Here is a 144179-nt window from a genome sequence, read left to right as displayed (position 1 = left end):
CCACACATCCGGGTTAGGTGGCCTGTTCGACTTCCACCTCATCGTTATGGTTCTTTTGGCAAGCAGTAGGGCCAAGTCAGTAAATCGTGTTGCTACGCTCTTTTTCCTCTCAGAGGGGCCCAATCCCAACAAGCTATATTCCAAAGCTGTGTATGGCCTGGCTGGTGCTAACCTGGACAGGGCATCATGGATCGTCGTCCAATAGTATCCAAACTTAGGGCAATCCCAGAACATGTGAACTAGCTGCGCGTCATCCGCTCCACATCGGGGACAACTGTCCGCGGTAGCCGGGAACATGGCATGCAGTCGGTGAGGCGTGAGGTATGCCCTGTGTAGTACCATAAGTTGGATACATTTAAATTTCGGGTTCCTCGACACTTTCTTTGGGAATTTCAAGATTCGTTCCCACTCCTTATCTCTAAGGGTTCTCCCCATGTCGCCCTCCCATCTGTCTCGTATTGTCTGAAGCGAGACTGCTCTCCCTGTCCTGATATCACTCGCTATCCATTTCGTCAGATGGCCGCCTATCCCCATCAAGTACTGCATAGTGATTAGTGGGTTAGTGAGTGGTTCAGCGCCGTGCAGTGCCCATGTTTGTTCAATGTAGTGTCGTACCCTGGCATGCAATAGGAACTGACCTCCCGGGGCCTGATGTAAACTGCAGAAATCCGCGAAGGTCATTACATGACCCTCCGCAAACAGGTCCCCTACTTGCACTACACCCGCTTGTTGCCAAGCAGCGAGTACCCGGCTTGACAGCGGGCCCGTTGCTAGGGGGAGCCCCAGAAGAAGTATCGAGGGGGCATAAGAGGACGCTGCATTCGTGTATTTCACCGCTTTCCTCCAGCAGGTGATGGCTAGTTTAAGTAGGGGCGGTGTTGATCTAGGGATCTCAATCCTCGGCAGTAACAGGGTATGTATGATGCCCTGTGCTCTGTCAGGCCGATTTTGTGTAGGTTGCGGCCCGCTAGCCGTGAGGACAAAGACATACATGATTGTCTTTTTCGGACAGAGGAAGAGATGAAGGGATGGGCAGACCTGACTGATGTTCCCAAGGGGAACTATATATCGACGGCTCTTGTTTCAAATTACCAGATGGCACCACCACCGCTGCATATGCACTTACGACACTGCATACGGTACTTGAGACATCACAAGTTCCTTATCAGTCCGCCCAGGCAGCTGAGTTAGTCACCCTTATTAGATCTTGTGAATTGAGCGAGGGACTGGCTGTTAATATTTATACTGACAGTCAGTACGCCTACGGGATCGCCTATAATTTTGGGGGGCTCTGGCCAGAGAGAGGGTTCCTATAAAAAACCTAGCTGTAACTGTAAGATATGCTTGATGTATAATCCTGGAAAAGGCCCCCTAAAGCCCCTGGTAAATGTGCACCGCCTTCCTTCCCTTTCAAGGTTCTCCAGATGAATTTCATCGAAATGGAACAAGTCAACAATCTGTTAGTAGTTGTTTGTGTATTCAGTAAATGGATTGAGGCTTACCCCACCAAATAGAACACAGCCATGCTGAAGGCACTCCTAAAGGAGTTCTTCCTGTGCTTCAATTCAAAGGTTATCCAGCTGGTGTGCAATGGTTTGCACATTAAGCATAAATTCCATGCTGCAAATCACCCCCAGTCAGCAGGTTTGGTTGAGAAGTACAACGGTACTCTCAAACTGAAATTGGCAAAGATTAAAGAGAGCACAGGATTGCAGGGGTCAGATGCTTTACAATTAGCTCTTTTGTCTACAAGAGCTACAGCTCACTCTAGGACAGGATTGTCAGCGTATGAGGTCGTGTTTGGATGCCTGGCGAATGTCTGGGGCGTCTCGCGACCTTAACGGTTTTCTGAGATAGAATACCCTTTACTTGTGGATTACTTGTATGAGTTAACTAAAAGTTTGCATTCTATTCACCAACAGATCCATTAAGCCCTACCACCAGCTCCAGAGGGGACAGGCCACGGTATCTGGCCTGGGGACTACGTCCTGGTAAAGAATTTTCAGAGGAAAGGCAGTTTGGAGCTGCCCTGGAAGGGACCTATCCAGGTCCTCCTCACCACTTCCACGGCAGTAAAGGTGGACGGTCGGAGGAACTGGATCCATTCTAACCATTGCCGGAGGGTGTCCCTTCTGTTGCCCTACAATCAGTGGGTGCTTGATGGAGTGGGTGACTCCAAAACAGAGAAGGTGGCTTGTTTTGTACCATTCTTGGATGCTCGGCTGACCTGAGCACAAACAGAGAGGGAAAGTGGTGTAGCACTGAGCGAGGCAGTGCCTGCTGAGATCAGGGCCATCCAGGAGACCCAGTCTACTGGCCCATCTGTGCTTGAGCCCCAGACCATTGGCCCCTGTGAGTCCAGGCCCCTGTTTGCAGACCCCTCTGTCCCTAGAGTAGCTAGGTACAATTTTCAGCCTCGACTGAGAAACAGTGCACCAAAGGGAAAGTTAGATAAGTAAGCCACAGTAGCTACAGAGAAAAGATTGGTGCAATGTTCGGACATTGGAGAGGATTAATGGAGTGTGCTTCCCTAAGGAAGGGGGGCGCATTATACTGAGAGACATGGGATTTTTCAAGAGCTACTCCGACAGCTCCACCGCCGGTGCTCAACAGCGCCAACTCATGAACAAGAGGAGTCTACCAGTGAGGCCCTGAAGGACACTGGGAACATTTGCCCCTTCTTGTTTTCTTGTCATTGGCTCCATCGCATATCCTTTTCTCTGATCACAATGTACACCTTTGATCTCCCCATTATGGAAGAGGAACAGCTATTTGCAGCTCCTCGTGTTGGGCCAAGTGAGTCCGGTTGGTCAGGTTGGTCTCCAAAGAGTAAAATAGTGTTTGTGGTAATTGCCCAGATATCCCTGATCGCAGTACTTGGAATGGTATGGTTTCTTGAAGAGAAATATCCTGTGCACTCTTTGACTGCTACAACGCCTGTGCCCCCTGAACATATGTTACCTGAGCCCTTCATAAAGGAGAAAACCGAAAAAACTTACTTAGATAATGTCTTTTTGCAAACACTCCACCAAGCACATGACACATTGAATGTCACAAATTGTTGGATCTGTGGCCTGCTTTCTACACATACAAGTGACAGCCTCTTATCGCTGCCCGTGTGTTATTTGGGCAGCTGTGAGGGCTGGTTTGAGTTGTTCTCTATGGTATACATCCATTATCATTTTTGTACTATGAATACAACTGCAGATTAGCTCACAGTGTTGGAGTATATACATGTCCACCAAGGATTTATCCCAGGAGAACAGGGGACACCTGATACATTATCCCCTACAGCCTGCATGAATGTATATGAAAGAGAGAAAAATGTTACATGGCCGCAAAATGAAATATTGGATTTTCAGGGATTTAATGTCACTGAAAATTTTCATTCATCTCAAATGCGCAATATTACTCATGATGAGGCCAGTACCAGTCAACACAACAGCTGGGTTTTGTGTTTGTGGGTTAGGCACAGTAAAAGTGGGTAAGAGTAATTGCAACTATACTTACACATTGAGCACAAGCAATAGCCCGCCTCTGCTCCCACCGCATAATATTTACTTTGTGGATCTCAAGCTTATGTGTGGCTTCCAAGAGGATGGTCAGGTGTCTGCTATCTCTCTTTTTTCCTTTCCCCAGTGTATATAGCACTGTCCAACTATCATAGGGACCACAGACTGCAACGTAGGAGTGCCCATTTGTTCCGAATAAAAAGGGTTATTAACACAGAAGATATAGATCAGGCAGATACTACCTTGCAGCAGTTTACTGATACTATGAAGGGTATACTACCCTTTTGGGGTCCTATGTCTAATAGCCTTAACATTCGCCGGTTCACCAGGGTTGTGGAAGGGGTCAATAAGACCACGGCAGGGATTTTGACAAATATTACAGCTGAGCTCCAGGCTACGAGGCTTGTTGCTCTTCAGAAGAGGATGGTGTTTGATGTCATCATTGCTGATCGTGGAGCAACTTGTCGCATCATTGGAAGTAGTTGCTGTGTTTACATACCGGACCATGCTCCGAATGTATTTGATGCTAAATAGAAGCTACATATGCTCGCATCTGACATCCACCAAGAGAATGGTACCTGGAGTCTTTCTGGTTGGTTCTGGGACTTAATAACATCCTGGGGATGGAAAATTCTACTTTTTCTAACAGCAATTGCAGGTGTTATCTTCACATGTTGCCTATGCATACATTGCCTTCCTGCTTGTTGTGCTTATTGTGTTGGAAAGCTGACACCCACAGCGAAAAAGCCAATACATGATGCTAAGTCTTTGGCCATGATGATGCAGGTTGTCTCTGATTTGAAGTCCATTGATGAGGGTGTTTTTGAATATTAACAGTGTGTGTGTTATAATACATTAATGATGTTCTTATTATGCGAGTAGTTATCGCCATCCTAAGATTCTAGCTGAATTCGATCGGTTAGAGAGCCAAAATTCAGAAATCTAATGATCACAAACTTTTTGTGACAAAATCTTCATGGAATTTATTATGGCGTGTCACAGATGCTCGCCCCCACTCCCATCCTCCTTTGGTCCTAGGCATTAATGGCCACTCCTTCCATCCCTTATCCAGGAATTGACAATCAGAATGTCATCTGTGCTGCAAGACTGTAGTCATACACCCACAACTGTGTCTGTCACATGTGTGCTGCTTTGTTGTAATTCCCCTGTCTCCAACACAGTCAAACCAGTTCCTATCCCAGCACCCTAAAAGCTATCTGAGTGGCAGGCATTAGGTGTCTTCAATAAAGTACTGCCAGATTTGAGGATATACTACAGGATTCGAGGATCCTACAGTCTATAAAAGCCACATACAGGGTGTGGCCAGATGCTTGACTTTCCTCCCTGTTTATGAGAGAAAATCTCCGATTAGGCTCTGCTCTTCATCTGTGTACCTCTTCTTCGGCTGAGCTCTTGACCTGTGTTCCTAACTCTCCAGTCAAGTTTATCTGCAAGCCAGACATTGAGAACATCTTCCCCAAAGTTTTATTTTTGTGCCTCTTCTTGAAATTCTGTCTGATGCGTCACCTCAAATACTTTCATGACATCCAATGTTTTCACCCAAGAACCATCTGGCCGTACCAGTAATCTTGGCCCTGTATACTCAATGCTGAGTATCCATACAAGTCCTCCTGGACTCAGGAGTGACAGGGAATTGAAATGACATATCTTATGCTAAGTCATTTGATATATCTATTCTTAAAAAAGATTACCTAGAACCTGTTCGAGCCATAGATTGCACTTATTTTTTCCTCAGGGCTAATTACTTATTAAACGGAACCCATTACCATGGAATGTGATAACCCATGTTGAAAGATTAATGCTCGATCTCATTGACACTCCTTTTTATTGATGTCATATTAGGTATTCACTGTCTTAATGCACATATTCTAAAAACAAATGGCACTTGCAGAAGGTGACCATTGTCTCTATCCATTGTTACCAATTGTTGTGGGGTACTTGCACATTCGCTTATCCCCTCCATCTTGTGCAGTGCTGCAAACCAATTTAGAGGATTGTCTACCACTGCAATACAGTGGTTTCCAAGATGTGTTCAGCCACTAGTCCCAGCCCCACTAGTGCTCAGCCCCACACTAAAGTTCTGACTTCTGGATCGACCTCCAACCATGGGCAATCCAATACTGTAGTTGTATCTACATCTTAACTAGAAAAATAATTGGGATAATAGTTCAAGCTCCTGATCAATGAGTTTATCTGACACCCAACATCTTGGGTGGCTTCCTCATTTTTTTTATGCTGAAAGAGAATGGAGAACTCAGTCCCTATATAGACTACAAAGTTGTGAACAGAATCATCATAAAGACAGGTACCCATTACCCTTCATTCCAGTATTTATGGACCAAGTATGTCAGGCAGCCATTTATACACAATGAGTCCTAGCCTGGCTATAGTATTTTGTCAGAATCCAGAGGAAGCTGAGAGGAGGACAGCATTTCAAACAAAATACAAACAGAATACAGGTACTCTGTTATGCCACTCTATAATGCTTCAGTAGCACTCCAGATTTTTTTTTAAATGTGGTCCTTCTAGACTTTATTATTGAAGGTGGGCAAGTGGCACAGGCTGTCCCATGTCCACCATCTTTTCGTAAAGCTTGAAAAATGTATTCTCCAAACTACGAAATGGTGGGATTTGTAGGCTTCTTTATCACCCCTGCAGGGATACAAATAGATCAAAGAAAGGTCAAGGCTGTTTTTAACTAAACTTCGTCCTCTTGTTTTAAGAAAAGTCTAAGCATCCTAAGATTTGAACATTTCTACATGTGGTTTATTGACAACCTGTATAGAACTAATGCCCTTATAACCCATCTCCAGGAGAAAAGAGTGTTTTTTCTTGGACACCAGAATCAGAAGCTGCCTTTTAAAGGTTTCGCCTGACCACCTGTTCTCAGACACCCGGACCCTGCATTTTCATATGTGGTGGATGCCGGCGCTTCTCAATTTGAAATTGGTGGATTCTTGTCTCAACGAGGCCCCAAAAGCAGTCAACTTTGTGTCCTTTTTTTCCCCCAGAACAGGATTATACCATAGTAGCGTAGGAGCTATTAGCCATTTAAGCAACCTTCAAAGAATAGAGGCAATACATCCTAGGGGCAGGCCACACCGTGATCATTTACTAAGACCACAAAAAAGCAGCAAAGTCTTTACTCTGTATGCACTGGTTGTTATTCGCTGAGTTTAATTATGTTGCAACATATCGGCCAAGAACAGAAATCGCCAAAGCAGATGCTTTGTCCAGGCTGTGGGCCTCAGAAGATGACCCACAGAACAACACTCCTTTGACGATCCCCCATGAAGGATCTTGTAATAGGTGCAAAAGCTTCTGACACATTTCATGATGAGGTCTGCTCTGCTTCTGATCATATAGATCCCCTTTAGTTGCTGCAAGATCCTAAAAACAATTCAAGATGGTCTGTACTTCATAAAAATATGCTTCGTAACCCAGACTTGTGCCAGCAAGCACTTCATTGGTATCATTCTGCACACCTGGGAGGTCATCTCGGAAGCATAACATTCTTTTATCAAGTCACCTGGTTTTGGTGAAAAACTCAGACTAAATATGCACAGGCATTTGTCTAGAAGTCCACAATCTTCAACTGAAATAAAAGCACACATTCTCATCACACTGGACTGCCAGAGCCTTTGCCACCTTTCCCGTGGCATGTTATATATGATTGTGGCAAAGTTGTGTTGCACATGATGTACATCTTTAGACATTGATGTTTTTTTACCTGCAACCTTCTACCCGAAGAACAACGGACAAATGAAAAGTGTAAACCAAATGTTGGAACAGTTAAAATAATGCTTGCTGGGGGCGTGTCCAAGATGGCGAGGGGGCGTGTCCAAGATGGCAACGGAGTAGGATGTTCCTCCAGGTCCCTCCGGCGCCACGACACTCAAAGCATTGCCTGGCGCCCTCTCGGGGCTTTTATTCGCCGTTGGATCGACTGAGGGAGCTCCGCGCTGCGGTGTGGATTCGATTGGTACCCTTCCGGTGCCTCCCGGTGCCCGGAGCGAGGAGTTAGCGACTGCGGCCTACTTGCTGGTCTCCTGGTGTGGCAGCCCGAAGCGTGGAGAGCGGCGGAGAGACCACTGTATCGCCCTTTACACCTGCGATCTTCGACCCATGGACCGGCGGTGAGGTTGCTGCCCCCATACATCGAGCGGCTAGTGAGCCGAGCTGGTGCCGGGACTCCCGCAGCCGAGGCGCCCTGCTAGTGGCTCAGTCTTGCGGCCGGAGGTGGGGGGGGGGCGGCGGAGGGAGCCACTTGAGACCGGGGATGTGAGGCCCGGTCGGCGTGGGGACTGCCGAGTCCGGCGTTGCTGAGCCCCCCCGCCGAGTCCAACCGCGGACGCTCCTGCTGCGGCGGATGGGAGGGGAGTTTGCCTGAGGCCCGCTGGAACGCTGCCGCCTCGATTTGCCCACCGGGAGCTGTACCCTGCCTGGAGCGGACCTCCGTGTGCAGTGAGGGTGAGTGCTGCCTTGAGATCCCGGCCCCCGAGGTGCGGTGGGTTGCTCGGGGTGCGGAGCGGCCTGGACGGGGGTGCGTCTGCAAGGAAGATTGGAGCTTTGGCGGGGCACCTACCATACGTGGCCGGGAACAGCACTTGCTGATGTGAACTTTCGCCCGAGGACTCCTGGCCTGCTGATCCCCTTCCCCCCCCCCCCGGTGCCTGCGGGGCTCCGCCGCGCCGCTCGCGAGGGGGAGTTACGAGGCTCTACTGGGACCTGTCCGTCTCTTGGGCCGGCTTTGTCGGTGCCCCCCCCCCCCCCACTGACCAGTGGCCTCCCTGGGGCCTGGATTGCCCGACGCTTGAGAATCTGAGGATCCTTGCCTGACCGGAGGTGGCCCCACGTGCCCTTCCCTGCGAGGTGCAGCCCGTGAGGTGCGGGGCGCGTCCTACCTTGGTTCCTGACCGGTGTGGCCTGCCGGGGGCTGCAAGATGGCCGTCAGACTTCGGAAGGAGAAGGATAAACCGGGCAAGGATGGCCAGACTAGAGGGAACCTGTCATCAATCTCGCCGGGACCTAGCTCCTCGCCTAAACAGAAGGACGATGACACCCCGGCTACCAAGGCCTTTATGTTGGAACTCCTTTCGGCCATAAAAGAAATCACCTCGGAGCTCCGCTCCCAGCTTGCCTCGGATCTCCGCGAGGTGAGGAGAGACGTGGATGGCATAGATGAGCGGGTGGCAACACTCGAGGAACACAACCTGGGCCTAGCTGACCATGTGCATTAACTACAGCAAGATGTGCTCAGACTCACAGAGCAGAATGTAGACCTTCAAGCTCACGCTGAGGACTTAGAGAACCGGTCCTGCCGGAATAACATAACAAGGGTGAAGATGGAGACCTGCGGGGCTATGTGAAGGCCCTATTTCTGCAGATACTGGGTGAGGATGATCTCCGAGAATGGACAGGGTTCACAGAGTGGGGATGCCGAGTGGGACGGGGGCGCCGCCCCCAGACATCCTAGTGTGCATCCACGACTTCCAACTAAAGGAGCGGATACTGCGGAAAGCCCGAGGGATTCCCGCCCTGCAATTCCGAGATCATCGTCCCCAGCTGATCCAGGATCTGGCGGCATCCACGCTCCAGAAGCGACGTGACTTCCGACCAGTGACGGCCTTCCTTCGTGATCAAAATATGACCTACTCTTGGGGCCATCCATTCAGGCTTATTTTCAGATGGCAAAATAGGCTGGTCCAGGTCAGGTCCCTACAAGCTGCCAAGGATCTCCTTGGCTTGGATGACACTACTTCCTCCCAGAGGAATGGGAGCTCCCCGTCGCGTCGGCAGCGGCGCTCCCTATCCTGGCAGAGAGTGGGGGGCTCGGCGGCGCTGGCGAGGTCGGACCCTACGGCGGGCTTACATGAGCGAGGAGCGGCAGTCGCCGCAGTGGCGTCAGTAACAGTGACAGCTTCGCTACACAGCTCATCGGCGGCCTGATCCCGAGAGGGGCTACTGTTTGGCGTCGGGGGGACCCCCCTCCCCCCTTCAGGTACTATGAAATATTATGTTTTCCGTGGGAGGACACCATGGTACGGGGAACTGGAGGAACATTGACTGTGGACTTGACCCACATACTTTGAAGGGAACCTATGGTGGCACGCCTCTTGGGTCCTTTGGTTCTTTTTCTACTTTTGGTTGGCGTAGTTCTGTTCTTGAGGGTGGGGGGGAGGGAGGGGGCCTGTTGGGGGGGGTGGGAGGGAGTGGTGGTAACCGGGGTAGGTATGATTGCGTGCATTCCAACTTGTTGTCTATGGTATGGTCGTGGTCTGCTCACGAGGTGGTCTTTTGGATATACTGTGTGGCTCCAGCGATGTGGGGCTTATTCTGCTGATGGAGGCTGCCTTGAGGCATGATGCGAGTGGGTGGGGGTTGTTGGGTGGAATCCGCGTTTGCTCGGGGCTGGCTGCGGGGTGTTGGGGGACGGGGCGGGGGGACGGGTCTTTGCGCGCTGGCTGCCCTGCGCTGTCACTTGTGTGGTGCTGAGAAGTGGCAATCATGGTTCGGTATGTGTGGACTTGCTGCGTGCCCGCCTTGAATTGAAAGGTCCTGAGCGGATTGCTGTGGGCCATCTGGTAGAGCGAGGGGGGATTCCTGATATGTAATGCCTCTAATCATAGGCACTTGGAATGTGAAGGGCCTGATCTCCCCGCAGAAGCATCAAAAAGTCTGGAAGTACATAGTAGATCATCACTTAGATGTGGTGGGCCTCCAGGAGACGCACCTTGCCCGCAAAGACGAAACTCATCTCAAGCATAAACAATTGCCCCTTATTTATCGATCCTCCGCTGCTACGAAGCACAGAGGGGTGGCCCTAATGTTTCGCTCCACCCTCCATTTTCAACCTCTGGGGGTCCAGAGCGACAGGGAGGGACGTTGGCTAGTTGTCGAGGGGGTGCTCCTCGGCAGATCTTGCACGTTCCTTGTCCTCTACGCCCCAAATATTGGTCAAAATGGGTTCTTGCGGGACCTTCTGTGGGAGGTGGGGGATTTCGTGGAAGGTGACCTCGTTGTCCTAGGGGATTTCAATTTGATCTGGGAAAGAGACTTGGACTGCTCCCACGCTAGAGGTCCGATGCCGGCCTCTTTGCCGCGGACACTCAGGACATGTTTGGGGACTTAGGCCTGCTGGATGGGTGGCGGGCCCTTCATCCTCAGGCTAGAGATTACACCCTCTTTTCCCATGTCCATCACTCTTACTCTCGGTTAGACCATATCTTTGTAAGTCAATCCCTGCGCGGCGATCTTCGGGAGGGCAGCATATTTCCCCTGTTGGTATCGGACCACAGTCTACTGGCGCTCTGTCTGACATGGTCCCCGGGAACGACGGTCCACCGCAGGAGGTATTTCCCACCATCATTAACCCGGGACGACACATACTGTGAAGAACTGCGTAAGACCGTTCGTGAATTTTTTTACCTCAATCGCGAGGGAGACACCTCTATCTTCACTTTATGGGACGCCTTCAAGGCCCTCACTCACCACCTAGTGGTGACTTGCTTCATCATCGGGGCCCACCCAAGTGGCCTAGCGTCACTTGGGTGTGCTTCAACACCTGAGTTACAGTGGAGCAGGTAGTGAGGTGTGGGTTGCAGACAAAAAAGTGTGAGTGTTAAAATTGTCCTGGTTAATACTTTGTATAGATTTTAATAAAAAGGTAACTGGACAATATTAAAAAGTATAGGTGAGATACTGGGAGGGGAGTTACGACCTACGTATCTCTGCTATGTGTTGGTCAACATGTTTCTACCATATGGGGTGATCCCCGGTATTCTTCAGGACCAAAACAAGGAAGTGGGAGGTGTGGGTCCCCTAAAAGACGCACCCTGTCCTAAATCCTTGGTCATCCAGATGAAAAAATGTTCCTCTGGGAAGACACTCCTAGAATATAGGGTGCCAACAAAAACTGGAGTAATCCTCTAGTTGGACTTCAGCGAGTAGGGGGTAGGTGCTCCACTCGTTGCAACATATTAGTTGGTAGTCATGAAGAAAGGCCGATCACCTACGTCTACCTTCCGCCGCTCGGTTACCGTAGGTGATCGGCCTTTCTTCAAGACTACCAACTAATATGTTGCAACGAGTGAAGCACCTACCCCCTGCTCGCTGAAGTCCAACTAGAGGATTGCTCCAGTTTTTGTTGGCACCCTATATTCTAGGAGTGTCTTCCCAGAGGAACATTTTTTCATCTGGATGACCAAGGATTTAGGACAGGGTGCGTCATTTAGGGGACCCACACCTCCCACTTCCTTGTTTTGGTCCTGAAGAATACCGGGGATCACCCCATATGGTAGAAACATGTTGACCAACACATAGCAGAGATACGTAGGTCGTAACTCCCCTCCCAGTATCTCACCTATACTTTTTAATATTGTCCAGTTACCTTTTTATTAAAATCTATACAAAGTATTAACCAGCACAATTTTAACACTCACACTTTTTTGTCTGCAACCCACACCTCACTACCTGCTCCACTGTAACTCAGGTGTTGAAGCACACCCAAGTGACGCTAGGCCACTTGGGTGGGCCCCGATGATGAAGCAAGTCACCACTAGGTGGTGAGTGAGGGGTTTACTAACAAAGGAACAGTGATTCCAAATTTGGAAAAGCCTTCATCTCCCTCATCGGGTAATACTCCTCCATTTGTTCTTTATAAATTCTTGACCAGGGGATCAGGAGTATTCCCCGTCCAGTATTCACGGACGCAATTCCTTACTCTCTATATGTTCTAGATACGCCTTCAAGGCCACCATACTTGGCAAGTGCATCGCCCTCAACTCCGCTCTTAACAAGTTACGACGAACTGAAAGGGACGAACTAGAACGTGAACTCTCAACACTTGAACGGGCACATAAACAGAACCCCTCTAGGGTAACGTTGCGCCCCCTGACGGCTGTCAGGAGCAAACTTAGAGCCCGTCACATTAATCGGGCGGAGTTTACTTTATTGAGGCTAAGGCGCCTTTCCTACTCCCAGGGGAACAAAGTCGGGAAACATCTGGCCCGCCAACTCAGGGACAAGAGGGAGAAGGATTACATAGGAGGTATTCAGGACCCGACGGGCGCTATGACACACCAAGATGGGGCTAAGGCGGACCTCTTTGGGGGCTTCTATGCCGCTCTCTACTCGGCAGAGGCTCTGTCCTCCGAAGATCAGGAGGAGTACCTGCGGGCGCACACACTACCCCAGTTCTCCGCGTAATGGAACGATCTTCTCGCGGCCCCCATTACGGAGGAAGAGGTACGAGCGGCTATTAAAACGCTGAAACCTCATAAGGCGCCAGGCCCGGATGGGTTCACCGCGCTGTTCTACCAAACCTTCACCTCAGACATTAGTGGATTCTTGGTGCGGTTATTCAATACCATGAGGGAGACGGGATTGAATTCAGGCTCCATGGCAGAGGCCGTCATATCGGTCATCCCTAAAGCGGGGAAGGACTCTACTGTATGCTCCTCATATAGGCCCATTGCACTACTTAATGTGGACGCCAAACTGTACTCTTCCATTCTAGCACATAGACTCCAGGACTTAATGCCGGCCCTTATACATCCGGATCAGTCCGGCTTCATTAAGGGCCGTCAAACACATGATAATACCAGGAGGGTGATCCACCTCATTGAGAAGGCCAACCGCTTTAGGATCCGGCGGTTCTGGTAGGCCTCGATGCCGAGAAGGCCTTTGATCGAGTGGATTGGAACTTCATGTTCCGGACCCTGTCGGCGTTTCGATTTTCGGCTAAGTTTCTCACGATGCTAGAAGCGACCTACAGTAGCCCCCGCTCTAGAGTCACGGTGAACGGTCACTGCTCTGCCTTCTTCCCACACTCCTGCGGCACTCGGCAGGGCTGTCCCCTCTCGCCCCTGCTCTTCGCCCCGAGCATCTAGCCACTTGCGGTGGCGGTGAGGGAGAACCCAGACATTCGGGGACTCCCCTTCACGGGGGAATAACATAAGATCTCTCTCTTTGCGGACGATGTTCTGCTGTCCCTGGCGGACCCTGCTCACTCCCTTCCCCATGTCCAGGGCGCCCTATCGTGTTTCGAGAAAGTAGCAGGCTTTAAGGTCAACTTCAATAAATCTTATATTCTTAACCTCACGCTCCCCTCGGTTGAGGTGGACCGCCTACGCCCATTGTCGCCCCTCCTGTGGTCCCTCACCTCCATAGTGTATTTAGGGGTCCACCTGACCCCCACTATTGGGAAACTGTTTGCCGCCAACTTTCCCCCACTGCTGACGAGGATTCAGAGCGACCTGGCCCGTTGGAAACCTATGTTTATCTCGTGGCTGGGACGGGTCCACGCGAGTAAAATGTCCCTCTTACCTAAATTGCTGTACCTTTTCTAGGCCTTGCCCATCGTCCCTGAGAGCGATTTCTTTAGTCGTCTCAAGTCCATCATGCTCCGCTTCATCTGGCAGGGAGGTCGGGCTCGATTCTCCTTCGTCACCCTCCGGTGTCCACAGAAGGAGGGGGGGTGGGCCTCCCGGATATGCACTTATATTATAAGGCGGCACAGCTTCGAGTCCTAGTAGAGTGGTCCCAGCCCCTATCCGAGAAGCACTGGTTGCACATGGACCGGTCGGTGGCGGGGAGGACGATTTGGGACTTAGTGTGGAAGCCCAAGGGGGATAGACCCAAAAATGCGTACATCAGTACCCCCACGAGCACCACCCTGAGGGTGTGGGACTCGGTCTCCCATGATGACCGCTGGACGTACTTTCCGTCCCCATACACACCGATTCACTTTAACCACATCCGCGCTAGTTGAATTCTCCTCCTGTGCTGAGATTTTAAAAAACCCATGCTCCATGACGAGCTGGGCTCGTCATCAGCGTGCGAGGAGGCTACACCATAACGAGCCCAGCTCGTCATGAGCCTGGAAGGGGTTAACCCGGCTTTTCCTCCTGCAGAGCGAGAAGGTCCCTTTGACGCCTGGAGAGCCGGGGGCTGTTTCGCCCTTACACATTTGTTCCATGGATTTGCCCCACTCACATTTGCCAATTGTATGCGGGACTACTCGGTCTCGCACCTAGAGCAATTCCACTACACCCAGTTACTCCACTGGGCGCTGTCGCCAGCGGTTAGAGATGCAGCCACCAGGCCGCCCACTTCTTTTGAGGCGTTCCTCGCTAATACTTCCACCATGCGAGGTACCATCTCCTTTTTGTATGGCCTCCTTCTCTCTACTTCTACTTCTCCTAGACCGCGTTACATGGGCCTTTGGGAGGAACTCCTTGGTCGCTCCATATCGGACGAGGAATGGTCCCACCTGTGGCATGACATAGCGAAACACAACCACTCGCTGGACCTTAGGGAGGCCCATCTTAAAACCACGATGGATTGGTATTTGTACCCAGCTAAATTACGGAGAATTTTTCCGAATTCCTCGGACAGATGCTGGAGGGCCTGCGGATTGCTGGGTGATTTTCGCCATATCTGGTGGGATTGCCCGATCATCCGTCCCTTCTGGGCGGAAATTCTGTCCCACCTCAGGGAGATTTTGGGCTATCCTATCAAGGACACATTGGACCATGTTCTTCTGGGCCTTCGAGATCCCGACCTTGAACATCAGACGCGAGCTGACAAAAAGATTCTTTGGCTATGTACGGGGGCGGCCAAGCTGACATTAGCTGCAGCCTGGAAGAAAAAGGAGGCCCCGGCGCTCTCTCTGTGGCATGCGAGGCTGTGGAAGCTGTGGAGTATGGAACGGATGGCAGACATTTTTCGGGGCGATTTTAAGAACTTTTCCTTCCGGTGGGGTCCTTTGGTCCACTTCCTCTCCAGCGGCTTGCCTGCGGCGGTTTATCCGCCCTCATTACGGGCCCTTCACCTATTCCAGACCAGATCAACTCTGCCTGGCTGACTGTATGTGTGCGTATAGGTTACCACCACTGGGGTGCGGGGTGGGAACGGGGGGGGGCGGGGTGGGTAAGGGTGTTGTGGGTTGGGTTTTGGCGACAACCGCAGCGTAGTTTAGCGGGACGATAGAGGAGGCAGAATATAGATGTCTTGCTAACTAATCGGCGCTCTAGAAGGTATGCCCTTCCCGGACTGAAGTCCTCTGAAGGCCTTGCTTCCTGCTTCTAGCCTGGACTGCATTCCCAAACTTGCTGTATAGCTTGAGTACGTCCTCCGTCCAGATACACATGTTCGCCGTGTTCACTGCCGTCTATGTGCCTAATATCGTGCTCCTGCGAGGGAAGTTGAGCGGGATTGTCGCTTTTCTTTTTGGTTTTTTGTAAAACTGTCAATAAAAACAACTTTTACAAAAAAAATAATGCTTGCTGACCACTGGACCACCAACTAGGTAGAAGCCTTTAGTCTTGCTGAGTTTGCTTACAACAGCTCAACTTATTCAACTACAGGGATTTCTCTCTATATATTGATTGCTTCAGTGCCACCAAAAATATATATAATTGAAAGTGCAAAGAAAGAGCTAGCTGTTGTGTGTGAAATACACCATCAGTATCTCCAGGACATTATGGAACAAGTTCATAAAAATCTCCAAGATGCCTTATTAAAATCAGTCAATTGAAAAACACAACCAGCAGGTCAATACTAAATGTGTGTGGCTAGCCATCAATCACATGAGGTTAGTAGGGCCAAGAAAGAAACTGCCACACTTTTTAGGGTCCTTTGCAATTGAATGTATCATTTACGCAGTGGTAGCTAAGCTAGCTCCCCAATGTTCTCACGCTGCATCTTGCTATTAATGTTTCATTGCTGAAGCCCTATAATAAACACAGTAGACCTGATATGATTTTTCCTTCAGTACACATGGATTGTCATGTGGAATATGAGGTAGAAGTAATTTTGAGCTACAAGGTCATCAAAGGATAATTGTTCCCTAGTTGACTGGAAAGAATATGACCCCATGGGTAGGTCATGGGAGAGAGTTGTGCATCTTAGTGTTACACATTTGGTTCACTTATACCACTCCTGTTGCCCACAGAAACCTCAACCACCTGCTGGAAGGCCTTTCTTTGGGTACTGTCATGGCTTCTCACAGTTGCTTACCCCTACTACCATCCGCCTACCATGCTGAATCTTTTTAGCCACCCCCTCCACCCCCCTTTCTCTGGGCATTGCTGCTCGGGATGTTATCCACACTGTGTGACAGAAGCTGTGATCGTATGCCCCATCTGAGTAACAGGTTATAGCAAATTCAAGGTTCTACTGCAGGATTCAATGATTACCACAGGATTCAAAGATCACTAGATTTGAGAATATACTGCAGAATTTGATGATTCCGCAGTCTGTAAAAGCCACATTCAGGTCATGGCAAGGTACTTGGCTTTCCACCCTGTTTATGAGAGCAAGCTTCTGCTTTTTACCTTTTTTTCTCTGCACGGTGTCTGATCTTCACCTGTGTTCCTAGCTCTCTAGTTGAGATTATATTCAAGAAATATGGTGAGAACATCTTCCCAAAAGTGTTCTGTTTGTAGTGCCTCTTGAAATTCCTACTGCAGCATCAAATCAAAGACGTTATTTTCATCCTCGGAATTATTGGATCTCTACCAGCTCTTTATTTAGAGGTTTCCGAGTAGTGACTGCTACGGAGTGTTACATATTTGGATTGTGGGACTGTCATTAGACCCCTATACGATCTCATGTATATATGTGGAGAGATTCTGTCACACCCTCAAAGTTGTGCAGCAATAACTATCTCTTTGGCCTCCATGGTGTTATATGCAGATACTGTGTGAACATTTGTTTCTGATCTGCGTCTTTTGTTGTGGAGCATTAATACCTGCTATAGGACATTGGAGCAAGACCAGACACAAGGTGATACTATTGACTTTAACAAGGTAAAGGCAACGTGTCATTGATATTTTGAATGTTTGGCATATTATACCAGTTAATAGAGTAAATCTTGTGCATGTCTCATTTTCTGTGGAGTGTATCATTCATGTGAAATCCAGGTAAATGAGATAATTGTGTATATTTTATGTTGGTTAAGGGCAGAAAGTAACAGTAGTCTTGTTTTCGGTTTAGTTTAAAAAAAAAAAGCTGCAACTTGTGAAAGACTGAGCATATCCCAAAGAACCCACTCTAGGCAAGGCACGCCATGCAACTACACACTGGCAATGTATCTTGCGTGTCTTCTTTTATATACTTTAGCCCCCTTCCCGCCTCTTCACCATCAGCACCGAGCACAGTCATGGACGTGTTTGGTAGTGTTGACTGGGAAGGAGAGAGGTGGACTCCACGTTGTTCTTGTAGCAACATTCAGATCTACAGGTTAGTGATGACTTGAGTCTGTCTGACAGAACTTATCTCAAAACTTGGAAACATAGAAAATTACCTTAGGGAGAACACAGCTAAAAGTGCCCCTTCACACGACTCAGCCACCACAAACATCAACCTTTCACTACTTACTGCTTTCAATACTCTCCCGGAAAAACAATCCCATTACATTATCACCGCAAGAAGACCCTCAGGATAGCCTTCAGGCTCAGCATGTCTAAAAATATTCAACAATATCCGTCACTCAATCGGAGCAAGACTTACTCAACAAGTCCCTGGTATCATGTGATCTCCGAATTGAAAACCTCCTACTTAAGACCACTCCACATAAAGAAGAACCTTCACCCATTGAATCCAGCAAACTACAGACCAGTATCTAGTGGCCCATTCCTAGATAAAATGTTTGCAAGAGATTTTTATTCAGCTTTCCAAGTTTACTGAGGAAAACGGAACACGAAGCGATCTTTTGCATAAACTGCACAATTTGTTACTGTTTTTATGCACTGCACATTTTCTCCCTAGGTGGGTTGGCAGATTGTTTACACCTGGGATGAAAATAATTCTCTAATGTTCTTATGTGTTTTTTTAACTGACAGTGACGCATACGTTTGTCTCTCACTTAGGATGTTGCCTCCGATGGTATTGTGCATTTTTTGGTTCACTGCACTCACACTTTATTTTATCCAAATAATTTATGTATGTATTTTAGGTTGTATGCCTTTGACCTAAATGTGTATTTTTAGCATTTCATTGTGCTTGCATTTTAATGTTTCTGATGAATTTATTCATAGATTGCTGTGCACAGGCTTTTATTTTAGTTTTTTTGTTTTTTTATATTGCATGTTCTTAAAATATTGTAAGGCTGTTAGCAGAAACAATAAATAAATGGAAAAAACGGAAATGGAGGAAAATTACTTGATGCCAGTCCACCAATATGAATTCAGACAAAGTAGAGATACAATCAGCCAATAACATGATAAATGTACTTTGGCGGTCATCGCACATGACATGGAAACACTTCCCACACAGGATCAAAACAAGAAAACACCCTTCCAACCAGACACCCTACAGCGTGAAGCATGTTATAAGAGTTTCAGCATGCCACATACGAGTAATAAGTGCTCCTTAAATGCTACGATACAATAATTCCAGCAATGCCCAGCATACTGTCAATTCCTACAGCATGCAGCACCATCAGAGCCCCAGAAGGGCATAGCATTGCCAAACCCTCAGAAGTGAAGGAAGTGACCCAATTAGGGCCACACGAGCCACTCAAGATTACCTCACAGCCTTCCATACAAATTAAGAGACGGTCAGACAGTAGAGAATACAAACCAAGTATATGTTTATTCAGATACACTCGAGCGGAGCCCCTGCCCCGTCGCTTAGGGGTGCTGCAGAAAGGACCGACATCAGCAAACATAGAAATACATTATGTACATTTCAGAACCAAGGAAGTCCCACCCATAATGGAATTTTACAAGCAGGTGCAACTAAAACAAAGAAGTACAGTAGGTGAGTTTCGACTCTGAAACCAGGCACACGTTATTTATATGCCAAGGACGTTCTGTCCATGCCTACAGCTAGACTAGTGGGAGAAGGCCTCTATCTAGTTGGAAAGGTATGAGCTAATAAGAACAGTACATTCATTAGCAAAGCAAGGCCTAACCTTGGAGAAACGAGAACTTTATACAGCCTGCTCCTCAAGGAGGGATTACGCAGATGGCATAATTCAAAATGGCAGCTAAACATAAAAAGGTGCTGCGAATGCTAACTTACATAGAATAATATGTAAACAGCACAGCAAAGATCTTTTTATTCTAACAGATCCCCTCTTTTAGCATTCGCCAACCTATTTATATGGTGGGTGGAAAAACAGAACATTTTTATAAGCAAAATAACATCAATACTCAGAACGATCCATATACTCTGTTTCAGAAATAGAAGTTGCTGTCTATCTCTTTTTGGAGCTTAACTGCTGCATGAGTATCGTGAACTGACATCTTCGGCTTAGGAGTAAGGCTAGTGACTCAATAAGAGCAACAGGCTGGGAGAAAGTGTATGCATAGGCAACATGTGAGGAAAATGCCAGCAACCACAGCTAGAACAAGCATTTACAATGCAATGGTTTTGCCTTTGTTAAAGTTAGAGCTATTGGCATTGCTCTTGACATTATTTTTATTTATGTTTTTTTAACATAAATAAATGGCATTGTCATTTACAATGCCACTAGCTTTATCTCTCGCAAATGACACACACAAACACACACAGAGCCCCCCCACACACAGCCCCCCCCACACACACAAAGCCCCCCACACACACACCCACACAGAGCCCCCCACACACACAGCCCCCCACACACACACAAAGCCCCCCACACACACAGCCACACAAAGCTCCCCACACACACAGCCACACAGAGCCCTCCACACACCCACACAGAGCCTTCCAAACACACCCACACAGCACAAGCAGGCAACAGGGGCACACGGAGGCACAAGCAGGCAACAGGGGCACACGGAGGCACAAGCAGGCAACAGGGGCACACGGAGGCACAAGCAGGCAACAGGGGCACACGGAGGCACAAGCAGGCAACAGGGGCACACGGAGGTACAAGCAGGCAACAGGGGCACACGGAGGCACAAGCAGGCAACAGGGGCACACGGAGGCACATGCAGGCGACAGGGGCACGAAAACTGAGGCACAAGCAGGCGACAGGGGCACGAAAACTGAGGCACAAGCAGGCGACAGGGGCACGAAAACTGAGGCACAAGCAGGCGACAGGGGCACGAAAACTGAGGCACAAGCAGGCAACAGGGGCACACGGAGGCACAAGCAGGCAACAGGGGCACACGGAGGCACAAGCAGGCAACAGGGTCACGAAAACAAGCACAAGCAGGCAAAAGGTTCACAAGCAGGAATTGTAATTTAGACGGGGCTGAAGTGGAGAACGGTCAGTAGGGAAGTAGTGCGGCTGGTGCAGTGGTACCAGGCCGAAAGGTGAGAGGGGCTGTCTGCACCCCAGTTTGGACAGTTTCCACTACCTAACAGGGATTGGTGGGAGGGGGGCGTACTTCTTGCTTGCTTTAGGGCTGTTACTTCGGGGACGCAGTGCACGCACTTGCCTGCTGCCTGCTGCCGCCGGGACACGACAACAGGCAGGGAGAGGACAGGCTGGGAGAGGGCAGGGAGGGGACAGGCTGGGAGAGGGCAGGCTGGGAGAGGGCAGGCTGCGAGAGGACAGGCTGCGAGAGGACAGGCTGCGAGAGGACAGGCTGGGAAAGGGCAGGGAGGGGACAAGCTGGGAGAGGGCAGGCTGGGAGAGGGCAGGCTGGGAGTGGGCAGGCCGGGAGAGGACAGGCTGCGAGAGGACAGGCTGCGAGAGGGCAGGCTGGGAGAGGGCAGGCTGGGAGAGGACAGGCTAAGAGAGGACAGGCTAGGAGAGGACAGGCTGGGAGAGGGCAGGCTGGGAGAGGACAGGCTAGGAGAGGACAGGCTGGGAGAGGGCAGGCTGGGAGTGGGCAGGCTGGGAGTGGGCAGGCTGCGAGAGGACAGGCTGCGAGAGGACAGGCTGCGAGAGGACAGGCTGGGAAAGGGCAGGGAGAGGACAGGCTGCGAGAGGACAGGCTGCGAGAGGACAGGCTGCGAGAGGACAGGCTGGGAAAGGGCAGGGATAGGACAGGCTGTGAGAGGACAGGCTGCGAGAGGGCAGGCTGGGAGAGGGCAGGCTGGGAGAGGACAGGCTAGGAGAGGGCAGGCTGGGAGAGGGCAGGCTGGGAGAGGACAGGCTAGGAGAGGACAGGCTGGGAGAGGGCAGGCTGGGAGAGGGCAGGCTGGGAGAGGACAGGCTGGGAGAGGGCAGGCTGGGAGAGGACAGGCTAGGAGAGGACAGGCTGGGAGTGGGCAGGCTGGGAGTGGGCAGGCTGCGAGAGGACAGGCTGCGAGAGGACAGGCTGCGAGAGGGCAGGCTGGGAGAGGGCAGGCTGGGAGAGGACAGGCTGGGAGAGGGCAGGCTGGGAGTGGGCAGGCTGGGAGTGGGCAGGCTGGGAGTGGGCAGGCTGGGAGAGGGCAGGCTGGGAGTGGGCAGGCTGGGAGTGGGCAGGCTGGGAGAGGGCAGGCTGGGAGTGGGCAGGCTGGGAGTGGGCAGGCTGGGAGTGGGCAGGCTGGGAGAGGGCAGGCTGGGAGAGGGCAGGCAGTGTGGCATTATCTCTTTGAGTCTTAGCAAGCCCAGGCCTCCTACCACCTTTTGCAGGTAGCTGTCCGTCACACAAACAGGACCCAAACAAACAGGAAAGTATGCCTAGCACGCCTGCTCCACCTTAGTCTCAGCAGCAGACTTCACCCTTGCTTCACCAAGCCACCGTCTATCAATGCATTTCTGGCATCAGGTTCCACTTAAGGGACATGGTTGCACCTTTCAGGCACTCTGTCTCTCTCCCTGAAATGTTGGTTCTGATGCTGGTCTGAGTGAGTCACAAAGACTCTGGTGGATCAGGCTGGGCATCAGCTTAGGGCCAGCACCTTGGCGAATTGAGACACACCAGGACTCCAGAGATTCACAGCTATCTTACAACCCGGCAGCAGCCCCACCCCGGCCCCCCAATACAATTACTTATTTTGATTAGGGGCAATACAATAGCACCAAGTGGCATGACTTTAGTGATACCAGAGAGCATTGCCTAGGACATGCAGCCTTTAATCCACATCTTCAACAGCAGCCTTCCAAAAGGCACAAGGAAAGTGCCCGTCATTTTATAGAGAGGCCCTTGATCCGACCAAGTAAGAGACTCATACGCACTCTCAATAGCTCATTAAAAAGGGCGGCAAAATACGTCCTCAGGTAAAATGTACGTATGATGCAACCTACAAGCTTATTTTCCCTTTCAATATTCGCAGCATTCATGTAAACATCGAAGAGTATACTGGGAGATGGGCTGTGCCACCGAGACCCCACACCAGGAAGGCAAGGCAGCATTTAAAATAAAGGCAGGTGTCAAGCACGGAGTAGAACCCTTCCATGTGCTGACAGAACTCTACTTTCGTTTTTTTCCTGCAGTTGGTTTATTTACTCGCGGGTAGGTTAGAATTCTGTTGTGAAGCGTAAGATTGTAAATGGTTACCTTTGCCCACATCCTGAAAACGAGGTTTACCGTGGCACGCTGAACGCACCTTCGAGAGCCCCGCGCTACTCCGGGTTCAGCAACAGCCGCTGCATATTTGATCTTCCTATTTCCGTCGCTGCACCCTCCAGCCCCACCATTTCTCAGCAGCAGGCAGTGAAAATGTCAAAGTGGTGCAGCCCGTGGGCTGGTACTGCTCATTTTGATAGCCCGGCTTTAATCACGCAGATTTCGCTTGCCAGCTTGCGTGATAAAGTGCATGAGCCCTCGGGAGAAGAAAAACAAGTTGCGCATCTGTCATTTCAAACATCACCTGTCCTTTAAAAGTCAATAAGCAACAATAACCACCGTAAAAAAGAAACACCATCAGCTCCTCTGTGTACCTCTCTAACTTCCCTCCTGCACCCGTCATCTCTTCTGCACCACCCATTCTGTGCCTCTCTCTTGATCCGCCACCCTTCCAAATGAACCTCTTCCCGGTCTGAAGGCACCCCCCCGCCCGGTGCATGCATTCCAAATGTGCCCCAGTGGAGTATTTACCGCCATACTTCTTGTCCTGGGCCGCCGTCCTGGCGGGGGCTCCTTGCGACGGCAGCAATCTGTTGAGCACTTCTCCGGTCTCCCTCTTCAGCATGGGAGACCGGCAACGTCCTCCGCTTCTTCCGGGGCTCCCTCCAGGCAGGCCACGGGAGCCCCGCGTGGGCCGCCATACTTCTTCTGGGCCGCCGTCTTCCCTCTTCCCCCGGGCGGCGGGGGGCGGGCACTTACGGCCGGCCGCGCTAGGATTGGCCGGCCGGCTAGTCACTTCCGGGTCACCCTCAAGGCCCGAAGAAACCCCCGGGCGGGGATCGAGCAGGAAGGGAGGAAGGGAGGAAGGGAGGGAGGGAGGGAGGGAGGAAGGGAGGGAAGGAGGGAGGGAGGGTGAAGGTCACTCACCTCCAGACCTGGGCAGCTAGGAACAAATAAGGAGACCCGTCCCGAGCAGCAAGGGAGGTGCCGGCAATGCCGGACCAGATTCGGGGGCGTTCCCGGCTTTTGGCTGACGTCGCGTGACGTCGCCAAAAGCCAAAAAATCTCGGGAACGCCCCCGAATCTGGTCCGGCATTGACGGACAGGCCCATCGTCCAATGGCTAGGCTCCATTTATGGAGCTAGCCAATAAATGACGGGGGCCGTTCCTAACTCCACTACACTACTCAAGAGGTTTTCGCCTGCGCGAAAAAGATGCGCAGAGCGCATCTTTTCGCCAGGCAAAACCTAAAAATGAGAATCTTCCAGCCCCAGGATGTGAGTATAGTACAGTACCACCCTGACAGAGTCCAACTATCTGTTCCATGGTGTATGTCAGAGGATAGTCTATGCAATTTCACAGTATACACATTGAGATTGTAATCAGGTATGTAAACACAACAGCTGCTGCCAATGACGTGACAAGCCCCACCCCTATCTGCAAGTATGACGTCTAACACCATCCGGTTTAGCAAGGTAACTAATCTTGTAGCCTGAAGCTCAGCAGTGATGTTTGTCAGTGTACCAGCAGTTATATTAATAACCCCATCAACAACCCTTGTTGGGCAACAAATTTTAAGGCTATTGGATATGGGGCCCCAAAAGGCCCCATATCCAATAGCCTTAAAATCGCCCCCGCACCTCCCGCCTGCTCCTCCTTACCTGCCTGAGCCTCGCACCCAGCGACGCCCCAGCCGCCACAGGGCCGCCCAGCGACGCCCCAGCCGCCACAGGGCCGCCGAGCGACGCCCCAGCCACCACAGGGCCGCCCAGCGACGCCCCAGCCGCCACAGGACCACCCAGCGACGCCCCAGCCGCCACAGGACCACCCAGCGACGCCCCAGCCACCACAGGGCCGCCCAGCGACGCCCCAGCCGCCACAGGACCACCCAGCGACGCCCAGCCACCGCAGGGCCGCCGCCGAGCCCCCAGGCTTTCCCGCCGGTTCCCACGAGACCCCGCCCCCCCGGCCGCCGATTGGTTCCCGCGCTCCCCGCCTCCCCGCAGACCCTCCCTCCCGGCTCCCCTCTTAAGGGGTCCCACACCGCTGCCCTGGAGTGACCACTGTGCCCTCGGCCTGGTCGCCCCCGCACCTCCCGCCTGCTCCTCCTTACCTGCCTGAGCCTCGCACCCAGCGACGCCCCAGCCGCCACTGGGCCGCCCAGCGACGCTCCAGCCGCCACAGGGCCGCCCAGCGACGCCCCAGCCGCCACAGGGCCGCCCAGCGACGCCCCAGCCGCCACAGGACCACCCAGCGACGCCCCAGCCGCCACAGGACCACCCAGCGACGCCCCAGCCACCACAGGGCCGCCCAGCGACGCCCCAGCCGCCACAGGACCACCCAGCAACGCCCCAGCCACCGCAGGGCCGCCGCCGAGCCCCCAGGCTTTCCCGCCGGTTCCCACGAGACCCCGCCCCCCCGGCCGCCGATTGGTTCCCGCGCTCCCCACCTCCCCGCAGACCCTCCCTCCCGGCTCCCCTCTTATGACGCCCCCAGAGCGACCGCGCAGCGGACGCGCGCAGCGGGAGCACCGATTGAGCGCCGAAGGTGCGCCAAAGGTAAGCCGGTCTACGCCCGTCCGCGCCTGGACCGCGCCCAGCGCCAGGACCCTGGCCCTCGCAGACCCCTGCCCACCCGCCGGACGTACGACGCCGCCACCCTCAACGCACTCAACACCGGCCAAACCCCTGGATGCTACCGAGCCACCCCGAGACGCACCCACGGACCCTTCACCTGCCAGTCCTGCAAGTTCTCCTGCATACGGACCTGCACTGCACCAGCGCCCACCAAGCCGAACACCAGCAGCAACCACCTGAAGTGCATCCTGCTCAACACCCGCTCCGTCCACAGACATGCCGTCCAGCTCTGGAACCTCCTCGACACCACAGCTCCTGACGCTGCCTTCCTCACGGAAACCTGGATGAATGCCTCCTCAGCGCCCGACATCGCCATCGCCATCCCAGAGGGCTACAAGATCATCCGGAGAGACCGCGACAAGCAGACTGGAGGAGGCATCGCCATCATCCACAGAAACAGCATCCGCATCTCGACCAACACCAACGACACCCTGACAACCGCCGAACACCTGCACTTCCAGATCCACACCGACCCCAAGACCACCCTCAGGGGCACCCTGATCTACCGACCCCCGGGACCACGCACTCAATTCAGCGAAGACATTGCTGACTTCATCAGCCCGCACGCCCTCCCCTCCGCTGACTACATCCTCCTCGGGGACATCAACTTCCACCTGGAGAACAACAACGACCGCAACACCACCACCCTGCTTGACAACCTCGCCACCCTCGGACTCAAGCAGCTGGTGACCACCCCCACCCACCTCGCCGGACACACACTCGACGCCGTCTTCTCGTCCAGCAAAGACATCGCCTTCAGCCACGCCACTGGACTCCACTGGACGGACCACAGCTGCATCCACTTCACCTTCAGAAGGACCACGGTCCACCACCACCAGCAACAGGCTGCACGAAGAAGCTGGAACAAGATCACAGCCGACCAACTCGCCGCATCCCTAAGCCAGTACCCTCCCTCCAGCTCAGCGAACCCCAGCCAAGCCGCCGACAACCTCACGAAATGGATCTGCACCTGCGCGGACAAACTCGCCCCTCTGAGGACCCCGCCCAGCAGACCCGGAAGCAAGAAGGCCCCGTGGTTCACCGACGAACTCAAGAGCTCCAAGAAGAACTGCCGTGCCCTCGAGAAAGCCTGGAGAAAAGACCCTACACCGGACAACATGACTACCCTCAAGCTCGCAACCCGAAAGCACCACCAACTGATCCACGCCACCAAGAAAACAGCATTCAAGGACCGGCTGGACAACAACGCACACAACAGCAAGGAACTCTTCAACATCGTGAGAGAGCTCTCCAACCCCAACGCCGGAACCAACAACATCACCCCATCGCAAGACCTCTGCAACTCCCTCGCCTCCTACTTCCACAACAAGATCGCTGACATACACAACAGCTTCAGCACACAAACAACGCTCCCCACGACCACACCAACGCCCCCCACCACCACCCTCAACGCCTGGACACCGATCAACCTCGAAGACACCATCAGCACGATGAACTCCATCCACTCCGGATCTCCAACCGACCCCTGCCCTCACCACGTCTTCAACAAGGCCGACGCTGTCATCGCACCCCACCTGCGGGACATCATCAACACCTCCTTCGACACCGCCACCTTCCCTGAGAGCTGGAAGCACGCCGAACTCAGCGCTCTACTAAAGAAACCAACGGCAGACCCCACGGAACTAAAGAACTACCGCCCCATCTCGCTCCTCCCGTTTCCAGCCAAAGTCATCGAGAAGACCGTCAACAAGCAACTGGCAGCCTTCCTCGAGACGACTGGATCCCTCGACCCATCTCAGTCAGGCTTCCGGGCCAACCACAGCACCGAGACCGCCCTCATCGCTGCCACTGACGACATCCGAACCCTGCTGGACAACGGAGAAACAGCGGCCCTCATCCTCCTGGACCTCTCCGCGGCATTCGACACTGTCTGCCACCGCACCCTAGTGCAGCGCCTCAGCAACGTCGGAATCAAGGAGAAGGCACTGGAATGGATCATCTCCTTCCTCGCCGGAAGGACACAGAGAGTCCGCCTCCCCCCGTTCAGATCAGAAGCCACGGAAGTCATCTGCGGCGTCCCTCAGGGCTCCTCGCTCAGCCCCACCCTCTTCAATGTCTACATGAGCCCCCTTGCGGCCATCGCACGCCAACACAACCTGAACATCATCTCCTACGCCGATGACACCCAGCTGATCCTCTCCCTGACCAACGACCCCGCCACCGCCAGAGCCAACCTACACGAAGGGATGAAAGACGTGGCCGAGTGGATGACGACCAGCCGCCTGAAACTGAACGCAGACAAGATGGAAGTCCTCATCCTGGGCTCCTCACCCTCCGCCTGGGACGACTCCTGGTGGCCCCCGCTATGGGCAACGCACCCAAACCGACAGACCACGCACGCAACCTGGGCTTCATCCTGGACTCCTCCCTCTCCATGACCAGACAAGTCAACGCCGTCTCCTCGTCCTGTTTCAACATCCTGCGCATGCTACGTAAGATCTTCCGGTGGATCCCCACCGAGACCAGGAAGAGGGTCACCCAGGCCCTCGTCACCAGCCGTCTGGACTACGGCAACGCCCTCTACACCGGAACCACCGCCAAGCTCCAGAAGAGACTCCAGCGTATCCAGAACGCCTCGGCGAGACTCATCCTCAACGTCCCCAGACGAAGCCACATCTCCAGACACCTGAGAGACCTGCACTGGGGCCCGATCAACAAAAGAATCACCTTCCGGCTCCTCTCCCACGCACACAAAGCCCTACACAACCAAGGCCCGACTTACCTCAACAGCCGCCTCAACTTCTACGCTCCCAAACGCCATCTCCCCTCGACCAGTCACGCCCTCGCCGCCGTCCCCCGCATCCGCAGAGCGACAACAGGAGGAAGGTCCTTCTCCCACCTGATTATCGAGGAAGTGAGCGACCCGGAATACCCTTGAGGGCTTGGGTAATGAAAGTAAAAGGGTAAAGGTGCCTTCAAGGGACTTTATTTAATCTGTATTTTTTGATTCAAGTTATTTTAAAAAGGACCAATCGATCGTCCTAGTCTTAGTGATGGTGCTATCACCAGAGATCTTTTTTTCTAAAGCTTCTATTTCTTTAGTCAGCTTTTGGATTTGACGAAGAGCAGTTTCTATGCTTAACACCATCCAGGTGCGCGAGCATCGGTTGGCGGAAAAGCTGAAACCAATTTTGAATTCTTCGTCATCAACAAAAATTATTGGAACGTTGCAGATCTGTAAACCTGCCGGTATGATATTGGCGTTAAGACAGTCTGTTAGAAATTTTGCATGTAGTTCCGTGTGTACCAATTTCTTTTTGAGTCTTTCTAATCGATCATCCTTAGAGTGAGCTAATCCAATACAAATTGTATTAAGACAATTTATATTGGATTAGCTCACTCTAAGGACGATCGATTGGTCCTTTTTAAAATAACTTGAATCAAAAAATACAGATTAAATAAAGTCCCTTGAAGGCACCTTTACCCTTTTACTTTCATTACCCAAGCCCTCAAGGGTATTCCGGGTCGCTCACTTCCTCGATAATCATTCTTGCACAGACGACTGTCTGGTGTGAGCCGCTTTAATCAGTGGTTGTTCTTTATATTCATTTTTTTTTTTTTTTTAAATCTTATTAATAAATGTCTGAGGCTGAAACCCGAGCCTATACTGATGAGTATATCTTAAAAATTGCATCTGGCCCCTCCCTTCTAGGGAATAAAGGTCCAGTTACTACTTCACCTTATGAGTCAGATCTCAACCAACTAGAAAGACTCAAAAAGAAATTGGTACGCACGGAACTACATGCAAAATTTCTAACAGACTGTCTTAACCCCAATATCATACCGGCAGGTTTACAGATCCGCAACGTTCCAATAATTTTTGTTGATGACGAAGAATTCAAAATTGGTTTCAGCCATTCCGCCAACCGATGCTCGCGCACCTGGATGGTGTTAAGCATAGAAACTGCTCTTCGTCAAATCCAAAAGCTGACTAAAGAAATAGAAGCTTTAGAAAAAAAGATCTCTGGTGATAGCACCATCACTAACAGCAAACTCTTACTAGACAAAGTGCAACAGACCATCAAAGAGTTTGAGGAATTCAATTCCCACAAGAAAACAGAAAAACTTCAGAACGACATAAAAAGATATAACAATGAGAATACCTACCCTTACCTAAGAAAGGACTTTTATACATCACAAGGTCCTAATAACCAACCCTCCAAAAGAGTAACATTCTCTGAAAGTGGATCTGAATCTGGTGGTGACAGATCATTTAATTCCAACTATCGCCACAACGACCAACAACCATCAACATCTCACCAATCCCCTTTTTTAGGGCAGGACCAGCGAGGATCCAGGCCCCCAGGGAGACATCAACCACCGAAGAGGGGATGGTACCGGAAACAATACACCCCGGGCTTCCGCCAAACCCGGAACCGGTACTACGAATGGTAAACCAAGATCTAACCATACCCATCTTTAATTTGTCAACCTATAAATTATCTGAACAAGAGATGGCAGTTCTCTCAAATGGTCTTAGTTTCGTACCAACTTACAAAAACGATCTCTTCCAAACAAAATTGGAACTGTACCGTTTCTTTCGAACAGTCAGACTAAAAAACTTTTTTGCAAATAACACATCTGACCCCAAACTAGGCTATACAGGACTGAGAAATCCATCCACCTTCTATCCCCCCAATGCTATGGTTAACAAAGACATTATCACTTTTGAGAATGCAACACTGTTGGAGATAGAAAATCTTTTCAAAACTCCACGTAAGTTCAAATCCAACTTACCAAAAGAACAACAGGTAGCCCTACAAAACCTTCAGAGGCTACCAGATGCATTACTCAAACCAGCTGATAAGGGTGGGGGAATAGTCCTATGGCAGAAATCAAAATATGACGATGAAATGCTTAAACAACTTTCTATCTCAGCCCACTACAAAAAATTGACCTGCAACCCGACTAAAAGACTAACTACTGAAATCATAAACTTAAGCCAAAAAGGTCTAGAGGGAGGTTGGCTTAACGAAAAAGAGGCGTCTTTTCTGGTCAATAAAACACCTACCATACCTGTAATTTATATGCTCCCGAAGGTGCACAAGGACCTAAATAATCCCCCAGGCCGCCCGATCGTCTCGGGTTGTAATTCAGTCCTTAAACCATTGGCACAATATGCAGATTTCTTTGTTAGACCATTTGCTGTTGAACGCTCTACTTACATCAGAGACACCACAGCAGTAATAAATGAAGTCGAGAAATTCCACTTTGATCCAACAACCAGTATACTTGATTCTATGGACATAGAAAGCTTATATACTAATATTCCCCAAACTGAAGTCTTAGATTTACTTTACAAACTTCTGGAATCTAGACCAAGACCACACTCTGTCCCTACTGCTTTCATTATAGAGTGCATAAGACTGCCTCTCTGTGAAAAAAATTTCCTATACCAGAACACGTTCTACCAACAACAGAACGGGGTAGCCATGGTTGCAGTTTTTGCCCCAGACATAGCAAACATTTATGTTGCACATTTTGAGGATGAGCATATCTGGCACTCCTCCAATCCATTTTCTTCAAAAATCCTAAAATGGATACGTTATATAGATGACGTGTTTTTGATATGGGAAGGTACGGAAGACCAATTGAAAGAATTTCACACATGGTTAAATTCCAGAAATACCAACAATCAGCTTTTCACCACCTTATTTACCAAAAAAACTGCAAGGAATACACTTTTGAAATATACCAGTCATCACCCGCAGGCGTTAAAAGATGGTCTACCATTTGGACAATTTCTTCGTCTTCGACGAAATTGTACATATAAAGATGACTACTTCCAGGAAGCTAGAAAACTGAAAGACAAATTATTTTCTCGTGGTTATCCAGGTAAATTACTGAGGAAATCAATGAAAAGGGCCTGGTACCATGATCGTGACGCTCTGCTAATAGTAAAAGAACGACCAAATGAGACCAACATAGTTTGTGTAACTACCTTTGGCACGCATTCAAATGAGATCAAAAAAATTATATCAAAACAATGGAACCTACTCCATTCCTTTCCTGAATTCGGACAGAAACCACTGTTTGCCTTCAGAAGAGGCACCAACTTGCAAGACAGGTTAATTCATGCGTATGAGAACCCCTCTGCAGATAATATTGTAGACAATATGAGGCAACTCAGCCCTGTAGTAGGCCACTACAAATGTAACAACTGTGCAGCCTGCGCTACTACCACGACAGTTAAAGCTTGTAAAATCAATAACATCCAGTTCAGAAATAAAAGCTTCTCAAATTGTAATACCACGAATGTGGTTTACTGTATTCAATGCCCCTGTCAGCTACATTATTTGGGAAAAACAATTCAACCCATAAAAAAGCGCATTTTACAACATCAGTCGCGCATTCGCTGCAAAAAGGAAACAGCTCCCTTGGTAGAGCATTTCCTACGTCTAGGACACAAGGAAACTGAGATGACGTGGTGGGTTTTAGAAGTAATAAAACCCAACAAACGGCAAAACAATATTGATAAGGTATTAACAATGCGAGAAGGCAAATTGATATGCCTTACCGATAGTGTGAAGCGGGGATTGAATTCAGCAACAGAATGGCATGCCCTCGCATGCCTCTCGTGAACCACTTAACTGTCTACTGCCCCTCTCTTAAAAAACCTAAATCAAATAAGCAAACACTCTGATCTATACAAAGTGATATGCTTTGCAATAATACATATCTTACACTGAAATAACAACTACGTATTTCGATATGTGTTTGTAATGATACACTCCTCATTTATGAATGTTACAATGATTATTGATGTTGTGTATAATTACCTGCTATTTTGCTGAATCAAAACTCTAATAGCGGATGTTCTATGATTAAATCCATAAATTCCCTTAATCATTTAGATATAACATGATTCTCCACTATATCACAAATTGTTTCTAAACATGACTCGATCTGTGCATCAATGGCATTACTGCCTGCTACACTCGCCATTCTGCTGACTAGTCCAAACTGGCTGCCAAGTGCAGTCCCATTTCGATTTCCAAACACTGCCCTTAAAACGAGAGAGCGGTCAGTAACAACCTGTGGCTCCGTACTGACGAGACGCTCTTTGACTTCACTTCGCTTTGATATTAGGTAAGAACATTGGAACCTAACTAGAAATCCACATGCACTTAGGACAATGCTGTCACTGCTGCATGCTTTGCGCACCGTCATAACGTTAGTAACCTCTGAAGCGTTTAGACGCTTGTGTCTCTAACGCGTGTATACTTCTCCTTTTAACTTTCAGATAGGCGATGCAGGATTGACGACTGCTCGCCATATAACTTCTTTTACTTAATTCCACTTAAACCGGTTCTAATTGTTCCATATTGACCCCAGTGATGGATAAGACTCTACCCCATTCATACCGGGTAAGATTAACCTTTCAGTACTACGTGGCTAGTCTATCAAGATATAGACCAAGTCTAAAAATATCTATCATTTTTTCAGATGATCTCTGCTTAACAAATTACCGGTCCTCTATGAGTGAAGATCCGACTTCACGTCCTGCTTTGACTAAATTGTGAACGCAGATTCCTAACAACCAATAGGTATGTTCTTTAATAACTAAATAGGTCTTTCTATTCCCACCTTAAAACGCAGACTCAACATGCTTGACTTTTTATGTTGTAGTCAATTTATAAAGACACCTCGATCTACAAACGAATCCTTTATGTGACGAAGTGGCAGTATTTCTGTAAACAGGTATTTAGCTTTCTTGACAATATAGACTGAAATGAACAAAATTGCATTGGGCTAAACATGGTTTCATATAACATCCGTTGTACAACACCATTAATTAAATAATTAAAAATCATGTTCTAAATAGATATGAATAATCATGGAGTCATTATGCATGCAAAGAAAACCTTCACCCTTGACTTGTGTTCTGCACCAATAAGACTGATACTTTAAATGTTGATGGAAATGATCACATCTGATTTGATTGAGTTATCTGATATGTAGTGATGGACCTTGATGAAATGGAGGTTATCTTTCTTAACGGTTATATAAGCTTAGTTGTTTTGTTCCCATTTAACCAAAAGAATATGGTCCTGAGTCCGTATGGATAAACTGTATATATAATATCATATATAAAAATCTCTTTGATTTAGATAAGGTTGTAGGAATTACTGAAATGCTTTCTGTTTTTAGGTAAATGAATCTCATGTTCACACTGTTTTTAGGTAAATGAATCTTATGTTCACATTGTGTTTATGTTGTACATATTAAGGTATTGTCTCTTGTCATCATTGTGTAGCTTTATTGTTTTTTCACCAGGGTGTAACGAATATAGCCAGTGTAGAATTGTAACTGTTAATATCTTTTGATTTTCAGATTACAACATCTCTATACAGATCACAATTGATAACAGTCCTGAGGATGGTTTCAGCAATTAATTCTTAAGAAACCGAAACGTCGACAGCACATCTTATCCCTATCTTTGTTTGATTCAATGTATTTTGGGATAGGTGTTGTTTAGGTTCTGTTGAGTCACTTAGTAATTTACTTATGTGTGTACCCACAGTCCTAAATCTTATTTGTTTATTTATCTGTATATGAAGTTACTTTAAGGAACTATTTGATAAAAATATTCTTTTCGTATACACCTTGTGTCTTTGTTTATATGTTATATGTTATATGTTGACAATACGAACTATTCATATTTTGTATTAAGACAATTTATATTGGATTAGCTCACTCTAAGGACGATCGATTGGTCCTTTTTAAAATAACTTGAATCAAAAAATACAGATTAAATAAAGTCCCTTGAAGGCACCTTTACCCTTTTACTTCTCCCACCTGGCCGCCAAGACTTGGAACTCCCTCCCGACCGACCTACGCCTGACCCAAGACCACCTCTCCTTCAGGAAGAAGCTCAAGACCTGGCTGTTCGAGCAGTGCGGACCCCTCCCCCCCCCCCAAGCGCCTTGAGACCCTCCGGGTGAGTAGTGCGCGGTATAAATGCCTATGATTGATTGATTGATTGATATGAGACCCTTCATGGCATCCTCAAACTGTTGTGCGGTGGTGTCCGTCTGATCTATAACCTTTGTGTCAATAACCCTTCTAACTCGGATCAAGTATACAATCCTACGCTGCAGCTGATGATCTTTATGATAATTGGGCGGAGCAACATACACGGAGGGAAGAAGGGAAGAGAGGTAACATCTGACTGACCATCCCCACAGAAGCCAGACATGAGCTTGGGATCCACAGACAAATTAGACATTAGTGGGTAGGATCAAAGGCAGACTATTAATCGTGCTCAGCCTGTAGGTGGAATTGCATTTACTCTCCCCCACCTTTACCTCTCCAGTCCCCTGGACACAGAAACTAGCTGTTCAGCTGACCAAGGACACCAGCATCAGGTTGTCCTTAGTAATATTGTGAGCTTGGAAGGATTGGAAATACTCCGAGGCGTTAAACCTTTTGAAATTAGCCATTTCCATTTGGAGCCATGTGTCGTTCTTCCCTTTTTCATATTTGCTCAGACAGGAGTTTGGGGACAAAGTACCATAGATCCCTTGTCCTGCCTTTCCTATAGGAGTAAACCTGTGATGAAAACGTATATACTCTAACACAGTGCGAGAATCAGCAGGTGTCATAACCTGAGTAGAGAGTTGGAAATGGTAGTGTACCATAATAAACAATTCAAACCAACCTTCACAGCTTCCAAACCCGTGATGAAAACGTATATACTCTACCACAGTGCGAGAATCAGCAGGCGTCATAACCTGAGTAGAGAGTTGGAAATGGTAGTGTACCATAATAAACAATTCAAACCAACCTTCACAGCTTCCAATGTATGACAATGGCATGGACAACAAATGATCACTCTTATGAGTAACTGAAGGGAGCAATCAACAAACCCAACAATTAGTTGTATTGGATAAAACATGGGCTTGATGCAACATTTGTATAAGTACATTGTCTGTGAAGGAATTTCTCTTCTCTCCTCTGTGAGGGGCCAAGGTAACAAAAATGTGCTCAGGGGGAATGGGTGTTGTACCAACCAAGGAATGTACAGGATACTTCTCCTCTAGAAACCAGGATATTCCAAGTATTGTTCTTAGTGTAATCACAACAATTACTATACAAACTATTTTACTCTTTGTTAACCAACCCCGCTCTAAGCGCGGTGGGGCAAATGGCTGTTCCTCCTCCTCAATAGATCGACCAAACGGATGCATTATGAAGCAAAGAGGAAAGTAATAAAACTGATAGCAAAGGAAAGTGTTCCAAATGTCCGTCAGAGCCTCACTGGTACAAGCTCCTATTGTTCATCAATGTTGGCGCCCATGAGCACCGGCGGTGGACCTTGCTCAGTCCTAAGTTTGCGATGAATCCCATGTCACACAGGATAATGTACCCCCCTCCTGGGGAGTACGTTTTATCTATCCTGTCCAATGTCAGAACTGTGCACCAATCTCACAACACCCTAAATTAACTCCATTGGTACAATAGAAAAGTACACCCTAACTTACACAGTCCATCCTTAACTAATCTGACTTCTCCTTTGGTGCGCAATTCCTCAGACCAGGATGCAAATTGCACCTGGTGACTCCAGGCACAGAAGGGTCAGCAAACAGCTGTTCCTTAATGGCTCGTATTTCTGGAGGTACCGCTGCATTTAGCAAGTCATCATTCTCTGCCTCCGTTTGGGTCCACGTTAATTTTGCGTCGCTGAAGGGGACGAACTGAGGGACCTTTTCACACTCAGTGTCCCCAATGCCATCAGAGACACACCGGTCATAAGGTGATGGTAGAGGTACTTGTTTACAATGAATGCCATGGATCCAGTTCTTTCGGGCAGCAACCTTGACTGCGCTTCTGGTTCCTAGAAGGACCTGCTTGGGTCCCTTCCAGTGTAGCTCCAAACTCTTCTTCCGCTAAAAATTTCTCACAAGGATCCAATCACAAGGCTGAATATTGTGTCCGGGTCCCTCTGGTATATCAGGCAGAGCCTCCCGGACCTGTTGGTGAATAGAGCGCAGATTTTTGGTTAACTGGCACAGGCAGTCTGTCAACAATGGAAACTCAATTTCAAAGAACTTTCGAGGACTCGGGACATCCCAGACATTTGCCGGGCATCCAAACATGACCTTGTAAGGTAACAATCCTGTTCTAGAGTGTGCTGTTGTTTTCAGTTTGAGAGTACCATTGTACTTCTCAACCAAACCTGCGGACTGGGGGTGATTTGCAGCATGGAATTTCTACTTTATGTGCAAACCGTCACATACTAGCTGAATGACTTTGGCATTGAAATAACTTCCGTTATCACTCCCGATCAAACGGGGCAAGCCGAAGCGAGGAAAGAACTTCTTCAGGAGTCCCTTTGAAGTCGCAATGGCTGTATTTTCTTTAGTGGGGTAAGCCTCAATCCATTTACTGAAGGCACAAACAACCACCAAAACGTACTTCAAATTATTGACCCTTTCTAACTCAATGTAATCTGATTGAAGAACCTCAAGGAAAGTAGGTAGTGCAAAATTACCAGGTGGCGTAGGGATACCTTTACCAGGATTGTGCATCATGCACACCATACAGTACTTCACTAAACGTGTAGCTGTCTTCGAAATGTTGTCATTTTGCCATACGGGGTCTAACAGCTTGCAAATACCCTAAGTACGGATATGGGCACGCATGGCCCATTGGGCTCAAAGGGCTTCAGCCCCCCCTGGTGTGTGTGTCAGCCCGAGCTGAGACAGCTTCCCGGACACACATACAGCCGCACCTGAGTACTTCACAGGTCTTTAAAAGACCATTTACTTGTTAACAAGGCTTTGTTGTTTTTCACCTCTTCTTAGAGCCCCTGCATTGACACTCTGCCTAGTGCTGGAAGAATCAGCCCCCCCCTGAAATTTTTTGTAGAACCACCCCCCCCAACCCCCCCCCCCCGAAATGTGGCTCTAGTTGCGCCTCTGAGCCATCATCACTAAAGGAAGAATATATGCATCTGGCAACATCCATCTTTGCTCCCTGACCTGTCAATCCAACAGCCCTCATCGTTCAATTTGGCAGTACTTTCTTGTCACACTGCTAATTCCTCCACTGTGGCCTCACTCTGTATTTTCTTCACATTCTCAAGTGTATCCTCAAACATGGTGGCCTCGGGCCCCTGCTACAAACATTCTTGCCGTCCTAGTTCAGGCTGTTTCCTTGGCTGTCTGATCTGCAAAAGTGTTCCCCTTACCCACATCGTCAGTAACCTTCCTATGGGCGCTGCACTTCACTATTGACAATTTCTTAGGGAATGTCAGAGCTGGCAGACAAAAGCCTATAAATAAGATGACCGTGCTGAATCTTTGTCCCATGGGAAGTAAGGAACCCTCTGTCTTTCGTCTCTTCTTCAGCCCAGAAGATACAATCATGTATGTCAATCTCCTCATTCTCAGAAGGGAGGGGTAGTAACGTGGCTGGGTTCAGTGGCACAACGTTTGATCGTAATGTGTCTGGCAAACAGCGTCAGCTCAAAATCCATTAGACGTGCACTGGTGAGGTGCTGTGTATTTGTCTTATTCAAAAGGGTATCTACAGCATGGGGTACGATGACTGTCAGGTCAGTATCAAGCACGAGTCCAGCAGATTGCCTTCTCGAGACAGCCACAGCCGCGACCACTCTTAAACAGCTCGGGAGGGCTTGTGCGACTGGATCAAGCACATCAGAGAAATAAGCACACAGCCATTGCTTATCTCCAAATTTTTGTGTTAAAATAGAAAGCGCACAATCAGCCATCTCATGGACATATAATACAAATGGATTGCTATAGTTCAAGTTCAAAAGACCTTTATTCGAATTTCATAAAATTCATAAAAGTACCGAATACAGCAAAAACACACATTTACATATAATACAAGCATTTGTATAAATAACATTCCATAATATCATAATAATTCATACAATAATTGAACAATAAATTTCATTTCCTTATAAAATTTGTACAGTAGCGTCATTATGACTAGTTTCTGATTTCAGGGATTTTCCATTGTCTTGCGCGCACGTATGGCTAATCTTAAAAAAGTGCTAGTGCGAAAGGTCAGTTCATCAGTATCCAAGGTAAGCAACAACGTATAAGATTCTTTGAGCGTGAGAGGTCTGTATTTTCTGAAATACGGAGTTAAAAGCCATTTGATAAATCTCACATAAAATTTACAGAAAAATAAAAAGTGCAGGTCATCTTGTGTGCTCACACCATCACAAGGGCAAGGAGTAAGATCTGCACTATGTCGGTACCCCATAGGAAAAGCAAAAATTTCACAGTTCCTGCCCTTAAACGGAACAATAGGGATCGCTCCCAGTTTGACATAGGGAGGGAAAGGTAGGGCGGCAGAATTTGCGTGCAAAGACCATTTCCTATATATTTCATGACCCTTGATTTCTGGGATTCTCTTCCTATGCGCCCATTTCGATAAAGTGCATACAGTGCTTTTTGTACCTCAATTTTGTCCTTTGATTCAATTGTCATTGGGTCAGTGAACAAGGTACCTCTACCAATTTCATTAAGTGATTTAAAAACTTATTTGAACCAAGGAATCTGCATACCATATTCACAATTTAAGCAGTCCTTAATGATGTTTTGTGTGAGGACAGCAGCATCATTCCTCCAGATTCTAATCCAAAAGAGAGCTGGTCTTGCTCTAATAAAATCATTTATGTAGGGGAGGTTAAGTTCATTGTGACAAATAAAATCAGATGAGGAAATCGGTGCACCCAGCACTTTTCTACAGAAGCGATTTTCCTCTCTTTGAATACAAGTGCTGCTATCCGACCCCCATACTTCTGCTCCATACGTAGTGACAGGTGAACACTGTAGTTTAAAAATCTTTAAAATAGCCTTTGTGGCACCAATTTTCTTTGGGCGAGGGAGACTCAGAACAGAATTGTTGGCTTTCGAGAACTTGCTCGTGGCGTGGGCCAAATGCCCGCTCCACGAGCTGTTCGCAGCGAAAACCAACCCCAAATAAGGAAATTTATGAACAGATTCAAATTTATCTGTACCAATTCGAATTGTACTAAGTTTCCTTTTGCCCGGCCCACAAGACATAATAAAAGACTTTTTAAAATTTACTTTCAAGTCCAGTCCCTCCATAAAATTTACAAAACTATGTACAAGCAGACGTAAAGCATTAGGTGTGCGTGCCATAAGCACAGCATCGTCTGCATATAAAAGCACAGGTAGGGGGTTGCCTAAAATTGTTGGGACATCAGGGGTGGCTTTTTTTAAACAGTTAGACAGGCCATTGATATAAATAATAAACAACAGGGGTGCTAAAACGCACCCCTGTCTCACCCCCCTCCCTATCTCAATAGCTCCCGAGACCTCTCCGCCCATCCCAATACATACCCGTGCTTTCAGGTCGGTATGGAGGTAGGCTAAAAATCTAACGAGAGTGACGTCAAGGCCATTGGATAAAAGGATTGACCAAAACTTGGATCTGTTCACAAGATCAAATGCGGATGAGAGATCCATAAAAGCTAGGTAGGCAGGGGATGAGCGGGCAATGCAATATTTATCGATTATCAATTTCAAATTTAAACATTGCTCCACTGTTCCTACCCCACTCCTGAACCCCATCTGACAAGGATCTAAAAAGTCAGTATCAGCCGCCCATTCCAATACCCTATTATAAATTATACGTCCTAGTACTTTTAAAGTATTATCCAGAAGGGAAATAGGACGATAATTTGCTGGATCTGATCTGTCTCCCTTTTTGTAAATAGGGACAATGATGCTGGTAGCCCAGGTGGCAGGCATGGTTACTTTTGGGAGACTATTAAAGATGTTAAGGAGTATTGGTGACCATAACTCGACATTATGTTTAATAATATCGATAGGAAGACCGTCTGGTCCGGGTGCCTTGTTGCCTAAGCTCTCTTTTATGGCTTTCCTAACTTCTTGATCCAAAATCTGTAGACTCTCCAATTGACCTGTGTTAGGAAGAGAATGCTCATCAGAGGGGGCTGCATAGATTTTGGAGAAATGGCTCTCCCATGCTGCACTTGTTATATTGCAGCTGATTTGTGTAAGCTCTTTGCCCATTTCCCTCGTTCTCCTGACAGCCGACCAAAATGGGCCGCTGCCACCCAAGTTGGCGCTAATTACCAACTTTTCCCAGTGTTCGGAGAGCAAGTTAGCCTTCCTTTCCGATATTTTGTCTTTATAATATTTCCTGGCGGCTCGAACTGCAACTTTGCACCTTGGTTTAGCAGAGAGTACCTTTCTTAATTCTCTGTTAGCCAGGGAGCAGGATGAGTCAAAGCACCGTGGCTCTTTGCATTCATTGGGGAGTGGGACTGACAGGAGGGTTTTAATGTTTGAGCATAAAGCTTCAAAGTCTGCAATCAATTTATCGTTATTACCACTGGGGGACAAACAAGATTTCAGCAAATCAGGATATATCTCCTGAACAGTATCTACAATGGCCCCACAATCAATTCCCCTCCATTTTAAGCGAAGGCCATCAATTGAGGGTGTGATGTCCCTTGCCCCATTAAGATTCGTAAAAATTGAACTGGGTGCAAAATTAAAAATAACCAACAATGGATTGTGATCGCTGAAGGACGTTTGCACCACAGAAGTTTTAGTTATACAGTCTGTTAGCGGTGGTGATGTAAATACGTAATCAATAATGGAACTACTATCCCTGCCATTGAACGTAGGGGCATAAGGGAAATTCATATCATACCCTACTCGCATTGCATCAGCAAGATCAAAATCGGATAGTATTCTAGTCAGTTCCAATCCCCTGCGATCATCAGGGTAAACAGAATTAGTAGATCCATAGTTCTCTATAAGTTTCCCATTAAAATCACCCCCTATTAGAATACCAGTCTTAGTATCTACTGATAAAGAACAATCAATCATATTTAAAACCTTAGATAATGCTACAAAATTTTTGTTCGGTACACCATAAAAATCATTGTTATAAAAATTAATTAAATAAATTGTGGTCTTTGACTTTAGTTTATATTCAAGAATTTGAATATTAGGGTTAGCAAGGTTGTCTAGCTTCAAATCTCTAATTGTACCACCAGCCAGAATTCTGATCCCCATAAAAAGGCCACCCACTGCTCGACCAAACTAGGTTTTACTGACGTCAGGCTAAAGCAGTGGTAGCCTTCAATGTACAAATTTCCAACAGCCCAAGTTTCTTGAAACATGAGTATGTCCACATCATTTATTAGCTCAATCCATGCAGGGTCCGACAGCTTGGATTCTAGTCCTGCAACGTTCCAGCTTAGTATTGATAAACCATATGTAGTTCCGTGTTTATCAAGTCTGTTCCCAGTATTCCCGTTGTCATGATAGGGTAGTTTGTTGGAAGTGGGCAGAATACTGTCAGACGATGTAGTTTCTGTAGAACCAATCTGGTCCTGGTACATTACGGCTGGAGTTGTGAGTCCCTCTGAATTACAAGCTTTAAAGTGACTACACATTTCGTTACTGGCCGATATACTCAGTCAATCCTGTTCATCTAAATTAGATAAATAATCAAACCGATTGTGAGTAGGAATGTTGTACATTGACCTAGCTTCAGTTATCGGTGTAAACTGGAACGGATTGGGGACTGGGTAAGGCCTATCTCTGTAATTGTTCTGATGCATGATTGGAGCTTGAAAGTAATGTGGAGGGTTGGGAGTTGGAATTGGCATTGAGGGTTGATGGTGCCAGTTACGGCTGTTAATGTGAATGGCATTGTGATTCTGATTCTGAATAAAAAGTGGTGATTTGATCCTTGCTCCAAAGTTCAAATCTTGAAAAGGAATTGTGGGGTGATTCACCGTGGCTTGTTCGGGGGGTATCAGGTGTCTGTAAAAGTATCCTAAAGGAAGGAGTGTGGTGTTGAATTCCCAGGGCGAAGGTGAGGGGGCGCTGGCAAGTGTTTTCTCTGCCCATTGAGGTCTTCTAAAGCTTATAGTGACGCAATCACCCTCAAACTTTTTCCTGAGTGGGCCTATCCAGCCCACTCGCTGGGTGTTAATAATATCCCTTGCACCATCAATAGGGTAATTGAAATTAGCAATTAACCAATGTAAGGTTTTATTTTTGAGAGATGTGGGAGTTTTGTCCTGATCCTTCCTTAATTTGGTGACATTTACTAACACCAGTACATATGCGCCACATTCCGGTGGAAGATTGATGCGAGCTGGAACTTGCCTAACTGTTTTTTGTGTAGGTTGGGCCGTGATAGAACTACTTGTGGGAATTGCAGGTTGACCTATGGTAGTCCCATTTGATGGTTTGGTGTTAATGTTAGTATTAATGCCAAGGTCCTTCCTTTTGTCTGAAGCTACATTATTGGTATGCGATGTTGTTGTTTGCTGACTAATGGTTGGACCATTTGAATTGACCAATGTGACAGATGGAACTTTGTGTGCATTATTTGTGTTTGTTGGTGGTGCTTGAGAAGCATTAGATTTGGTGCCTGCTATTTTGATGGTATTATGATTATTTGTGCTCTTTACAGCACCTTCCTTCAAAAAAATCTTAATAGGGATACTCAGTTCAGCTATTTGTTTTTCTATCCGAGTAAGCCTACTTTCGATGGGAGATAAATAGATACTTAGTAATTCCCCCAAGCTTTCCAGCATACGGTCGTGTGCATTATCAGTATTTTCATTGGTTATATTATTGGTATCCATTGTTCCACCCTGCTGAACCATTTCACTTTCATCCCCCTGAGAGATTTCCGTGGCCCTGCTCGTATTGTGGTTAAGGCCAGAATTGGTGTTTTTCCCAGTCTTTCTTTTTAACTGGCCATGTTTCCTGACCTTTGTAATTCGGGGCTTCGGTGCATATAATTTTTGTTTTTGAACGGCACCCTCACGTCTGCCTCTCAATTGCCTTGTGTTGTCAACAGATATTGCTTTAGGAGTGGGATTAATAGGTAAATCTGGGGTTTTCTCTAGATCCATACTGGTATCTGTATCTGAATCTATGAGGGGAATAGAGGCTGAGAGGTTAACCTCACTTGGAATGGTGTGGATGTCAGCACATACATTAAGTAGGGGTCTGATGTTGTTGGGCATGGCCTGTGCAGGTGTAGTGGCAGCGGCAATAAGGCCAAGGGAGGAACGTTTGGCGTGAGCCAGGTCTTGTGATACCCTGCGTTCTAAAAGGGAAATGCCCTGATTTATGGCGTTGTTGGCCTTAGTTATAAAATGGTCAATAGGGCCAGTTATTGATCCGGCCCCTGCGGCTGCTGTTTTGCTACAACTGCCCCTTGGAGACATGCTGGAAGTTGCATACACTTAATCAAACACAATATGGACTACAGTCTCTTTCCACGAAATAGTGTAAACAGGGCGAAGGCAAAGTAACAATAAGGTAGAATGAAGAGTGGATAACCACACAATACACGGGGCAAGATAGTTAGAGTCAGCGGGCAGATAGTCCCAACCGCAGTAGACAACAGAATTGACAATATCAGCGGTCCCTGAGATGAGGATGACAACACAGTAGAGTAGGCCAGGATGTAAAAAGTACCTTATGGTGGAAACGTTAGGGCGGTGGCCCCGTCCCGTCCTCCTCGTGCCTCCGAGGGCCACGGAGGGCCCGCCCTTTGCCCGGGCTTCGCCCGGCGCCCACCCGCGCGCGTCCCGCGTCGCGGGGACAGATGCTGTTATTTATGCGCCCCTGGCGCGTTTTCCGGGCGCTAGGGCTGCTGGGAAATGGAGTCCAGCAGGCCCGCGCTCCACTCGGCTGCCGCTCCTGTGGCGTTGGTTGCGGCGGCGGGAGGCGAGCCCCTGCACCAGTCCAGGTGGCGTTAGGAAAACCAAGTTCGCAGGTAGGCGTTCAAAGGGTCCGTGACAGATTTCCCCGCTCTGCCTGGACAGACGCTGTTATTTATGCGCCCCTGGCGTGCTTTCCTGGCGCTAGGGCTGCTGGGAAATGGAGACCAGCAGGCCCGCGCTCCACTCGGCTGCCGCTCCTGTGGCGTTGGTTGCGGCGGCGGGAGGCGAGCCCCTGCACCAGTCCAGGTGGCGTTAGGAAAACCAAGTTCGCAGGTAGGCGTTCAAAGGGTCCGTGACAGATTTCCCCGCTCTGCCGGGACAGACGCTGTTATTTATGCGCCCCTGGCGCGTTTTCCGGGCGCTAGGGCTGCTGGGAAATGGAGTCCAGCAGGCCCGCGCTCCTCTCGGCTGCCGCTCCTGTGGCGTTGGTTGCGGCGGCGGGAGGCGAGCCCCTGCACCAGTCCAGGTGACGTTAGGAAAACCAAGTTCGCAGGTAGGCGTTCAAAGGGTCCGTGACAGATTTCCCCGCTCTGCCGGGACAGACGCTGTTATTTATGCACCCCTGGCGCGTTTTCCGGGCGCTAGGGCTGCTGGGAAATGGAGTCCAGCAGGCCCGCGCTCCACTCGGCTGCCGCTCCTGTGGCGTTGGTTGCGGCGGCGGGAGGCGAGCCCCTGCACCAGTCCAGGTGGCGTTAGGAAAACCAAGTTTGCAGGTAGGCGTTCAAAGGGTCCGTGACAGATTGCTATAGTTAGGGGTGCCAAGGACTGGAGCCGAACAAAGCGCAGTTTTCCATTGCTCAAAAGACTGCTGACATTCACGTGTCCAAGGCAAGGGTTCATGCACATCTTTAGTAGTGAAAGAGAGCAGGGGTTTGGTTAGTACGGATTAATTTGGAATCCGTTGGCGACAGTAGGTCGTAATGCCAATAAAAGCGCTCACATCTTTTTGGGTTTGAGGAATGGGCATTTTAACAATAGTACTAATGCGCTCAGGGGTCAATCTCCTACCCTCCTTCAACAGTAGGTGACCTAAGTAGGTGACCTCCTGTCGACAATACTGAAATTTAGAAAGGGATACTTTATGGCCATATCGAGCTAAATGCAACAGCAGTTTAACTATGCTGTCTCTGCAACCTTGTTCCTTATCCGAGGCAATAAGCACGTCCTCGACATACTGAAGCAATACATTACCTGTAGGGAGTGACAAAGAATCCAGCTGACCTTTCAATGCCTAACTATAGATACTCTGACTCTCTGTATAGCCTTGAATGGTGCAACAAATCTAAAACTTCTACCAGCGAGGGTGAAATCAAACTGCTGTCAGTATGAATGGTCATACCGAAGAAGGCGTTTTTCAAGTCAATGACAGAGAAGTATGTAACAGAAGAAGAAATCATTGTTGAAAGAGTCGTAATGTTAGGGACCACTGAAAACTGGGGAATCACTATTTTATTAACCTCCCGCAAGTCAATCACAAAGCGATAAACATCGGCATGATCATCAGGGGAACCCGAAGGTATCCGTTTGAGAATGGGAAGAATAGGGCTATTACGAACATTAGTGGCTGTCTCCTCAACCACTAATTTCTCAATCAAATCCTGCCCAATTTGCAATAAAGCTCGCTAACCTGCCTGCGGTATTTTATGCTGAGGGTTATGAGGTAAAATAGCATCGTCTTTGATTCAGATCGAGACTGGCGGTATCTGTAACAATCGCACATCGGTGTCATCCGTCGCCCAGAGAGTCGACAGCACGTCTTTAAACTCTGCAGGAAGAGGCACAGCTTTGGACAAGCATTGTGTAGCGCGCACTACATCCGGACCCATTGTCATGTAAACACCTGCCGGGGAGCAATAAATCGTAGCATGCAATTTCTTTAACAAGTTCAAACCCATCAAATTTTCTCCACAATTAGGCATCAAGAAAAATGGCGAATCCACAGTAAAAGAACCAATAGTCAACACAAGGGGTTTTGAAATTGGGCTCACAACTGATACAACAGAAAAACCTATTGAAACATTATTATGGCCAGACACAGCCACCTCAGGGACCATAGAATGAGAAATAGAACTCTTCATTGCACCTGTATCCACCAAGAACTCCTTAGTCGAACCATGCACATGCACACTAACATGCGGAGCACGTTGATCTGCAGGTATCAGAACTGGTGCCTCACTCTGTCCCTGGTTGTCCTAACTGTAAGAAGTCCCCTGTCACCTCATCCGTATCATTATCGTCATGATAATACTGTTTGCCCCGAGGGTCATCAAAGTAGTTCTGATGAGCACGACCCAGCGAGGCCACAGCATTCTGAGCCCTGTCATGGCCACCAGCTCCACAACTCAGCCCACGAGAACCTCGGCCCGCATCGGGACCGCCAAATTCTGCAAAAACACAGGACACTCGCTATGCCAGTGTCCCTACCTCTTACAATACAGGCACTGATTCGGCCCTACAGGCATAGTATTCCTGCTAGTGCGTAGACGCTAGTTGAGCCAAACCACCACTTCCTCTACCATTCTCTTTAAAAGCCTGCTGTAACAACACCTTCGTCTTTAAATCCTTGTGCTTCTTCTCCGTCCTCTCCTTATCCTCATTTTCCCTGTGCTCATAATACTGCACCATATTCAAAATAACAGAAGGAGAAGATGTGGACCAGGTGCTCTCGGAATCCTGTAATCGAGTCGCAATCTCAGGGAGCAAATTTGAAATAAATCTATTAACAAACAATCGAACGCCACCTTCTATCGAAAAATTTTGCACACTATAATCTAGAAATCCACCCTCAAACCGATTGAAAAAGTCAGACACACTCTCGTCTTTCTTCTGACGACAAACCGATAACTTGTCCCAATCAACCTTTGTCGGAGGGATAAGAGACTGCATATACATAATGATACGGCCAGGCAAAGCAAGTATCTCAGCTTTAGGCTTCTCATCAGGCTTCCTCTCCTGATCACATACTTTAATTTGATCCCAGGTACCACCCAATTCCGCAACATGATCCTGTGTGTACACCTGTCTCCAAATATCAATTTGAACCAGCAAACCAAAGAACATTTCAATATCTGCAAGAATCATTAGAGTTATTACAGTTAAGGAGGCTGCCTCAATCAATTCTTTACAATATGCAGTAGCATTTTTCCTAGGGTGAGTCTTAACCCCTTAAGTGCGGCGAACATTCAGCAGACGTCGCGTGCACTACCTCGCTAGTGCTGCGCACGTCCGCTGAACATTCCAATCCCGCCCGCGCAATGGAACGTTCCGCACTGGGGCGGAATTTGCGGCGCGCTAAAGGGGTTAAGGGACAAAACCTCACCCCTTTTCCATGGAGTATAAACCCACTGTTCTTGGACATGGGCCGCTACCCCATGTCTAGTAACAACATTGTGCTTAGGTCTGGTATTTCAGGGTGATAGATAGGATGTACCTCTCACATCGGAAACTGAGATACCGGGGTGGGGCTCTTCTCGAGCAGGCTACCCCGATAAGCAACCAACGTCGTAACATTACCAAAAACTTGACTAGGCGCCATATCAGTAATATATACATGATCCCTGATATCATATATAATCTTCCGTGCTGCATCGTTGAAACGCTGCTACCAAAGTCCAATCAAAGTAGCCAACATGTGCTTAAGGGCATGCTGCTGTACAAAAGGCTCCTAATCTTTCATCACACTCTACACATCCTCCGCACCATAAATAGGGTTTCAGGCCCACTGCACTGTCTGATTAGCCACTGCCTTTTTCTCTGCATCTCCCATATCAGATCGCACTAACGTTCGGCCCATGCATTCCTTAAATTTTGTCCAGTCTCTATCCTCTGGGCCGCGTACTAGTGTCCTACCACTCTGTGATGTCGGGGAATGGAGAAACACATTCGGAGTGATAGCAGAGGTAGTAGGCATTAACATTGCTGCTGGCTGTGTCGTGGGTGTAAGAGCTGGCGAAAGAGATGCCGAAGCAATAGGTGTTGCAGGAGTACTAACAGTCATGGTTGCCACAGACGGCAAGGACAAAGAAAGGACAGGAGGTGCCGTGGCCAAGGCAGTCTGATCAATAGCAACGGAAGCAGAAACAGCAGAGACAGAAGAACCAGGTAGCTGAGCCTGTGAGGGAAGAGCAGGATATATTCTCTGTGAGGCATAACATGGCGGGGTCTAGTATCTACCAATTCTTCCACAAAAGTATCATTTCCTTCTCGGGCCACATAAGATTTATTGATATTCAATCAAAACCTCCTATCGTCATGCTCTATTCCTATCTCTTGCTTTTCTCTATCATGTGCTACAGCTTTCTGAATCAATGTTTGCATTCTCCCCTTCCGGGCCTCCTTCTCTGCTTTTATTTGCCTCCGTTTAGCCTCCTTTTCCCACGGTCGAAGAGGATCAAACATAGACTGTCTAATTTTCTTTGCAAACAACTTCTCCTGTAAAAACCCTATTTTTTGTTCATCGAAGGTGCCCGTCAACGGCCACTGCAACTCAGCATTGTCCCTCATATATTTGTGCCATAGCTTACTCAACATAATAGGGGCATGGCAGTGCTTCACATACATATCAAAGTTCGGAGTGCCTTCTGGAGGAGCTGGTTGTCTTTCTTCCAATCGAGATTCTGCAAAACAACAACAAGAAATCAAGAACCTACTGAATCCAGGCATTTTCAAAAATGAGCCAAATCGTTATGTTGCCTGGCGAAGTGTTTGCAAACACCTCGTACCACAATCGGTCCCCAGACCATAGCAAATACAAACTAAAATAGTACCATATCCACAAAGAACCTAAACAAACTCACCTGGTGTGCACAGGTCAAATGAGTGTATTCTCCACTGCCGACGCTTCGGACCAAACGGTCAGATCCAAGGGTTTAGCCGTTCAGGACATCAGGATGACCGCTGGGCAAGGCACCTTCTGGCGGGACCGAAGGGGCAGCTGCGAGTTCACAAACTCTCTCTTGTGAGCGAGGATCCCTGGTCCGTCCGTCTAACCCAACGACTGCCTCGACCTCCCCCCAGGAAGGGCCACTCGGCCGATGGAGTCCCTGTTCGGGTGCCAACTGAAGGAAGTGACCCGATTAGGGCGACATGGGTCACTCGCGACCACTTCTCAGTGTTCCATACAAATTAAGAGTCGGTCAGACAGAAGAGAATACAAATCAAGTATATGTTTATTCAGATACACTTGAGCAGAGCCCCTTCTGCCCAGTTGCTTAGGGGTGCTGTAGAGAGGACTAACGTCATCAAACGTAGAGATACATGATGTACATTTCAGAACCAAGGCAGACCCACCCATAATGGAATTTTACAAGCTTGTGCAGCTAAAAACAAAGAAGTACAGTAGGATGAGTTTCGACTCTGAGGCCAGGCACACATTATCTCTATGCCAAGGTCGTTCTGTCCATGCCTACCGCTAGACTAATTCGGAGAAGGTCTCTATCTAGTGGGAACGGTATGCGCTAATAAGAACAATGCATTCATTAGCAAAGCAAGGCCTAATCTTGGAGAAACAAGAACTTTCTACAGTCTGCTTCTCGAGGAGGGATTATACAGCAGATGGCATAATTCAAAATGGCGGCTAAACATAAAATGGTGCTGCGAATGCTAACTTACATAGAAGAATATGTAAACAGCACAGCAAAGATATTTTTATTTTAACAGCAGCAGCCAGTACCACCAAAGCCCAAGAACGACACACCACTGCCAGAGGCCCCACCAGCAAAGAGCACTACCAGAGTCAGAGCATCACAGAGAATGACTAAAGTCCCAGTGGCACACAGCACTGAGAAAGTTGTTTTGCAGATACTGTTGGTACGGGAAGCACTTTCTAGAGAGACAGATACCAGTACTGGCCCAGAGTACTGGATAATAGCAGTTCAACAGTTATCCAAGACTGCTCAGTGTTTCTTGACCTAGCAGGGATAGCTATGGTCGAGCAATCAATACATATTTCAAGGAGGAGTGTGTTCCAGATACCTTAAAACTAGGGCTACTGGGTTTACAGGGTTTTGGGCATTTCATTCTTTATTTATTAATATTTATTGCTTTGCTAAGTGTATCTGTAATTATCCATATTTGTCTCTTGTTTTGTGAAAAAGAACCCACAACCACTATATTTTGACAGTTATTTGACAATTTTTTTAATTTATTTATTTGAGGTTTTATAGAGCGCGAACATGACCCGTTAGGGTATCAGAGCGCTTTGCAGGGATAACACGTTACGTACAGGTTAGGCAAAGGCAAAACACAAGGATGGAGAATAGGGAATTTACTACATTAGGACAAAGCCAGAGTTATATACAATAATCAGTACAGTACCATAATGAGCAGAGTGACAAGTCAGTGATAAAAAGAGAAAATCAGCAATTACATAGATGGGGAGATATCATAGCAAAAAAGGCAAAGAGAACCAGCAGAACATTTGAAGGAGTGAGAATTGGTACACAATGACGAAAGGCGGTATGTGCGACAAGGAGAGTTAATAGAGGAATTCGCTTATTAGGAAGGTTTTTGCTTCCTTTTTGAAGATTGACAGAGAAGGTATTCTTCTGATGGAGGATGGTAGCGAGTTCCAGATTCTTGTCAATAGTGGCACTCTAAAATTTAGATGCCTGTTGGGTTTTAGTGTTATAAGATACCATGTCTAAAGCATCACTCATATGCAGTCCACAGATCTGAAAACATTAGCATTGTATAAAGATGGGCATCTGCAGCTGTTTGAAATATTAAAAGCTTTTTTGGGAGACCTTTCCCCTATTTTTGGAAATATCAGATGGTGTTCCTTCAGATCTACTGACCTGGCAATCAAGACTGAGAATCACAAAGAAGAATTATTGTCTGTTTTTTCTTATTTAAAATATAAATACAGACAGAAACCTAACCTACACAGCAAACAACATTACCACAGCCTCAGAAACACACAATGCTAGCAGAACCCCATAAACATATGGCAAAATGAGAGCCATAGCTGAGTCACACCAGAGACACTTCTTACGGTCCCACGGTTCCGGAGAAAGAAATGGGGAGGCTCTAAGTTCGCGACCCTCGCCCCGATCTTCTGGAACTCACTGCCTTTGGAACTCAGAGCTTCCACCTCGTACCTATTGTTCCGGAAACAGCTCAAGGCACATCTTTTTGCAAAATCTCTTAACTAACACCCTCAGTTTCTCCCCTCATGTTTAGCTCTCTGTCAGTTTAGCGCCATGAAACCGCTGGTGTACGTGCGCTGTATAAATATTTTTAAATAGAAATAGAAATAGACCTAGGAGCAGAGAACACTACAGGAGTCCCAGTGTTGAGATGAAGATGCAGAGGTGTATGTAGAGCTCCAGCTCTAAAATATTGTGTATTTGTAAAGCACACGTTCACCCAAGGGTATCTTAGCACTGAATAACAGATGTTTATTGTTACCCAACTCAATGGTACTAATGTTGTCGACCTCAGAAGGATAAAAGGCTGAATGGACCCACAGGGATTTGGACCTGTGACCATGAGGCCCCTATTGTGGACAAATTACAAAACTTGTGGATGTATGGGGTTAATCAGCGCTCATATAGTTGTAAACACTAATATCCTTTCCAAGTTAAATCACCTGGTGCATCCAAATACTTTGGGAAGAGAACACCCTACTCCCCTAAACTCAATGAAAATTGAGAGTCTGCAAAACAATACTTTTTTGGAGCACACAAATACAAATTACATCTAAGTATGCATAAGTTTCAAGAGACACAAAGCAAATTCATTCAAAAATAAACAGTGGGGCTTTCTTTCAGTCCTTGTCTTTTATTTCATTCCAATCTCTTTGCCAACGCGTTTTGCCGTGGTTGGGTTAAGCTGCGGCTTCGTCAGGGCTCATACTTCGCAAGCAGTTCTGGTACCTCGTAAAGTCTTTAGCTCTGATCAATTTCCTTCCTCAAGGTATATCCAAGAAGTCACTGCTTCACAATCCACTTAGAAGTTAACACTTTGGCACATAACATATTATCAAATACCGCCTTGATTCAATAATATAGCGAAGTCTCTATCCATGTGTTGAAGTCTCTCGGACTGTTTAAAAATTCGTAGGTTCGCCTGCACACGGGCGGGACACGAATGAGGGACTGCTTTCTCTGATACGAGGATAAATATGATATTGCCTTGCGGGAGACCAGCACATAATAAACATTGCTGATTGAATTCTCTGGCCGATTACGAATTTTTAAACAGTCCGAGAGACTTTAACACATGGAATAGAGACTCCGCTATATTACTGAATCGAGACGGTATTTGATAATACCTTATGTGTCAAAGTGGTAGCTTATAAGCGGATTGTGGAGCAGTGACTTATTGGATATACCTTGAGGAAGGAAATTGATCAAAGCTAAAGACTTTACGAGGTACCAGAACTGCTTGCGAAGTATGAGCCCCTGACAAAGCCGCAGCTTAACCCAACCACGGCAAAACGCATTGGCAAAGGGATTGGAATGAAATAAAAGACAAGGACTGAAAGAAAGCCCCACTGTTTATTTTTGAAGGAATTTGCTTTGTGTCTCTTGAAACTTATGCATACTTAGATGTAATTTGTATTTGTGTGCTCCAAAAAAGTATTGTTTTGTGAACAAATTAGTCCACTAAGCCACCAGATCCGGCAGAATAGGAAGGCTGCCGCAGGTCAGGGTTGAGAACATTGGCAGAGCTTTATGTGAGTCCCAGGGCTGGAATAATATTAAGTAAATAAGTAAAACATTTATAGAGTGCTACGAATGCCGAGGCGTCTTGGCGTGTAGTGGTACTACGGATGAGCAGTAGTGGCCTGTGCAGGTAAGACCGGTGGGACCGGGTTGGGGGGGATTTCGACAGACATGGAAAATTAAATAAAGAACTAATTTTCCCTCGTCATCGTCTGTAAAAATCCCCCTCCCCCCCCCCCCCCCCCCCCCCCCCCAAACCCGGCCCCGTCCCTCTTACCTGCACTGGCCGCTGCTGGCTTTGAGTAGGGCCTAGTCTGGAAGAGCAAGTGAAATTGCAGGTAATATTTGAGGTGCACTGGCAAAACATGTGAGCGCCCCTTTACTAGAACATGAGGGTTCTGGAGTTCAGGACTAAAGTGCATTACCAGAGGTGTAGGTAGGACCCTGCGTGCCAGAATTAAGGTGCACTGGCAGAGCTGTGTGTGGGTCACAGTACTGGGCTAGCCAAGGTAACGTGAGTGAGTCCCAGTACCAGGGCCCTATCTTTGGGGGGTAGTTGGAGTGACGCACCCTCCTAATACATTTATTTTCTGGTAAATAGTTGGGTGTAGATGCTTTCTGTCAGGAATGGTGAGGTGTCGGATTTCACTAGGAATTTTTACATACACACAGACAAAATCACACACTCACTCACTCCCTGTCTTTGTTTTAAAAAATGTTGATAAGTTTAAAAAAACGTGTTTTCACTCACTGAGTACCCCTACCAATCTGCATTCCTCTCCCTTTTCACTGCCCCTTAAGCCCCACTCATGCACCATGCCCACATATAATGTATTTTAACATTAAAAGCCAGCGTCATTGTAGGGAAATCTGCAGTTCACACCCTCCTAATCTTAGTGACCAAGCTACGCCCCTGCCCAGTACTGGGATAGCCAGGGTAAAATAGATCGGAAGTGGATGTACTGCAGAAACGTGCTTCGGTCCCTATACTCTGTAAGCACACAGTAATACTAAAGCCCGAACAGCCCATGGCGGTACCATTGAGAGCCAGAATTGAAGTGCGTTTGCATAACTGTCTGTGGGCCCAAGCACTGGAAACGTAGAAGGTGCTGTAGGGAGAGTTAAGGTGCATTAGCAGGGCTCTGTGGTCGTCCCAGTGCTGATAACAGTAGCGGTCACTTCTGACTGGGCTTGAGGTGCACTGCCGGAGCCTTGTGTTGTTCCCGCACTGGAATAGTAGGGGTGCTGCAGATCAGAATTGAGGGGCATTGGCAGAGGTGTGTCTGGGCACCAGTTAGAGCGCCAACCCCTAACTGGAATGGCATAGCGAGCAAAAGAACAATGGATTCAACCCAAATATAAATACTGGGGGTGAATATCTGATTTGTTCTGCATTCTGTCCATAATTTTTGTGTGTTTTGATATCCGGGTCCCAGAACTGGAATAGCAGGGGGTGCTGGAGGTCAGGTGAAGATGTACTGCAAGGCTGTGTGCGGGTCCAGGGCGGAGTGTGGCCACGAGATGGCTGCTCACCTTTACCCACCGCAGCACCACCGACACCGAGCGCCGTCGGGGGGACCCCTGCCATGTGACAAAAACATAGTCGCAGGTAGGGGAACATAGTCGGAGGTGAGGAGAGTTTTTGACGCTAACCACCGAAAGAGCGTCTTTCCCTTACCACTCGCCTCATATGCAGCAAGATGGCAGCTTTGGCCTGTGATCCCGAGGTTGTATTTGGTGGTACCTACCTTGGTACGAACTGAGGACAAAAAATCTGGTTGTGCCTCAGCGTGGACAACAGCACCATAAGTTCATGAACAGACGCAGTAAGTCTATACTTCTCCGATGCTACCGATCATCTCTGTCTGATGCGACGCTCCTCAGCGAGTAAAATGGCCGACCCGTAAATTTACGCTGCCTTCCATTTGGTCTGTGCTCTCAGCAGAGTCCCACTGCCTGAACCGGTCTCATGCAGAGTGTATATGAGGTTAAAGTGCAATTTCACTCCTGTGTTTTGAGAAGTGCAGCTCCCCTTCTTCTCGTGGAGGCTCTCTCAGGCAACGCTGTTCATTGCACGTGCGTCACAAGTTCACTGCAACTCGCCTGCATGTCTAGCTCTTTCCATTCTCAGTCCTTGCAAGCCATGGAATTACAGTGCATTATAACTAGCAATTCTGGCGGAACTACTGTGTATGGTTGTATGACAGTACAACGCAGGTAAATACATCGTATGTTATGTTATCTTATGCTATAAGAGACTCATAACGCGCACAACTACTCTAGAGTATCCTGGCGCGAAACGGACTCAAACGTGTGGAAGGGAAAATTATAAGAAAGCTTGCCTAAATAAGTGGGTTTTGAGAAGTGTCTTGAAGACACCGAAATCCTGTGTGTGGCGTAAGGTGGCTGGAAGACTGTTCCAAAGCACAGCTACCTTAACCGAGAGTGACTGACCCACAATCTGGAGCGTCGGAAGCGGGGGTGGTCATCAAACGGTGTGAAGCAGAACGCAAAGAGCGTTGGGGAGTATAAAAGGACAGACGTTTCCTAATATACGAGGGTCCCGAGTCGTACAGGGCTCTGTGCGCTAGAGTAAGGGCCTTAAACTGGACTCTCTGGACCACAGGCAGCCAGTGGAGGTCACGAAGGCGTGCCCTTATGCTGTTTCTTTTAGAGATGTTAAATAAGAGTCGGGCCGCCGCATTTTGAAACAGTTGGAGTTTGTTCGTTAGGTAGCCCGGACTGCCCAAAAAGAGCGCATTCACATAATCTAAGCGGGACAAAATAAGTGCCCGAGCCACCATTTCCTTGGCTGGCTGAGGAAGCAGAGGGAAGAAACGACTAAGTGACTTGAGTGTGCCGAAGCAGACACCTGTCAGTCTCTTGATGTGATCGGAGAGTCTGAGATCCTCCCCGAACCAAACCCCTAGATTTTTTCCCCTGTGTATAGGCATTAATAAGAGGATGTGCTTTTTCCTCTGTCTCAATAGAGTGTGCAGGTCGTGCGCAAAGAGTGTACATTGAGTACAGCATGGTTACAGACTACAATTTGGCTGCTCTCCTGAAGTAATAGTTATACTGGTGAATTAGTTGAGTTAAACACGACGACATATCAACTAGGACTACGTAAGCACTATGCACAGAGGAGAGAGGCCAACGACAAGACATACAACGTGGGTGCAGATACCTCACGGAACAACTACAGATCAGCATGAAGTCATGACACATAATTGACATAAGTGTTTGCTGAGGTACTAACTACCTACTGTTGCTTTCTACCTACTAATCCTTCGGACCGCTGTGACGTGGTGGCGTGATTCTGCCTTGACCTCAACAACCATCTTACTTGTAGCTCTCCCTCCCCATTGTTGCTATCAACCTCAAAAGGACAATGGCGGAAAGTGCTAGTGGACATACAAGAAACAAGGACACTAAGGCAAACTTGAAATGTTCAAAGCAAACGTTGCCAATCCCGGAATATTTGGTCAAAGGTAGACCAGATTTTGCCTCCACTTTTGAGGCTATTTTGCTTACGCTTAATACCGTACATGACATTGCCCAATGCATGAAAAACAACACAGACATCCTTCAGGTAGAAGTAGTTGGAATCGGTAGAGATTTTAAAGAGTTAACAATAAGACTTTCAAACACAGAAACAAGAATTTGTATGGTATAAGTCTTCCTTAACTCCCAAGCTAAACATATTCAGAGCCTAGAACCGTCCATGGCATCTGTCAGAAGTGATCTCACCGGAAGAACGCAAGAGAAGAAGTAACCTGCACATCTTTGGGGTACCAGAAAACATAGAAAACTCTGCCCCTTCTATTGCTGACTTTTGGTATCATGGTTACCAGACATATTACAAATATCCTTCAAACAAGACTTTGAAATTGAAAGAGCGCACAGGGTTTCCACCTGTCCCAAGGACATGTCTAATCCACGACCCCTGATTTTCAAACCTCTGTGCCATCAAAACACGGAGCAAATTTTGGCTCATATGCGGAAGGATCGGATGGTTTATTGGCAGGGCAACAGAATAAGCATCTAGCAGAATTATGCTAGAGAGACTATGGTTTTTCATAAAAGATTTCTGAACCTAAGGAGAAGACTTCTATACATGGGCCTCCCTTTCTCCTTTTCAGGTCAGTCGAAATTCCAAAAAGCTTTCAGGGGACAAACAAAGATTTTTGTGGAACCATCAGACCTAGCAACATTCCTGGTCAATCAATCCAAATCGCAAATGGATTCAGATGTGCGACCTGACACCTCTGTTTCCCAACGGCGTCCATGATTTGCCAATCTTGGTTTGTAGACCATAAGCATCCATTTAGAACATATCCATCCACTGTTTTCTGGAATTCTCATTTCATCGTTCCTCCTTTATAACTCTAAGGTTGTCTCTAGTTTTGCATAGATATGGTATGGTACGATGTATGGCAAGTTGCCCTGCTCTCTCTTAAAATGTTGGCTCACAAACTAAATATGCTTACTGTTTACATATGTACATGGTATGATACCCTGTCTCTCTCAATATGGATGTCTGCGTTTGAGACATACTCTGGTTTGAAATACACTTGATAACTGTCTCATATATGTAATGTCCTAATAGATTCCATAACAATTTGAAATTATAAATTCATGTTGCTTAGCTCTACATTTTGAGAACTCATAACTGGTTTAAGGCTTGGATGTCACTCTTGTTGACTGTTCTCTCATTGATCGCTACACTGGTGGAATCCCTTCAGTACAATTGGTGTCACCCACCTACCTATGACAACATAATACTACCCGGCGAGTGTTATCTTTCTCTACCCCCCTCCTGCCTGGCTATTTGTTTGATGGGATGCCTGCTTCGCCACAATTGACCCTTCATCTCTCTCATTCTCATATTGAGTCTAATTCACAGAAACTTATATCTGTTCCCCACACAATACCTCAATGTTGGATTTGAAAGTTGTCTCTTTAAGCACCAAGGGTCTGAACCACCCAGTCAAAAGAGCCAAGATGTCAGACTACTGTAAGGACTCACTGGTGACTTGGCTCTCCCCCCAAAAAACAGGAAAGGCTTCAAGGAGGCCTATAATATGAGGACGTGGCAGGTTTCAGACGTTGTGTGCTTCGAAGCTAGCCGGAAGAAAAATTGGGTTCTTACCCTCATATCTAGGAACTCAGGTTTAACCATAGGTGCAGTGAAACATGATAATAATGGAAGATAGCTACTTATGAAACTAACTAATCGTGCTCAGGAGCTCAACATCATTAGTATTTACACTCACAGTATAGATGACCCTAACTTTTGGTGTACTATTAACAAAAAACTAGTTGATATCCAGCAAGTATCGAAAGTAATCGTTGGGGGACTTTAATCTCCCTATTAACCCCATCTTGGACCCACATTCAGCATTTAGGTATAGAACACCGAAAACACATAAACAATTACTCATCCTTTGCGCCTCACATTGTCTGTTGGGGTACACAGACAAAATATCGATTTTTTAATATCGATAAGCAAAAATATCGAAGTTTTAATATCGATATACAAAAATATCGAAGGTAAGTAATATCGACAGTCTAAATATCGATATTGGTATGATATCAGTAATATCGAAGTTGTAAATATCGATGTTAATAATATCGAAATTAATAACTTTGATGTTACTAATATCTATTTTTAAATAAATTTAGTGTATATTATATTGTATTAATTATGTTTTATTATTTTTTTTAATGTTATTTTATTAAATATTGTGTTTTACTACTGTAGCGGGTTGTGGGTTTATAGGGGAATAGGGTGGGAAGTAATTTAATTATGTTAAATTAATTATTAATTATTAGGAATTATTAATTAATTAATTGAGAATTAATTTTAAATAATTTTTAATTAATTTATTAATTGATAAATATGTTCTGTAGCGGGTTATGGGTTTATAGGGGAATAGGGTGGGAAGTAATTTCATAATAATTAATTAATTGATATATGTTTGTATATATTTTAATTAATAATTAATTGGTAATTAATTTCTATTAATTACTTAATTAATTAATATCATTTTTTTCATATTTATAATGATTCATTAGTTGGTAATTAATTATTATTAATTATTTAATAAATTAATTACAGTAATTTTTATATATAATTTATTGTTATTCTTAATTAATTAATTGTGCAAAATAATATTAATATTTAAATTAGATTAATTACAGCAAATGTGCTAATATATTTACTTTATTGTTATTGTTAATTAATAATTAATTGGTAATTAATTAATATTAATTAATTTTGGGTACAGGGGTATTTTTAGGGTTCAGGGTCAGTTTTCAGTTCATGGGTACAGGGGTATTTTTAGGGTTCAGGGTCAGTTTTCAGTTCATGGGTAAAGGGGTATTTTTAGGGTTCAGGGTCAGTTTTCAGTTCATGGGTACAGGGGTATTTTTAGGGTTCAGGGTCAGTTTTCAGTTCATGGGTAAAGGGGTATTTTTAGGGTTCAGGGTCAGTTTTCAGTTCATGGGTAAAGGGGTATTTTTAGGGTTCAGGGTCAGTTTTCAGTTCATGGGTACAGGGGTATTTTTAGGGTTCAGGGTCAGTTTTCAGTTCATGGGTACAGGGGTATTTTTAGGGTTCAGGGTCAGTTTTCAGTTCATGGGTACAGGGGTATTTTTAGGGTTCAGGGTCAGTTTTCAGTTCATGGGTAAAGGGGTATTTTTAGGGTTCAGGGTCAGTTTTCAGTTCATGGGTACAGGGGTATTTTTAGGGTTCAGGGTCAGTTGTCAGTTTTTGGGTAAAGGGGTATTTTTTGGGTTCAGGGTCAGTTTTCAGTTCATGGGTAAAGGGGTATTTTTAGGGTTCAGGGTCAGTTTTCAGTTCATGGGTAAAGGGGTATTTTTAGGGTTCAGGGTCAGTTTTCAGTTTTTGGGTAAAGGGGTATTTTTAGGGTTCTGGGTCAGTTTTGGGTTTTTGGGGTACAGTCGTACAGGGTAAAAATTAAATAAATTTAAATTTAATCAATTAAATGAAATTACAAAATATAAAATTACATTACATTATTAAGTTTTTAATTTATTTTAAATGTATATGTATTAGTTTTAATTTTTTAATTATGTTTTAATATTTTTATTTAATATTTGTAACATTATATGTATTTTATAATTATTTTAACATCATTATTAATACATTTTAAAAAACGATATTTTTTTTTTCGATATTTTTGTACTACGATATTATTTTTCCGATATTTTTGTACTTACCTTGTTAGGGATAGGATTCCGATATTTTTGACTTCGATATTTTTGTCCCGATATTTTTGTATGTCGATATTTTTAATTTCGATATTTAGTCAGACATTCGTCTGTTGGATGCCTGGAGACTACACAACCCATAGAGTAGTGATTTCACTTTTTTCTCCCCACCATTCTAGCTTCTCCCGTATAGACTATCTCCTTGTTGATGCTTCCTTGCTCAACGACACGGCTGATACAAAAATTCTTGCAATAGTTATCTCTGATCATGCTGCAATTTGATGTGCATTCATAGTCTCACCGACACAGGTGTGAGCTGAACTTGGCGCCTCAACACCGATATTCTAGATATTGAGGAAGATGTCGCCGAACTCAATAAGGACAAAAGTCTCGTTTTTAAGGAAAATGAAAACTCTGTTAATCCTCCCATAATATTAAGGGATGCGTTCAAATGTGGAGTGAGAGGATAGATCATTAAGAGAATGTACAGGAGAAATGATGAAATGATGGCTTCTCTTCAGGCACTTGGAAACGATATCAAAAAGAAAAGAGACTTTTTTCAGACACTCTAACAATAAATCCCTCCTTCAGGAGATTAAACAGCTAAAATACTCCTTTAACTTTAGTGTCAGTAAAAGAGCTTAGCTGGGTGTTCATGCTCAGAAATCCTGGCAACTACTGCTATGCAATTGAGCTGGTCAATTACTGGCCACCACCATTAAATATAATTTCACCACCCACATCTCCCACATTAAAAGCAAGGACAAGCCAAAAAAACAAGTAACCAAGACATTCTACAGGTATTTAGTGAATTTTATCAACAGCTATATACCCCTCAATCGACATGCCTTTTAAGGCCAAATGCCTGGAAAACCTTAACTCATTCATTCCCCATGTCTATGATATCGGACGAAGACAGATCATCTCTGTATAAACCAATAGAAATAGATGAAATCGTTAAAGCTATTAAGGCCATTCGCTCAAGTAAAGCACTTGGGCTGAAGGATTCGTAAATTATTTTTTATAAAACCTTCACATCCTCTGTTATTAACCACCTTAAAAATATCTTTGTTCAATATGCCATTGCGGGCAAGGTATCCAGTACGGCTGCTGAGGCTACTATTGTGGTTATACCCAAGGAGGAGGGTAAGTATCACTCTGATCCAAAAAACTTCCACCCCAGCTCTCTTTTAAATATGGAAGCCAAAATCTTTGCAAAAATCCTTGCCAATAGGCTGGTGAACCATATTGCCCACCTTATCCATAATTCCCAAACCGGTTTTGTTAAGGGATGTCTTACCAGAGATAATATTCACACTTTTTGCCACATTCTAGATAAAGTTTGCTTATTCTTGTTGCCAACTGCAGCGATTGCTCTAGACGCAGAAAAGACGTTTGACAAAGTGTCTTGGCCTTTTCTACACACGGTACTGGAGTATCACAAACTGGGCGGACCCTTCATTAACATGGTCTTGGCTCTTCACTCAAAACACAAAGCAAACGTTAGGGTTAATGGCTCAACCTCCTCTTATTTCCACCTCCACCAAGGAACGAGGCTGGGCTGTTCTCTCTCTCCCTTACTTTTCCTACTATCTATTGATCCACTACTTACGACTACTCAATGCACACCTTAACATCAAAGGCTTTCAGTATCGACAACACAATTTTAAAACAGCTGCATACATGGACGATATCCTTATCTTCTCCAAAGATATTGAGATGGCTATTCCTACTGTAATTGACACTATACATGCTATCTCAAAAGTGCCTGGCTATCTTTAAACAAAGATAAAACAGTAGTATTCCCCTTAAATCATCTGTCTTCCTTCTCACCTAGGAGACTCGGGTCTTTAAGTGGCATTCTACTTGTCTCAAATATTTAGGGATAAGGTTCTGTAGATATCTTATGGATACAATACTCTTTGATGAATCTCACACTATTACCAAGGTCAGGGAACTCCTGAATGTCTGGTCACCCAAAATGATCACCTGGTGAGGCAGACTCCAAACACTCAAAATAATGATCACCCCAATAGTTATTTTTTTATCTTCCATGCTTCCATTGAGACTCTCTTCCTCCTTTTCTCATGATTTGGAAAGATTACTTTGAAGTTCCTCTGGAAGGATAAGAGAGCCAGGGTCTCATATAAATCTCTTTGGAAGTCTATTGCGTTATAGTAGCCTCCCAAACTGGACCCTCTACCAAACGGCCTTTCTAGCAGCTCAAGGGTCTTCCTGGTTTTTATCAGACTTGCATAACACCCCACCATGGCTATATATTGCTGACCCTTTGACACTTCCTCCTTTCTTACAGTGTCAAAATTCAACATACCTCATACCTACTGTATTCTTTCTGGTACACTCATGCGTTAAAAACACTAGATAGGTGCCTTTAAGTCAAATTATCTAACCATGAGCTCTCCAAAAAGTTGGCCTTAATCATGATCCTTACCCTCTGGCAACGCTCGGGACATATTGATTCTAAGATCTACAAAATGTTATCCGATCCCCCTCTCCCACAACAATCAATTAGCTCTACTAAATGGGCCAAACTTTTTGAGAAAGGAGTTTTCGAACATATTACAGCTGATTATACTTAAAGGATGGAAGTCTTTCCAACACCTATCATATCACACCTAAAGAGCTTGGGTATCATATCTCCGTGGGGCTTATACATGACTCTCAGGGAGGCACCTTGCACCGCCAATCTCTAGTAGGGTCTGGAAGACCCTGGATAAGTACATGGAATTAGGTTCTCACAATCCAATTACTCACCCCGCCATTAGGCATTATGGGCTGCAGTGGGGTCATGAAGATGACATCCTGACCCATTTCTATACCCTTGCCCTTCTTCCACTCTGTCCGTTTTTTCTCCTCTTTGTGATGGCGACGTTTGTAATATAGGGGATGCAAATCATGTCGGACTTCTTGGTACTGTACCACACAATCCTAGACTCACTTAAATAGGCTCTTAATTGTGCTCTTAATGAAATTAAATTAAATGAATTTGTACTTGTAAAGCGCACTTATACCCCAACCGGGGTTTCCTGGCGCTGTACACATACCACTGTCATACCCTTCCTGGCTTTTCCCTGTGAAATGTCCACTCCTGGGCACCCCCAAGGTGAAGCCAGGCATCCCAGCGCTGTTGGGGCCATTGTGGAGATTAAGCAAGCTATTGCCCAGAGTTGCAGAGTGGGACCCATGATTAGAATAGGCGCAGAGGCGAGAATTATCAGGTCCGAGGAAATTGAGCCCAAGACCCGCCGAGGCGGGAATTGAACCCTGGTCCCGGGCCAGACCTCTGCATCGGGGTGGGCCAGACCTCTGCATCGGGGTCTGCCGCTCTAACCATTGAGCCACACTTTTCTTAAACACTTGTGTCTTATTTCATCACACTGTGGACACATCCCTTGGCTGTGTCCTTGCCCATTTGCTTGACTTTTTCGACTTTCTGCTGTATCAACTGCTCTATGTACTCAATTGTATTCTTATGTGCATCTTGTTTGGCATATATTTTGCTTGTATTGCATCTATGTCTGATTGTATGCCTTTTTCTCTTTCAAAACTAATTGAACAAAAAAAAACACAAAAATGAGCTGTGCGTTGGTCCCACTGTCGAAATCAGTGCTGGCATGGTAGTGGGCGTCGAGGCTGGGCTTGAGTTAAACTGGCAAAAATGTCTGTAGTCCCAGTGCTGGATTAGGAGGGGTTCTGCAGGTCGGGACTGACCCATTAGCAGACCCGCTTATTGGCCCCATGTATGGAGTAGCCGAGGGTGCTGCATTTCAGCATTGACCTGCACCGGCAGGGCTGAGTGTGGGAGATATTACTGGGCCAGTTGCAGAGTTGCAGATGAGGACTGGGTGAACTGGAAGAGTTGTGCTTGTTTTCCAGTACTTGAGACACATTGAGACTGGAGGGCTGAGGGCATCGCTGAGCACTGTGAGGGCCCCAGCACTGGAGTAGCAGTGACTGCTGAGGGTAATGTTGAGGTGCTTTGACAGAGCTGTGCGCAGGTCCCAGTGCTGAAATAGTAGTTGGTACTGTAGGTCGGGCTTGAGGTGCACTGGTAGAGCTGTGCGTGGACTGCAGTACTAGAATAGCTGACCTGCTGCAGGGTAGGATAGAGGTGATCTGGCAGAGCTGCTTGTGGGTCTCAGAAGTGGACTAGTCTGCGTGCTGCAGCTCAGAATTGGGGTGCTCTGGTAGAGCTGTGGTTGTATTCCAGTACTGGACCACATGGGAGCTGCAGGTCAGAGCTGAGTTACATCAGCAGAGCCGTGTGTGGGTCCCAGTAGCGGACTAGCCTGCGTCCTGCAGGTCAGGATTGGGGTACTCTGTCAGCAGTGTGCCTGAGCCCTACTAGTGGAACCGCATTGGGAGCGAATGGAAGGTGGATCGGGAGAGTTATGAATGGGTGCCAGGATTGGGACATCAGACAATGCTGAAGGTTAGAAATGATTCGCGATTAGAGGTGGACGCGCCAGTAAAGGCTCGGGCCAAGCTTGAGCCTAAATCCCGCTTCTGGCTCAGCTCGAGGTCCTCTTGTAACCTTGAGCCTACAATGATCGAATTTTCAAGAGGCCTCCGCTACACCAGATGTGGCATTACAGCCAAAGCTGCAGGGCTCTCTTAAAGTGCTCTAATACCTTCTGGTCGAGTTTGTGCTATATAAAAACTGCAGAAAAATTCATGAAGAGATGAAAATAAAGTGGAAAGACAAATAGATACTGACTAGAGGCGGATCTGTTCAAAGTAAAACCAGAAAAACAGCATAAATCACGGCTCCCCGCGCTTAAATTGTGTGATCTCAGTCAACATTTTTTAACCAAAAACACATTTTTCTTTATCATGTAGGAACGCATTTTCAAATATGGGAGCTCAGAATACCAGTTGTCCAAAAACCTATTGTGTTTGATTTAATACACGACAATGTTGCTCTATAATAATCTGGGCAACCTACGGGGTTTGCATGACAACTTTTCTTGCCTCTTAGTTCACTAACGGTTCATGTTTAAAAAAACTATCACTTTTAATAAGTACTTCTCAGAGCAGTGCTGTAATGTGAAGCATTAATGTCAAAACGATGACGTTAAAAAAATACATTTTTTTTTAAATTATGAAGAGACTTTATCATATTTTGCGTGATGTTTGCTGGACGATTTACATAGCAATCATTTTTAGGGCTCGACTCGTGCATGGGCTCTCAGAGCCGAGTAAGACCCTTGGCTCGGCTCTCCCAGCTAATTTTTGGGCTCGCCCTTCTCTAGCAGCGATGCACTCTGTGGAGAAAGCGGGAGCCCTTAGTTCGGGGTCCTTGGCTCCGTCCTTCAGTCATTTGTGTCTGGCAACATCAGCCGATGGCGAGGGCCGCGCCTTTTCCACCTCAGCACACAGCCCCGCACCGAGAGGGTTAAAGGAGTGCGGACCCGCAGGGAAAAGGAGGAGGCAACGGGAAGGAGGCTCCTGGCGTGAGGCTGAGGAAGCGGAGCGTGTCCGCATCTCATCGGCGGTGTACCACGTTCATATCTCGGCATCACGAGAGTTGTGCCCAGGTCTGCATCGCAGCACTGGTACCCAGACTTGATACCTCAGCGTGGTGGTACCCACGAGCAGCATCGGAGCGGAGATACCGGAGAGCTACGCACCTCAGCATCACCTGGGTGGTACCCAGGGCCAGCAGCATCCTAGCAGAGGTACCCACGGGCAGCCAACATCACCATCCGGCGGCAGTACCGGAGCGCTGAGCATCTGAGTCGGGGTTTCCCGAACTGTGCCTCAGAGCAGGGCCACCCAAACTACCTGATTTAGCAATGCCACCGGAACTCAGTACCTAAACGGCGACCCTCTCCCCCCCGCACCCCTCCCCGTGCCCCAGGTTGGCACCTTATTTGGGCTACACCGTTACGCAGCAGCAGATGTGCTCTAGTAATTAGCTTGCCGACCCTGGTGCCAGGAGGCTTGAGCTCTAGTCTCAGCATCCCAGACTGACGAAGTGTTTGATCTTGTTCAACTCCCTGTAACACCCTGTCCCCCCACCCTTTCCAAGCACGTAGAGGGAGCGTGTGACACATCATCAAGCGCTTCTTACAAACTGGACAGTCACATTTACATTTGGTGCGTATCCCAGCAGGGGCTCCGCCAGCCAGTGGCAGCGGACCTGACATCTGATATCTGCTTCCCCGAGCACCTGCCCTGTGTCTGCCTCCTGGTCGTGGGCAGTGGGCTTCCGCTACCCCTCGACCCACTATATATATATTTTCCTGTCTGTGAGCACCCCAGAAATCCGTCACCCTGAAGTTTTTGGCTGTCCTGCTGGCCGCCGGGATGCTGGCTTTCCTGGGCGCCATCATATGCATCATTGCGAGCGTCCACCCAGCCTTCCGCGGCGGCGGCGGCGCGGCGCACGGCCCGGACAACGACTCAAACGCCTTGATGCCCCCCGAGAAGGAGCTAGGCTCCCTGCACCGCGCCGAGACCCTGTACGGCGGCCGCGCCGGGCATAAGAGCGCCACCCTGGACCTCTCCGGCACCAAGCCGCTGGCGCCCCAGTTCTACAGCCGCATGGTGTGCACCCCTCTGGCCCTGGAGTGCCCCTCGGACACCCCGCAGGACGCGCCCGCCGGCGGCCACTCGCGGGAGGACGTCCTCTTCCTCCAGGCCACGGCCGAGCAGCTCCGGCAGACGGTGCTGCAGCAGAAGGGGCAGATCGCCACCGACCAGGAGGCCATCCGGGAGCTGACGGGCAAGCTGAGCCGCTGCGAGAACGGCCTGGAGCGCAGCTTCCACGACTCGGCGGCGGCGCACGCCTGGGCCAGCGGCAAGGACACCATGGGGGACCTGCCCCACGACTCCTCCGACGTGGTGCACGACCTAGAGGAGTCCGTGCGCACCCTGAAGGACCGCACCGAGAAAATCGAGGTGAGTGGGACCCGGAGGTAGCGTCCTTTACGGACCTGTGGGGTTTGGGATAGGGTGACCAACTGGCACGGGTCCAAATTCAGGACAGCGAGTGTAAAAATTCAGGACAAAGGGTCGAAATTCAGGACAAAAATTCAGGACAGGAGGTCAAAATTCAGGACAAACTTTGGGACAACAGGTACGTTTTGCAGACACATCAGAGGAGTTCACGCAATAGTATATAATTCAACCCATCCATAGCCAAACATATTCAACCATTTGCAAACTCATTTCATTTCATTTCACTCATCCATCCATCATTTCACTCATCCATTCATTAACTATCCATCCACCCTTTCACCCTATCCATCGGTACACTCATCCATCCACTCTTCCACCCATATATCCATTCACTCATCCATCCAGCCTTTTAGCCTTTCACCCATCCAGCCATCCTTTCACTTACTCATCCATCCACAAAGTCACTCATACTTCCACCCGTTCACCCTTGGCATCCATCCATCCTCACTTTCTCTCTCCATCGACCCTTGCACTTAGCCATCCTTCCTTCCACCCATCCATCTACTCATCCACTCATGAATCCATCCATTGACCCTATCACTCATCCATCCTTTCTCTCATCCAGCCACCCTTTCACTCATCTATCCATCCTTTTGTCCATTTACCCTCCCTTTCACTCACTCATCCATCCTTACATCCAACCTTTCACTCATGGGTCCATCCATTCATCCTTTCACTTATCAATTCATCAATCCATCCATCCATAATTTTACACATACATACACCCTTTAACTCTTCCCTCCAGCCTTTCACTCATCCACCCATCATTTTACCCATCCTTCTACCCTTCCACCCAAGCATCTATCTTTTTACATTTTGTCTTATCCATCCTTCCACTCACTCACTCATCCATCCATCCATCCTTTCTCTCATTATCCATCCATTCACCCTTTCACTAATCCATCGAGCCATCCACCCATCTCTTTGCTTACTCACCCACTTTTTCATTTTAATTATGAGCTGAGCCTTTGTCTGCAGAATTGCAGACAGAAGAGGCCTAACAAGAACATCACCCTTGCTCTAGTTCCTAAAGCAAGGGGTGGGGTGGGGAAGGGTTCACTATGCCCTTGCACATAGGCAATCTGAGTCATGAGTCATGCATGATGCACAGCGTCAGGTCATGAGGTGACTGACATAGTGTTGTTTCCAGGGATTTAAGTGGGATGAAAAAACTGGGGGGTTTCTTCAAAGTGGATGTTTGATGTAATTAAGGGTGCGGCTTTAAACACCTACGGTAAAAATCTGTGCATAGTATAGTGTACCGCCTAACTGGTATTTTGCGTCTGCTGTCATTGTATCCAAATAACACAACAAGTAACGTTACACCTGCAACAAGCCAGAACTATTGGCTTTGTTAATGGTTGTTAGTTTCATCAAATAAAAAAGCAGCAATAATGGCTTCCTTTAATATTGAAAATGCATCCGTTCTAAAATGGCAATACTGTCACCCTAATAGCCTTTGACCCCAGTGGAATTAAATAAACGTATCCTTTGGCACGTGCAACCATGCACACCGTGCACCAGAAAGCCCCTGACTCCCCTTTTAGAGACTGGACAAACAAAGCTTTACTATGACAGATGCCTATAATGATTACACGTTTATTCAGCAACATGTGCATTTAGATAATTAAGGGGGCATTCTATTCGGCATCACCCAATCCAAACTCCTCCCACTCAAAACTGCTAAATACTTCACTAACCCATTTTCAATTAAATTCAGTCATGTCACTGCAAGCCTCATCTAGTTACATTGTCTTCTGTGTAGAATAACATTGAAGTTGAGAGCTCCTGCCTACAACACAATCCAAACTAACTCTCTGATTTGCCTCTCTAATCGACCCAAACTAGCTGGCAGCCCGATAGGCCTCCTGCGTGAAAACAAAATGCTTCTGCAAACGTCAAGAAACAAATAAACAACTCCACCCGCACCCCCCTCAGGTAGTCTTCTGTCTGACAGAATGCCTGCCGTGGAGAGAGGTTGTAGGAGGCCGGCCACCACATGCTTTGCAGCCCAAACTGGCCCATTGTCATTCTGGATGTGGCAATCAGCCCGCAGACAGAATGACAATGGGCGGGTGGGGCTACTCTTGTGCTCCGATGAGGAGTATGTGGCGGCCCCATTAGGGAGTTGAGGCCTCTGGCAGGGAGCAGTGCTGTTCCCTACAGGGCCCAGAATTACGGACAAAAGGCATCCGTAAAAGGGATCCTCACGGACAATGGACGTGAGGTCCAATTTACGGACTGTCCGTGAAATTTACGGATGGTTGGTCACCCTAGTTTGGGATCAGAGGTGCAGCTGGGAGTGGAGTTTGGAGGGGCAGAAGGGATTTAGGATTTAGAGGGACTGCTGGGATTTTGTAATAGGTGTACTGCTGAGGTATGGGATTTGAGGAAGTGCTGAGATATGGAAGTGGACCTACATATGGGGTTTGGGATCAGAGGTACAGATGGGAGTGGAATTTGGAGGCACGGCTGGGATTCAGGATTGGAGGTAGTGCCGAGATATGGGGACTGAAGGTATATCTGGGGTTTGGGTCAGAGGTACAGCTGAGAGTGGAGTTTAATGGGGCATTAGGGATTTAGGATTTAGAGGGACTGCTGGGAGTGGAGTTTGGAGGGGTAGTAGGGATTTAGGATTTAGAGGGACTGCTGGGATTTTCTAATAGGTGTACCGCTGAGGTATGGCATTGGAGGTAGTGCTGAGATATGGAAGTGGAGATACATATGGGGTTTGGGATCAGAGGTACAGATGAGACTGGAGTTTGGAGGGGCAGAAGGGATTTAGGATTTGAGGTACTTCTGGGATTTTATTTTAGGTGTACTGCTGAGGTATGGGATTGGAGGTAGTGCTGAGATATGGAAGTGGAGATACATATGGGGTTTGGGATCAGAGGTACAGATGGGATTTGAGTTTGGAGGTACTGCAGGGATTCAGCATTTGAGGAAGTGCCGAGATTTTCTTTTAAGTGGGCTGCTGAGCTTTGGGATTGAAGTTACTTCTGGGATTTTCTAATAGGTATACTGCTGAGGTATGGGATTGGAGGTAGTGTTGAGATATGGAAGTGGAGGTACTTATGGAGTTTAAGATCAGAGGTACAGATGGGAGTGGAGTTTAGAGGTACTACCGGGATTTAGGATTTGAGGTACTTCTGGGATTTTATTTTAGGTGTACTGCTGAGATATGGGATTGGAGGTAGTGCTGAGATATGGAAGTGGAGATACATCTGGAGTTTGGGATCAGAGGTACAGATGGGAGTGGAGTTTGGAGGTACTGCAGGGATTCAGTATTTGAGAAACTGCCGGGATTTTCTTTTAAGTGTACTACTGAGCTTTGGGATTGGAGGTAGTGCTGGGATATGAAATTTGAAGTACTTATGGGGTTTAAGATCAGATGTACAGATGGGAGTGGAGTTTAGAGGTATTTCTGGGATTTCTATCAGGTGCACTGCTGAGATATGGGATTGGAGGTAGTGCTGAGATTTGAAATTGTAGGTACTTGTGGGGATTAGGATCAGAGGTAGAGCTGGGAGTGAAGTTTGGAGGTACTGCAAGGATTTAGGATTTGAGGTACTGCTGGAATTTTCTCTTAGATGTACTGCTTAGATATGGGATTTGAGGTAGTGCTGAGATTTGGAAGTGGAGGTACATCTGCGGTTTGGGATCAGAGATACAGCTGGGCATGGAGTTTGGAGGCACGGCTGGGATTTAGGATTGGAGGTACGGCTGAGATAAGGGATTGGAGGTACTGTTGAAATTTGAAGCTGGAGATGCTTCTGGCGTTTGGGATTAGAAGTACTGCTGGGATTAGTGTAATTGATGGAATTTAGGGTGAGGTTTCTGCTGGGTTTTGGGATTAGAGGTACTGCTAGGATTTTCAAGTGGGAGTACTGATAGCGCATGGCACTGGAGGCACTGCGGGGGTATGGGAATGGAGGTGCTGCTGGGGTTCGGGAATGGAAGCCACATTTGAGATTTTTGAATTAGGTTACTACTGGGATTTGTGAATGGAGTTACTGCTGAGGTATGGGAATGGAAGCCATGTTTGAGATTTTGGAATTAGGTTTCTACTGGGATTTGGGAATGGAGGTACCCCTGGAATGCAGACTGGCGACACCAACGGGATTTGGGAAATGCAGACATAGGATTTGAGTTTGTAGGGACTGCTTATATTTAGCGCTAACCACACAGCTGAGATTTGAGGAAAGGAGGTATTGGTGGCTTTTGGGAATGGAGGAACGACTGAGATTTGGATTCAGAGGCATAGCTGGGATTTGTGCATAGTGACAAGGCTGGCATTTGGGACGTTTGGACATAATTTAGAATAGGGAATAGAGAGGCATTGCTGGGATTTGTAAAATGAGGCACCACTTGGATTTGAGAACGGTGGTACCACTTGGATTTGGGAATGGATATATCCCTGGGATTGGGGAAATAAAGACTCAGCTAAGATGAGGTTCTAGCAAGGGTCTGGGTTTTGAGATTTGGATTTGGGAGCGAAGACACCACTAGGATTTGGGATACAAAGAGATTTTTAGAGGGCAGGCACGGATGAGAGTTGGGAATTTAGTTATTCACAGAGATTTGAAATGGGCGTCCCTCTGGCATTTGGGTGTGAAAGCATGGCTCAGTTTTAGAAAATGGAATCATGGCTGGGATTTGAGATTGGAAGTAGTGCTGGGGAATGGACACACAGGGAATGCTTGGGGTATGTGGGGCAGGGTTTGCTTGAGTAAAGGGGGCATCCTAGAATGATAGGAAGTCTTCTCACCAGGTGTGGCTGTCTACAACTGAATTAATTTTAATAAGACACAACTTGATGGTCTGTGAATGGGGGCAGAGTTATTCTGCTTACAGCGATTACTTTCCAAGGTATTCATAGTCCGAGGATTGAGATGGACTTGTCATAATATGAATTACTTTCACAAGCCATGTACCATTGTTTTTATATCATGACTTACTTTCACAGGGAGCGGCAGGCTGAGTGCCCGTCTTTTACCCAAATGTTGCTGGTTGCAGAAAGCACCTAGCAATGCCACAAGTGAGATTGCCTGTTCTTGCTGCTGGCCTGGGAAACAGGATTCTAGGGTGCCAGAGGTTATCCAAGACACACTCCTTTCCCTCTAAAGTGTCAGCTGTTGTCAAGCAGTAGGTGCTGAGCCAGAGAAGGGGGGTATCAAGGTTTGTTGCAGGGTATAACACCACTATATCGCATGCGTTATAACTCATGGCAATAACAATACATCCACTACATTGACCTTACGACTACATCACAGGGTAAGTCTAGGTAAGCAGATGTGGGGCGGAATATAACAAATAAAGTACTTGCCTTGACGATGTAGTGAGAGACAATGTAGTAGATGCGATTTTTGCAGGTCGATATTATCGACTTCGATATAGTGACAGATACAATGTAACACATAAGCTACCACACTTAGGCCCTGATTCTGAATTTGGCAGACAGGATACTCCATCATGTTTGCAACAGAGTACCTTTTCCGTTAAACTAATGGTCACTCGCCTCTATTAGAGTAAGGCACACTGTAAGTATTCTGTTTATGGAGCCCACGTTTGGCTCCCTCAATGGAATACTTTCTCTGATGGCTTAATTGAGTCAGCCATCGGAGGCAGGACTTTACAGTGTCTGCCCTATTAAGGGTGAATGGTGTTAAGGCTTCTTTGGCCTGTTCGTCACCACAAGAAAAACCTTGGCAGTAGGGACAGGAAAGAACCAAAATGTGAATGTAGAGAGTTGTCCATAGGCAACTCTACATTTGGCAGGCAGTGGTCCCTTGAGTTTGTGATGTACTGTTCTCCACTATCCTGATAGAGTTTACTCCATCCGCCAAGCTCTAAATCAAACCCTTAATAACGGTCAATGTCTAGTCTAGCTTTTCTAGTAAAATGAATATGTCTTCAGTATAAAGTTTGATAAGTACAACGGTTAAATTCAAGATCAATAGTGAAAACATCTAAGTCCATCACTTAGCAGAAGACATGCCCCATTAGATTTTATATTGGATAGTGTAAGCAACATTGCGGTTTCTGCAAATACTTTGAGCAGAACTACTGTATTTTGTGAACAGGTTGTATGTCACTATATGAAGGTCGTTTGAAGGTAAATCTGTCATTTTTATTCCTACCTCTACATCTACTTACCAAGACTTACCTCGTGATGTTGTGGTAAGGTCGATGTAGGGTATGCAATACTTTTGTTACGTGATATAACATGAGCAATGTAGTGAGGAATTCCCATGGGCAGATTTAGTCATTATTCGGAAGCACTCGGACTACAATATTTAAGTGCTTTATCTTATGGTTATATCATTTATGCACTGACATCAGACTGTTATTATTATTATTATTATTTAATTTTATAGAGCGCGTAGTCACCCGTAAGTATCCCAGCGCTAACATACATACTTTAGTAGTGTAAGAACCAAAAGTACCAAAGGGTGTAAGACACTTTAGTACCTGGCGGCTAGAGACATTGGCACGAGATAGGCTTAAAAATCCGAAGCTTGGAAGTGGCTGGTCATGGTTAAGATTTTTCTGTGTCCCAAAGACCCAGGGAACCTCACAGCAAGGGCATGACCACCGAGCTCTCTGGATCTTGTGTTTGAGGTTGAATATTTAGCTCACTGGGGATCATTAGTGGCTTGGTCTTCCTTCCGGAGAGGAATAGGTGTTTTCCAGGAACAAGCTTAACCCTGAGTTCTTCACAGATTCTTTGTGACAGGATTCAGTACTCACAGTATCAAATGCAGGAGTTTTGAGTCCTTTAACATAGACTTTGTGAATAACTTAGAGTCAAAGGGTGCAAATGGGGTCACTGTTTCTTTTCTGCTATCTTTGCAGCACACCTGTAGAGGGAAACATCTATTACAATGCAGGCCTTACATCGGAATGCCTTTACAACTCAGTCAGTACCACAACTGTGACATTACCACGAGTTCCATTACAACGTACGTCATAACAACAACTTGCTTTAGGGAATGTGGTGTTGGACTGGTGTTGAAGTCCAACACTGTAGCTAAAGATACATCGACTGGAGTTAGGGTAGTTATTTAAACTATTCAAAAGTCCAGCGCTTCCCTAAAGCACTTCATTGTAATGGAACTCGTGGTAACGACACAGTTGTGATACTGACTGCGTTGTTAAGCCACGCATGGTTTTGGCATGCGTGGTAACAGATGCTATTCACCTGTAGACTGTAACAGTTCTTTGGTCCCCTCAAAAAGGCAAATATGGGGAGCTGCAGTGAAGGGACAAAAGTATCAAGTGGTGCCCAGTTGGATACCTACCAAATGGAGAAACTCTTCGGAGTTGCTCACTAGCAATTTTGCCGCTGTGATAGTAAGCCTGGTCTGCTTCTCCTCTGTAACTTTTTCTCATTCAGACAGCTCCCACCTTCTTTCTAGGTAAGCAGGTCCGATGGCTTATCCTGTGTCGGCTGGCACATGACCTCTTTTGCTGGATTATCTCTGTTTTTTTTTTAGAAAAGTACACAAGTCTCCTGCTTCTTGCAACTTCAGGAAGCTGGAACACGTGTGCTCCAACTTCCAGTAAACAGCCTTCAGAGCTGCAAAGGTTCTTAGGAGTACTTCTCTTCAAAGGTTTGAATTTAGAGACCCAGTACCCCTACAGTTGAGGGAGGCTGGACAGGGACCCAACTCATAATTAGCAGGGAGTTACATTTTGAAAACTAGATGTGAGCTAGGCAGAGACAGCAGTAGCAAATTGAAACTTAAAGCGCCACTTGTTCCGGTCCAACTATGGTAAGTTGAGACCTAAGACACAGTCTCGGAGTATCCGTAGCCCGCAGTCAGTTTGCGCGTCCCTACAGCAACGGGTGACCAGGACTGATTTTGCTTCCAGTCCTGCCCTTCCAGGGTGGATCCTTTAAAAGGGGGTGGTATATCGCATTCCGCTAGCTCTCAAGCAGAGATGTCAAACATTCCATAACACTTTCATAAAAAACCTTGTTTCAGATTTATGAATCTGTCACACAATGCAGTGCAACACAGTGCAGCACTCATAGTTGCTGCGTATTGTGAGAGGGAGAGAGCAGGAAAGCGCTGTATCTATAGAGATATGGCACTATCCTGCTCTCTCCCTAGCGCCAGCGCACAATCAGCTTGCCGAGCATCAGGCACACATATTTGCACCATAGTACAAAGGTGTCTGCGTGAGTCTAGCATATGTTTTGAACTGCACCGGTACCTTCCAGTACAAAATACTAGGTTTAGGCTAACTGTAAACTAGTTTTACTTTGCTTGTGTGCTGTAGAGTGCAGCACACAGGCAAAGTGAGAAAAGTTAGGAGAAATAAAATCATCTTTTATTTTTAACACCTGCTTTCCTGTGGTGTTGATTTTTGGTACAAACCCTTATCTATTATTGTTAGTACATAGGATTTTGCATCACAAACCATGGATGGTTCCACAGCAACGCCCATGTACCACCCATGGAATGTGCCCCTTGACGTAGCGTAATGCAAAGCAGAGCTTTGCGATGGTTTGCATTACTTTATTGAACAAACCAGTGCAAATACCAATAGAAAAGTAATGCAAGCCCTATGCAAAACATTTGTATATCAGACTCTTCTGTGATGGGCAGAACATGCTCCTGTCATGGGGGAACTGCATGGATTTTAAGCAGGGGTATGTAGCTGCCACCAAAAAGGCTGAACCCCGTCTGAGGTAACTGCCACCAACTCAGTCGTCACCCCGTGGCCTCGGCGTTGGACCAGAATAACAGAGGGAGCTACAATAGGTGGCTGCATATTAGACCCAAAGTCTAGAACTCGATAGAGGGGTACCTATTAAGTACACTTCGGTGGTCTCTGCGATCAGAGATCATAAGGTGTAAGTGGAACGGTGCAGAGGCGGCCGGCTCAGGTAAGCGCGGTGAGAGGTTGGGCGGAGTGGGGTTGGTGGGGGAGCCGACAGGCAATAGAATTGGTATAGTTAAAAAAATAATACCCATTCCGTCGTCTATCGGCTTCCCCCCTGCCACGCCCAACCCCGCCTCACCGCGCTTACCTGAGCCGGCCACGGCTGAAAAGGTGGAAACTTTCACATGGTAAAGTGCAAAGTGCGGAATTAAACAGCAGCATCACAACTTGTATAATATTCGTCCTCACAGCAGGGGGGACTCTGTAGAGGTGTTATCGTGGTACGAATTACTCCACCGACTGGTCTTTCAGACACCCTGTTGGATATTCAGCAAGTCAGGTTTAGACAGTGGCGGTCTTACAACAGGAATCCATCCATAAGCAGGGACGGGCTAGGGCAGCAGGAATATGTTCTGCAAAAATTAATTACTTCCAAGAGAAAGGATAGGCTGGAACTGTGGAAAAAAGTTCAGAGAAGAATAGAGTAAAGTTGCGGAGAAATGTTATAACAGGAATTACTTCTACAGGGAGCACCAGGACTAGGCTTTTGAGGGGTACTCTCTGAGGAACAGGCTAGGCTGTGGAGCGTTGTACCCAGAGCATAAATCATTTCAACAGGCAGATAAAGGTCAGGCTGTGGAGAGCTGTTCCCAGAGCATGAATCATTTAAAAAAGGCATGGTTGTAGAGAGCTGTGGCCAGGCTGTGGAGAGCTGTACCCAGAGCATGGATCATTTCCACAGGCAGAAACAGGCCAGGCTGTGGAGAGCTGTTCCCAGAACATGAATCATTTCTGCAGACAGGAACAGGCCAGGCTGTGGAGAGATGTTCCCAGTACTTGAATCATTTCCACAGAGAGGAACAGGCCAGGCTGTGGAGAGATGTTCCCTATACTTGAATCATTTCCACAGAGAGGAACAGGCCAGGCTGTGGAGAGGTGTTCCCAGTACATGAATCATTTCCACAGAGAGGAACAGGCCAGGCTGTGGAGAGATGTTCCCAGTACATGAATCATTTCCACAGAGAGGAACAGGCCAGGCTGTGGAGAGATGTTCCCAGTACTTGAATCATTTCCACAGAAAGGAACAGGCCAGGCTGTGGAGAGATGTTCCCAGTACTTGAATCATTTCCACAGAGAGGAACAGGCCAGGCTGTGGAGAGATGTTCCCAGTACATGAATCATTTCCACAGAGAGGAACAGGCCAGGCTGTGGAGAGATGTTCCCAGTACTTGAATCATTTCCACAGAGAAGAACAGGCCAGGCTGTGGAGAGCTGTACCCAGAGCATGAATCATTTCCACAGAGAGGAACAGGCCAGGCTGTGGAGAGATGTTCCCAGAACATGAATCATTTCCGCAGACAGGAACAGGCCAGGCTGTGGAGAGATGTTCCCAGTACTTGAATCATTTCCACAGAGAGGAACAGGCCAGGCTGTGGAGAGATGTTCCCAGTACATGAATCATTTCCACAGAGAGGAACAGGCCAGGCTGTGGAGAGATGTTCCCAGTACATGAATCATTTACACAGAGAGGAACAGGCCAGGCTGTGGAGAGATGTTCCCAGAACATGAATCATTTCTGCAGACAGGAACAGGCCAGGCTGTGGAGAGATGTTCCCAGTACATGAATCATTTCCACAGAGAGGAACAGGCCAGGCTGTGGAGAGATGTTCCCAGTACATGAATCATTTCCACAGGCAGGAACAGACCGGGGTGGTGGATAAATGTTCCCAGAACATGAATCATTTTAATAGACAGGAACAGGCCGGGGCTGTTGAGAGATGTTCGTGTGGATCACTTCCATAGTGAGTAGCAAACTAGGTCGGTGGAGAAATGTTCTTCTCTGGGGCCAGTTCTACAGTTTCGAGGTAACTTTGGGGAAATTCCTTCCCTCCGGCTCCAGTCTCTTCTGCATTCGGCTCGAAGTCCTTTCTTGGCTTGGCTGTGGTGGTAAAGCTGTGGCGGTGGTACGTGTGTGGCTGAATATAGTAAATGCAGTTGTGTTAGTCGTCGTTGTGACTGTGCCTTGTGTCTGACATATTTGTCTGTGTGTGTGTCTGGCTATGTTAAGTCTGGGTGTGTTAGATGCTGTGATGGTGGTGTCTGGCATCAATAGGTGTGTGCATGGCACAGATGTATGTATTGGTGTGATGTGGTCTCTGCTGCATCGCTCTGCTGTGTGGTGTCCATCCCCGTCAGTGCTGCGCGTCACGACTTATGTGCTTTGTATCACTATGAGCTGTTGCGACTGTTTTCTGTGCTGTGTGTCATTGTGCTTTTGATCTGTGTTTCACTGTATCTGTGCTGTATGCTGCAGTGTCACTTTGTGTATGTTTTATGTCATTGTGTATGTATTGTGCGACACTGTGTCTTTGCTGTGTGTCACTTTGTTTCTGTGCTCTGTATGCATCTGATTGACAGCATGTGTTTGACTTGTACACCTCTGTGCCATTGTGTGTCTTGTTTATACATATTAATATATTTCTTGGGCTATAACCGTATCACTGTTTTTCTGGCTGTGACGTATATGTGTGTCTGTCACGTTGTGTACACTGTCTATCTCTGTGTGATTGCATCCGTCTGGATCTTTGTGTCTAGCTGCATTGTGTGCTAAAGTGGCACCTTGACTGTGTCTGCCTCTGTGTCAGTGTCTGAATGCTTGTCTGACAGAGATTCCATGTGTAATTAAATGTCTGATTGCCTCTTGTTTGCCTTTCTGCGCATGTTGTTATTTTTGTGTATCTGTCTGATGCTGCCTTGTCTGATTTTTTGAGGACATTTAAGTGGGATGATAGTATAGATAAAGAATATGTGTTTGATAGTATTTGACGATACTCATGTTCTATACAGCTATGGCCACATTCTTTAGTACAGCCATGGGAACATTCTGTGGTACAATAATGCACATATACTACAGTAGGATAACAGCATGTTTGTGGTGCATTAATGCCTATTCTGTAGTGCAAAAATAGCCATTCTCTGTAGTGAAATGATGACATAGTCTCTAGTACAGTTGTGGCTTCATTCCTGTAGGAGAGTGATGGCATGCTGTAATATGATTATAGCATATTCTGTAGTACAGTCATGGGAACATTCTGTAGTACAATAATGAACATATACCATAGTACGAAACATCCTTACATTAATGCCCATTCTACAGTGCAATAATAGCCGTAATCTTTAGTGAAATTATGACATATTCTGTAGTACAATAGGCTCACTCGGTAGGGTAGCAATGACATTCTATAATACACTTATTGCATATTCTGTACTACAATACTTTCATATTTTGTAGTACAGAAGCACAGAGATGATCCTATTCTGTACAAAGATGGCTATATTCAGAAGTACAGTCAAGAGGACATTCTGTACTACATTAATGGGCTTATACTGCCGTACCGTAATGACGTTATTCAGTACGGTGATACCCGTTTTGTTATACAACAAGAACTATATTATCTATTTCAGCTATTCCCTTACTATGTAGTGAAAAAATATTGCATTGTGTGGAAGAACAATGGCGCTTCGGTGTAGTGAGGGTAAAATTATAGTAAATTAGTGGTATCTTCTGAAGCGAAATGATGGAAATCTCTCTGCCCCCCTCTCTCCCCTTTCTCTCTCTCTCTCAATCGCTCTCTCTCCTCTCCCTCTCTCTCTCCTTTCATCGCTCTCTCTATCCCTCTCCCCCTCTCTCTCTCTTGCCTTCTCTCTCTCTCTATCCCTCTCTTTCTATTCCCTCTATCTTTCCCTCTCTCGCTCTCCCCTCTCCCTCTGATTCTTTCTCTCTCTCACCCCCTCTCTCTCCCCCTCTTTCTCCTTCTCTCTCTCTTTCTCTCACCCCTCTCTCTCCCTTTATTTCTCTCTATCCCCCTCCCTCTTTCTCTAGCCCTCTCTCTCTCTGGCTCCCTTTCTCACCCTCTCTCTATTTATCCCTCTTTCCCTCTCAATCTCTCTCTATCCCTCTCTCGCTATCTCTTCCCCTCTCGCTCTCTATCCCCATATCTCTTTCTTGCTCCCTCTGTCACTCTCTATCCCTTTCTCTCTATCCTTTTCTCCTTCTCTCTCGCTCCCTCCCTCTCTCGCTATCCCTCCCCCTCTCTCTTTTCTATACATGTATTTTTCTCTCGCTCTCTCTCCCTCTCTCTCTCTCCCTCCCTGTCTCTCTCTATCGCTCTCTCCTTATCCCTCTCTCGCTCTCTACCTCCCTCTCTCTCTGTCCCCTTCTCTCTGTCCCTCTCTCGATCACGCTCCCTCTCTTTCTCTCTCCGTCCTTCTTTCATCCCCCTCTTTCCTCTGTCTCATTCTCCCTCTTCTTATCTTTTTTCCTCCTTTTGTTTGCCTCTCTCCCTTTCCCTTCCCCCCCTCTCTTCCCCCCCCTCTCTCCTCCCCACGTAAAAATATAGCCAGACCTATTGCCGCGGTCAGTGCTTGTTCATGCTCCCAGCGTTTCTATATAATATTTTTTGTCAATGAATGTATTATGCAGACGTCTTCATTTATTTTTCATGAGTGTTCAGACCTCTCGGCGGATCCGCCTGGGGGTTGGGGGAGAGGGGGCTGGGAGCCTCATCACTATTCAGAACACGTGTACTCGGAACAACTGTTCTTGCACAAACTGCTTAAATTCAGAGGAATAATTTTAATCATTATTAAGACTTACACTGCATACATGAGGGCGCTGGAGGGAGGAGGGCCTGACGGCCCCCTCCCTGCCGGGGGGTGTGAAGGTTTAGTCTCAGGACAGCTTCCTCTCAGCAGCATATACAAGTTGTCTCAGGGGGGTCAGTGCTTAATTTGTAAAAGAATAAGTGCCAGTGCTCTCTTCGGGAGGACACTGCAGTGTGCACCACACACTGCCCTGCCATGTTGCCAATAATAGTACCAACAAAACTACTAACCATCACACTCGTACGAGTGTGACAATTCAGACTATTTTAAGCCCCCAAAGCTATAAGAATTGCTTGGGCAGCAGGCTAAACTCACGGTTAATGTATATTGAATAAATAATTAACTGTTGTTGTGGTTATCTCTAGAGGAGCCAAGCAGCACCACCTTGTGGCAGGCTGTCACAAGCACCAGTGTTGACAAGTAAGTGCTGGTGCCGAGCACAGGAAACCACCACCTCAAATTAAGCCATGCTCAGGGTGACCCTATATGTGGTTTCTGGGTGCACCTATGCACATACGTCTGTATGCATTTACAAGGTGTCCTCTTTACTTCTATAAATATTTATAAGAGGTCTCTTCAGCACCCCTATTCGCATTTCTAAGGTTTCCTCCTGACTTCTATACACATATATAATGGGGTCTCCTTGGAGCTGCAGCTCCTGTACACAGTCAATCAGTCAAAATGCTTTATTAAACTCTAGCGAACCATAAAAGTTTGCATCAAAATACATTACAATAAACAATAATAAAAAGCACATTCAACTCCATTACAATTCATAAAAGAAAAGACCCAATAGTAAGATGATTGATTTAGCATGTGCTGCGGATTCTCAGCGCACTTAAAATATAATTCAGCAAGGCATGGATAAAATCTATGCTTCTCAGATGATATAAATAAAGCAGAGCCAGCTCGTGAGACCTAATTTCTCGCGCTTGTAACACAGGGTGGAGGAACTGTCTTCTCTGCAGGGTATAAAAGGTACAAAATAAAATTACGCTCTTAGTGCTTTGATGTGCAGAGCCATCACAGGGGAAGAGAGGAAGTGATGGGAACCAGGTGCCTTGAGCTGGAAAATCCAACAAGAAATGTAAAGTTTTAAGGTGGAACCTGGTCAACAGGAATTTTTGCCTCTCGTTTAAAATTATCTGTAAATAAAATGCAGTGTGTTCAGGAAACTGTTGGGGTGCTCTCCAGACCAAGTGTGCCTATTCACCATTCGGGCTGATTGAACATGTTAGTAGAAGAGCTCTTTTATTCTGCCAGGTGAAATACTGCCAAAGCTGCCTGGGTTGGAAAAATATTCTCGGGTACCCGAGCCTAGCATAGCTCGATTTGAAAAATCTGAGCCATGGCATATCTAAACAGTTATCCAAAGTCATACAGTCAGTCATTATTGATCTACAAAAATGGGCCTCTGGGTTTTTCCAAATTCTGAGCCAGAGCAACAATGGCAGTAATTTAATATAATTTTCTAAAAGTTCCAGACTGATAGATTGCGGCACTGCCAACAGCCTTCTTATGAAGCTGTTTTCCACTATTTGGAGAGAATTGCTGTTGATATAACCCCTAACACCAGCACCAAAATAAGCAATTGACAAGCGCTTACTTTAAAAGCATAAGCAGTTCTTTCACTGGCTTATGCTCCAACTATGTAGAGAATCTAAAAACAGCATCCATCGATCCTTGAAACTGCAAAGTTCTGGCATTCAATAAAAACTTCCAGTTAAAATCAACTTCAACTGGCACTCCTAAATGTGTGAAATGAGGCGTTTTTCAAATTTCTTCACCACCAAGCAGAAATTTCCTGGTTTTTGCTCATTTTGAGCCACATTTCATTACAAAAGATTTAGTGTGATTTGTCCTAAGTTGTCCATAAAACTATTAAAAGCATCAAGTAACGATTGAAGGTTGTTGACGGTTCTCGCTAAAAGAACTACATCATCTGCGTAGAGTAGTACGGTAATTTGGTGTGAATTAACCTTTGTAGTGTTATTCCCAACTCTGCACAGATAATCCTCAAGGCCATTGATGTAAATTAAAAACAGTAAAGATGCCAATACGCATTGTGTCTGACCCCAGCTACAGAGGGGCACTCTTCTGTTGAATCCCTATTCCTACTGGATCAGACTCTAGCTGTAGTGTGTGCACCGAGCCTACAGAGCAGGATCATAATTGCACTATCAATCCCAAATTGGGCCATTATTGACCATAGTTTGGAAAGATACACTGTGTCAAAGGCACATGCTAAGTTCATAAAGGCCAGATGGACACAGCCTTTTTTTGCCTTTGTATATTTTTGGACAATAAGGGATACATTCAGGGACTGCTCTATGGTTTCTAGGCCTGGGTGGAACCTGAACTGGAAGTCCGAGAGACTCTGGAGCTCAGATGCTCAAAGTTCCAATTTATCCAAGATTACCCAGCCCAGCATCTTTACCGTACTATCCAACAGAGAGATTGGGTGTTAACAGTGGGGCTGACTCTTGTTCTCCTTTTTGAAAATTGGGACAATAATAGCCTCCTGTCAGGGGAGTGGCCAAGATGGCGTTGGAGCCAGAAGTGCTGTAAAGGAGCTCCGAGCCGGCTCATAAAATATACTGTCTCTAGCCTCGACAATGAGCCGCCTACTAAACTAATGTTGTCTGCCCGGAATCCCCACTAAAGAGGGAAACCTCTCTCAGCCGCAAGAGGCCAGCTTTGCTGCCTGCTGAGGCCGCAGCCTGGTCCGGCTGCGATTGGGGATGGAGCCCGAGAGTCTGTCCACGAGACCTGTGTCCCAGCTGCGGTGGCACCAGGGGCGCAGTCCTTGAAACCAGGTCCCTCCGGTCCCTAATGCCTTGTGAAGAGAGAGGACGATGGCGAAAGTGAGCGGCACCAAGCGGAACCCATAGAGGAGGAGCGTGGTGAGATAGATGCTGAATCACTGCGACCACCTGCTGCAGCCTGCATACCGCGCTCCTGTGCCCCTACCGAAACCGGACAGCCCGGCATGCTCGCCCTGAGACAGGGGGCGCATGCTGAGACCGCGTGAGCCTGAAGCAGCACCCTTTCCCAGGCATCGGTGGTGAGGAAAGAATGGTCGGACCCCTGTCACTTTAACAACCTGCTGATGTGGCCTGAGCTCTTCATTGCTTAGTGCCTCTCCTCCTCCCACCCTGCACTTGACAAACTGAGAAAGGAACTTGTGTCTGGGGACTCTGCACAGCAACAGTGAGTTAAAGCTCGGGGGCAAGTGGGGAGACATTGCAACCTGCCTAGGTGATCGCACCCGAACGTGATCAGGCCTAGAAAGAGCATTGGTTGAGTGATCTCCTCGCCCAGCAAAGCCCGAGGACCCGAAGGCCGCCATGACAGTAGTAATTAATTGGCGCCCTTAACTCACTAAGTAGCATGGTCAACCCCCTCCATTCTTGCCTGGCCTGCTCTGGCCCCTGTGTCGGCCCCCTGAGGACCGACATTGCCTGGGACAGCTGAACAAGGGGGGTGTGGGACAGTGATCCATGGCACTGGCGGAGACGTGCCAGAGAGAGAGGGAGAAGACTTGTGTATGAAGCACATAGGAGGCACCATCCCCTTCTCTACACCATTGGCCAGGAGACCCAAGACCTGAACTTCATAGGGAGAAGAGGCTCAGGAAATATCTACAAAGATCTGGCGCTCTTCAGACAAAGTCTGTGAAGGGCCGATAGAGATTCCTAGAGCCCAGGGGAGGTCTAGGTTGGAGGGCACCAGGTCCTGAGTACTGCCTGCATTGCTTGATATCTGATTGAGCCCTCATTTGCCCTGGTGCTAACCTCGTGGCGCTGTGACACTAATCAGGAGGTATGCATTAGTGACACCAATGGCTAAGGATAAGCACCCGAAATCCACCTGCCAAGGTCGGCTAGATCGATATGTGAGGGTGGTGACTCCCCCCCACTCAGCCGAAGCCTGTCCCGCAATCCATGCCCGATAATGCTGCCCTCCTCCTGGCCATACAGTCTTCCTGAAATGTGCAGGAGGGGAGAGTGGGAAAAGTGTGCTCGGAGGTTACTCTGCTACATCAAGATCTCCATAATGTGGCCGAAAGTGTCTCCTCTGCGGAGTCGAGGATATCAGAAATGGAGGACACGGTCACAACTCTCCACAAGCCCAGGCTATCACCAATGATGTGTTGTGGCGACTGGAAGATGCTGAAAACTGCGCCTGTTGTAACAATATACATTTCATAGGATTTCCCGCTGGGGTTGAGGGCCCGACATGGTGCAGTGTCTGGATAAGTGGCTACTTTCCATTCTCCCCCAGAAAAAAATGGTCCTTTCCTCCTGCTTTGTCATAGAAAGGGCTCATTGTACACTGGGGGGCAATCCCCGCTTGGGGCACCCCTCAGGACTGTGATAGCATGATTTCGGAATTTTCGGGACAGAAATAAGATCCTAGCAGAGGGGCACAAACTGGGGGAAGTACGCCATGACAATTCTAAAATACCAATATTACCTGATTACACTAGGGGAAAGCAGAAACAAAGACTCAACTTTGATGAGGTGAAAGCTAGACTTTGAGGCCTCAAGCTAAAATACATGCACATGTACCTGGCCAAGCTTAAGGTTTTGTTCCAGGGAAAATCCTTCTTCTTCCTGACATCAGAGGAAGGCTAGACCTGGCTGGAGGAGCACCCCTGACTGCGGGGATGCCGGGCGAATGGGTATTACTCTTGCTCTTACGCTGTGGAAAGGGCCCAGACCAAGGACAAACAGGGATACTGACATGCCATGATGGAGACAGGGAACTCCCGAGCGACCAACTATTTCTTTGGACTCAGAAGGGGGTGAAGTGTTGGGTTCCTGATATACAGGGGGCATCCACACATGAGGAGCTAGTGGAAGACCTGTAGATGGACATAAAGACCCCCGTCCACTGGTGGTGGCCATCAATGCTCTTGAAGATGATCCAAATAGCATCCCACCAAACAGTACGAGTGCAGAACTACCATCAATTTCATAGCTGCGATTTGGCACACTATCCGGAGCCAGATTGAGGTGAACCAGTATTATCGGTACCCCTCCACTGCTTGCTCCACGAGTATGGGGACTAACTAATTGGTTTGATTCTACTGAGTCACTGCTGTCAGGGAAAGTTGATCCTGGCGTTGTTGCGAAGTTTGTGGGACTGAGTTAGTGGGAGAGGGGCTGGACTACGAGACTCTCAGACTCCCTGTCAAGTAGTTATATGTTCAGTTATGTGGGGTCTTACTAGCGGGTCTTTGTGGGGTGGGGAGGGGGTGGATCCGGGGACTGACTGGGAGTTTTTGAGTTGTGAAGTTCGAGGGGTACAGTTGCTGTTATGCCGAATAGCGCCTATGCAGGGTATGGACACTGACTTAACTAGAGAAAAGAAACCGCAGACACATGGGCTGTCATCCGGCCCTGACCGGGAACATATTGTGCTTGTGCTTCCTGTTCTTAATCTCCTATGTGGAATGATTGTCCCATCGACAGAAGATAGGACAATCTCAGTCCTATCCTGGAATGTGAATGGCCTTGTCGACAGGGTCAAGAGAGGAGTAGTCTCCCAATATATAAAAAGAATTCCACTGTCTGTGGTACTCTTGCAAAAAACGCACCTTAAGGGGTTACAGTGTAAATTTCTAGGCGGGGAGCCTATATAACACTTGCACACTCTGGATAAACATCCGGGTCCTGGGTGTGGCTATTCTTTAAGCATGGGCGAATTTTGCGAATTCGTGATCCGCGAACTGGTGAATTTGCAATCCGCAAAATTCGCAAATTCACGCGAATTTTTTTATTTTTGCGTGTTCGCAGGGAACTTTGCGTATTCGCGGGGCACTTCGCGTGTTCGCAGGATTTTTTTTGCCTGGTTCATCACTGCCACCCTCTCGTTTTTTATGCCCTTCTGCCCTCTGTACCACTTGTTTTTGTGCCTTTCTGCCCTCTGCCCCACTCTTGTTTGTGCCCTTTTGCCCTCTGCCCCACTGGTTTCTGTGCCCTTCGGCCCTCTGCCTAACTCATGCCCTCTGTCCCACTTTGTGCCCTTCTGCCCTCAGCCATAAGTCAGCTTCAACAGGAAGCACTAATAAAGTATAGCAGGTGCTTGAGTTGAAGATCAAATTAAGTTACACAGTCATTAATCACGCTAAGTTTGGGGTGATTAATGATTGTGTAACTGAATTTGAGATTCAACTCTAGCACCTGCTTTACTTTATCTATTAGTGCTTCCTGTTGAAGCTGACTTTTGTAACTATTTTAGAGGCTCTGGCAGCTTGCCGGTGCCATTCTAAAATAGTTACAAAAAGTCAGCTTGAACTTTTGACCCAATCCATTCCGCTCGCGGATTTTGCGGGGAATTCGTGAATCTCGCGGATTGCGAATTTACCAAAAATCCGCAAAATCCGCGAGCGGAACGGATTTTCCACCCATGCTTACTATTCTTGTTAGGAAAACCCACCTTTTACTGACATGTAACATTGACCTATTCGGAAGATATGTTGGAGTGAACAGGCTTTGGGGACACAAGGATGTCACACTAAATAGCATTTATTCAAATTCCACCGACTACAGGCTCCCACCCTAGAGAATGTAGCTAACATCCTACTAGAAGGGGGGGTCCTCACTCCATATAATAGGTGGAGGTTTCAATGATGTCATGGTACCAGACCAAAATAGGACAAGCTCAATGGGTTCACATACCCACCCCACTCACATGCTTCACAAATGCCTTTGGCCTTTCAGACCTGTGGAGAAGGGCCCACCCTTACGACAAGAGTTACTCCTACTTCTCAGGAGCCTACTGAGTTGTTTCCCGTTTAGACTATTTCCTAGCCCCAGAGGTAAAAATAGGTACAGTTCTGCAGGCTGACTATCTTGATGAGGATTTTGGGATCATTCAGTCTTGTTGGTGAAGTTGGGCAGAAGGGTTAAGAGTGGACCTGGCTGGAAATTAAATGCTTAGGATTTACGAGATTGAGAAGTAGCAGTCGGAATTGCTTACTTTGTAAAACAATAAGTTCCAGCGCCCTTGTCATGAGGCCAACACAGCTCGCACTACCCATTGCCCCTGCCAGTGCTGCCAATGAAAGTACTAACACAACTACTAACCAGCACACTCGTACAAGTGTGACAATTCAGACTATTTTAAGACCCTAAACCTAAAAGAATGGCTTGGGCAGCAGTTATTGGTAATTTCTAATGTATTTTGAAAGAATAAACAACTGTTCTTGTGCTGCTCTCTAAATCAGACAAACAATGCTAGGCTTTGACAGACTTCTATAAGTCCCGGTGTTGACAATTAAGTGCCGGGGCTGAGCACCGGAAACCACCAGCACAAATTAAGCATTAGGCACTGAGCTTTATTATAAGGAAAATGAGAATTCAGTCACATCCAAAATTGTGCTCTGGGTAGCCTATAAAACAGCCCTTAATGATAGGGCACAAATCCACACCATCTGAAGCTGTCCCCGAATACAGTCCTACTGGAGTGAAATCATTGGGGAACTTAGCACCATGTTCTCGCTGCCCTTCCATCAGACCCTGAGTTTCTCCTTCTGGGAATCCCTAACAACATTGAACTACCCGAGCCCAACTACTGCTGTTCTGGGGCCTCAGTCTTGTCGTGGCTACTGTGGATCAGGTGAATGCCCCATACTGCAGGAGTGGAAACGAGGCATGGACATGTAATATGGTGACTGAAAAAGCTGGAATCGCCAGAAAAGGCTGTCCCCGAAATGTCCATAAAGTATGGAGAAAATGGATAGAATATTACTCTTTAGAGGTGCTGGAGGACCGAGAGGCATAGAGTTGGGGTGAGACTTTGTGGCAGTAAATGTGTTCTTACTTGGTATAATTATTGTCTATCACTTGATATTCTCTCTCAATACCAAACCTGTGTGGGATGCTGTTGGATCTTGGGATAGGTGGGGGGAGGTGAAGTTGTCAGTTATGTTATGTTATGTTAAATAGGTCTTCTATAGCGCACGGCTACTCCGAGGAGTGTCCCGGCGCTTTGTACTACATGACCTAAGAAAGGACAAGCAAAACATAACAGTAGAGATCAGAGAACAAAAGGACACAATTCCGAAAAGGGCAGGAAGTCTCTAGCAGGTAAAGAGCCAAGTCTTTAAGCCCTTCCTGAACGCAAGTAAATTAGAAGTAGAGCGCAGGGTCAAAGGTAGGGAGTTCCACAGCTGCGGAGCTAACAGCCTGAACGAACGACCCCCAACTGTTATAAACTGTTACTGTTATAAACATGCAAATAATGGGAATAACTTGCACAACTGTAGTCTACTATTTGTCTATGCTGTGTTACCAATAAAAGTAAAAATATATATATTTTTTTAAATAAAAAGCCTCCTACCATGTCTTAACTAGGGGGCCAACAATTGAACATCCTACAACATTTGTGATTAAAGGAACGTGGACTTGCGGGAGAGATTTAAAAAGATCTGATAGGATTCTGTCATGTCCTGGGGCTTTATCTGGGGGGTTGCACTCCATAGCTAGAGTGACATCTGACACCTCAATTAACCTACCCAGGCTATAGCAGCATTTAAATAACTGTGGGCTATGGATTCCGAGACCGTAATAATGGTCTGGGCCAAATATTTTTGAGAAATGGTCCACCTAATCTTTAGTTGATATTACGGTCTCGACTTTTGTCATTTCGGCTCCCACAAATTTGGGAAGTTAACGCCCTGCCAAAAGGCTTGGGGTCTTTCAGGGTCCTTGCTGTCCTTAGATCTTCCCAGGCCTCCTCCTTTATTTCACCCTTCCTTTTTGTAATCACTTCCTTATAGGCCTTCCTAGCCATGGCTACTCCTGCCAGATCTCGCTGATGTTTGTTACAAGCAAGCTTTAGAGATTTGTGGGTCTTAGAGCAGGCACTGTTAAACCATCTAGGGTTGTTACTAATTTTTATGACTCTTTAAGTCTTGCTGCCATGTACCTGTTTACAGAGGAATAGGCCTGTATGACATTTGCAGGGTTTGAGTCATCCTGTAGAACCATCGAAATTTGAGCTTGATAATTTAGTAAAAGGTCTTTGAGAAAAGCATCCTCATCAATTTGCTCCCAGTTATGTTCGCAACCTTATTCTTACTATATTCTAACCTGCGTTGTGGTACATCATGAGTATTCCTACCCAGATCTAAGTTAAAAACCATTATCAGAGGAATATGATCACTTCTGCAGCTGGTCAAACCTTTACAGCCTTTAAGGACCAGTAACAGTTCCTTGGAGATAAATACATGAGCAATAGTGGAATTTGAGCCTGATCCTACACACGTTGATATTTGCATAGAGATTACTGTGCCAACTTCTTAAACAAATATCAGGTTATTAGCAAGAACCACTCTATTCAACGTGTCCCTACATGGGTGTGCTTGAAGTGTGTGAGGGTTTGTTCTAGCTCACCACATATAACACATGATGCCAAGAATTTAGGATCACATACTTGGATATTAAAATCTCCTAGTAAGATGAATAAGAGTTACTTCCTGTGATCATTTTGTATCTTATGTCGGGCATCCTCCAACCTATCCACGACCTTAGTCACAGCTGTGTCAAATATGTTATAATAAAAAATGAACTAGTAAAAAACTCAAAGGCCTTCTGCATAGTAATTAGAAGCATATGAAAGTAAGGTGTAAAAGTGACATCACATGCATTAGTGCCCACTAGAGTCACTGATATAAAGGTAGCCAGGCCTCCTTTAGCCCGGCCTGACTTCGATGGAGGAGATGGAACATGATAAGTCATATAACTGTCTAGGTGGAGAGGGTCTAAAAGCCAGATCTTTTGGCAGTAAATTATTAAGTGCTGTTCCACAATCCTTGGCAAGTCTGGATTCCTTTGCTTGGAGCGCAGTCCATGAGATTACCCTCAAAGTATTTTCCTGATCGGCTATGGCATTAGTCAACTGTTGGGCGGGCTTGGAGGAAATAATAGGTTCACTGATCTCCTCTATACTATCTGCACATTGTGGCAATCAGGCAAGTTGCTCTAGTGGTGACAAAGCTTCAAATCTGTTAGAAAGGGATACGGTACTTTGTGGGTGGTAGGTTACAACTTTATGTTTGATAGAGCCAGCCTGCGGGGCCCTGTTATGAGTGCCCAGTGATTGAGAGATTCTCGAGCGATAGAAAAATCCCAGTGGTTGGGTTCTAATGCCCTCTGGTAGAGTAGTTATTTGTGAAAGGCAATGTAACAAAGCCCAAACTAGCTCCTGTACACATTAATAAGGTGCCCTCCTGACTTCTCTACACATATTAAAGGGGGGCTACCCAGAGCTCCTACATACATTATCAGGTGTCCTCCTGACTTCTATGTACATATATAAGGAGTCTTGTTGAGGCTGTAGCTCCTGTACACATTTATAAGGAGTCCTCCTGACTTCTATGCATATATAAAAGTGGATTCTTCTGTGCTCCTATACACATTTATACAGTGTTCTCCTTACTTCTACAAACATAAATAATGGGGTCTCCTTGTAGATCCTGTACACACTTATAAGGTGTCCTTCTGACTTCTACACACATATATAAGGAAGTCCCCTCAGCACTCCAATACACATTTATCAGGTGTCCGTCTTACTACTAAGCACCTGTATAAGGGTCTCTCATCAGCACTCCTATACATATTTATTGGTTATTACCCTTGTTTCTACGCACATATATAGGGTAGTCTCCATGGCGCTCCTGTACACATTTATAAGTTATAATCATGAATTGTATGTTCTTATATAGAGGGATCCCCTCAGCACTCCTAAACACATTCACAAAGTCCTGTACACACACACACGCACACACATATATATAGTCTCCGTACTTCTATTATACACATATATGTACGGTCTCTACAATGCTCCTTTTGGCGTCTCATCAATGCCCCTATACATATCTATGATATATATATATATATATATATAAGGTCTCATTCCTTCTATGTACTTTGTTAACACCTCAACAATTATCCTATAGATAAATATAAGGGCTCTCATCTCATCACTTTCTCTATACAAGACCACACGGTCTGTTTAATGTTCCATTACAGATTCATAAGAGGTTTTGTCATTGGTCCTATTCACATATTTAAGGACTCACCAATGCTTCTATTCACATATGTAAGGGTTCATCTGTGCTCATGTGCCATATATAAGAGTATCCTCTGTATTCTCTACACATTTATATGAAAGTCTCACTTATGCTCCTATACCCATCTATTTGAGGTCTCATCTATGGCCCTGCACATATTTAAATGTACTCAGTCCTCCGAAAAAACAAAATATATGGTGCCCTATCAATAACTATAGATGAGGGGAAGACTTGCCGAAAATAAATGCAATGATCTTAAACTTGCGAGGGTGAAACTGGCAAGGCAGACTCAGCCTTTCATCCTTCCATCCTTCAAAGGTCATTAAAGTGGTCATAGAAACACCACATTATTTCTAGTGCCTAGAAATGGCAGAAGCACAGTATGAAGTGCTATAAAAAAAAATAGGTCCTTCTTATCATGTGGACCGTGTACAGGGTTCCTCAGTGCCCCTGTGCAAGTATATAAATGTATCCTCCGTGTTACAGGGCATGCATATATCAGTTATGCTCAGTGTTCCTATACATATATATTTGAGGTCTCCTCCGTGCATCGATGCACATACATATATTCTCCTCAGTGATCTTATTTAGATGTCTACCATGTCTTCTCAGTGTTTCACATAAACAAGGGCCCCACTGTACTCCTGCACACATATAGTAAATCTCTCTCTCTGTATCCTTTTAACTACTGCCAATAAAACGATATTTAAACAAGCATTTACAATGCAATGGTCTCGGCATCATTAAAGGAAGAGCTATTGGCATTGCTCATGACATTTCTTTTTTTTTCTTTAAATCATAAACAAATGACATTGTCATTTACATTGCCAATACACAGCACTCTGCACTCAACAGCACACAGCACTCTGCACTCAACAGCACACAGCACTCTGCACTCAACAGCACACACCGCTCTGCACCTGCACTTACTGCTCTGCACCTGCACTCACTACTCTGCACTCACAACTCTGCATTCTGCACTCACTACTCTGCACTCACTACTCTGCACTCACAACTCTGCACTCACTACTCACTACTCTGCACTCACAACTCTGCACTCACTACTCACTACTCTGCACTCACAACTCTGCACTCACAACTCTGCACTCACTACTCACTACTCTGCACTCACTACTCTGCACTCACTACTCTGCACTCACTACTCTGCACTCACTACTTTGCACTCACTACTCACTACTCTGCACTCACTACTCACTACTCTGCACTCACTACTCTGCACTCACTACTCTGCACTCACTACTCTGCACTCACTACTCTGCACTCACTACTCTGCACTCACTACTCTGCACTCACTACTCTGCACTCACTACTCACTACTCTGCACTCACTACTCTCTGCACTCACTACTCTCTGCACTCACTACTCTCTGCACTCACTACTCTCTGCACTCACTACTCTCTGCACTCACTACTCTGCACTCACTACTCTGCACTCACTACCCTGCACACTCACTACCCTGCACACTCACTACCCTGCACACTCACTACCCTGCACACTCACTACTCTGCACTCACTACTCTGCACTCACTACTCTGCACTCACTACTCTGCACTCACTACTCTGCACTCACTACTCTGCACTCACTACTCACTACTCTGCACTCACTACTCTCTGCACTCACTACTCTCTGCACTCACTACTCTCTGCACTCACTACTCTCTGCACTCACTACTCTGCACTCACTACTCTGCACTCACTACTCTGCACTCTGCACTCACTACTCTGCACTCTGCACTCACTACTCTGCACTCTGCACTCACTACTCTGCACTCTGCACTCACTTCTCTGCACTCACTACTCTCTGCACTCACTACTCTCTGCACTCACTACTCTCTGCACTCACTACTCTGCACTCACTACTCTGCACTCACTACCCTGCACACTCACTACTCTGCACTCACTACTCTGCACTCACTACTCTGCACTCACTAGTGTGCACTCACTAGTGTGCACTCACTACTCTGCACTCACTACTTTGCACTCACTACTCACTACTCACTACTCACTACTCTGCACTCACTACTCTGCACTCACTACTCTGCACTCACTACTCTGCACTCACTACTCTGCACTCACTACTCTGCACTCACTACTTTGCACTCACTACTCACTACTCTGCACTCACTACTCACTACTCTGCACTCACTACTCTGCACTCACTACTCTCTGCACTCACTACTCTCTGCACTCACTACTCTCTGCACTCACTACTCTCTGCACTCACTACCCTGCACACTCACTACTCTGCACTCACTACTCTGCACTCACTACTCTGCACTCACTACTCTGCACTCACTACTCTGCACTCACTACTCTGCACTCACTACTCGGCACTCACTACTCGGCACTCACTACTCTGCACTCACTACTCACTACTCAGCACTCACTACTCACCACTCACCACTCACTACTCACTACTCACTACTCACTACTCAGCACTCACTACTCACTACTCTGCACTCACTACTCTGCACTCACTACTCTGCACTCACTACTCTGCACTCACTACTCTGCACTCACTACTCTGCACTCACTACTCGGCACTCACTACTCACTACTCTGCACTCACTACTCACTACTCTGCACTCACTACTCTGCACTCACTACTCTGCACTCACTACTCTCTGCACTCACTACTCTCTGCACTCACTACTCTCTGCACTCACTACTCTCTGCACTCACTACTCTCTGCACTCACTACCCTGCACACTCACTACTCTGCACTCACTACTCTGCACTCACTACTCTGCACTCACTACTCTGCACTCACTACTCTGCACTCACTACTCACTACTCTGCACTCACTACTCACCACTCACTACTCACTACTCTGCACTCACTACTCAGCACTCACTACTCACTACTCAGCACTCACTACTCACTACTCTGCACTCACTACTCACTACTCTGCACTCACTACTCTGCACTCACTACTCTGAACTCACTACTCTGCACTCACTACTCTGCACTCACTACTCACTACTCTGCACTCACTACTCACTACTCTGCACTCACTACTCTGCACTCACTACTCACTACTCTGCACTCACTACTCTGCACTCACTACTCTGCACTCACTACTCTGCACTCACTACTCTGCACTCACTACTCACTACTCTGCACTCACTACTCAGCACTCACTACTCACTACTCTGCACTCACTACTCACTACTCTGCACTCACTACTCTGCACTCACTACTCTGCACTCACTACTATGCACTCACTACTCTGCACTCACTACTCTGCACTCACTACTCACTACTCTGCACTCACTACTCTGCACTCACTACTCTGCACTCACTACTCTGCACTCACTACTCGGCACTCACTACTCGGCACTCACTACTCTGCACTCACTACTCTGCACTCACTACTCTGCACTCACTACTCTGCACTCACTACTCGGCACTCACTACTCTGCACTCACTACTCACTACTCTGCACTCATTACTCAGCACTCACTACTCACTACTCTGCACTCACTACTCACTACTCTGCACTCACTACTCTGCACTCACTACTCTGCACTCACTACTATGCACTCACTACTCTGCACTCACTACTCTGCACTCACTACTCACTACTCTGCACTCACTACTCTGCACTCACTACTCTGCACTCACTACTCGGCACTCACTACTCGGCACTCACTACTCTGCACTCACTACTCTGCACTCACTACTCTGCACTCACTACTCTGCACTCACTACTCGGCACTCACTACTCTGCACTCACTACTCAGCACTCACTACTCACCACTCACTACTCACTACTCACTACTCAGCACTCACTACTCACTACTCTGCACTCACTACTCTGCACTCACTACTCTGCACTCACTACTCTGCACTCACTACTCTGCACTCACTACTCTGCACTCACTACTCTGCACTCACTACTCTGCACTCACTACTCGGCACTCACTACTCACTACTCTGCACTCACTACTCTGCACTCACTACTCGGCACTCACTACTCTGCACTCACTACTCTCTGCACTCACTACTCTCTGCACTCACTACTCTCTGAACTCACTACTCTCTGCACTCACTACCCTGCACACTCACTACTCTGCACTCACTACTCTGCACTCACTACTCTGCACTCACTACTCTGCACTCACTACTCTGCACTCACTACTCTGCACTCACTACTCTGCACTCACTACTCACTACTCTGCACTCACTACTCACCACTCACTACTCACTACTCTGCACTCACTACTCAGCACTCACTACTCACTACTCAGCACTCACTACTCACTACTCTGCACTCACTACTCACTACTCTGCACTCACTACTCTGCACTCACTACTCTGCACTCACTACTCTGCACTCACTACTCACTACTCTGCACTCACTACTCACTACTCTGCACTCACTACTCTGCACTCACTACTCACTACTCTGCACTCACTACTCTGCACTCACTACTCGGCACTCACTACTCTGCACTCACTACTCTGCACTCACTACTCACTACTCTGCACTCACTACTCTGCACTCACTACTCTCTGCACTCACTACTCTCTGCACTCACTACTCTCTGCACTCACTACTCTCTGCACTCACTACTCTCTGCACTCACTACCCTGCACACTCACTACTCTGCACTCACTACTCAGCACTCACTACTCAGCACTCACTACTCACTACTCTGCACTCACTACTCAGCACTCACTACTCACGACTCTGCACTCACTACTCACTACTCTGCACTCACTACTCTGCACTCACTACTCTGCACTCACTACTCTGCACTCACTACTCTGCACTCACTACTCTGCACTCACTACTCACTACTCTGCACTCACTACTCTGCACTCACTACTCTGCACTCACTACTCGGCACTCACTACTCGGCACTCACTACTCTGCACTCACTACTTTGCACTCACTACTCACTACTCTGCACTCACTACTCACTACTCTGCACTCACTACTCTGCACTCACTACTCTGCACTCACTACTCTGCACTCACTACTCTCTGCACTCACTACTCTCTGCACTCACTACTCTCTGCACTCACTACTCTCTGCACTCACTACTCTCTGCACTCACTACCCTGCACACTCACTACTCTGCACTCACTACTCACTACTCTGCACTCACTACTCACTACTCTGCACTCACTACTCACTACTCTGCACTCACTACTCTGCACTCACTACTCACTACTCTGCACTCACTACTCTGCACTCACTACTCTGCACTCACTACTCACTACTCTGCACTCACTACTCTGCACTCACTACTCTGCACTCACTACTCTGCACTCACTACTCTGCACTCACTACTCTGCACTCACTACTCACTACTCTGCACTCACTACTCACTACTCTGCACTCACTACTCTGCACTCACTACTCTGCACTCACTACTCTGCACTCACTACTCTGCACTCACTACTCTGCACTCACTACTCACTACTCTGCACTCACTACTCTGCACTCACTACTCTGCACTCACTACTCTGCACTCACTACTCTCTGCACTCACTACTCTCTGCACTCACTACTCTCTGCACTCACTACTCTCTGCACTCACTACTCTCTGCACTCACTACTCTCTGCACTCACTACTCCCTGCACACTCACTACTCTGCACTCACTACTCACTACTCTGCACTCACTACTCACTACTCTGCACTCACTACTCACTACTCTGCACTCACTACTCTGCACTCACTACTCTGCACTCACTACTCTGCACTCACTACTCTGCACTCACTACTCACTACTCTGCACTCACTACTCACTACTCTGCACTCACTACTCACTACTCTGCACTCACTACTCACTACTCTGCACTCACTACTCACTACTCTGCACTCACTACTCTGCACTCACTACTCTGCACTCACTACTCTGCACTCACTACTCACTACTCTGCACTCACTACTCACTACTCTGCACTCACTACTTGACCTTCCGGAAAACTTTAAAAACTTACCTGTACCCTACTAATAATGCCCTGTAGTTTCCCCTTAGGCTGGACATTCAATTTATTTGGAACCCTTCTTGTTACAGCAATAGCGCGGAGATACCCCTTCGGGGGTCTAGTCTGGCGCTTTACAAGAATATAAAATAAATACTCTGCACTCACTACTCTGCACTCACTACTCACTACTCTGCACTCACTACTCTGCACTCACTACTCTGCACTCACTACTCACTACTCAGCACTCACTACTCTGCACTCACTACTCACTACTCTGCACTCACTACTCTGCACTCACTACTCTGCACTCACTACTCTGCACTCACTACTCTGCACTCACTACTCTGCACTCACTACTCTGCACTCACTACTCTGCACTCACTACTCTGCACTCACTACTCTCTGCACTCACTACTCTCTGCACTCACTACTCTCTGCACTCACTACTCTCTGCACTCACTACTCTCTGCACTCACTACTCCCTGCACACTCACTACTCTGCACTCACTACTCACTACTCACTACTCTGCACTCACTACTCACTACTCTGCACTCACTACTCTGCACTCACTACTCTGCACTCACTACTCTGCACTCACTACTCTGCACTCACTACTCTGCACTCACTACTCTGCACTCACTACTCTGCACTCACTACTCACTACTCAGCACTCACTACTCTGCACTCACTACTCACTACTCTGCACTCACTACTCTGCACTCACTACTCTGCACTCACTACTCTGCACTCACTACTCTGCACGCACTACTCTGCACTCACTACTCACTACTCTGCACTCACTACTCTGCACTCACTACTCTGCACTCACTACTCTGCACTCACTACTCTGCACTCACTACTCTCTGCACTCACTACTCTCTGCACTCACTACTCTCTGCACTCACTACTCTCTGCACTCACTACTCTCTGCACTCACTACTCCCTGCACACTCACTACTCTGCACTCACTACTCACTACTCACTACTCTGCACTCACTACTCACTACTCTGCACTCACTACTCACTACTCTGCACTCACTACTCTGCACTCACTACTCTGCACTCACTACTCTGCACTCACTACTCTGCACTCACTACTCACTACTCTGCACTCACTACTCACTACTCTGCACTCATTACTCACTACTCTGCACTCACTACTCACTACTCTGCACTCACTACTCTGCACTCACTACTCACTACTCTGCACTCACTACTCTGCACTCACTACTCTGCACTCACTACTCACTACTCTGCACTCACTACTCTGCACTCACTACTCTGCACTCACTACTCTGCACTCACTACTCTGCACTCACTACTCTGCACTCACTACTCTGCACTCACTACTCACTATTCTGCACTCACTACTCACTACTCACTACTCTGCACTCACTACTCTGCACTCACTACTCTGCACTCACTACTCTGCACTCACTACTCAGCACTCACTACTCTGCACTCACTACTCTGCACTCACTACTCACTACTCTGCACTCACTACTCTCTGCACTCACTACTCTCTGCACTCACTACTTTCTGCACTCACTACTCTCTGCACTCACTACTCTGCACTCACTACTCTGCACTCACTACTCTCTGCACTCACTACTCTGCACTCACTACTCTGCACTCACTACTCTGCACTCACTACTCTGCACTCACTACTCTGCACTCACTACTCTCTGCACTCACTACTCTGCACTCACTACTCTGCACTCACTACTCTGCACTCACTACTCACTACTCTGCACTCACTACTCTGCACTCACTACTCTCTGCACTCACTACTCTCTGCACTCACTACTCTCTGCACTCACTACTCTCTGCACTCACTACTCTCTGCTCTCACTACTCTGCACTCACTACTCTGCACTCGCTACTCTCTGCACTCACTACTCTGCACTCACTACTCTGCACTCACTACTCTGCACTCACTACTCTCTGCACTCACTACTCTCTGCACTCACTACTCTGCACTCACTACTCTGCACTCACTACCCTGCACACTCACTACTACGCTGGGCAACTCCAGAAATATTTTTCTCAAGCAACCGGACAACCACGCAGACTATACCGCACAGAAGATAAACTATGAAATATGGTTCAAAACTGTATTAAATGTCTAGGAATAAATACGATTGCTCAGTCCTCACTCAGGCTTCTTCTGTTGGTTTGAGGCGGCCAGCTGACAGCATCTGCATCACTTGATGTGAAGTTCACTCACACAAGCAGGACTGACAAACAGCCACAGTGAAACAGCGTTTTGTGACTCCTTTCAGAAATAATTGCTTCTCGTGGGTGGGAATCTCTGCACGTATGGTGCTATGCCTAACACGATCACAAAAAAAAAACAAGCCGTAAGCGTGCACACTCCCGAACTTCCGGTTTCGGGATGTGCAAGCTCACGGCTGTCGTGGGGCGGGACTTCCGTCTTTGCGAGAAGCCCGCGCCCATGGAGTGGATGGCCCTGAGACTGGTGGCAGCAGAAATCAGGAGTGGCGGCTGATGCGGTAAGTGGGGCTTGGGGGGCTTGGCACGTGTGTGTGTGTGTCTGCGCGCGTGTGTCTGCACGTGTGTGGGTGTGTCTGCGTGTGTGTGTGTGTGTGAGAGACTGCGCGTGCGTGTGTGTGTGCCTGCCTTCGGCCGGCCTGCATAAGCGCGTTCACAGACCCTGGTCGGCGCGTTCACAGCTCTAGGTCCCTTCAGAGCGAACTCCATGACAATAGGTCTCGATGCCGAGACCTAAAAAGTAATATACCTGTCCATTCGACCCATTACCCTCGCCAGTAGCACACGATAACCCTTGTTGGCAGGGCTCGTCCCACTGTCAAAGCGAACACGTCGAATTCCTAAAATGAAGACCAGAAAGTTCTGTGCATCACCTTTCCAGGCTGTTTACTGGGTCACTCCTCATGTTTCCACATGCCACGCTCTTCCGGCGGCAAGCAGGGCCCGGATCTGCTGCCTTTCCGGTCTGTGCCCGCCCGCCCTCCCCTTACGCACCGCCTCTGACGCTCCTCGAGTCTACCCTGCGGTTCGAAACATCTCCCGTTCCCAAAACCTCGCCCCTTCCTCCCTCCCCCTGGCCCATCTCTTTTTCTTGTCTCTGGGGCTCTCTTTCATCCCTCTGCTCACCTTCTCGCTTACCACCCCCTCCCCCCTTCAACCCACCCTCTCTCCCCTGATGTGCGTCAGGTCTCAGCTGGTGGCCCAGGGCTGTACAGCGGGGACGCTTTCCTGTGTGCGCGGGGGGCTCAGATGCTCACGGTGAATAATGACCTCTCCTTCTAACCCCAGTTCCTCTCCGTGGGGGGGCTTCCGGCCTTCCATCAATAGCGGAAAGTTGAGTGAATCACCGAGCTGAACATTGATTTTCTGCCTGCTCGGGGTGGGGCCGAAGGAGCGAGCTTCCTCCAGAGCCCTCGTGGTATGAGCGGGTTATGTTCTAACGTTCTGTGCTTGTGCGGCGCCTAGGGGTGCAAAGAGATAAAAGGCGTTTTATCTATTTGCTTACTATTAAAAATCCGGGATGGCGCAGGGCAGAATTTGTCCAGCGCCCATGCACCCTTACCTTTTTTTCAGATTTTTATAGCGAGAACTCGGCTCGAGAACATTGGGCCTTTACATGAGCACCAGTTACATCACACAAGACCAGATTACTTTTTTTCAGGCAGGGGAGATTTTAAGGGCCTGATTACACGTATAGGTGCTATTTATTGAACATGGTAAATAACAATACAACAAGGTTCAGTTTCTGGGGAATAACATGCAGATTTTTGTGTTTAACGCACCAAAATCCGAACCATACGGTAAATGAGTATGGCTGTTACATTTCTGCAATTTTGACCTGCCGAAATTTAAGGATGGTTAAATTGCTAACGCATCCCATAATTATTGGCTGCTTTAAATACCTAGGTATAAAGTGAAGAGAGGGGCTCTTAATAACCCATAGGGAAATGGAGCGCCAATATACTGAAAAGTAAAACAAAGAATTTTCCCTATGGGAAGTATTATTTCCTGCTCCTAGATCAGGACTCAAACTGACAAACACAAATCACACCATTCGTTTTGTGGAACTGGAGAACACTTACCAGAAAGGAACACGCCCAAACTAATTATAATTAGAAAAATGTACAATTTATTATAAAAAAATACAAAGATATCAATGATTTATCAATTAAAAACATGTAAATCACAATTAAAATACACAGTTAAAACCACCTAATGTGGACGTGGAGAAATTAATCAAAAGAGACACTAATATCTGTCTTTGTCATATCATTTCGGGCCCTCGTTTGTCAACAATGGGAGGAATATTGTTCCTTTAGACCAGATTGGTTGTTGGCAACGCCGAATATGACTTAGGGATTGGCGTCGACGCGTTTCGGAAGCATCAAATGATAATGGCTTCCTTCCTCAGGACAGTTTGTATATGTATTCTCCACACGTTAAATGTCAAACCGTAATGGTTATATTTCCAGTGGTAATCTACCAAATGTGTAGTATTCCTCTGGTGTTCGCCTGTAGTAGTATCAAGCTTCTACAATCCTATCTCGATGTATAGGGAGGCGCTTTTATTCCAAAACCAGTCTGTTTGAAGGTTAATCCAAAACGGACTTTGCACAATCCTCATTTATTGCACAAATGGGCGTGATCAATTTGGTGCCTCCCATTTATTCTTAACGCTGTGTTTTGCTAGAGTAGTAGGTCAGATTTCCGAAATGGGGTTTCTGTTTTGCAGCCGGGTAGTATCATACACGTGGCTAATGTGGGCACACGGCTAGTTTTCCCGGAGCTGCTCTGCGTGGCGTCTCTTCAATCACCGCTTCGTTTGCTGATATGACAAAGACAGATATTAGTGTCTCTTTTGATTAATTTCTCCACGTCCACATTAGGTGGTTTTAACTGTGTATTTTAATTGTGATTTACATGTTTTTAATTGATAATTCATTGGTATTTTTTTATAATAAATTGTACATTTTTCTAATTATAATTAGTTTGGGCGTGTTCCTTTCTGGTAAGTGTTCTCCAGTTCCACAAAACAAATGGTGTGATTTGTGTTTGTCAGTTTGAGTCCTGATCTAGGAGCAGGAAATAATACTTCCCATAGGGAAAATTCTTTGTTTTACTTTGCTTTAAATACCTAACAACTCGTAATTCAGACCTATGCGTAAACAGGTGTAAATGCATGGGTCGGAATGAATCGTAATCAGATCCTTCCTGCTTTGCCCAAATCCACAGAACGTTGAGCTGATGCTGGGACTCAAACCTGGTTCTCTAGACCCAAAGTCAGTATCTTTGGCTGTACCACCACATCCTCTTTTAAGTAAGTAAAACTTTGTAAGTCTAGGCCTCTGTGTCTCTGAATCTGTAAAGAGGCAGTCGTCAGGAAAGATACTCATCTAGGGGACACTCGCACACCTCAAGAGACGCTTGCTGACCTGGCTTGCAGGGACCCTGACTAAAACGTAATGGACACTCACTCACCAGGAAGGAAGTGTCAGAGGGGGCACACCCTTTTGTCGATTCACAAAAGCACTTAAGAGAAGAGGCGGAGATGTGGCCTAATGGCCAGATCTCTGGACTATGGTTCTGGGGTACCAGGTTCAAATAACAGTGTTAGCAAGTCACTTAACACTTACTCTCCCTGTTCCAAGGAAGAAAAAAAATCTGACTGTCTAATCCTGTGGTTCCCAAACTGTGCGCTGCGGCGCCCCGGTGCGCCGTAATGAGGTGCCAGGGGCGCCGCGCACACTAGGGTGACCAACCGTCCGTAAATTCCACGGGCCTTTTATCTGTAATTTTGGCCATCAACGGGGAGCAGCGCTGCTCCCCTGTGAGAGGCCTCACCCCTGCTGCTGGAGGCGCCTCGCACTCCTCCAGGAGCACGAGAGCAGCCCCTCCCGCCCCTTGTCATTCAGTATGCCGCTGATTGCCACTTACTGAATGACAATGGGGCAGTCTGGGGGTGTGACACCATGTGGCGGCCTCCTCCTGCCTCATTATACAGAAGGGAATTCTGTAGGATAAAAAGTAAAACGCCCACGCTGCAACATTAGAAAACACTTCATTCAAAGAAACCTGTAAAATAAGTTTAAAAGAACAGGTTATGGTTCTCTCACTGTCCTGTCATTTTAGAACTGAAGTATTTTCAATATTGTATTCAACAAAGCCATGGTTGCTCCTTTTTTTTTAAGGAACTAGCAACCATTGACAAAGCCAATAGTCCTGGCTTGTTGAGGTGTAATGATACTTGCTGTATTATATATCTGGATGCAATGACAGAGACAACATAATGCCAGTGAGGCGGAACACTATGCTAAGCGCAGATTTTTAGCCTAGGTGTTTTAAGCTGCGCTCTTAATTAAGTCAAACACCCCCTTTGAAGAGACCCCCCCCCCCAAGTTTTTTTACACCGCTTAAAGCCCTGGAAACAACACCATGTTACAGTAAACTCACATCCTGGCACTGTGCATCATGCATGACTTCTACATTTTCAGTCTGCCTATGTGCAGGGGCATAGTGAACTCTCCACCAGCCCACCCCTTGCTGTAGTTCATTCTTGATGGGACTCTTCTGCCTGCAACTCTGCAAACAAAGGCTCAGCTCATAATGTAAAAAGGTGGGTGAGTAAATAAGTGAAGGAATGGCTGGATGGATTACTGAAAGGATGAATGCATGAATGAAAGGGGGAATGGATAGATAATGAAAGAAAGGATGGATGGATGAGTGAATGAATGGAAGTATGGATGAGAGAAAGGGTAAATAGATGGATGTATGGGTGGAAGGGTAGATGTATGGGTGGAAGGGTAGATGGATGGGTAAAAGTGTGGATGGGTGCGTGAAAGGATGGATGGATGAGTGAATGGGCAGCTGATGGGCGAGTAAATTGGTGGATGGGTGTGTGAAAGGATGGATGGGTGGAAGAATGAAAGGGTAGATGATGGGCAAGTGAATGGGTGGATGGATGAATTGATAAGTGAAATGGTGAATGGATGGATGACTGAAAGGGTGGATGTAAGGATGGATGAGTTAGTGAAAGGGGGTAGATGGACAAAAGGATGTATAGATGAGTGAAGTGAAAGGGTGGATGGATGAGAGAACGGATGGTTGGATGAGTGAAAGAATGGATGAGTAATAGGATCAATGGATGGATTCATGAATGGATGAGTAAATGGGTGGGTAGATGGATGGATAAGTGAAAGGGGGATGGAGAGAGAAAGGGAGGATGAATGACTGAAAGGGTGAATGGGTGGAAGGATAAATGACTGGGTGAATGGATGAGTAAGTGAATGGGTGGATGGATGAGTAAGTGAATGGATGGCTGGGTGGAAGAGTGGATGCAATGGATGATTGTACAGATGGATGGGGTGAAAGGGTGGGTAGATGAATAATGGATGGATGAGTGAAAGGGTGATTGGAGGGATGGATGAGTGAAATGATGGACGGAAGGATATATGGTGGATAGGTGTGCAAATGGTTGAATATGTTTGGATATAGATGGGCACACAGATGGAAGGACAGACCTTTTTAGTGTCAAAATAAGGCTGGGGATACTGATTACGACAGACCAAACTCAATGTTCCATTTTCTCAGAGCGGGTCTCAGTACCAAAAGGTACTGAAAGCAGCAGCTGGCATAAATAAGGGTTTGGGACCAGGCACTCTGTTGGGGAAAAAAACGATGGATTGGGATGCAGCCAAAGTGATTGCCAGTGGATGAGATTAATAATTCAAGCATTCCAACCAATATAATACCTTCATTGCGTCCCAAATACTTTAAGGAAGATAACAGGAGGTACACACCACACACCGGTAAAAAAATGGTGGGGAGCCACGGCCAACTGCCGATTAGGTCAGGGGAGCCACAGGTCAAAAAAGTTTGGGAACCACTGGTCTAATCATGTTATCTGGAGCTCCTGTGAAGTAAACTGGGGCCGAGTTTCTGTTATATAAAACAGCAATAAAAGAAATACGAATGTGGAGTGGTATGACAGGAGCACTCTTCTATGTACTCTTAAATGCCTTTGTGAGTCGAACTCGAAATGTTCAACTTCCTGGTAAAATTGTGAAGAGGGAACAGTCAATTTAGATAATACTAAGTGGACATGAATATTCTTGTTTTCTTCCCATTTTAGCCGTTTTGTGATCAATTCACAAAGTCATGTAATAGTACATAAAATAATATTACAGGAGTTCTTTTATATGTTGTAATATTCCTTTGTTAATCCACTCCGTAATCTATATATGTGATACCAAAAATATATTGCCCATGTGTGGTTGGTCCCCAAGCCTAACTTCTAGTTGAAAACGACGATCTTGAAAATATCATGTCCGATATTCAACGTCATTTAATAAGTTATTATTGAACATTTGTATACACTCACATCAAATGATGTGTCTCTTTTTTTTTTACTTAAAGTATTATTACCCAACTTAATAATATTAGTTGTATGTTCCACCGACTGGCCGCATCTCCCGGTTAATAAATGACATACATCGTCAACCGCATTTTCCTGCGTTGTCCCCTGCCCCTGACTTGCCATTTTTAAAATGTATGTATTCATTAAAAAAGTTTTATATAGCGCAAACAAGACCCAAGAGGGTATCGGAGCGCTTTACAGTTGAGCGATAGAGAGGAAGCATATAGATCAGACAACAAGGAAATCGAATGTACATGGGGAGAAAAACGTTAGTGTTGTAAAGATGAATCTGCTACTGTAAAGATGACTCGAGGCTGAAGTAAGTAGTAGTAGTCTTTATTCTGTCACCCACTCTCCAAGACTGCCTGGTGGCTGTCAACATTCTACAGCAGATTCCAGTGGAACATACCATCAGGGAGGGAAAGGGGGAGGGGGGGAGGGGGGGGTGTACCTCTGTGAATATACAAATTGGTGTGAGCAGATTTCAACACATCTCCCAATGACAAGTATAAATATACGTTTAGTATAAGCAGATTGTAACAGTTAGGCTGGCAGAACAATTCATTAACAGTCAAAGCATGTACTAAGGGTGAGGGACGTGTCAGAGCAGGCCCGGAGAATAGTGGACCAAGAATAAGCGAAGCAGATTACAAATGTCGCAGAGGAGGAAGCTAGGGGATCCAATAACAAAGTAAATACAAAAAAGTACAAAAAGAAGTAACTCTGAAACCCAAATCAAAATACAATCATAAAAATGTTGGTAATAAACTAGGGAGAGGCAGGCGCGTCTTTGAGTGCTTGACTGGCGTGGGGTTCTAGGGCAGGAATGTGTTTATCAAGAGCGCTTTAACTTCCTTTATGAAAGATGTTGTTCACTCTTACCAGATTTATTTATTATTGGGCGGTTGTATGGGTGCCTACATGATTACCTGTAAGACGTCAATGAGACGTGCTTGTTTTCTCTTTTGTTGTTATGATGTATTCTGCCTCGTGGCTGCATTTGTGGAACTGTCTCATAGCACATGCAATTCCTTGACGTTCGATGCTTTAGGTAACTATTTACCTTAACGCATGCATCTGTTTCCATTGTCAGCTGGTGTTTGCTTGGTGTATCGCCTTCTCTGATTTTCAATTACAGGAGTAAGCACGTTGCCTTCACAGCTATGCGTCTATGGGACAGCAGTCCTAATATAGCACTAACCCTAGTGATTACTCTAATATATGGGTTCTCGGATGTTTCTCCACTACTGTAACTGAACTGCGATGTGAACATATTATGTTTTCCACGCTATCCTGACTGTGTTGTATGTCCTTTCATTCTCCATTATCTGCGTACTACCTGGCATTTGCTCCGATATTGTAATGTGTAAATGGTAAAACAGATTTTTAATAAATAGATTAAAAAATAATAATAATAATAATTTTCATTGTATGTTGTTTTATCCCGCCACATTGTCATTCCAAATAGAAATTGCAGAGTTCAGATTCATCGTAATGTAATAGTCAACATGCTGTTAAATAACCCATTGGTCAGCAAACCATATTACGTATGGTCCTCAATGTATTGAATAAGGAATTCTTCTTGATCAAAGGATGGGACAGAGACAGCCTGAAGACAAGCAGAGACCGTTTTTTGTCATTTTATACTGAATAAATTACCTCAAATGTATCTTGCAGATTTCCCTTCAGACATATGACCTTGTCCTTTGGTCGCATCGTGGCCACCATCCTGCCTTCTTTCAATTAGTTTTTTGCCAGCTGCTGGACTCCAGGAGTGTACATTTGTCACCCAAATAAGACAAATGCACCTTTTGGTCAGCACACAGCCTTGAAATGAGGATATCTACTTCATACACCCCACTCATGCCACTGTCTTAGGCTCTGTTATAGTTCAAGACTTTAGTGCCTGCTCGAGTATAAGTACCAAGTGGCATAACAGGCAAGATGTTCCAGTCCTGAGCTTACTTGGGAAAAGCCTGCACATTTTGATATTGCGGTATTCCTAGTTAGCCTCACCTGAACTTTATTTCTAGAATGTGGTAGTTGGAGGAAGGTCAAAAATGGGTATGGTAGCCTGTCCAGGATTGATTTTAAGGCAAATTTACTCCAAGGTTATGTAATGTGCCAGTTAGTTTGTTACTGCCTTCAGTACAAGGACATCTAGAAGAAAATAGATTTTTGATAGATCACAGTATCAACCTCATTTGGGAGTTTGTATGGGCATTGTAGGTTGGGATTTTTTCCCAGCCCATACTTACAAGGTTTGAAAACAATCTACAAATCCCAGGATGCATTGTGCTGCTAACTTCAAATCCAGGACTTTCTGAAAAGGTCAAACATGACAAGGAGGCTCTTGACTTGATGTTCGTGGCATTACTTTGTGACACAAATATTTGGTATTTTGTGGAACTTTGTGGTCATTTGTTGTACTATATTTATGTTTCTGGAATTCTGTGGTGTTTGTGGCACATTACGGCAATTTGTAGGCAACTGTATAGCATTTTACAATTATTTTAAATAAAATAAATACAGTTAAACTTGGTATAAATAGAATGGTCTAGATTTTAACACCTGCCTTATTCTCTCCTGGCAGCAAGAGATTCAACAGCGACTGCGGAATGCCACCTCGGCATCCACGACAGGCACACCTCTCCTGGGCCGTGACTCTCTGCATGCCCGTCTTGAGGAACTGGAGGGACAACTGCTGGCCAAGCTGCTGGAGCTAGAGAAGGACAGGCCCGCTGCCTCAGCTCATGACGACAAGCAGCGAGTGGACGTAGAGAAGGAGCTGAGCGCACTCCAAAGCCGCATTGCTGAGCTGGAACATGGTAAGCAGAGCAGAAGTGAGGTTTCAGTAAAAAAAAACATTATGTAGGAAGGGTGAGACATTCAACAGAAAGGGGAGCATTTCTTGGTAATTAAAGAGCCTGCATGGAAATTGACTCACCAAAATGCCAGTAGAAGTGACATCAAACACCATTTGACACCCAATGACATAAATACGTTGAGTCCTACCCTATCAGTAGCCCCTAAAATGACGCCCTTTTGCTCCTAGTTAGTAGGATAAAACCATGCTTCTACTGAGATGCTAGGTTGAAAGAACAGCACTAGGGATACCAGAGTCATCAGCTGTTAAACCTTGCAGCCCCTAATTAACACCCATGCACATCTGAAAGAGGTGGCTTGTGTTTGCAGGCAAGTCCTTTCTATAAAGGGAGAAATGAGCACTGCTCATACCATCACAACTGCCGGCAGAGGTTGAGAATGATGTAGAAGTAACAGATGCTTGAGACATTATCAATCACATCTTAGATCCACCCACAGGTAGCTGGCTCTTTCACCTCATACTATTTGCTGTGGCTTCGTCCTTTCGCCTAACATGGAGTCCTTCATTTCGGTGCACGAGGAACAATTTTCTCTACTTCCTCTTTCTGCTTACCACATCTCTCTCTCTGCCACGCCCATTCTTTGTCTCCCTGCTTCATACAAAAGGCCGGCTTTAGCTTTGGTAGCATCCGATGTGACAGTTTTTGTTGGCACCGCCCCCGCCATGACCTTCTTCTTCATGGATTCCATCACTACCACCCTCCAGTGGTGCAACTCATCTCCATAGCCCCTCTTCATATTTGTTAGTTTTATAGCGCTACTTATCCCAATGTATTATGCCAGAGCGCGTTACATCGCAAACATATTATACTGAGGCAATAAGTGTCACAAGTGTGTAAGTCAATGTATAGGAAATATTTCTTATGGCAATCAGGATTGCAAGGTATAGGAGTCACCTGCCATCCATACTGGTAGGCATTATATGGTAAGAGTGCTTGATGTGGAGAAATGGAGGAGCAGATTTACTACGTTTGCACGCAGTATAGTAACCAAATTTGCTGTGCTGTTTAGCGTGAAAAGGAGAGAGCATAATAAGATATGATGCTGTTGCTCTCTCCTCTGGTGCCTTAAGCTGCCTTGTGCCAATGCACACCCTTGCACCATAGTGCAAGGACGTGTGCGAGATGTCAAGCATAGATTTTATACTAGAAGGGTAAGTGTCCGGCACAAAATTCTATGGTTTGACAATGTTTAACACTTTACTACTTTGTGTGTATGTTGTACTGTGTAGCACACTTTCAAAGTTGGAATAGTTTGGTGAAAATAAATCTTTTTTCCAACTTTACACTTGCATCGAGGAGGCTTCATTTTTTAATGCAAATCCCTTTCTGCCAAAGTTAGTAGATGAAGAATAGTGACAAAATCCATGGAGGAGTGCATGGGAACATCCATGTACCACTCACGGCACTCCCAGTGCTTAATTTGTAAAAGAATAAGTGCCAGGTCCAAAGTTTTGCTCATTGCTCGCGGCCGTGCTATTGAATGTTGGGGTGACGAAAAAAGGCTGTGTAGTCTTGTTTCCACCTCATGCTTCTTTAATCTCCCACCAATACTCCTAGCCTCTTTATCTCTATCTTACAAGATCTTTTTCATTGCTGCTTTTCCATCTTCTCTTACCCTCTTTTAGGTCTCACCTGGTTTTAGCAGCTTGCATGCGCTGCTCTTTCCAATGCGAGGGCTTCTTGTAATCAATACGATTTCAGAAGCTCGCTTTCTGCTCCGCCCGTCTTTTCCATTGGAGCGCGTCATTTTGCGTCACCAATTATGCAAAACCGGGTGTTATGATTGTCCAGGGGGCTTTTTAGTCCCTCCTGGTTACCACCCTGTCTACTTTTGGCCCCACCCACCAGGATTGGATCTTTTACTTGCGGCGGGAGACAGTGTCTCTTAATTAGTCGGTATGCACTTTTTTTCGCTCCACCCGCACGTCTCCAGGGGATCAGCTGTGATGGAATGAAGAAGCCCTCATGGGGCCGTGTTGTACTATCGTTCAGAAGGAAGCGTCTGTGAACTTTTATGGTTGATGAACCTCAACCTCAAAACAACACTTTGTACTAGGTTTATGTTACTTTTGTGATGCAAAGCAGATGCAAAGTGCTAGTAAATCCTTCACATAAACTCAGGATTTCTAATGCAACACAATGATTGAGGGTGTCATACAATAAAATTGTATTACTACCCAAAGGAACCCTTCTTATCAATCTTAGAATAACGAAAGATTGAGAAAAAAACAACAATGGTCTAAACCTATGATTGCAATTTGCAAGCAGCACTTTGATGCTAGTTCACAGCTCAATGTGATATATTAGAAGGGTTGTAACTTATGAACTCCAAGTTACAAAAGGAGCTCTGCGGCAAATGCAGTGACCCTCTGAGCTATCTACATAAAATACAGCTCTGTTATCTGCATGTTGCACCTTGTGTTTCCAGCAGGAACACTAATCTTCTGTACTATTTTATTATGAGTCAAAACTGTGACAGGACAAATCACAGACTTCTCCATTTAGTGCATTAACCACCGGCGTTATCATGCCGTTGTTATTATCCCCTGAAAAATGCCAGGCGCACAAAGATCTCTGCCAGGTGCTTTTATCTCACCTCAATCTATCGTGCAAAGGGCGTCCCCCTCAACTGTGGCGCTCAGTGTGGCAGCACTAGTCACACCGCCAAAAGTCAGCATTGTTCACAAACCCTCTTTTCTTGGTTCCCCCTTCACACACTACTGCTCGTCTTGAGCTATCATGGCCTTCCCCTTCCAACCCTGCTCTCTCTTCCCACTTCCTATGATTCCCTGACTACTCCTGCTACTGATATTAGATTTGCTAAAGGCTTTTATAAAAGTTTTGGTGAAGCCAATATTAGCCTGCAGCCATCTTTGAATTAAATTTCATAAAAACCTTTCATAGATGGCCGCCAGTGCACCCTCATGCATTTGCACACACAGGCATCTTTTTTCTAAAAATCTAAAAAAAAAAATCAAGAAGGCAAAGAAAACAAGCATTTGCAAAGTCAATAGATGTGACACTGCATGTTAAATGCAAGCCAAAATGTTTGTGTCCCATCTGCATCATGCATTGCAATGTTCTACGTGGCTTAGTTACAGGTTGGGATTGAAATTTAAGGAGGGGAGTGAGACATACGAGTTAGGACAACTGGCGCAATTGACAGGACTCTTGTACTTTTAGTCTACTGGCTCCTTTCTATTGTTAATGCCTCCCTTCGTAAAGCTGAACTCTGACTTGTTGAACCCTTGACCAGCTTCTTTGTACATGGTGCTGGCCCAACAGATTCAGGTGGTGAAGGGAGTTACTCCTTTTACGCAGAGATGGAAGGGTCTGGCCTCGCTGGCTTTCCTTCCAGGCAGAACCCCATGTGATTGAGTTTACAGGCTTCCTGCCAATAGATAGCCCCACCCCGATGCATGCAGTTTCCTTTCCAAGGGAAAGAAATATGGATCAATTTTATGCAATCTGCCACCTCGCTATTAATCAACATGGCTGACAAGCCCACAAGGGCTGCAGCCTAGCTAGATTTTCAGGACATCTATGAGATAAATCTACACACAAAAGTTGTGATTCTGAAAATACGGCATGGCAGAGACCCTTGTGGGCAAATGTTACACGCCAAGGGGCAGGCGAGCTGTCTGCTATCTATCTGATGAGCCTTCGATGCTTTCATTGTTTTTCACCTCAGTTTTGATCTCAGCAAGAATTCTGACCTGTTTTGCAAATTCCTTGACAGGATACAACCAAGCCATGTAATTGGTTGAAAGAAGTGCACATCCCTTTGTTGTCTTCCAACAGCAGAGCAATAACCAAGTACCCACTGATGCCTTTAGAAGCCACTCACCAAATCATATGGACTTTTGTCGGATTAACATGGTGGCTGCAAACAAACTGTTTTGAAACTGATAACATTCTGATAAAATGCATGAATTTATGCGAGGGTTTCAATCAATACTCAAAGAGTAGGTGTGTGTTGATTAACAGTTTCATCTTGCACCCAGACAATGGTTGTATGTAAAAATGTCGAAGTCTTTAATATCAATATACATTTAAATCGACTCCAGCATATCGACTATAAGCTTGTAGTCAATCCAAGTATACATAGGGAAGTGTAGATTTACTAATCTTTACTCCACGTCAGTCGGAATTTGCAGAGTCGACCTAGGTGCAGTTCACACCCAATAACTCTGAGTGAGATTTACGACTGCATCACACAACGCAGCACCAAAGTTGCTGCACTACATGACAGAGAAAGAAGAGGAAAGTACTATATCTACAGCGATATTGCAACATCCTCTTCTTTCCCTAGTGCTGGCATACTATCAGGCTACCAGGCGCCATGCACACACCTTTACACTATAGTGCATGTGCGTCTGCGTGAGTCTAGCATATATTTTGTAGTGGAAGGGACCCTTCCGGTACAAAGTACTAGTCCTAGACAAGCTGTAAAACATTTCCTACTTTGTATGTGAAATCCATATTTCACCATAAGTCCAGAAACCAACTTTTTAAACCCCCTCAAGAGCAACATGACTTTGCTGGACACCCGCTGCCTTAATCCCACAGGAGAGTCAGCACACAAATAAGATTTAACCAATAATGACCAATATGTAATTTTCTAAACAAGCATTAGCAAAGCCAGTAGGTCTGACTTGCATTTTGAGTCTTGGCTAAAGGAATTTTTGAAAACAATCCTGCTGCAGTGAAAAATTAAAACCAAAAAATGTTTTACATATACAGTGTTTTTATAAGATAACTAATTTAATGTATGATGGTTTAAAGCACTTTTGAGATATAAAATAGTTCCTTTTGCATTACAATTCAAGCGGTCCATAAGAGGTGGAATGAAAACAGCCAATAGCATGAGGTAAGGAAAAAAATACTCCGCTGGCAGATCACTTACTTATGCCTACTACCCCTCCTGGGGTATAGGCCATCAATCAGGAGTCTCCAGCCATCTGTGTCCTGGGCCTTGGGGTATGTACTGCCCTGCTTTTCTCTTACACTTCCCCGGTAGGTGAAGGCCCCAACCTCTTCTAAAGCATCACTTTCAAGAGTGACTGCATTTTTGCTGCCTGTTAGCATTTAGGATCTTGCTTTGCCCCTAGTGGATGTTAAGGCCAAGTTGTGCTGATGCGACTGCCACATTGTTGGTCTTCTGCATCTGCAGATGGGTATGGGAGGTAGGGGCAGGTCATCTGCAAAGTCCAGGTCATCGAGCTGCGTCCTAGATGTCCACTGCACCCCATTTCTTTTTCTTGCTGTGGATAGCTTCATGATTCAGTTAGCAGGAAGAGAAAAGCGAGAGCAGACAACCTTAACAGACTCTGGTCCTTACTTGCAAGACTTGAGTGAGTTGTGCTGCATGGACTATCTTGAAGGTCATACCCTGGTAAAAGTTCCTGATGATCCTTACAAGTTTGTCTGGCACCCCATAGCGACGAAGATGTTTCCAAAGGGTCTCGCTGTCCATGCTGTTGAATGCCTTCTCATAGTTGATGACGTTGATATAGAGGGGGGAGTTCCATTCTATCGACTGCTCAATGATGATGCTCAGTGTTGCAATCTGGTCTGTACAGGATCTATTTTTCGGTCTTGCAAATGAGCTTTGACTTGTTCGGCAGAGCACAATCTATGTATGTATTAAAAACTTTCCAACAATAGGTCCTGCAGACAGCTGCACTAACTGGTCAGACATAAAAAATAACAAAATGATTAATTAGAGAACTGTCGTCCTAGCTTAACTATCTAGAACCATAGAGTCACTTAAACATGGTTTGAACAATTTTTATTGCACACACAATTTAATGGGCTCTCCTATTAAATGTTTATATTGCCCACATCCTGAATTATGTTAACATTTTGTACCAGATAATCTTATTTTCACCCCCGAGTCTGCGTGCTTATTTAAGACATACATTTTTGCTACTTTGTACTTGCCTTTTCATGGAGCTTTACAATCATTATCTCTAGGCAAGTTTGGCAGTGTGCTTGTTTATTTTTTTCTATTTTTGTATAGCTTCCATATTGCCAGAAGGCTGACAGAACACTGAACAACACAGCCTTGTAAGCAAAACAGTCAATAAAATAATGTCCTTTCCTTCTACAGCACATCTTACAGAGTTAAGCCTTAAGCTTAGCAAATCTATAAAACGGAGAGTCAAAAATACCTCAGATAATCTTTTGATCACCTTTGTCTGTGTATATCTAGGTCTGGGTGTTGTGTAAGTTTGGTTACAAAGACTTAAGTCTGTCTCCACTTCCGCATTCATCCTATTTCCTTACTGTAGGGATCCAGAAAGTACAATGGGAAATGCTGGTTTGAAAAAAAAGGTGTTTGTTAAACATAGGCACGTTCTGCATATCTAAAAACAATAAATCGACCAGCTAAGTTTTAATCAGCCTTTATAAACATGTCCATCCGCAGAGGCACCCAGTCCAAGCCACAAGGCCTCTCTCCTTAAAATGCACCTTCATTTCATAGTTAGTGAAACCTACTACAGAAAGTAACAAAAGAAGACAGCATAAAAACATCATAATATTGAGATAACACGGCCCTGTAAAAATATTGACTGCAAAATATTGATGTCGCTATATCTTTACGGTAAGCATATATCTGTAAGTATGGATTTACTTTTCTGAACTCCACATCTATGCACCGTGACCATATATGTGTATGGATTTATATCCATATATGTGTGAATATATATATATATACACACACACATATACTACACCCAGAATCATATATTTACTGAAAGTGTTCTTACCTGTCTTTAAACTCGAGACTCAGTATTTGATTGATTATATATTGTTTTTTGAGTAAGTCCGTTTTTTGGCTAAGCACACATTTATACAGATACTAAATGTAATGTATTTTTGAAACTTATGTTGTCTCTGGATGATGGTGAAATCCAGAGTCTGTTCTTTATTTTCATTGAAAGGAGAGAAAAAAAAAGCATATAATCATGTGAGTCTGAGACTGTGGTCATGTGACCAAGAGCTGGATAGCTCAAACGCGTCTTTGGTTTTTGCCCGTAAATAAAATAATTCCGTAACCTGGATTGGTGTGGCTCGTACTTCGGAGATTTGGTGAAGTTGCCTGTTGGATATACATATATATATATATATATATATATATAGATGTATATACATATACACACACATATGTCATATATGCCTTTGTGTGTGTGTGTATATATTACCTACTGGCGGTCGCCAGTAGGTAGTTATAGTTAGGACCTAGTTACCGTATGAAAATTGTAACATTCTATTCCCAATAACTTTGGAGCCGATTGACGAATCTTCACGAAATTTTCAAAACTTATGACCCGCTCCGGTTCACCCTTATCTTGAACGTTTTGGGGTGATTCGCAAGCGGGGGCCGAGAAAAAAGGGGGGTCCAAAAACGTATTTTCCCCATGCAATTTCCCATAGGAAACTATAGCCGGGGCTACAGCCTGAACTGCTGCACGGAATTACACCAACTTTGGCAAATGGATAGCCCTTGGTTCAGAAAGAACTCTTTTTGTTAAATGGTGTAAATCCGTTCAGTAGTTGATGAGAAAATCAAAATTAAAAAAATACATATATCTAGAGGGGCGCAGGATCCGCGCACCCTCCCAATCACGAGCTTCATGCTAATTGGCTGTCAACACTTCAAACCAGGAAGTGTTGGCAGCCATCTTGTGCCTCAGTAGAACCGAGGCACAAGAAATCAGTAAAACATACGCGAAAAAAAAGAAAAGGGGGTAGGGTAGAAACACCCTTACTCCCTAGGCCTGCTTAGGGGGTCCCACAAGGACACCCAGGGCCACAAAAAGCATTGGGAAAAAAAAATGTGCGGGATGCGCAAAAAAAAAAAAAAATGAAGCGCGGGCTCCCGCGCTTCGTTTAAATAAAGCCCCCAAGTGGGCCAGGTCCCGGGTCAGAAAAAACGTATGGGGGGCCCCAATCCTCCCCACACTGCCCCGGGGACCGTCACCCCTCGGGTTTTTGCAGAAAGATATGCGGGGGCACGCGGCTCCCCGCAGCCCCGGGTACTTCCACCCCCTGGGGCTTTGATTTTTAACGTGGGGGGGCAGGGCATCCAAGACTCCCCAAGCCACAGGGACCGCCACCTCCCGGGGCTTTTATTAATACATTTGCGGGGGCACACAGCCCCCTGCTGCCCCAGGGACCGCCACCCCCCAGGTCTGTTATTTTAAAAGTTATTCCTGTGGTGGGGGGCTCGAGTCCCCCCCACACGCCCGGAGACCGCCACCTCCCCGGGGCTCTAATTATTAAAATTGGGGGGTCCGTGACGGACCCCAAAGCCCCAGGGACCACCACCCCCAGGGGCCAGCTCCTGCAGTGTCCCGGGGTGCCCACCCCCTGGGACACTGCTGTTTGGTATGGCCCTACAGCTCCCGCCCTGTCATAGCAAACTGGGGTTTGGTTTTTGGAAGAGAGAGCAGGGAAACCTGTTCTCTCTTCCAAAAACCAAAGCCGATTGCTTTTCCACCCAGGGAGCTGCATCTTAGCAGCTCCCATGTGTAAAAGCAATGCCGGCTCCCGCAGGACGCGGGGAGCCAGCTGGGACCGTGGGGGCATTGGTGCTCCCCCTCCCCCACGATCCCCAACGAGGTGGCCAGGCCAAGTGGGATGGGGTCCCCGGGGCCAGAACTGGCTAGGGAGGGGGGCCACGCGGCCCCCTCCACATTAATATATATATATATATATATTTTTTAACGCGCAAAGGCCGGCCCCGCGGGATGGGCTCCCCGGGGCCATAAATGGCCTTAGGAGGGGGGGCCGCACAGCCCCCCTCAAAAATAATATTTAAAAAATAGGCCATGCCCCGGGGGATAGGGTCCCCGGGGCTAACTAGCCATTTAAGTCCCCTTGAATCCTCAGAGTCCCTGTGTACAACTAGTACATCATGTACCTCCAGTTAGCACCACAGAGCTGAGTTGCAGAGAGGTGGTCCGAGGCCATGCCCCATTTTACAAATCTCTGGACTGCAACTCTGTGGCACTAACTGAACATACCTGGTGGGTTACTTAGCCCCCAGGGACCCTCAGGATTCAAGAGGACTTTAACTTAAAACGGCCACAGGGCGTGTTTGCACACATGTCACCTCAGGCCCCCACCTCCCTTCACCAGTTTGCAAAAGCGCCTGTGGCACGTTTTAAGAGGTAGTTTTAATCCCCCTGCTCTATTATGTACTAGGGTTTTACAGAGGAGATCATGGTAATCACAGGGGTACCCCAACGCATAGTGTTCCCTTGCGTATGTAGGTGTTTTCACTGTATTCTAAGTGTCTTTTAGCATAGCATTGGCTCTAGGCCCGGTTTGTTAGAGTCAGTTACCACTAGTACCCGTCTGAAAAAGTTGTGGGCACAGGATGATTTTGCCTCTTTCTGGTCCTCTGTTGGTTCTTTCTGCACGTGTCTTGCTTCTTCCTGCACTTTTCTTCATCTTTGTGGACTTCTGTTGCCTCTTTCTGCCGTTCTTTTGCTTCTTTCTGTGCGTTTTTTATTCTTTCTTCACATGTCCAACCTCTGTAGGCATACTTAGAAACTAGCATTTAAAAAACCTTTGAAATTCACTGAAAAAACCATCGTTTTCAGGCACGTTATAGTTAGAAATTAGCAGTTAAAAACCTTAGAAATTCACTGAAAAAAACATAGGTTTCAGGGGCGTTATAGTTAGTTGGAAATTTCACTTGTACAAAACCATAGAAATCATTTGAGATGTCATCAGTGATGTCATGACTGATGTCACTGACCATGTCATGAGTGATGTAATATGTGACGTCATCAGCAGTGCATTGCGGGCGCGCAAGTTATAGTTAGCTGAATTAACTATAACGTGGGAATTTCTATATTTCTATGGTTTTGTACGAGTGAAATGTCCAACTAACTATAACGCCCCTGAAACCTATGTTTTTTTAAGCGAATATATATATATATATATATATATATATATATATATATAATGCTTATTTTGAGCTAGTGGTTGGAGGACGGGCCAACCAGCACTCGTTTGTGGGGATCAGCACCTTCCTTCTTCCTCAGACTGTCACCGATAGCAAGGGAGAGAAAAACACAAAAGGGGAAAGAAGAAGGAAGAGAAAAACAGAGAAACAAACAAAGCAGGAATGAAAAAGAACCTCAGTGAGATAAAGGGGGCAGGAAGAGTCTGGTATTGGATGAAAAAGCATGGTGGAACCAAGACTAGGCATCTTTGGTATTAGACACCCTTGACTTTAAAAAGGACAGTGAGGGGGATGTTGTTTGCATCGCTGTTGCTTAGAAAGCTGCTTTGCTCTACTCAAGTTCTTGTGTTAGGGCACAAAGATAGCAGTTTTTAGTTTCATGTTTGTACCCAAGGTGGACACTCCAGCACAAATTCCTATGTAAACAACTGCAGAAAAGCAAACCACACAGAATGTGTGCTTTTGCATAAAGCAAACATTAGGCATAGGTCCCATACTTAAAATATCACTTGTCCCCTCTTTGCACCTGGTTTAACTTTGTGTAAGCATTGAAATGGGGGTAGGAGCGGTTCCTCCATAAGGGCGGAGAACATTCACCCCTACCCTGCTGCGAGTGCAGAAAGCGTGAAAAATAAAATGCTGATAAAATGATTTTATTACCATTTAATTTTTTATTCTGCCAGCCTGAGCCGGGTGTGAGGGCGGGGCAGGGCCAATAAGCCTTTGCTGCTCATTGGCAGCAGGGAGAAGTGGCAATTTCAGTTTGAAGTGTGCATGTTGGTTTGGCCGTTTGCCTTGGGACTGATAGCCCAATATGCACACTTAAAACTTCTCCAACCTGAACTGTCTTAGACAGCTGGGTGGAGAGCAGGCCCAGGTCTCTAGAGTTTGTAGGAGCACAGAGAGACCCCGCTTCAACCAATCCTGGCTCTTCTCTTATGCTGCTTAAGATTATTAACAACATGAGAGCAGCATCTGGACTGGATGAGGAATGGAGTTGGCTGTCGGACCTTGCACTGTGAGCCACGGATTGGAGAACATCGAGGACATGCTGCAGGCTATTAATGGGTGAGTAAACATTTATTTTTTCTTCATGAGTGAAAGTATGAATGGATAGCTGAGTGAATGGGTTGATGGATGGACGAGTGAAAGAATGGATGGATCGGTTTGGATATGGATGGGCAGAGAGATGGATGGAATGGTGAATGAATAATGCATGAATGAATGAATAGATGACAGAATGTAAAGGTGAAATGGTGGATATCAATGGGTGGCTGGAAGGCTGAAAGGATGAATGGGTGGATGCTTGGATGGAAAAGACAAGAGCTCTTCTTTGGAGGGTAGTGTTGACTTGCTATGCTTGCTTGGTGCCATAAGAGCTTTTATTAAAAGTTATCCCTCCTCCCCCAGATTTTCATTTTCTGGCTACTCCCTTGTTGGGGACCGCTAATCACACAGTAAGTCTGCCTATATCAATTTCATATTTAATGAAAATTGAGAAGTTAGGTGCATATAATGCATTGGAAACTGTAAACTGTGCCTACAACCCTGTGTCATAGTAGTAGAACGAGTTTTGGGATGAGTCATAGAGTGAAAGTAGAGGATATATTGAGAGAGGTGTAGTGTGAGATATAGGGTAGTACACTGGATAGAGTAAAATATTTTTTTACAGGAGTAAATTAATAAATATATAAATACATAAGTACATAGAAGGAATATATGTATAAAGAAAGTAATATATCAAGATTTAAATTGTATTTAATGAACTCAGTCAGTGTTGCTATACCTTACGCTAAGTTATTTGTGTGTTAAATTTGTATTTATATTATTTCAATAATTCAACAGTGAAGTAATTGTAGATAAATAGTTATGATAACATTTACATATTGTGATAGATAAATAAATGAAGAAGCATAAGCATCTAATCAAATAACTTATATGAAAACGATGAAGTGACATCTATACATGGTAAGCATAGAATAATATACCCGAGGAATATGTACATTTGTTAAGCAGACCTAAAGAGAATCTATATATTTATAAACATAATTAATATACCCATTTATACAAAGGAATACACATATTTAGATACATACATGTAATCAAATTAAATGCTTATACACACACACACACACACAGGGATATGCTGTTCATTTGTGTTTGAGTGTGGTGGTTTTGTCGGGAAGAGCCAACTCTTGTGCAGTTTCTGAGGATAAGATCGTTATCCGTGTATCTTATGCTTGGGGGTAATGAGTTCCATAATTTGTCTGCTTGAACAGAGAAGGATGTGCCACCTATGTTTTTTTCTTGTATGGTGGCATTTTGAGGCAAGGTGCCAATCTGGAGCGTAGGTTCCTTTGTTAAATGTATTTGTGGATTTTACTCCTGATGAGGAGTGTCCCTGTTCCATGTATCGCTTTGTGTGTGATACAAAGCAGCTTTAATGTGGATCTTCTGGCGACCAGTAACCAATGCAGGGCTTTCAAGGCAGCGGGGCGTGGGCTTGTGGCTTTACATGTAGGAGTAGTCTGGCAGCAGAGTTCTGAATTCATTGTAGTCTTTTCATAGTTATTAAAGATGATCTGTGGTAGAGGCTATTGGCATAATCAAGTTTAGACAGTACAAGAGAAACAGTAGCCTGAACCTTGTGTGGAAATCCCAGGTGGTGAAAGATGCGTCGCCCGGCTTTTATAGTAATGAAGTTTGATCTTGCAAATTTGTCCAGTTAGGCATTTATTGATAGCTTGGAGTCCATGGTAATTCCAAGGTTTCTTACTTCCTCAGGTACTTTAGGAGATGTTCCCAGATTGTCAGGTGGGTGATAATTTTTCCAATCACCACATGTGAGTATTTCCGTTTTGGAAGTATTCAATTTGAGATGGCTCCATGTCATTCACTGATCAACAGCTCTGAGACAACTGAAAATTGGAGAGTTTCCAGTTTATTTGGGGCTTCCCAGTTTAAGGAGTATTTGTGTGTCATCTGCATAGTTAGAGCATCAGTGGCGTAACAAACCCCCCAACGCTTCAGACCCAGTCAGGAGCTCTCAGCCTCCACCTATGCATAGTGCTGGGGGGGGCAGGGGGGGGGGGGGGGCAGGAGCTCGGGACCACCGTACCATGGGGGCTAATATTATGCCACTCATAGCATGTAAGGTGAAATTCATTGATCATTGCTGATAATGACTTCATGCAGATGTTGAAAAGCATGGCAGAGAAGATAAAGCCTTGGCAGCCCCCTGATTTTATGAAGTACAGTTTGGATGAGAAAGGGGGAGAATGAATGACATTTGTTCTGTTTTGAAAGTAGGATGTGATCCAGTTGAGAGCAGTCCATTCTTTGCCAGCTTCGTACAGTCTTTGTCTTAGAGTGTCATGGTTAACTGAGTCGAAGGCAGATAAGAAGTCCAAGAGAAGCCGTGCAGCAACCCTGTTCCAGTCTACTGTGTTCCTAAGGTCATCACAGATGGTGGTGAGGGCAGATTCTTTGCCTCTTCCTAGATGGATTCATGTTTGGAAGTCTGAAAGTATGGTGTTCTCTTCAATGTATTGTGACATTTGGGTGAATACTGCTCTTTCTATCAATTTGCCCAGGAAAAGTCAATTTATAATCGGTCTGTAGTTTTCGGGGTCATGTGGGTCCATGTTTGTTTTCTTTAATAATGGGCATATTGTAAAGAATAGAGTACCCCCTGCCATGAATTACAAGGAGACCATAAGGCACTGGGAGTTCCATGGCCTTGTGAAGCAACTAGGCCCTGTTCCTCTATATGGCCACAGAATTCTTCAGTGATTTCCAATATCACTATGACGTATGGCAGGAGGCCCATATATAAACTTCACTTTATAAAAGGCGGCATTAATTTATCTGGCCATATTGCCTTCTCCAGCCAACAGGTGGTGTATGGGTTCTAATAATAAAAGAGAGACAGTGAATGCTGCTTTTTACGTTTGTCCCATGTTTCCCTTGCAGGGACGCCAACATTTACCCACCCCGATGCCTTCAAGGTGGCATTCTCTGTCCGCACCAACTACATGTATGCCCGCATGAAGAAGACTTTGCCTGAGATGTACGCTTTCACCTTCTGCCTGTGGCTCAAGTCCAAGGGGTCGTCTGGGGCAGGCACCCCTTTTTCCTATTCTGTCCCTGGCCAACCCAACGAGATTGTGCTCATCGAATGGGGGCCCAACCCCATGGAGCTGATCATCAACGACAAGGTGAGTCAGTCCAAGGGGCATAACTCCCAGTGGTGCAACAGTTGCAGTGGCAATCAGGCCAGGGTGCGAGACATATGGCTATCCTTTACTACCCAACCAAGGGGGTCTGTTTTCCATTCTTTCACATGAGCCTATTGTATCTTTGCTGCACTACGGCGAGGCCTGCAGCATCAGGGAATAAAAAAAAACTCAAGACAGCCCCATAACTTACAGGGAACAGGGTAGATACATCAAAAGAAACACTTTTCTTTATGGGGAATGAAACTCAGAGTTATTGCTGACAGAATTACGTTTCACCAGTGGCCCATGCTTGGACAAGTAGCCTTATGTGTTTAGTAAATTCATTAATTCATTCAAATATTAATGTGACGTAAAGCACATACGCTTTTTACCCATACATAAAACCATCACCTGATATCAGGAATGGTGGCAAATTGTGACCTGAGAGTGCAGATAGAGCAGCGACAAGTGATTCATAGTGAGACGATAAACAAACCACGAAAAACGGGGCAATAGTTAAACATGTTCAGAGAAACGACTGATCTAGGAATATATCAATTTAAGGGCAGTTGCTAATGTTTTTTTTAGAATCAGTTTGTTATTTATAATTGTTAATGTTTCCACACTGTATCCTTAATTGGACGCAGTCGGAAGTCTGCCCCCATCAGTAGCACATCTTGGCCTGGTCAGGGAAAAATAATCTACCTACTAATTAGGACATGACTCTTCAAAATAATAATATACCCAGAGGAGCGGGCTGTGCTGGTGATGCTTGCAAACAGGAAGTTTGAGCTTCATGATGAAATGTTTACTTATTTAGTGACCAGTTCACGTTTTTCAACCAATAAGGTATGGCTTTAATTCCAAGCGCGGTAACTCTGAATTGCCTCTCCCATATGGAACATTGTTGGTCTGTTGGAGAGTCGGAAGGCCTATTGGTAGATGAGTACGGGAAGTGTGAATGCCTAGAGTTAGAAGAGCATGGGGAGTGTGAAGGTCCAGTGGCAGAAGAGCATGGGTAGTGTGAAAGTACAGAGGTAGAAGAGCATGGGGAGTGTGAAGGTCCAGTGATAGAAGAGCATGGGGAGTGTGAAGATACAGAGGTAGAAGAGCATGGGGAGTGTGAAGGTCCAGTGGTAGAAGAGCATGGGTAGTGTGATGGTACAGATGTAGAAGAGCATGGGGAGTGTGAAGGTCCAGTGATAGAAGAGCATGGGGAGTGTGAAGGTCCAGTTGTAGAATAGCATGGGGAGTGTGAAGGTCCAGTGGTAGAAGAGCATGGGGAGTGTGAAGGTACAGAGGTAGAAGAGCATGGGGAGTGTGAAGGTCCAGTGGTAAAAGAGCATGGGTAGTATGAAGGTACAGAGGTAAAACAGCATGGGGAGTGTGAAGGTCCAGTGGTAGAAGAGCATGGGTAGTGTGATGGTACAGATGTAGAAGAGCATGGGGAGTGTGAAGGTCCAGTGATAGAAGAGCATGGGGAGTGTGAAGGTCCAGTTGTAGAATAGCATGGGGAGTGTGAAGGTCCAGTGGTAGAAGAGCATGGGGAGTGTGAAGGTACAGAGGTAGAAGAGCATGGGGAGTGTGAAGGTCCAGTGGTAAAAGAGCATGGGTAGTATGAAGGTACAGAGGTAAAACAGCATGGGGAGTGTGAAGGTACAGAGGTAGAAGAGAATGGGGAGTGTGAAGGTCCAGTGGTAGAAGAGCATTGGGAGTGTGAAGGCCTAGCGTTAGAAAGGCATGAGGAGTGTGAGGGCCTAGAGTTAGAAGAGCATGGGGAGTGCGAGGGTCCAGTGGTATAAGAGCATGGGGAGTGTCAAGGCCTAGAGTTAGAAGAGCATGGGGAGTGTGAGGGTGCAGTGGTATAAGAGCATGGGGAGTGTCAAGGCCTAGAGTAAGAAGAGCATGGGGCGTGTGAAGGCCTAGAGTAAGAAGAGCATGGGGCGTGTGAAGGCCTAGAGTAAGAAGAGCATGGGGAGTGTGAGGGTGCAGTGGTATAAGAGCATGGGGAGTGTGAAAGTCTAGAGTAAGAAGTGAAAGTCTAGAGTAAGAAGAGCATGGGGCGTGTGAAGGCCTAGAGTAAGAAGAGCATGGGGAGTGTGAGGGTCCACTGGTAGAATAGCATTGGGAGTGTGAAGGCCTAGAGGTTGAAGCTCATGGGGAGTGTGAGGGTCCAGTGCTAGAAGAGCATAGGGAAAGTGAAGACCCCAGTGTTGAAGAAGCAAGGGAGCGCTAAGGACAGTTCCAAGGTGCGTCAGCAGAATAGGAGCCCTAATGTTGGAGCAGCTCAACAGAATGTGAGATTCTAATGCCGAAACAAGATGGCCTTGCAAGGCAAGTTCTAGGGTATTAGCAGCGCTAAGGGAAGGCAGAGGGCACTTTCAATCAGTACTGATATGTATTGGCAGAGGTGTGAATGTGTGTACATATGTGTTTGCAGGGGTGAATATGTAACCCAAACAACAGGGATCTGACAGGTTCCTATAGTGACAGTACCTACTGACAAAGTCATGTAGACACCATTGTCGTGAGGATCACAGTGGATGTGTACGTGCATGAATGTATGTGGTTTTGCCCCCAAGTGGAGCTACTGGTGTGTTTCTAGTAAGAATTGAAGTGAATCAGCAAAGCCTTGATGTGTATATATATATGTCCCACAGGCAACACAGCTGCCGGTCACCTTAAAGGATAATGCATGGCACCATGTGTGCATTTCCTGGACTACGCGTGACGGAATGTGGGCAGCCTTTCAGGACGGCGTGAAGCGCGGCTCTCGTGAAAACTTGGCCGCCTGGCACCCCATCAAACCCAACGGAATCATCATCCTGGGCCAGGAGCAGGTAGGGCAGATTTTGGCAGTGTCTTGAAAACTTGCCTTGCCCACACATTAAGGGGTTGGCTTTGGAACAGACATGGGGTGCATGGGCCAATCGGATAGGTACTGGGCCAGGTACAGTTGCCACACCTTACAGGTGTGAACCTGTAACCAGAAAATACTACATGAGTTAATTTTCACCTAGGGGCAGGTACATTGTCAGAGAAAGTCCAGGCTCTCAGAGCCTTATTTATGAGGCCTTTCGACACTTTTGCACCGCAGCTGCGTCACTTTTTGTGCTGCACCGGCAGCGTTAAAATGCGCCATGTTGCACCCTATTTACAAAGTGATGCATCTAGGCAGATGCGTCACTTTGTAAAGCCCTGCGCTACATTATAACTGCGTCAGGTATAATGTATGCAGGATTGGTGTTCCCAGGCAAAAAGCCTTGTAGAAGAAGCGCAGTGAAATCTATCAGATTTCAGTGCGCTACTTCTAGTACACTACTGCGTCTATATCTTACGCCTGCGCCTCACAGCAGGTGGAAGACTAAAGCTGGCCCTTTCACATGGGGCTTGCCCATGTGAAAGGGCACATTGCTGGATTTGGGTCTGTTTTCAGACACACCCCAGCAATGCGACATTGCGACATGAAGCTCAGTACATTAAATACGGCGCATCCATCCTGTCGCAAGGAGGGCACAGTGAAAACTGTTGCATCGCTGTTTTCATGCAGCAATGCAACAGTTTTCATAAATCAGGCCCTCAGTCTGAGACAGGGACAGAAGATGAAGGTCATGAATATAGAGAGTCTTATAGTGTCAGTAAACCCTCTCTAAGGCAAAATGTGGTGTTCATCCTTAGTTCACAAGTGAAGAATCTGTACCCGGTTTTCAGGACAAACCTGGGCAATCTACATGATTCCTACTTAAAGCTGTACATGTAAATTTATCTGGCGTGGCTATCATCAAAATCTGGCTAGGCCCTTGCCCTCAAAATCAATGATGGACCCCATGCTTTGAAGAGTGACCCACCAGTTCTGGTCCTCGTCCCAATCACAGCAGATATCTTAGTTCTGCTAATAGGAAAATTGGGACCCCCTCTATAGCTACTTTATTGACCAGGGAAAAGAGGGGATTGCACATATAAACAAAAACATATCAAAATTCCCCCATGGTCTCTTCTTAATTTCTCATGTGGCACAGCTCACAGAAACTAGACAATTAACATTCAAATCAGTGCAGGGACAACAATATATTTTCTTTTGTTAGATATTTTTTATTATTTTTTTCATTCATTTATCAAAATTATTTAAAACTTTTTTTCTTTTTTTGATCTTTTCTTGCGTGTACACATCAATTCATCATTATAGGTAGTCATCCAATCAATTTAAAAGTGTAATGAAACATGACATAATTATTCCTAGATTTCAAAAAGTATCATATGTTTTACAAATTAAATAAAGAAACAAGACCCAAGTTATTTAGAGATTTGGAGCCAAAGTATCAGCTAAGGGACATAAGCAGACTATTCCTCTGTTTTAAAAAATGTATTTCACAATAAACTGAAGATTGACTCTCAGAGGATGTAGCAGGTGTATGACATTATTTGTAATACACTCTGTTTTAGGTTCCAGGATAGTTGTTATTCCCTGAGTTTTAATCTGTGATCTCACCTTAGGTTAGATAAACACCGATCGTTGTGTGATCTATTTAGAAGTAAAGGTTATTCTTTCTTTATTTCTCCTTTAGAGGTGTTTATCTAACCTAAGGTGAGATCACAGATTAAAACTCAGGGAATAACCTGCTACATCCTCTGAGAGTCAATCTTCAGTTTATTGTGAAATACATTTTTTAACTTGGGTCATGTATTTGTTTGGTGCTACCGACTTTTGGTGTAACTAGGTGTCTCTGAATTAATGTTGAAGTGATTTTATAAATGAAATAGATTGTATTAAAACGCATGTCCTTCATGTCAGTGCTGAGTCTCAGGTACATTACAATGTATTTGTAATTTTAGGTACCCTGCACACACAAGATGATGCAAGAATAAAACCATTTCTGAGTTGGTCTTGAGGAAGGTGGTACGAATCCACCGAAACGCGCGTAGACCTGGCGTGGAAATAACATAATTACATACTGTGTCACCTCAACCTTAGAAATTGTTTTGAAGTTTGTAGATGTGTATGAATGAGTGGTGTGTATGTGAGATAGTGTGTGCCAGACAGGGTATTAGTTGTTTCTTTATTTAATTTGTAAAACATATGATACTTTTTGAAATCTAGGAATAATTATGTCATGTTTCATTACACTTTTAAATTGATTGGATGACAACCTATAATGATGAATTGATGTGTACACGCAAGAAAAGATCAAAAAAAGAAAAAAAGTTTTAAATAATTTTGATAAATGAATGAAAAAACTAAATAATAAAAAATATCTAACAAAAGAAAATATATTGTTGTCCCTGCACTGATTTGAATGTTAATTGTCTAGTTTCTGTGAGCTGTGCCACATGAGAAATTAAGAAGAGACCATGGGGGAATTTTGATATGTTTTTGTTTAGATATCTTAGTTCTGTACTTTTGGCATCTGCCTGAATCCCTGGTAGATTCATGCTAGCCTGATTCTCACCTCACAGAAGATCCAGGTCCACCATGGCCTGTTTTCGACAGGACCTCTGTGTGCCAAAGATGGCGGTTGTTCCAGTGCACTAATTCTGTTTAATCAATCACCAACTAAAAACTGACGCAACTGGAGAAAATTAGTTTATTCCCTGATGGCTCATGGCGCTTCTGGCTAACTATATATCTCTTTTATTTCCTTTTCCTTAAAGCCAGAAGCACTGACATGCAGAATTCTATAGTGCTTCTTCCAGTTGCTAATACCTTTTTTAGGTCCTGTCTAGAGACAAGCGTAGCCTCTTCATAAGCCCCCAAAATATAAAAATACTTACATATTTACACACACACATAGGAGCTGTCAGTCAGCCCTTTTCATCCAATAGTTCGCTCAAAAATGTTTCACCTTTTACATACACCATGCGCCATTGTATAAGCTTCCTTCATCCATTCGTTGACTTGCACTACAATGGATGGCATTTGCCTAATCAGAGCTGGCTGAAAAAGAACATGCCTGGCTCCTGGACCAGTGCTTTATTTTTATATTTTTGATTTGTTTTTCATATTGCATATGTCGGGAAAAAATTACTTAGGCCAAGGCCAGACCTTTTCCCTTTGGCAATGATTGTTTTAACATGCATGTTCAACAACTTGCTGAAGTTCTTGCCTTCTTTGAGATATACACTTATGCCAATGATAGCCAGATGTGTCACAAAAGCGGTAATGGTATGGTCCCTTACCATTCAGCCTCTGGCTAAAGGAGGGCCTTAACGCAGACTGTTAAGACTAAGTAGGTTTTGGTGGCATGGCGTTTCTGATGAACTGGGATTCAAACACTGGTCAGGCGGCCATGTGTTATACAAGAAAATCTACTAGACACAACACACTAGGCAAACTAGAAAGCCCACATGCGACACGCCAGTGAGCGACCGCTCACCTTAGTTGTGCCTGAAATAAAAACTTCCCTTGCGTAAAAGGGTACAAAGGTTACTGCACACTTACACTCAAATTGCGTAAACAATTACAAAGATAAGCAAAGCCTACCCTTTGTCATGAGAAATAGACCACTCTGTATGTGAAGTAAATGGAGTATGTTCATGTGTGCCGAATAACTTAAAAATGTGTTATTGCATAAACAAGCATTGAAAAATTGCCCCCCCCCCACCGTAAAATATTTGCCCCCAACAATGACCTGGTGCCTCAGCAGTTCCAAAACCAAGGTCTTTCCCTGCAACGGGTGCCACGGGCCAGAACTCTGTGCCAGAGATAAACTCGGACTATTTCGAAAGCCCGGGAAGACATGTGTTTTAGTGGTCGTCTGTGCCTAGTTGCCCTTTTGGGTTTATTGAGCTTTATAAAGGATTTTATGATGCTGATGTGATGATGTTGATGAAGTTGTGAGCTCTGGAGAGAGCAGTCCATTCACCATGGGGGACATTGTGGTAGAAAAACGCTTCTCGATGAATGTTAGACCTGAGTCTTCTGGCAGGTACATCTCCCGTTGCAGCACCTCTTCAACCAAGGTATAGCTGCAAGAAGAGAGCTTTAACAACAATGTACATGTAGCTCTTTGGAATCAGCTACCACACGACCTCCTGTGTTGCAGGAGTGAGACACTCGTCGTGGCTCAACCACTTGCCAAAAGATCCTGTAAGCTGATCGATATTACATTAACATGGGGGGACTTAGCCCACAAGGTGCCATTCTATCCCCTCATTAGACCCACCATTACGAGCTGAGCACTATATAGAGTGCAGTAATGCCCAGTCTACAATGGCCAGAGCTGGTGCTACCAAATATCTGGTCTGTATTCCTACCCCTATAGTGCGCAGGTCTGCGTTTTCCAGTGCAGAATGGGGAATAACTTGCTGATCGCAAAATTACCAGTCTTTTTCCATCACGCCACTGTAAAATTATGGGCCTTTTCCACACATAAATTCCAGGAACTTCCAGAAAGGAGAATTTGTCAGTGGATGCACAAGTGGCGTTACCGTTGCAAGTCCACATCCATTCAACTTATAATCATGCAGGATTATATCTCCTGTGGAGATACAACTCTTCACAACTCGTGGTCGAAACCCAAGTTGGTGATGGCTGGAACCTGGAAATATATTTCCAGCAAGCAGCCCTAGATAAACTGTTGGGCCCAGTCTGGAAAAAAGCTTTCTCCTTCCTGCAGAGCCCTTGCAGCGATAACTCAAAGCTCTCTCTAGTTGACTGAAGGATTTTCCAGTTGAGAGACGGTGTCCCTTGAAAAAGCGATGTAATCAATGCATGTTTCAGATACCTGTCTTCCCAGCACCAAGTATCTGTATAATGAAATGGAGACCAGGAGATGGTGCTTCACTCAGCCATACATGGATTCAGTCGAGGGTGTACCTACACCAGACCAGGGAATATGAGGGCAAGAGAAACAGTTTCCCAAAAAACATATCAGACTCAGGGTCTAAGATGCGCACCCTTACCGGTATATATATGTATGTATCTCATATTTGTATAATGCAACCTTATCAGAAAAGCAGCTGAACGCTGTACAGGTTCAGAGTCAAAGATATAGTCAAAGTATGATTGGATAAGGACAAATAACTTAGAAGAGGGGCAGAAGGAGGGGGTTTATAAACAAAGACCCGGCAGGTGCCCAAGCAGCCATATGACGTCAAACCACTGTATTGAAGAAAGGGACTAACCGGGAGAATCACTTTACTGGAGATTGTCCCACACGGATGCAAACATTTCTACTCCTAGCCCAGCAGCGTACCTCCTTAAAATAAATACAACAAATTATTAAATATTTAGCTACCATAATTAAAGTAGGCCACACAGTTTTGATGTGGAAAAATAAAATTGCCACACGTGTTGAAACAGGGTTAAGTTAACTCACAATCCAGGAAGTCAGCAGCATGTTATGCAAGATCATCTGTGCTTATTTTGGCATATACATTGCTATGTTCTCAGGTGTTGCCCTTCCTATCACATAGCCAGATGAATTCTCTTAAATACAACCATCAGTGAGGGGATTATGATACAGCCATTCGCCCAGCTAGAAGTACCTTTGGTGAACTGATTGAGCAACAGTGTTTCCTAAAACGGTTGTAGATGTTATAAAAATACAGATTTATTCTTCACATGAGAACATCTTCCTGGGCCCTTCCTTACTCTGGACTCCTTCGAAATTTAACAGATAGTCACCCCTAAACTACACAGCAATTACACCAGAAAGTCTTAGCCTTTGAAGCCCATGGTCACTGTTCTATGCAGTAACAGCGTCTGTCGGCAGCTAAATATCACATTGAGGGCCTTTCAGAACCCAGGAAACAGCACTAACTAGGAGGGGACGCTCCTCGCTGAGGCAGAGGAGGGTCGCCCCATGGCCTAAAGGCAGAAAATGGAAAATAATATGATAATAAACAATTTAATTATCATTTTATGTTTCATTGACTCGGCCAAGTTTGCTGAATCTGTCAAGTCTGGGGCGGGGCCAGGTCGCAGCATAACCAGCAGAGGGAGGAAGAGTAGTAGGCACTGAAAGTGCACATGACGGTTTGACCTGGCGTCCTCGGCTGGCCTAACCAACTTGCGCACTTGCATATCGCCAGGCTATTCCTTGAAGATATCTGTAGGGCGCAACAGCATAGGTTCCCAGTCCCTGCTAAAGCGTGAAACTGGCCTGCTCCGCCCAATCCCAGAGCTTCTCTCATGCTGCGCGTAAGAGCATGAGAGAAGCACTGAGATTGCGTGGTGAGGGGAGGGGGCAGCGAGGGGTGGAGCAGGAGCAGAAGGTACTTGTACATTTATTTATTTTTCCCTGCAACACCCACCACATAGACTGGGCAGCAGCCGTGACTACTAGCTAGAGGTCTAGAGTAGATTCTTATACTGTGTACCCAAGTCTCTTTGATTATGTTGCTTTCTCTATGTTTGTATGTGTACTGAACATCGTTTACAGAGCACTTCTTTTACTCTCTGCTGCTCACCTTTTCTCTTCTCGCCACTCTGCTCTAAAGTTCTCTTTCTGCTCTGTCTTATACCTCTAACTGATTATGCCTCTTCTTATTGTCTTCATTGTCCCTTCCTCGAAACAAATGCAGGACAACCTGGGCGGCCGCTTCGACGCCACGCAGGCTTTCGTTGGTGAGATCGCCCAGTTCAACTTCTGGGACCGTGTGCTGTCGCACGCCGAAATCCAGGGCCTTGCCAACTGCACGGCCCACCAGTCCGGGAACGCGATCCAGTGGGATGACAAGGCGGTTGAGGTCTTCGGCGGCGCCGCAAAGGTGGTCCTGGAAAGCTGTGAGGAGCGAATCAAGCCCTAGAGTGCTGAAGGCACCACACCAGCCCCCTCACTCCTTACGAGGGTGGGCCTTTCTCTTGTCAGACACGGTCCCCCTTCGAGTGCCGCGGTCACTTTTGTGTGCTGCCCTTCGATGTTGTTGTTGTCATGTGGGCCTCACAGAAGGGGGCAGGGTCATTTTTCAAATTTCTTTTCTCTCTTTTCTACGATCTCTAGTTTAAGGGCTCTGCACAACTCACATTCCTGACACCCACTTCTGCCATCAACAAGCTCCAATGTACTTAACTGTGAAACATGTTAAACCCAGCCCACGCCCGCCTCACTCGACAAACGCAAGGCCACCATCCCTTAAGCTTCTGATGGCATCAGACCATTTACATGACCCTGCCATTACCTTTATTGGGGTGGTGCCTATCTAGCTAGGAAGCCATTCCCCTTGGAATTCAGCAGCCTCCTTTGCACGCTTCCCTTTGGAGTTGTTGTGTTGTGTGCCACGTGGGGTGATCTTGTTCCTTCCACTTCTTTCTCCTCTCTGGACTTTGAACTTTGATTTAAAGGCCACAGAGAGGTTAAACAGAAAATGATGTATTGTACAGAAGTTCACAATCTCCTGTTTAGTCATGTGCATGTATTTTGTTCGGCTTCCACCTCTAAAATTTTTGCTGACTAGTATAGCGGGCATGGGCTTGCTGATGACATCACAATCGTAGACTTCTAACTGTTTAACAACTCCAGAAACGAAGAAACTTCATTTGTGATACCACCGCAAAACCCATCAACAGTTAGTGGAATTCCATGTAACCAGCAAAAATAGAAATATAATAACTTCACAGTGAATACAATCAGTTAAAACTTGCTAGAAAATTGTCCCCAAAGGTTACTGCTCAACTTATAATTGTTCTGTCTGGTCTGCCTCCTTTACCGTGAGTTTAATCCACCCACAATTTATACATCAAACTCGAAATGCCTGCCCTCAAAGCCCAGAAAATACAGCCTGGGTATTTACACAAGGACAGTACTCCATGGCTCAGTGGTGGCTGCTACTTAACAGAGTGGCAGGCAGGGAAAGGGGGTGGTGATGGGGATAAAAAAGAAACAAAAAAAAAACACTTACCTGCACGCCGGCCGCCACCTCTCGGTCCTCTTCAGCTCATCGGTCGACTCCAGGAGTAGGAACCAGGAAGCACACAGGCTCCCAGACTCCCCTAGCCAATCACGATGCAGCCTTACAGCAGTGTGTTGATTTGTCTGAGCCCTGTGGTTCGGCGCTCAGAGAGGTACTGGGAGGCTGTGCATGTTCTCCACCCAGGCTGTGCAATACAGCCGGTGGACAACATGCAAAGTGTGCATGACAGTTAGGCCAGCCCAATACATCCGGCCAAACTGTCATGCGCACTTATAGTGCGCTTCGCACTCCTCCCCGGCGCCTGCTCTGGCCAGTCCAGCCCCACCCCACAGCTAAGCAGGAACGGAAAAATTAAATGAAAATAACATTACGTTATCATCATATTATTTTGCCTTTTTAAACTACTCGGTGAAGTGACGCTCCTCCACTTAGCGCAGGAGTCACCGCTGCCAGGGACCCAAACAACGCATGCTTGTTTCAGAGGTCTCAAAATCCCTGTACGAGGTCTCTCTCGCTCTCTTTATCTCTCAGATTCCTTTCAACATAAAACGAGATTATCTCTGAATGGTGTTGTTTCCTTCCGAGAACACGCTTTTTAGTTTTAATGCAAGAGCTGCGCAGGGCAGGGTCACTCCTTCCACTTCTTTCTTGACTCTATGATCTCTTGTTTTAATATTAAGGCACCTTACCATAGTCTAGAGACTCACTTCCCCCATCATGTCAGGCTTAAGTATTTATCATTAAAACACAACAGGACGAAAAGTGACCGATACCCCAGTCTTTCCATAACTGCCAGCACTGCCTCCCTCGTTCTCAGGATGAGCGCACGCTGATGACATCAGCACACTTCTCAGAAGCCTTGCGTCCTTCACCCTCAGCACATCTTTACCAGGGACGATGCTCCTCTTGTCAGATGATTTCCCCCTCAGCACAAAATACGCATTGTAGTTAGAAATCAGCACATCTGAGACTATTGGGAAAAGCACACAAGGTGGACCTGAGCCATATAAACACCAGAATACCTCAAATGTCTGGAGAACTGAGCATGCAATATCAATTTAACCTGAAGGATCGCTCTACTATTTATACTCTCAGGGGTCGATTTAGAGTTAGGCAGGTGTAATAGAGTTGTCTGTCGCTCTGTGGAGAACTCTGTACATTAAAAAGAAACCACCGTCACGGCAGTTCCTTTAATTGTACAAAATTGTTTGGTGTAGAAGTCGGAGGTTGTTGCTGCAAAATAAAAACAAAAACTAATCTCCACCCCTTGGGAGTTTTGTCCCAGAGTACGTGGGTCACTATTATTTCTTTCCTATCCCTCACCACCTGGTATTATTTGACAGTGATGGACGGAGAAAATGGCGTAACACAGTCCGCCCTAAATTGGATGGACTGTGTTATCTTCTTCATCTGACGGCCCGACTGTTTGGGCCACGGAGGAAGATTTCTGTTGTCAGAGTCCACAGGTTCCATCGGTGGAAATATAGCAGTCCATCCAACTCTAAATGAGGCGGGCGGACCAAGGCCTAAGGGCACAGGATACTCCATTGTGTTTTTGATATAATACCCTGTCTGCCAAACTCTCAATCAGGCCCTGAGTATGTAATATCTTTATGTCGCATGGATAGTTGAGTGGAATGTGAGACTTAGGGCCTGATTTAGAGCCCCGCGGATGGGTTACTCCGTCACAAACGTAACGGATATCCCGTCCGCTGAGTTATATAGGGATTATGGCACTGTAGTACGGTAGACAGGATATCCATCACGTTTGTAACTGATAAACCATTTGGCGAATACTAAATCAAGCCCTTAATCCTCAACATCAATCCAACACTGATAATCAATAAATATGACAGAGTATGGGGAGCCGCCAGACTTCTAGCAAACAGAGACTCAAGACTCATAGACGAAAAACGGGCTGAAGCAGTGAGGAGTAAACAGGGCCGGACTGTCCGTAGCAGGCACTGGGTATTTCCCCGGTGGGCTTCCAGGGTGGGGGTCAGTTTTGGACCCCTGGGAGATGTTTTTGTTACCAGGGGCTGGCGGCCCCCAATAACAAAAGCAGCGGCAGTGTTTTCCATGTGCATCCTCCCCTCTTTCCCCCTCCCCCTTTGGCCAGTCCAACTCAATTGCCAGGGCCGGTTTGCTTTCCCAGTCCAGCCCTGGGAGTGAAGCAGATACTAAGCACAGTACTATGTCTGAAAGACTGAAACAGGAATCTTAAACTGAAAAGACCACAGCATAAGTAAACTAGGAGACGAAGTCAGCAACAGAAATCTAAACTGGGCAGTTGCCCTAGGAAACCAGACATGGCTCAAGAACAAGCAACAGCGGTGGCGACCAATACAGCAAAGATAGTGAACAAAAGCCCAAGCAGGTATTGCAAGCTTGGGTAGAAAAGGCCAATGACCAGCTGGCACTGAGATGAGTTCAACCAAGATATGACCAGTTGGCACGGGAACGAACATAAACGGGAAGTCCACAACTGTCTATCGCAGATTCTGCCAAGCTTTCACAGGACAGTGTAAAAATGAACCCCCCGGCTCAAACATGACCTAGACACATTGCTAGTAAAAGACAGGTATTAGTAAATACTGTCAGTGGCAGAATGCACAATGTATGTCAAGCATAAATTCGAAAAAGGTAGCTCATTCAGGGATCCTTCAGCAAGGCAGTTGCAAGAATGCAGCAATCTGAAAATGCATCCCAGCTGTTTTCTTAAGCACATTTTCTAAGTGTGACTGAATAGCAACACCATTCAGTGCTATAAGAAGCCTCGGCACAAATCTGTATGTAGTTTCCAGAAGCATCTGCCTCTTACATTGACCACACCTCAACTGCACAACAATTTGAAAACCGGAAGCAGAGTGTGGAATGCCCTGGCTTTCAGAATTATGCTTGCAAATTTGCATAGAGCAACAATGCAGTTGTCAATCTGTACAAATAGCAGGAACAAAGCACTTATGTTAGAAAAACCTAGGAAAGCCCACACAGTTCCCAGAGTGACAAATTAGCTGCCAACTTCATTGTCACTGTGTGGTTTTTGAGAGTACTCAGGCAATGATGCCTGATTATAGGATGTGTGTTGCTTAACAGATAGCGCTTCTATCCGAAGAGGAGCCTCAGTTGTGTGAGACCCAACTCTATAAGATCTTTGTAACAGATGGGTCACTCTACTGTCTGCTGGGGCCCAAGCCTCCCAGATCTTCTAAACTGAAGGCTATCTCTGCAATCTACCCAAACCTTTTGGGACCACAACACAATCTGTAGAATAAACTTTCACGATCCACCTAACTTTAATGGACATGAGGCAGACAACTTTTTAAAATGTAACTAAAACATTGTGGGGTAGCGCGCTGTCAATTGTAGACAACACATTTTCCATTGAAATGCCCACTACATTTGCAGGGACATGTATTTTGACTACGTTGCACACAAATGATTATGTGTGGAAATCGGGTTTCAGTGAATATTTATCATTTGTGCATCACCAAGTAAAGTGTCTTGATTTGTTTTAATCCTATTAAAATCTTTGTTTCCATCATACTTCAGAATTACAAAAACATTTGATCCATGTTTGCTTTCCTAACTGCTGAATGTGTGAAGTACATTTGAAGGTATTTACATTTTGTTGTGTGTTAAAAAAAAGATATCTTACATCCTTTCTTTTCGCTCTCCCTGTACCCTCGCAAGATTGTCCCATAATTCACTTTACTTTTCTTTCTCTGACTGAAAAGTGAGAAGCGTTTGTAAACATCAATCCCCATGTTAAAAAACATAAGAGGCAATTGGTCAAAAAACATAGCCTGACATATGACCTCTGCCTTTGAAGAGCAGCCTATGTGACAAGACAAAAACCTAACTAAAAGGCATCTTTATGTATTACTTGGGCTTTCGAGGCTGACTTGAATTGGCTCCCAACCCACAGTTTGGGAAACACAGGTCTAACCTGATCTAATGCTGCTGTCTAAAATTTGCGGCTGTAAAATGCTTACAATTTAAGGGATAGCTCTGAGTCTCAAGGCTGGTCCTGCCAAAGAAGTTAGTACAAGACATAATTTTGTCGGGCACAGAGAGCTTGCTGACAGATGCGAATACATTGATCTCTGTAGTAAAAGTACTCAACCAAACAAGCAGCCAGCTCAAAACTGCAACACCCTAAAATCCCCTATAACTTGAGCATTGGAATTATCTTTCATTAACCCCATTACCAAAATCATCTAATGATCATCACCAACTGCGTTGATTTCTGCCACATTAGTATCACCCCATATGCCAGTCAAGTTACACCGCTTATGTGATGAGGCCTATGCTTTGCATGTTAGTGCGCAACAAAAAAATCTGGTCGGGGTGGGTGGCTGCAGTTCATTGTTCACTAATGCCTTTGTGAAGTTGCCAACTATAACCCAAAAACCAAGATACTAAAACTAGTGGCCATAAACCCAGAGGACTTAGAATCTGAGCTGAAGCTGGGTGGGAGGAGAAGATTGAGCAATTTATGAATGACATGCTAAATTCATGTAAAGAATCCACTGGCAGAATTGTATCTATCATATATCGCTCTGAGGCAGGAAAGTCCACTGATACTTTATTTTCCAAATAAAGCACTTCCTCAGGAAGTTTGAGGTTTTACTACTACCACCTTGTTGTAAATCAGCCCTGAAGTAGATAACATCAGTGTATCTACACTTAGTGCAGAACATGACCTTGCAAGCATTGAAATATATATTGTCCCTGGTGACGAGGCATCAAGAAGCAGTATAACTTATAGGGATTTAGAGGAATTCCCTGTGGCACGTCGATGTATCTAAAACTCTAGTAGGGATGGTGAAGAGTCTGTCAAAAGCAGACTCTTAACCACGGCTTGGACCAAAAACATCCCCCAAAGTGTCTTTCATGAGTTGACGGCATCCAATAGATAAACGTCTTGAGCATTTCCTACAAATAGCACATATATCCCAGCCAATCAGATCACATGCCACCATAGGAAAGGATTTAGTAACCACATTTTGCATTTAACCGTACAAATATGTCCATCTCAGGCTTTACAGAGCCTAGTGGCCTCTTCAGATCTCTGGGCCTGGTGCCTTCTCCCTCCCTCTGATTTTAATATGTGTATTTTCCACTAGCTTAGATGTGCTCCCTTTTCACTGTGTTTGACCTGGCGGTACCTCATCGCAGGTGAAATTGTTGTGTCATTTAAGAGAAATAAGCGAAATGCATATAGGGTGGCAGATAAATGGTGGAAGACCATGGAGGTGTTTGAGGTGGGTGTAGGCAACGATTGGGCATTGGAGACTCATAGAGGCAGTTGAAGGAAGGCCTCTTCTGCAAAATAATTCAGAGATTTGCAGGAATCCTGTCTGGGCTGCAGACTGCTTGAGGCTGGAGTGAAGTATCCAGACTGGAGCGTAGGGAGTAGGGAAGTTACGCAAGCCCTCCGTGCTTAGAGGTAGCATGCCTAGAGGTGAAGTAAGATCTCTTGAAGTGAGATAACTGGATTGGAAAGCAGAGTTTAGAGGAATGTTGTGAGGCCTCTGGGCTAGGAAGTAGAAAGCAGGAAAGTCTGTTCAAACCTTTAGGCTGGAGGTATGTGGGTTGGGAGGTAGAGTGTTTGACAGGCTGGTGAGACCTCTGGGCGGACAGATGGAGTGCACGAAAATAAGCCAAGTTGTCTGAGGATAGAGTCTGGGTGGCACTAACAGTGAGGCACTCCAGAGATGTAGACAAGGTAAGGTCGGCTAGGTGGTATAGCAGGAATAGATATCCATGTAGGGCCTCTCTCAGTTTGGATGTTAGCTGCTGCCTGGGTGCCTTTGATATGTGTAAAGTTCTCAACTTAAACTGCAGTGGGAATGGGCATCATTTACCTTGACACTAATCCACCCCACCACCTCTTCTCTAGCTTTCTTTCTGTATCTATTTTTGCCGTCCATCTATATGTTTTTGTACATTTGTGCCAGTGTCATTTTTTGTAAATCTGTGTTGAAAATAAAGATGATGTTGTGTCTGATTTTTGGAGAAAAAATAAATCTTGTTGTCATTTTTTGTTTTATTTTAACTCCACATTTTATTGAAATGTAAATCAAGGATGATAGTGTGTATTGTATTGTATTCGGCCTACAGTCCCTACTTCTGGATACATCGCATGCAGGAGCGCCGTTTCACACTCAGTAAATTCACACATTCACCTGTGAAAAACCAGCTTTTCCCAGTACCCCATCTAGGTGTTCTCCGCCTTCTGGTCCTTGGTATCTACTCCTCAAAGCTTAAATTCTAAACAAAAATAAACAAGTTTAGCGTCAATATATTTTTCTTAGGAGCCCATTGAGATGGCTGAATAACAAGGCAGACTGTTCTTTGCACTTAATACCTCTTCCTTCCTCCACTCCGCTCTTCCTGCCTCTTTTTCTAACTCATGCAGGTTCTTTTTCATTCCTGTTTCATCCTTTTGTCACAGTTTTCTATCTTTCTTCTCCCCCTCTCTTTTTACGCTTTCTCTATTTTGCAATGGGTCAGTCTGATGATGAAAAGTATGTCCAGGACTCCAAAAAAGAGTGCCAGTACCTACCCCCTGCAGCCACCTCCACATATTAATCACTGCTTCGCCTTACAAAGTCACTCATTATCTTGATATAATTTATGGTTTATTATATCTCTGCATTGGCAGAAGAAGTAAGATCCATTAACAAAGCCTGGGATATCTGCCAACAACATATGAGATATTGGAAAAAATGACAGCCGGCTAACCAGTGAAGCGATCCAACAGAAAAATCATTATTTCAAGCTTGCACAATGAGTTGGCAACATGGAAATCAAATATGCATTTCTAACAAAGGAGGGCAATTGGCCTCATCTATATGGTGGTCCTGGGCAGTTGTTTGGGGGGGCGGGGGAGCAATTGCTCTGGTAAATGTATATATCACACTGGGATTACAGACTGAGAAACTGGCACATTTGAGCAAATTGCTACTGGACTCCAAACTGCGACAGTACTAGTGGGAGGGGACTTTAACATGATAATGGACCGCCCCATCGATAGAACGACTACCCCCAACCAGGTACCCCCGAACGTGGAAACTAGAGACTTAGTGACGGCCATGGGTTTGGGAGATGTATGGAGATCCCTGAATAGGACAAATAGAAGCTACTCCTTTTACTCTGAGGTACACAATTCCCACTCCAGAATTGATCGCTCCCTTACACCACGACACAATTACACATTACACAGATTTACTGAGGCAGACTTCAAAGCAAGAGGTATCTTTGACCATTAGCCAGTGTGTATTATTCTAGCCACACCGACTTTACGAGGGAGAGCAGACTGGAGAATGGCCACATGGAGACTCACAAATACAAAATGATCCCTAAATTCGGGTTAAAATGTCTATACTCCAGTAGTATTCACCTGGGTCTCCTGGTTTTAGTATTGTGGATCTTTGGCAATTAGTCCACGTAAATGTAGGGATACGTAGCCATAAAGGAAGCCCCAGGCCTGCTTAGGCTAAACATTAGTGCAGAAACATGTTGGCTTAGAGAGACTATTTGAGCCATTGTCTTCAAAATACACACTTTTGTTTTTAGATGTACCGGAGGTCCCCAATATTAAAGGTGATATACAGGGGAAACACAAGGTATTTTTATTTTATCTGGAAGCCGCCATTTTTCAGTCGATTTTTATATATTCCTTCGTCAGAGTCCCAGCAGGAGGTCGAGTCCGCCCTGGTGGCAGTGTCCTACCACGATTGGGAGAGGTTGCCGATGATGAAGCATGACAAGCACTGTATGAGGCTTCATCTTCCATAAGAATGGTCCTCCAATGTAGCCCAACAGTATTTCTATGAAGTCCCTAATTGGGCCCGGACTTGTATTCCCAAATAGGGAAACATCTAGTCTACCTACTATTGGAGCTAATGTAATCGCTTGTGATTTAGTATTTTGACTAGGGAGGACATTCAGTGGCCTCACCTCTCCCTCTCCATTATTGTGTTGAAAAAAAATAGAATACTAGCCCCAAATTAAGTCCGACTAGTACACATAATCAAACAGAAACAACTATACGATGTATGGGACAAAGCAGGTAAACTCCTGGCCTGGCTTAATAGGAGAGACAGGGACAGGCACCATGTTTATGTTTAAGATTGTGTAGAGCGTGTGGCTGCCCAAGGGCTTCCCAGCGCTAAAGAGTACTGTTTACAAGCTCTTATCCATAGGACGTCTACAGGGGAAACAGCAACATTTTGAGATGTTTCCTGAAAATGGTTTAGTTGGGTAGAATTCTTATTTTATATGGGAGGGCATTCGACATCTTTGGTACCAGGTGGGCAAATGATCTGCCACCCCACCTGGACCTTTTCGCTCTCGTTGTCCTGAGAAGCTGTTTCTGGGCTGATCGTAGATGCCTAGTCGAGATATACCTGGACATCATTTGTCACCGTTTTATTGGACCTTTTTTGTTAACAGCCCTATATGCCAGGCATAGGGACTTAAACTTTATTCTTGTTTAAATAGGGAGCCAGTGTAGCGGTTTCAGTGCTTCCTTAGTCGAAATGTGTTTGGGGATTTTTAGAAGGAGTCTTGCTGCCGCATTTTGTACTGCCTGTAGTCTCTTCGTCACATATTTAGGCATGTTGGGAAAATCATAGGCTTGGATGGCTCAGCCATCACGGGTAGTGAGGAGATCGCAACGGTAATAGTAGAATGTATGCAGGACTTTTACATGCCCCATAGGGACACACCAGAGACAGGCCTATTGAACTTTATTCGAGACTGCCTGTGCAGAAGCCTGGGCGGGGCTCAAGCCCTGGAACTGGAAGGGCCCCTAAAAATAGAAGAAATAAGCCTTGTGCTCATGCAGGTTCAGTCACAGAAAATACAAGGTCCAAACGGACTACCAGCAGAACTCTTCAAGAGAATGGCAAATAAGGTAGTATTCCTACAGTTCAACTTGTACATGGAGGCATTTCGAAGGCTCAAACTCCCCAGAGATCTTTACTCAGTGAAGATCACACGTATCCCTATACCGGGGAAACCCCCAGACAGATTGGATTCCTATAGGCCAATTTCCCTACTTAATGCACTAAAGTGTTAGCAAAAGTGCCAGCTAATAGATTGCAAAGTGTAGTCTCTGATCTGGTATACCTGGACCAGAACGGATTCATACCTGGCCGATCTACTAAGTTGAACCCTTGCCGCCTCTACAATAACATGATGATGGTGATACACGGGGAATAGCCCTAGCCATCATATTGCTCGATGTGAACAAAGTCTTCAACTCGATTGAATGGCCCTTCCTCTTTGCCATACTGCGCAAAATAGGATTTGGACCTCGATTCCTGAAGTGGACCCTGCTCCTCTACATCCAATCGAGAGCCAGGCTCCTGTTCAATGGCACGCTATCCTTGGAGGTCCCCATATAGTGAGGTACAGGGCAGGGATGCCCTCTGGCGCAGATGCTCTTCGCTTTGGCGATAGATGCCCTTGCATAATAGATCCAGGTGGATGCCTAGGTATGGGGCTTGAGATGGAACTACTCCTGGGAAGATGAGATATCACTGCATGCCGATGATATCCTGATATATATCAGAGAACCATACTCTTCCTTAAAGAGACTCAGAGACATCTTTAGGATTTATGGACACTTCTCTGGCTTGCGGTCAATTAGGATAAATCACTGATCTTCCCGATAGGGACATGGAGAGTGGAGGAACCCCTGCGTGTGCACCTGCAGATTGTTTCACACTGCTTCAAATACTTAGGTCTGTGGGTGTAAAAAAAAGTAAGAACGCATTATGAGGACAACCTAGTCCCACTCCTTCAGAGACTGGAAAAGGATATCCAACACTGCAGGCTTCTGCCGTTAGCCCTGCTCGACAGAAGGCAATCTTTAAAATGATTGCTCTTCCTACATTTCCCTACATCCTACAAAACAGCCCCTATGCGATTCCACACATATTCTTCCAGGTGGTGAATAGACTGCTGCGATCCTTATTGGTGAACAATGGTCCCCTGCGAACTGCCC

The 144179-nt window shown here is 45.9% G+C and overlaps 1 protein-coding gene across 1 annotated transcript; it reads left to right on the top strand.

Moving 5' to 3' along the window:
- The first annotated feature begins 65539 nt into the window (after positions 1-65539).
- NPTXR (neuronal pentraxin receptor) lies at positions 65540-137150 on the top strand. Its single transcript, XM_086963404.1, has 5 exons — positions 65540-67131; positions 108814-109048; positions 123063-123307; positions 125968-126147; positions 132830-137150. The coding sequence occupies exons 1-5, from the start codon at positions 66538-66540 to the stop codon at positions 133052-133054; spliced, it is 1479 nt and encodes a 492-aa protein (XP_086819530.1). The 5' UTR covers positions 65540-66537; the 3' UTR covers positions 133055-137150.
- The last annotated feature ends 7029 nt before the right edge of the window (positions 137151-144179 follow it).

The sequence above is a fragment of the Lissotriton vulgaris genome, chromosome 1_1, assembly GCF_964263255.1.
Source record: "Lissotriton vulgaris chromosome 1_1, aLisVul1.2, whole genome shotgun sequence".
In the NCBI taxonomy this organism is placed as follows: domain Eukaryota; kingdom Metazoa; phylum Chordata; class Amphibia; order Caudata; family Salamandridae; genus Lissotriton; species Lissotriton vulgaris.
This window is presented reverse-complemented; position numbering and strand designations above follow the sequence as displayed.

Coding starts and splice junctions, on each gene's coding strand:
- NPTXR (XM_086963404.1), top strand. CDS start 66,538: ATGCTGGCTTTCCTGGGCGCCATCATATGCATCATTGCGAGCGTCCAC. Junction 109,049..123,062: donor CATTGCTGAGCTGGAACATG/GTAAGCAGAGCA, acceptor TTTCCCTTGCAG/GGACGCCAACATTTACCCAC. Junction 123,308..125,967: donor AGCTGATCATCAACGACAAG/GTGAGTCAGTCC, acceptor TATGTCCCACAG/GCAACACAGCTGCCGGTCAC.